Below are 101,999 nucleotides of genomic sequence, written 5' to 3'. Positions count from 1 at the left end.
GACAGCCTGGTTCCAGGATGGACTTTGGGCCCTGCTGACACGGGCCGCTGGAAAGTCTGTTTCCTTAGCTGCCCACAGGGCCAGCAGAGAAATGTAGCTGAGCTGAGTAGTCATGAATCTAGAGGACAGAGTTGCAGGCTAGCCCTTCCTAGGCTAGCCCTCTCTGGGTGTCTTGGAAGTATGTCTGTCCATTAGGTCAGGGGACAGGAGGGAACCTGGGGCTGCTGGTCTGAGGGTGAGCCAGGTTGGAGTTGGAAGGTGAGAATGTCTGGCTGTTGGGAGTTAGAAGCAGTGAAGGGAAAACCCTGATCTCGCCCCACTTCCCTCCTTCCCCACCTCCAAATCAGGGGACCTGATCTCTGAGCTGACTCCTGGGGATTGCGAGTTTTTTTTTTTTTTTTTTTTTAAATTTTTAAAAAAAGATTTTGGGATGCCTGAGTGGCTCAGTGGTTGAGCATCTGCCTTTGGCTCAGGTCCTGATCCCAGGTCTAGGACTGAGTCCTGCATCAGGCTCCCTGTAGGGAGCCTACTTCTCCCTTTATGTCTCTGCCTCTCTCTATCTCTCCTGAATAAATAAATAAAATCTTAAAAAAAAAAAGATTTTATTTTTAAGTAATCTCTACACCCAACATGGGTTTCCAACACACAACCCTGAGATTGAGAATCACACACTCCACCAACTGAGCCAGCCGGACACCCTTCAGGTTTTTTTTTTAAATTAAGTAAGCTCTATGTCTAGTGTGGAACTTAAAGTCAGGACCCCAAGAGCAAGAGGTGCATACTCTACCAACTGAGCCAGCCAGATGCACCTGGGGGGGATTGTCATTTGAGGGGAACTTTTGCTAAGGAATTATATAAGCCACCGGCAGGGCCAACTTCATAGGCCCAGTCACCCCTGACCCTGATGTCAGAAAGGCCCCCACACTTGGTTGAATGCTCTGCTGTTGTCTTCTTGAATTTTTTTTTTTTTTTAAGTAGGCTTTAGGCCTAGCATGGGGCTCAAACTCATGACCCTGGGATCTAGAGTCTCATGCCCTACCTACTGAGCCAGCCAGGGGCTTGTCTTCTTGAAAATCTTAATAATTTTTATCTATCCATCTATATATATATCTATCATTTAAGAGAGCATGGAGGAGGGGCCGAAAGAGAGAAAGAAGCAGACTCCCTGCAGAGCAGGGAGCCTAAGCAAAGCAGTCGATCCCAAGACCCCCAGATCATGATCCGAGCTGAGGCCAGATACTTAACCAACTGAGCCACCCAGGCACCCCAAAATTTTAATAATTTTTGAACAAAAGGCCCTGCATTTTCATTTTGCACTAGGCCCTGCAAATTATGTAGTCAGACATGGCCACTGGGAAGAAGGAAATGCTGAAAGGGTTGGTGGGGGGCGAGACTGACCAATATTCCTCTCCTGATGACTCCTTCCAAAAGCCAGAGTATGTTTGCTTTCCTCTCTCCTCCCTACCCAGTGCTTCCAGACTATCCACCAGGCCAAGGTCCTGCACATTGCTCTTTCTCTGAGTCTTAGCCTAATCTATAATACTTCTCCTTTGATACTTTTTTTTTTTTTTTTTTTATGATAGTCACACAGAGAGAGAGAGAGAGGCAGAGACATAGGCAGAGGGAGAAGCAGGCTCCATGCACCGGGAGCCCGATGTGGGATTAGATCCCGGGTCTCCAGGATCGCGTCCTGGGCCAAAGGCAGGCGCCAAACCGCTGCGCCACCCAGGGATCCCTTCTCCTTTGATACTTATCAGGTGAGGAAGAGGAAGGGTCCCTAAGGCTAGTGCTGGCCCCGGTAGAGAGGACAGGAAACAGAACCCATTGAGATCCTTACGTCTGGCCCAGTGCCTAAACCAGAAGGGTACTTTGGGATGTGGGCTAGACCTGAATGAATGGTGTAGAGCATCTCAGCGCGGGGAATCCGGGCCCAGGCAGAGGTGCCCTGGGGCCTGACCGCGAAGTCCAAGGGTAAACTGAGGCACCGCGTAACTGAGGCACGACTCCCCTCATCTTCCTCACTAAAGGGTGAAGCGGGAACGCAGGAAGCACGGATCCCAGCTCCACACTGAGGGTTGACACTGGGGGAGGGTTAGGAGTGATGGGGAGCCTCGGGATCGCCAGCCTGGAGAGGAGGCCCACGGGCGGGCTCGAGTCTCAGGTGCGCCAGTCAGCAGCCTCCCCTCCGCCTCCAGAGCAAACCTCCGATTCCGTCCGGGTCCTGGGAAGAATTTTCTCAGCATTCCCTTATTCCAGGAGAGGAATGCTGGAACCCCCGTGTCTTCCCAGCTGCACTCGGGATGCCTAGCTGTCCCGGGGTCCAGCCCCAGCATGTCTCCGCCCCTTCCCCGTACCTCTGACGGCCAGGCGAGGTCCCTTCCGCGCCCCCGCGGCCCCGACCCCCGGAGGCCCCGCCCGCCCGCGCCCGCGCCCGCGCCCGCGCGCTCCCCCGCCCCCGAGCCCCGGAGCCCGGCAGGGGGCCGGAGGCGGCGGGGAGGGCGGCAGGCGGCGCCGCCCCAGCCCCGCGGCCGCTCCCTCCCCGGCTCCCGGCTCCGCGCCCCGCCCGCCGCCGGCCCGCCCCTCCCGCGCCGCTCCCGCCGCCCGGCCGCTCCCCGCGGGCTCCGCTTCCGCCGCCCAAACTTTTCTCCGGCGCGTCTCCCCGCGGCGGCCGCTGGCCCGCGCGTCCGCTCCGCGCATGGGTGCCCGGCCGCAGGGGGCCTGAGCGCCCCCGGCCCGGAGGTCCGCCCGCCGCGCCATGGCGGCCCGCGCGCCCCCCGCCGCACCTGCGGCCGACGACCCGGGGGGCCCGGGGGGCCCGGGAGGCCCGGGAGGCGCCCCGCGCAGGAAGAAGTCCCGCTCCGGCGCGTCCGGCCTCCGCCGCGCCTTCAGCTGGCTGCGGGGCAAGCGGCGCAAGAAGAAGGCGGCGGGGGCCGAGGGCGCCGAATCGGCCGCCCCCCGGGCCAAGAAGGCGGACGACAAGGCCAGGAGGGCCAAGGGTAAAGGCCGAGGTAAGGCGGCCGGCACCTGGGCTGCGCGCCGGGCGGCGCCGAGGGTGCGGCCGGGGGTGGCTCCCGGGGGCGCGCGGCGTGTCGGAGCGCTGAGCCCCCAGGCGCCGGCACCGAGGCAGCGGGAGCCCGGGCTCGGGCCGCTCACCCGTTTCTCCGCCGCTGCCCCCTCCCGCAGCAGTTCCCAGACTCCGCCGGGCCCCGTTCTAGGGGGAAGGGACCCCCGGCTGGGGCAGGAATCTCCTGGCTGAAGCAGGAAGTGCTGGCCGTCTGGCTCTTGGGACGGTGAGGCAGTCCCCCTCCCCCCGGCTCAACCAGGTTCTGCCCTCTGCTGAGTCAGGGGGTCAGAGACTTGCGTCTGGCCTGGGGCCCGTAGGAGAGGCAAGTGGCCTTGCGACTGTGGTGGGGATTGCTCCAGGTCCGGAAGGTCGGCTGCACCCAAAAGGTGTTTCAGCCCCACAGAGGACCCAGCGTGGGCCACAGCGTGCTTTGGGCTCCTAACGAGGTTAGCCTTTCCCACCCGGCCCCCCTTATCGATCCCCTGGGCCAAACCGCAAAACTACACCTCCTGGGAGTGGAGAGCTCTCCGGTGAGAACCAACCAAACGTGGCGCCCCTCCCCATCACTCCTTCTCCCAGTCCTGGTAGAAACATGCCAGTGTTGGAAGTGTGTTTACAGATGGGGGAAACTGAGGCCCAAATTAATGGAGACGCTGTACCTGGGCTGCGATGGGTACTTAAAATACTATCGCCAATTCCCTGTCTCTGGGCTCTCTCTGGCCTGATGGGGACAAGATGCTTCTGTCTGAGGGGACGGAAGGGGTGGCTGACTTGGTCCATCCCTGCTGGGGCCACTTTCCTTTTGGGCACTTGCTTGGTTCTTTTCTCATTTTCCCCCTGTTTCTGTCACCGGTTTGAGACGCAGGGCATGAGTGTCTCTGCAAGAGGGTGGGGCTCCCTTGGGGCTTGCCCTGCTCCGAAGTCTACCTTTCCCGATGGCCTGAGCTGCAGTGCCAGAGGTGAGGAAATGGCGGTGTGTGCAGGCCCATCCCATTTTGTGTTTACCCTCCCAGTGTCCTTTAACCACCTCCTCTGCAAGAGAATTGGAAGGAACATTTGAGGGGTCAGGAAGAGGGTGAAAAGCCTCTTGTGTGATTGCATCCGGCCTGATCTTCCTTTTGGATGAGGGCCTTTGGCCCAGGTACAAATAGAAGTCAGGGTGCTAGGGCCAGGATGGCTGGGACAAGCCCTGAGGGAGGGTTTTGGGTGAGAGGTGTTTCTGAGGGCTCTACGCTCCCAACTGGATGCAGAGTCACTCCTAAGGCTGTCCCATGGGGTTCAGTCTGAAGTCATCCCCATCTCAAGAGGGCATGGGTCAGAATTGCAGCAGGATGGAATCTGGTCCGATTGTCAGGATTGGAGATAGAAGGCGAGTGGTGTACTCCAGGGCAGTGGACCCTTTCCCTTTGGAGACCACCCTGGAGGCAGGGGCTGGAAAATCTGACCCTGTAGGTCCCTGCTCCAACAGCCTGGGTTGGGGTCATGGGGTCAGTGGCTAGGCCTCCCCCTGCATTGTGTTAGGTATCTGGTAGCACTGAGCTCTCTGGGCAGCAGGTCGGCATAACTTGAGTCCACGTGCATAGGAAACACCTCCCTGCCCCTGGCTGTTGTTTCTCCATGTCTGGGGGTGGCCGCAGGTACAACTAGAGGAAGTCCTGCTCCCTTTTGCTCCAGCCTCCTATTATTCCAATTGTTTCCTTGTCACCTGCCTGGCCCAACTTCTCTTCTGTTTATTAAGAGAAATAAATCCAATCTCTCTAATCTTCATTGGCACTGCTGGTCAGGAAGGGGAAGGCCAAAGAAGGCTTAACTCTTTCTGGGGAAAATGTTCAGAATGGAGACTGGGGGAGACGGGAAGAAGGAATATACAGACAATTTCTAAGAGGTCAAGGGCCTTTGCTGGCAAGCTCCCCAATCCCAGTCTTTGAGATGCAGGGTGTGGCTCCCTTAATCTGACTCCCCTACAGTACAATGGGGAAACTGAAATTGTAGTAGAATTTTGAGCACAGACCTAGAAAGAGAGGAAATCTGACAGTTATTGATTATTCTGAATGTGCCAGGAGCTGTGTATCCATTAGCTCACTTGAGCCCGTTCGCAAATGGAAAAATTGAGGGTTGGGGACAGTGTGTGCTTCGTTTGCCCAAACTGGGATTCGAACTCACACTATCTGCTCCAAAACTGGTACTGTTGTCATGAATAGGACATGGGGGTGGGACACAGGCCAGCGGGTCAGGCTGAAAGATCTCATCCAACCCATTCTATGGGTGGCAGGAGACCCCAGAGAGAAGTGAGGGAAGCTGACAGAGTGGGAGGAGTAGGAAAGTCAGGCAAGTTAGAGCTGGGATCTTGGCTCAGTCACTAGCAAGCCCCATGACATTGGGCAGCAACTTCTCTGTGGCCCTATTGATTCCATTACTGTCTCAGGAAAGGGAGGAGACCTTCTCACAGGGGTGACCCTCTGGCTAACATTGCCTTGGTGGGTCTGTGAACTCCAAGATTTCTGTGTCCGTAAGATTCTCTCAAGAGTGGCAGGGCATGAGTCCTGGGTGGTTCAGTGGTTAAGCATCTGCCTTTGGCTCAGGGTCCTGGGATCCAGCCCCAAGTCAGGCTCCCTGCTCAGTGGGGAGCCTGCTTCGTCCTCTCTGCCACTCCCCCCAGCTCATGTTCTCTCTCTCTCACTCTCTCTCTCAGCTGTCTCTGTTTCTGTCTCAAATAAATAAATAAAATATTTAAAAAAAAAGATTCTCTCAGGAGTGAATGTGGAAATCAGGAATGTGAAATCACTGCAGAAATGCAAGGGCTTAATACTATTTATCACCTTTACCTGAGCTCTAAAGACTCAGCCTGGAGGGAATGGGCTCAGAGGCTGACAGGACAACTCTGCTCCCCCTCCCAGGCCACATGATACCAGCAGACTGTGAACCCCCCGGAGCCTCAGTTTCCTTATCTATAAAATAGGAAGAATAAATCCTGGCTTTACAGGGGTGTCCTGGGGGTCAAATCAGATAATAGACAAGCAAGTACCTTGTGAACTGTGGAGAATGGTCTAGATGGGAGCAGGTTTCTGCAGTTGTGATGCTAAGGACTTGGGACATTGGCTGATCCATATTCAGAAATCAGGTCTTGGTTACACCCCAGGAACTCATAGCAGGGGTGATGATGATTGAGGGGGGCAGCCACAGAAGCTGGAATCGACCTTTGTCCAACGAAAGACTCAGGCATAAGAAAAGGTAAACAAATAAGAATCCATATTTTCCAGAAATATTACCTGGACTCTAGACAAGTATGTGGGGAGGAAGTGTTTCTGGGACAGATGCCAAGACCAGAGCCCAACAGATAACCAGGGGAGGCTTTCTGTAGGTGAGCAGAGTGTAGAAGGAGGGCAGGGTGCTGGCTAATTTAATTATTTATTTGAGAGAGAGAGAGAGAGAGAGAGAGAAAGAGAGGAGGGGGAGAAAGAGGAGAGAGAATCTCAAGCAGCCTGCACTGAGGAGGGAGCCAGGAGCAGGGCTCAATCCCACAACCCTGAGATCATGACCTGAGCCAAATCAACAGTCGAACGCTCAACTGACTTGAACCACCCAGGTACCCCAGATACTGGCTAATTTGAAAAAGTAACATGACGGCTGCTATGTGTCAGACCTATGTTGGACATTTTCACAAATATTTTCCTTTGTCCTCACAATTACCTGGGAGGAGGTAGTTATTACCATTTATAGGTGAGAAAACAGACCCCGAAGGTGAGAGTAAGTTGATCAAGGTCACTCAGCTTCATTGAAAAAGACATACTCTGTATTACTCCGTGTCAGGCACTGTTTAGGGTAATGTGAATACCTGGGATGAGACGGGCAAGGTCCCCACCTGCATGGAAATCATGTTCACAGCACGGCAATGACAGAAGCAGTCTGCCTCCAGAGGCCATACTCTCGAAACAAAGCAATATGAGGCTAGGTGTGTTTCTGACTCTGGAGAGGAGTACCCACTGTAGGAGTGTATGGTGTGTAGCCCTCCCAAAGGTTGCTCTTGGGCAGTGGCAGTGGCCAGGGTGAGGCTGGGGTGTGTGTGTCAGAGTGCGGGTAGCTTCAGTTCTGAAAGAATTCAGGTCCAGTAGATTTGACCTGAAGAACTCTGGCCACTCAGGAAGAATGGTCCTTGGTATGGGGTTGTGGAGAGACTCCTGAGTTTGAGTTCTGCCCCACTATGAGCCACACATGCCCTGTCTTGACAAAGATGGGGTTTTATGGGCTCTGAGAGCCTTTATGGTTCTAGAATTCTGGTTTGCAAATGGGCTGGGACCACAAGAGTGGGAGCTATGCTCAGGAAAGGAAAGTTTGCCCTTTGGCCAGTCATTGACAAGACATTGGGATCCGAGGGCACCTGGATGGCTCAGTGGTTGAGCATCTGCCTTTGGCTCAGGTCATGATCCCAGAGTCCTGGGATTAAGTCCCACATCAAGCTCCCACAGGGAACCTGCTTTTCCCTCTGCCTATGTGTCTGCCTTTCTCTGTGTGTCTCTTGTGAATAAGTAAATAAAATCTTAAAAAAAAAAAAAAAGACATTGGGACCTGGTGGGCTACAGGGTATAGTAAGGTGGGCAAGGAGAATCTGTGTGAATGATGCCATCTCTCTCTTGAGGGAGGGGCCTGTGTAGCTCTCTTAAAGCAAAGTGAGGACCCAAAGGGACTTTGGGTAATGGACACCTTGCTTATTTAAGGGCAGGATAGTGTCTCCCTCCCTCCTCCTCCCTTCCTTCCTTCCTCCTTCCTTCCTTCCTTCCTTCCTTCCTTCCTTCCTTCCTTCCTTCCTTCCTTCCTTCCTTCCTTCCTTCTTTGAGGGTCGAGAGGGACAGTGGGAGTGGGAGAGAATCTTAAGCAGGCTCCACACCTGACCCAAAACCCTCATAGGGTTCAATCTCACAAACCCTGAGGTCATGCCAGGAGCTGAAATCAAGAGTCAGATACTTAACTGACTGTACCACCCAGGCACCTCTCTATTTGCTCTTCAATAAACACTCCATGTAGTTCCACATTCTGTGCCATTGTGTGCACTGTTTCCCCTATTTAGGGTGTGCTTCTCTTTATTTTTCTATCCACTGAACTCATTCATCTCTCAAGGTCTGGTGCCAGTGTCATCATCTCTGTGATAGCCCCCGGAGAGATTACTGCCTCCAGATTAGAGCAGGGTGCTTACAGGATTTGGAATTGGACAGTCTGTTTTTCTGGCTACCTTCTTTTTTATTTTTTTATTTTTTATTTTTTATTATTATTTTTTTTTATGATAGTCACAGAGAGAGAGAGAGAGAGAGAGAGAGAGAGAGAGAGAGAGAGAGGGGCAGAGGGAGAAGCAGGCTCCATGCACCGGGAGCCCGACGTGGGATTCGATCCCGGGTCTCCAGGATCGCGCCCTGGGTCAAAGGCAGGCGCTAAACCGCTGCGCCACCCAGGGATCCCCTGGCTACCTTCTTGGGTAGGGCATCTCAGTGTACTAAGCCTGGGGCTTGGACCAATGTGATAGGGGTAGGGTTCCCTCTGCTGTGGGATACATGCGGGAGTGACTTTCATAGAGGAATCTGCATCCACTTCCTTTAGGCCCCTACGAAGGGATGGGCATTATCTGCCTTGAGTCCAGGTGGGAGAGGGAGCCTCACTAGTACTTCAAAATACTTAGTAAGTGTTTAGGTAATAAGTACTTTGTGCCAGACATGGTCCTGGGGATGAATGAGACACACGGTCCTAGTCCTCATGAACCTCACAATCTGAGGAAGGAACCAGACATTGAACAGGTAATTAAGGGTCAAGAAGTGTGACAAAGGAGGGAGCACAGTGATCACAGAGGGGAGACCAGGGATGGCTTCCAGGAGGTAACATATGAGCTAAAGTGGAAGGATGAGGGGAAGCTGGGGTTGAGGGATTTGTAGTGCTAGAATCAGGCATGGCACCTGCAAGGCGCTGGAGCCAGCTGGCTGTCTGGGTTCTGTGAGCACAGAATACCTCACTGTTTTTGAATACCTGGAGGGTGGGAGCGGGGTTGGTGGTCCTTTCTCTCTGCTCTGCCCAAAGTGCCTTTGGGTTATAGGTGGGTGATCCGAAATGGGCCCCAGAGCATGGGCATCTGCTGGTCCTAGATGCTCAGAGTTGATGGCCTGAGCTGCCACAGGCTGCCCTCATGCCACATACAGACAAGCAGTGGAGGCCCAGAGGACGAAGTGTTTTGCTCAAGGTCATACAGCCAGCCAACATTAGAGGTGGAGCAGGAGCCCTCACCTGCCAGGCTGCCCTCAGCTTCCCTACTCCTTTGTTCAGACTTCAAATGGAAAATCCCATCCCAGAGAGTTGCCTCTACCAGGAGTGGGATGAGCTGAGCAGGAAGCTGAGGCCCAGAAGGCCTCCATCCCCTCCCTTACCTCCAGCACCTTCAGGGGCTCATTCCAGCTGCCTCTCCCTCTCCCTCCTCTTGGAGGCCCCAAATCCCCACCCATGGCACACATCCCAGCATTCTGGAAATCCCCTTCAGGCTAGGATGGGCCCTCCCCCCACTCTTCTGTCCCTTTCCTGCCCCTGGAGCAGGGCCACCAGCAAGGTTTGCTGAACGGGGGTGGCCAAAGCCTGTGGCCAAAAAAACCTCCACTCTTGTCAGAAGAGGGCAGAGGGAGAGCCTCCCCTTATCCAGCTGTCCCCCGAGAAATCCCCCTCTCCCCAGCCCTCAAAGCTGTCTCAGCTGCTCCTGGCCTGTCACATGCTGATGAAAACTAATGAGAGGAGGCATTGTATATTGTTTGGACCACAGTGAAAGTGGTGGGGTGGGGAGAGCAGGTATTCACACCTCCACCTTCCTCCTGCCTATCTGCAGACCCAGCAGACCCCTTAACCTCCTCTAGTCCCTTGGCCAACTTGGGGGAGAAGTAGGTGGCAGCAGCTTCCTGGGGCAGGAGGGGTGAAATCGTCCATCTCTCCCATTTTTATATTCCACTGTCTCTCTGCTTTTGTGTCTCCTGCCCTCAGGGGCCGGTTCATCAAAGGCTGTCAGCTCTCTCTCTGGGTGCCCAGCCCTGTGACTGGCACGGAGGGGAGACAGAGACAGCTCAGCTTGCAAAGGGTTTCAACCCCGATTCTTCTGGCAAAGTGCATAATTCCCAGAAGGCTGCTGCTGGGGTCTGCTCCAAGTGGGGCCTCCTGTCTGCTTAGGACACCCCCTCCTCCAAGCCCCTGGCTAGGCAAGGTCTTCCCCACCGTTCAGGGGAGTCACGAGGCACTCAAGCCCTGTGTTGTGTGGTTGCCAGGAGTTCTGGTCTTCTATCCCATCTACTTCTTCCCACGGTCCTACCGCAGGCTCTCATGCTCTTGGCTGCAGGCGGTACTCTTCCTCCTGGATCCTGGAGCAAGCACAGCCTCTGTAGTGAATGAACGTGAGACTGGGACTCTCCTGCCTGTGCCTCTTCACCTCTCCCAGTACTTAAGTGCCATCATCACCACCTCTGTCAGCAGCCAAACCCCACTAGGCAAGCCCCACTGTTTTTTGCCTCCACCAGTTCCTGTTCAACACCCACGGCACTCCTGCTGTGTGCCCAACACTATGCTGCTCTGCTTCAGATTACTAAAGGGAGGGAGGCGATCACTGTCTTGAGGAACTGGTTGGAAAGGGAGATACTGAAACAAACTGCTGTCTTGAGACAAGTGTTGGGATGGTGTTACACAGGGTGCTGGGGGGCCCTGAGGTATGATCCGTTCTATCAGAGAGCCATACTACCGCCTGTGGGAGCACAGGGGGCTGAGCTAGGGGAGGAGGGATGCAAGGAGGACTTCCTGGAGGAATAGACTGTCCAGCAGGGTGTTGCGAACGAGGAATCTTCCAGGCAAAGGTGGAAGAGGAAGCAGCACGTGGAAAGGCCTGGAAGTGTGTAGTTGGCGGTGTGGGGTGGTAGTGGTGGTAAGCAGCATGTGGAAAGGCCTGGAAGTGTGTAGTTGGGGTAGTTGGGGTGGTGGTGGTGGTAAGCAGGGTTGTGCAGCTGGAGCTCTGATAATGAGAGGGGTGTGGTGGGAGATGAGGTTGAGCTGGGGACAGGACAGTTGCTGGAAGGCCTCCTACAAAGGCTAAGGTACCTGCTACCTTCCAGACATCCCTTGAAGCTCTTTGCATACCTGCCATCGCTCAACTCATGCCAAGGGATCTGGATGTTATCCTTGAGCGTTGTCTCCGTTCCTCCACACCAGCTTTCTCCGTTATGGGCTCCATCTGTAAATTAAGGGAATTGGGCTAGCAGATACTCTGAGGTCTCTTCCAACACTAGGCCCCCCTTCTTTGTGCAAAGCGGGAGCCTGATGCATGCAGCCTGGTATATAGTGCATGCTTGACAAGAGTATTTTCTGGTTGGATGAATAAAATATAACCCCTCAGGGACTGTACTGTTGTTAACCTCAGACTCTCAGCAAGACATAGGCCTCAAGGAGGTTCAGCTTTGACTTTCCAATTTTGCAGGGAGGGACGGGGTGCCCTGGAGCCACTGGGCATAAGATGCAGCATGGTGGGGATCCCTGGGTGGCGCAGCGGTTTGGCGCCTGCCTTTGGCCCAGGGCGGGATCCTGGAGACCCAGGATCGAATCCCACATCGGGCTCCCGGTGCATGGAGCCTGCTTCTCCCTCTGCCTGTGTCTCTGCCTCTCTCTCTCTCTCTGTGACTATCATAAGTAAATAAAAAAAAAAAAAAAAAGATGCAGCATGGTGTAGTGGAGGGGCTTGCCCAGGTGGCAGAAAGGATGAGCAATATGGGGATTAGAACTGATGGCTCTGGACTCCCAGCCAAGCAGTCTCTCTGCTACACCAGGCTGCCCCTCGTTGGAGAGATGGGGCAGAGCAATGGTAAAGGAGAGTCACTCACTGCCCAGGCTCTGGGCCCTGGGCATAAGGGCACCTGTAAGGACACAGAGGTGAGGACAGCCTGGAAAGTTTTTGGAAAAGGTGAAGCTTGGCCTAGGTTTGAGAAATTGTATCAGGGAAGCTGAGTGAGGGGCACACAGACATGGGTGGCTTCACGTACATTTACCTATACACTCCATTACTTCCAGTCACAGGCACGATGTGACAGAACCAGTCACAATTAGGCAGATACACAAAAGCACACATCCAGACATTTGAAAACAGACTCCATATGGATACAGACTCACAGTCACACACACAGATGATTACACAGAGGGATCCAAGTGGTCAGGGTAACGGGCATAGACACAGGTACACAACTACACAGCCACATTCAAGCATACAATTACCAATGCCCAGTTTACACGCAGAGGCACAGATAAACTAGAGGGGTAGTAGCAGGGTCAGTGGGTGTCGGAGTCAGTCTGGGTTTGAGTCCTAGCTCTGTAGCTTACTGCTCGACTTTGGGCTAGTCAGCTGACTAGCTGACTTCATGGAACCTCAATTTCCCCATCTGCAAAATGGAGATGATAAAACTATCTACCTTGTAGAATTGTTAGGTGGCATGAAAGCAGTTATCAGAGCGCCTGGCACACAGTAAGCGCTATATAAAAGGGTGCTGTTATTTTGGACACGGAAATACAGAAATACGGTCAGATCGATACATTTGTACGCACAGGCACAGCGACAGGAGATACACACACAGACACGTGACACTCACGGGGTGGTGACTGGGGGGCCCTAGCAGCCGCGGGGCTCCGGACCCCGCCCGCCTGGGGCCCTGCTCCGAGTTCTCTGGGCTCCACTGCAGTCCTCAGAGAGGCGGCCCCGCGGTTGGGAGAGCCGGCCGCCCTCCTGCCTCACCTGGGCGCACCGGCCTTCCCGAGCGCCCTGGGTGGGGTGGCTCAGCTGGTCTCCCAGGTCCCGGAGGGGCGGAGCCTGCGGGACGCGCGCCAGGCCCCGCCCCCCGGCCGGCCCCGCCCCCGGCCCGGCCATTGGCCGCGGGGCCCGGAGGCGTGGCTGAGCTGGGGCCGGGGGCGCCTGCGGTGGCCGCCCGCGCGTCTCTCTGCCTCCCTCCCGGGGCTGCGGGCCCGGCGGCCCGGCTGGTTGGGCTGCGCTAGGCTTTCCGCGCCGGCTCCCGCGCCCGCCATGGGCAACTCACACCACAAGAGGAAGGCCCCCAGCGGCCCCCGGGCCCGCAGCTTCTGGCGGTTCGGGCGGTCGGCGAAGCGGCCGGCAGGTAGGGGCCGGGGGTGGGGGCGGGGCAGGCGGGAGGAGGGTCTCCCTGCCGCAGCCGCCGCCACCGCTGCTGCCCCCTCCCGGGGCTTGGTGGGTGTGAGTGTGGGGGGCCGGGAATCCCCCGCACAGACCCCACCCCTCACATGCGCAAAGAGGCACACGTACAGACTAATACCCACGGGCGGGCGCACGTACATGTTCACAATTCACACGGCCACACACAACACCCACTCACATGTACGGACATGGAGACACAAGATCACAAACACACAGCCACAGCATCGCTGTAGGACGCACAGACCCTGAGGCAGGTACAGCTACCTAGGTATACGGTTTGTACAGCCCCGCGAATCATACCCCACGCGCAGGTTCACACAACCGCACACACACATCAGTCGTGTAGGGACAGTTGCCCGTGGCTTAGGCACACAGATGTACACACGGGTTAAAAACTGCACAGCCAGCCAGACTCCCACACTCGGGCTGAAAGACAGACCCTCAGGCACTTGTGTACACACACACTCACACTTGTTAGCCCCCAACAGGCTGAAAGTTTGCAGGAGGGAGGGGAGACAAAGGTACAGGGGAGAAGCAGGAAACCAGGGGCTGGAGACTCCGGGGCCGCCTCCATCAGGCGTGATCGGGAGTCGGACTGGTTCTCTGGGCTCCCTCCCCACCCCCACCTGCGTCGCCGCTGCCTCTCCTCCCCCTTCCCCCCACCCGCGGTCCCCGTGGTCGCTGCCGCATGTCCCCCCTTTCAGTGCAGCCACCGAGCTGGAACGCAGCCCTTCCCAGCTTGCTGCGGGATCTCTCCGCGGGGTCACATTCCAGCCTCCAAGTGGGGGGTGGGTGGAGGGGGAGAATGGAGAAGGCCTCCAATCCTAGGGCTGGGAGATGGGATTCCTGGTTTCCCCCAGCAGGTGCGATAGTTCAGGGTATCCCCCAGAGTCCCAGGGGGTGCTGGAGGAGGGGCTGTGGGGGGTGGCTAGTTCCCTTACCTGGTGAATCCAGAGATGGGGTAGGGACATGGAGGTAGATCTACCCCTGGAGAAGATAAGGGGTCTTCCAACAGAGACAGGTGTTCCTTCTGGTCTTTGGGAGTGAAAGAATTCTGGAGAAGGTGGGGTGGGGTTCCTTCTCGTGGTGAGGGAATCCACCCATATCTTCCTAGGGTGGCCCACATTCCTCGAGGTTCTGAAATGAGCCTGATGATCTCATCCCTCCTCACAGGGGGTGACAGGAAGAACCTGGGTTGGGAATGAGGGGGTCTGGGTTTTCAGTGTGGCTCTGGTATGGGCTCTGGTGACCTTGAGCAGATTGCTTTCACGTCTCTGGACCTCTTGGCTCCTACAGAGGGGTCTGTTGGTGGATTGGGGGGGTGGCGCATAGCTTAGGTGTCTCTGGGACCCTTACAGTCTGCCTAGCCATTTTGTAGATAAAGAGACTGAGGTCTAGAGAAGGTGGGTTTGTCCAAGGTCGTTTGCTAGTAGCGGTTTGAAGAATAATTATGATAATCAAAATAACAGCAGGAAAGGGTTAATTACGTTCTGGTGGGCTCTCTGAGGATTTCTCAGAAGGTAGATTGATGAGAGACTCCAGGACCTTCCAGGAGTCCCTTTGTCCCAGCAATTCTGAAATCCTGGATGTGTCCACCTGTCTTTCCTCTCGGATTCTGCACCGAGGGGTGGGGCTGGGGCTCTTCCCCTGCCTTCCTGTGGCCACTCTAATCTGATGGTTTCCTGAGAACCAACTGTGGGTCCAGACTTGTGACCATTTGTGGTGGAGAGAGAGAGAGATGAAGAGGCCTGTGTTCACAGTCTTTTGCCCACTAGCCCTGTGCTTACAGTTCCTGCTGCTATTCAGGGACTAAGCAGGCTTTAAAGTGGCCCTACAAAACCAGAAAGCAATGTCAAGGCAATGCAGAAGTAAGTGTGGGGGCTAAGGTATATTCAAAGGCTTTTGGGTTGGGGTCAGTTTTAGAAGATGGAGAGGGGGTGGTGGTCTTAAATTTTGGTCTTTGAAGTAACTATAGGGTTAGAAGGAGTCCTGAACTGTTGAGTAAACCAGAGAGATGACCAGGGATGCATTTCATCTCTGGGAAGATGGTCGTCAGCAAAGGCAAAGAGTTGAGCCTGAGTGTGGAGGCTGGAGAGAAATGTAGTTGAGACTCCTTCCTTTGCTTGGGAAGAGAACGAGTTCCCTTGTGAATGCAGGCTCCAGTCCCTTTGGTCTCACCTCTGCTGAGGATTCTAAGGCTTCCCCAGCCTGGGCCTCTGCTGTTACATGCCCAGGTATGGGACTGGGGTTTGAGTACTTATCCATTTGATTCATCTGTGAGAAGATGAGGGAAGGAATGCAAGGCAAACAGGGCTAGAGTCTATAGACCATAGGGAGCCAGTGATGGTGTTTGAGCAAGGGAGGAGCCTATGAAAGTGGTGTGTAAGGAAGATGGCGCCAAATCAGGGGCAGGTGCAGGCAGGACAGGTTGGGAGGTGGAGTGGTGAGAGTGGAAACTCAAGAGAGCAGTCTGGAGGCTATTGCAGTAATCCAGGGGAGAGGTGGTGAGGAGGTGATGGCTGGGGACAGGGTGGAGGCTGTGGGAGTGGGGAGGAGTGGCAGCTGCAGAGATACTGCAGAGGAGGTGCCAGAAGTGATAGGACCTGGGATTAACCAGATGTTGGGAATAAGGGCTAGAGAGGGGCTGCGAAGGCTCTCTGCTCAAGGCTGATTGACTGGGGGACAGCGACAGAGATGATAACTCAGAGCTAAAAATAAGGGCCTATGCTAAACCCTTTACGTTGGCTAAATCATTCATCCCTCAACAGTCTTACAGGCTGGAAGCCATTATCGTCCCCATTTTACAGATGAGGAAGCTGGAGCTTGGAGAAGCAAAGTCACTTAATCGTGGCCACTCAGCAGGAGGTAGCTGAACAGAGATTCAAAACCAAGCCTGTCAAATTCTAAAGCCTGTGCCCTTTATCACTTTGGGAATAGACGGGTTTCTTCTTATGATTGAGGTGCCTGCAGATCCTCTGGGCAAAGAAAGCTTGAGGTCCTGGGGGTTTGGACTCCAGGGAGCACAAGTGGAAGAAGCGCTGTGGGAGAGGGGCAGGTTTGAGGACAACGCATTGAAGCCCCGCCAGGGCTCAGAGAGGGAGCAGGTGGGAAATGGAAGGAGACCTGAGATTTAAGGAACTGTTGGTCCATTGGATCAATGCCCTTGGATGAAAGGGAAGGATGAAAGGGGACAGGGAGAGGCCTTCTCACTGCTGAAAAGATACTGTAACCTGCTGGCATTGTTTGGCCTTCAATCTCAGGAATCCAACCTCACCATACCCTCCCTGGGTCCACTGGGCATCTGGTCCTGGGCAGTCTGGGGGATTGGTGGAGGATGTGAATTGGAAGCCCAGGGAGCCTCGCCCACCATTCCGCCTTCTTTTTCTGAGACATTGTACTGTCAGATTTATACACATGGATGGATCCTCCCCCTCCCCTGTGCCCCCCCCCCCCCGCCCCGCCCGGGCAGATGAGGAGATTGAGGGAATGGACTTAAGTCATTGGTGGAGTCAGACCATCTGGAATTATTTTCATCCCTCCCCCTATCTCTGTACCTGGAGTACCAGGGATCTTTTGTAGTTCCCAAACCTGGGAAAAGTCTGCTCCTCTTACTTCCTACCCCAGCATCTTGCTATCTCCCCCATTTGTATGTCTGGACTTGGTTGTGGAAACCCTGGGCTTCCAGACAAGGGGCTGACCCAGCCCTCTCTGGTCTGAGGGATCAGAGATCCTTTGCTGCCCCAGGCCCTGACCCACAGCGGGGGACCACTACCCTCGGAGGGGCAGAGCTCTACATGCTGAGGGATCTTTAGAAATGGCTCGCCAACCCTCCCATCTCACAGATGAAAACACTGAGGCTCGGAAAAGACACAACCTGGCTCAGCATCAGGCTGCAGTTGAGGGTCAGGGAGAGCTCAAACCTGAGGCTTCTGACTCCCAGGGCTGTGGGGTCTCTGGTCTGGCCTTAAAACTCCCTACCCTCCAGAGCAGAAGGGTTAGGGCTAGGTCACTAACGGGCCGATAGGGAACTCTTGTGAAGTGTCCCTTATCAGACCTTATCTTAATAATGGTCCTTAATGCCACTTGGGATTTGAAGAGAGCTCCAGAAGTGGGTGGGAGAGGAGGCCTCTGATAGCATGGGAAGAACAAGATTTTGCAGCCTGTCAGAGCTGGGCTCATATACCCCGACTTTGCCAGTTACTAGCCGTGTGACCTTAGGTTGGTCACAACCCTGAGAGGGTGCCTCTGTGGGGTGAGGGGGGATTTCATGAGACCACGCATAAATGCCAGTTGTGAGTAGAAAGGCAGAGGGGCCCCCGAGAGGGACCTTTACCCATCCCTCCACCCTTGAGAGGCAGAGGCTCCCTCTGAGCACACCACTTTGTGTTTGTACTTGGTAGTGTGATTTTGGCTTTCCCAGGCACTTGGTGAGGCATGTGTGAGTCCTGCTTTACAGATGAGACTGAGGCCCAGAGAGGCTGATTCATTCGTCCGAGGCCAGACCTCCTGACTCCTGGGCTATTCCTCTCTCGACTTCATTGTGGCTGCCTCTCTGCCATCTAGAAAATAGGAATAATCGTGCCTTGAAGGAACAAAGGAAAGAGCTCTTGGGAATTCAGACTCGCACCCTGGCCGAAAGAGATTATTATGTCATTGTCAGGAGCAGAGACTGACCCGGAAACTCATTATGACATTTATTAATATTATTGTAGCTAATTCCTCCCTGCACTGCTGCTGGTTCCCCCAGGTGCCTGAGGCATGGGATCCTCCTCTCCTTGTCAGGGGCACTCCCTGCTCCCCCATATTTACCTTAGAACCGGCCTGTCAGCTCTGCAGCTCTGCAGCTCAGCTCTAGGGCAGCTCAGCTCTAGGGCGGGTCTTCCACTGAGGGAAGGAAGGAGGGGGATTTCCCTTCTGCGGAGGTGGGGTGTAGAGCTCCCCCTCTTTGGGCAGGAAGTGAGGTTGCGCCCCCCCACAATCCCTTAACTTCTTCAGATTTAGGACCATGAAAGTGTCGGAGACCCAGGTTTGAATGTGGGCTCAGCCACTTCCCGGTTGGGTGACCTTGAGCAAGTCACTTTCCCTGGACTCGTTCCCTTGTACTCATTTGTGAAAAAGAAAGCCATACACACCTTTCAGGTTTCTTGTTAGGTGTTCTGTGAGACAGAAGAGAGAGAAACCTTCACTGGGAAGTTTTTGTGATATTCATGTCCCTTTGTCTTATCTCTAAGAGAATAAAATCTCCGTGTGTTCTGAGGTCTGCTCCTATTAGAGGGCCCTGGTTTGTTCACCAGTACAGAGAGTTTGAGACTTAAGACCTCTGAAAACTGAATCTTGGCTTCTGGGTTGGCCTGCGGTCAGATGTGGTGGTGGGGGAGCAGGGTCAGGCCCAGGCCCAGGCCCAGAGGGTTCCAGCTCCTGAGCAAGGCCACCTGGCCAGCTGTGCCCTCCCCCCTCATTCCTCTCCCCTGAGTCAGGCCTGCTTGGTTGTGGGAGCGCCACCACCCCCGCCCCTTGCTCTGGAATGGGGCAGGTTGAGGCCTCACCCCATGCAGGATGTTGCCAAGACAGTGTGTACGCGTGCGCACAAATGTACACTTGGCCTGGGGGGTTGGGGGCTCCCTCCCCCTTTCCTCCCTGTCCCTAGGCTAAGGAAAGCCCCAGAGTGGTGGGTACAGGCACCTGCCTTTGTGTACACACAGCCACCTGGCTGGGTCCTGTGTGAGTGTGTAGTCTTGCTCGTGTGTGAGGAGGACCTGGAGTAGGGTGGCCTGGGTGTACTTTGTGGATGTGGTCCTGAGAGCACACACCTGTGGGTGGGCCCCCAGGGGGACATTTTGGAGGTCCTTGCACACATATCCTCTGCTGGTGGACTTTCTCCGAGTTCCCGAACTTGGCTTGTGTGCTTCCTGGTGTGACCTTCATGTTAGGGGTGTGGCCAAGAGCAAGGTGTCTTCTATCCAGGAAGCTTCCTTCCTCAGGCAGGTGGGGGAGGAGGGGAGGTAGAGGCTGCTGGTGAGCTTCTGCCCCAGGCTGTACCTCTGGACTGTGCTAGGGCAGAAGGTCCTGGAACAAGGACTCTAAATGTGGCCCGGGGCAAGGTCCTTCCATTCTCTGGGCCCCAGTTTTTTTGTGAGGCACCTGCCGTCCACCTGAGACACAGGTTGCTGAGCCCCTCCCTAAGCAAGTCACAGGTGTGTGGACCTGAGCCTTGGGTGGCTCAGAGAGACCTCATGCTCTGGCCAAGCTGTGGGTGGGTGGGGGGAGGGGTGTTGCTGGAGCAACCAGATGTTATCAAGTGTGAGAGCCTTGAATCTTCTGGGAATTTGCAGTTGTGGCCCTGACCACCAGCTGGGGGTCTGGGACCTTGAGCTGATGTTCCTCCAACACCGCCACCCCTCATCCCTAGTGGAGCTCAGCCCTTAGTTTCCCTGGCCGCAGGGGGGGGGGGAGGAGGGAGCTGAGGATGACTGTCCTGCGGGGTTAAAGGCCTCAGTCTTGGAGCCAGCCAGAGCTTGGGAAGTTACCTAGCCCTCTGAGCCTCACAGGTTCAGGATCAGTTACCGGAGAGTATGTTCGAGAACCTGCATCGAAGGGCCATTGTCAGATGCACGAGGGAAGAGACTGTTTGCCTTTCTCCAGCAGCTGGCATGAATCTCCCTGCAAGTGTGAGGCTACTGCTCTTCTCTGCCTGAGCTGGGCGCATTAGGGGGCAGATGGGTCTGGCCTAAGAGGGGGGGCGAGGGGAGGATTTGTCAGAGAAACCTTGAATCCCTGGGGATGATAGGGTCCCTCAGCCCTTCTTCAGAGGGGAGATCAGGTCTGTGGCTGGCATGGCAGACAGAGCATAGCTTTCAGGTTCAAGTTGTCGTGAGGGCAAATGCCACCTTGCCCTTCCCAGCTTGCCCTTTCTGGCCTCCATTTCCTCATCTGTCAAGTGGGGATAATAAAAGTACCAACTTAGGGTTGTTGTTGTTCATATTTAAATCATCTGTGGATGTACAGATGGTACAGTTGCACAAAAGTTTGTTCTCCAGAGAGCGAGGGCTCAGCCTCTGCTTGAGTGGTCTCTGAGAGGTGGGGCAGCAGATGGGGAAGGGGCTGCAGAGGGATCTTGCAGCGGGGGAGCCACTGTGAATTCTTAGACCCCTCATGACTCTGCGAGAAAGGTGCTGTGAGAGAGGGGTATCCTGAGGTGAGTTTGGGGACAGTCTTCACACAGTTTCTCGCCCACAGCCTCAGCTACTCTTTCTGGATTGCCCAAGGGGATCTCTTAACACTGTCATTAGCCAGTTTAACCTTCCACGCTGACCTGTGGGGCCCCACCCGTCCTGGCTCCTGCCATTCTCTCCCTTGCTCACCGTGTTTCCACCCCATGGCCCTCTGTTCTGTTCTGGGAGACCCTCCCACCACCCCCAACTTCCACCACTCCTGCCTTGAGGCCTTTACACTTGCTACTGTCTCTGTCCAGAAGGCTCCATGCCCACACTTGCCCTGGCCGGCTCCTCCGCTTTCTGCAGGTTTTGCTTCCAATGGTCTTTCCTTGATGCCCTCTAGAGGCACCCCCTTCCCTGTCACAGCTCCTCAGTCTTCACTGATCTAAAATTGTATTGTTAGTTTACCTCACTCATGTATTTTTCTTGTATTTGTCAAATGTTTATTGAATCCACAGTATGACAGGCACCGATTTAGGTCTAGGGTGAACAAGTTAAAGTTCTCCTCCTTTCGCTATATTAACCTGAGATTATCTCAGGTTCTAGCTTAATAAATACTTGCTGATTGAATGAATGGGCATAGCAGTCTTATAAAGAGAAGTTCATTGGTCATGTTTCCATATGAAGTCATGATTTGTGTGTGACGGAGGTGAGTTTGAACTTGGAGCTGACTTTCCTCCAGTTACCTCCTCCCACCCCCTTACCTATGACCCGGGTTTCTTGGCTAATTCCATTCTCTCTGCCTGGTGAGCCAGCAGAGTCACCAAGTCACAGTGAGGCCAGTGGGAAGGATCCTGGGCTGGAGGAGCAGGAGGTATACGATGAAGCCTGCCTCTGCTGTGTGACCTTGGAGACTTCACAGTGCTTCTCTGGGCTATTTCCCAAAAGACCAAAATGGGAAGAAAGTCCTTTGGAAAGCATGGGTCTGTACATACACATGAGGAGTTGTTCCCACCAGCCACTGTGTTTCTACTCCGGGCGTCTCCCTGGCTTCCCAGGGTCCCTGTGTCCTGGCTGGCTGTCACCCCTCCAGGGGCCTTTGCCAATGGCCTTGCCATGGCAGGCAGTTCTGGGCCTCTGCCTGGATTCTCCACCTCTGAGTTCCTTCCCCAGGGAATTACCCTCACCAGCCAGGAGGACTTGGGGATGGGCATCATGCCAAGTGTAGTCTGGTGGCTCTTCCACCCACCATCTGGCAGCCGGGGACCCCTGCCATGGTTTGGCTCCTGACTGTTGAGGAAAGGACTTTGGGGACGGGATAGTGGTCTGACCCCGGGACTGGGTATTTTCAGCCCTGCCGGTCATACTCTCCACCAGAGCCAAGCGTCCGCAGGTTCCGGGCCTCAGTTTCCCCGTCAGAATGTGGGAAGGTTCCTGCTCTGCACTCCACTTGAGGGGCGGGGTCGGCGGGGGGGCGGGATCAGTGGCGCAGGTGGGAGGAGGACCTGGGGAGCAGCCCCTCCCCCCGCCTGGCGCCGGCTCTGCAGCTGGGCTGGCGACTCGCACCGCTCGGGGCCGGTTCCGGTGAAGGCGGCGCCGGGCGTCGGGAGAGGTCGGCCTAGCGGACGGCCCGAGTGGCGCCCGCGGTCATGGTGGTGTTCCTGGGCCGCCGCCTGCCGGCCCTCCTCGGGCTCTTTAAGAAGAAGGGTGAGTGGGTGTGGCTGGGGAGGGGGAGAGGAGGGACCCCGACACCTCGGTTTGCCAGACCTTTTCCTCAAAAGGGGGATCGAGGCTGGGGAGGGGTCATGGGTGGGGGAGGAGAGCAGTAATGAGGCCAGGCTGCCCTGCCCTCCGCTGCGCCTTTGTCCAGCGGCTTTTCCGCTGCCTTTGTCTGCTTGGTTGGGTTTGGGAGGCTGGATGCAGGTGTCTCTGACCTTGAAGCCTGCAGCCCTTGGGTGAGACTGCTCCCGCCAGGGCTACCCACACTATGCTGGGTACACCCCAGTACCTCAGTTCTGAGAGGCAGGGCACCCCCTCCCAGGTCAGCCAGCCCCACAGTGTGTGGGGAGCAGAGTAGAGAGGAAAGTAGTGTCCCTGGAATTTGGGGCGTGATCACCGAAATGCTGTTTAGAGGCTGAGGGCGGGGCGGTGGAGAAGTTTTGGAGGGAGGGTTCTATGCCTGCTTTCTGCTTCTAGAACTGGGCTTTTAGGCCTGGATTAAGACATGGCCAGCGTTCATTGGACTTTTGATGGGGAAGGAAGGTCCTCAGGTTTTTTTTTTTTTAAGATTTTATTTATTCATGAGACACAGACACACACAGAGGCAGAGATACAGGCAGAGGGAGAAGCAGCTTCCATGCAGGAAGCCTGATGTGGGACTTGATCCCGGGACTCCAGGATCACACCCTGGGCGGAAGGCAGACGCTAAACCGCTGAGCCACCCAGGGATCCCCAGGTCCTCAGTTTTGAGTGTGATCCAGGAGTCCCCTCCAGGAACCTGGAGCTTGGTCCTGGCATTGACTCTGATTTGCTGGATGACCTTAGGCAAGCCCTTTCCTTTTCTATCCTGTTTCCCCAACTTGTAAAATTCAGGGATAAGGCGAGACTCAATGGGTTGGGCTGTTAGGAGACCCAGGAGCTCTGACCTTGTAGGGTTCCTGCAGGTTCCTGGGGCAGGAGCTGGCTGTTGAAGAATGGGCCAAGGAGGGAGGAATGGGCAGGTGTCTAAGCTGAAGACCCTGATCCTGGGGTGTGGCTTGTTTTGTTCCTGCCTCTCTACAAGGTGCTGCCAAGGTCACATGACCCTCCCAGTGCTTTTGCTTATGTTGTGGGTTCCATTTAAAGGGGGGCTGGGGCTGCAGAGTGCTGACACAGCCCCCCATTCCCAGGATTAGATGACCAGCTTCCCCATGGGCGGGGCGGGTAACAGGATCCTTTGTAATGGATCCCTGGCTCCTGTGCACTGGGGGCTGGGGCCTCCAGGAGTGGGGGAATGCCTGGGACTGTTCTCCCAAGAGAGGCTAGAGCTGCCTTGTCTGGGGGTAGAAGGCCCCTGGGGCCTTCTCCTCTCCCCTGCCCATCCTTCCACTAAGGGACAGCCACATGGGTGAGTATGGGACACAGAGGCCATGTCCCTGGTTTGTCCCTCCTCCCAGGACTTCCTGGGAATTCTGGTCATGACCCCTGCTGGCCTCTACCCCTTCCTAGTGTCCCACAGTGTCTTCCTGGGCCTGGGCCAAGGGGGTATAGGAAGGGGGTGGTTTGTTTTCCATAAAGTGGAGCTTGGCATGTGGGGACAAGAGAAATATACTTGCTATGGGCCATATGTATATGGGGTGCTTTGCGTCAGGCCCTGAGTGATGTGCCAGTACAGTTGTGTGTATATCTGGGTACTGTTTGAGTATGTACAGAATGGGGACTGTGGATATTGTGTATATATGTAGGGGCTAGGTGTGTTCTGTGGGAGCCCCTGTTTGATGTTGGTTTCCAGATGTATTTATACTTGGGTGCTATTTATTTGTGTACATCCTGAAACCTGTGGGTGTTGTATGCATATATGGTGGGCTGGTGTGACCTGTATGGGGTCCTTTGTGTGGTGTGGGTACTCAGATAAAAGTGTGCTTGGGGATAGTTTGTATGTGTATGCAGGGGTTGTGTGTACTGAGTGTGTAACTGAGAACTGTGAGTTGTGTGTACAGATTGGGGGAAGTAGTCTTTGCCTGTCTGTGCAGGGCTGTGTGCAGTCTCAGGATCAGGGGTGCCGTTGTTGTGGTGCCTGGTACCTCCAGGACCTAGATGCCCTTGGGCCTCACTTGTCTTCCTTCTTCATTCCACTAGGCTCTGCCAAGGCTGAGAGTGACAAACGTCTAAGTGCAGGGCCTGGCCAGGGGCCAGGGTCTATCGTGGATGAGCACCAGGACAATGTCTTCTTCCCCAGTGGGCGACCGCCTCACCTGGAAGAGCTGCACACACAGGCCCAGGAGGGGCTCCGTTCCCTCCAACACCAAGGTAACCTCCTTCCCTCCAGTACAGCTCTTGGCTCCCAAGGTCAGGGGCCTGGCTCAACACACTTTTCTGGTGTCTTCCAGAAAAACAGAAACTGAATAAGGGTGGCTGGGACCATGGAGACACCCAGAGCATCCAGGTGAGCCCTTCCCCCAGCTCAGTCCTGACTCTGCTTTTCCCTCCATGGTTAATTTCTGGCAAATAGGTCTCTGAACCCTTTTGGATCTCCATTTCCTTCTTGTATCCTGAAGGGCTAGACTAGATGACTCCTAAGGGCCAGGCCAGCTGATGTCTGCTCAGTGCTAGGTGAAGCCAGGGAGAGTTGGAGTCAAAAGCTGCAAAGGGGAGCCCCAAAGGGGCAAAAGCAAGAGACCTACATAGGCTTCTGGGCAGGTCTGATACCAGGGCCTCATCTCCTTCCACCAACAGTCTTCCCGGATCGGGCCGGATGAGGATAGCATCTCCTTCTGCAGTCAGACCACATCCTACACAGCCGAGAGCTCCACAGCAGAGGATGCGCTCTCCATCCGCTCGGAGATGATCCAGCGCAAAGGTGTCTGCTCACCAGCCCACATTCTTGGACAGGCGGGGTGGGGTGGGGTGGGTGGGCATGATCTGGGGTCCTAGCCCCTGCAGCTTTCCTCTTTTCCTCCTAATCTGGCACCCTCCTGCCCAGGCTCTGTGAGTCAGTGAATTCAGGAAACGCAGTATCCTGCGTCTTCTTGGAGACTCATGACACACACACAGACCACAAAGCTGGACAGTTAGGAGTCAGGAAACCTGGGTTTGAGCCTGATGTTGCTACGTCGCAGCTGGGTGACCTGGGGCCAACCTATAACCACTCTGATCTTCTGTTTGATGTTCTATAAAAATGAGAATAAGAGTACTTGCATTAGCAGAATGAATGCCAAATGTTTGGCATGCTGACTAACACATAATAATTGTTCACTAAATGGAAATTATCCTTGGCCTAGTAAAGCCTTCCAGCAGTCTTACAGAAAAGAAGTGTCTAGCTTTGTTTAACCTAGCTTTGCCCACGCCTACTTGATTATGGAAACCTTTTTTTTGCAGAGCTCTTGTTAGTTATTCTGCGAAAGCAGTGCTCTGCAAAATGTGCCCTGAGACCTGCTCTCTAATGGTTTCTCTCCCCTGGACTGGCCCCCAGGCTCTACCTTCCGACCTCATGACTCATTTTCCAAATCATCCGGGAAGTCAGGGCGGCGGCGGCGTGAGAGACGGAGCACGGTCCTGGGGCTGCCTCAGCACGTGCAGAAGGAACTCGGTGAGCCCCAGAGTAGGAGGGTCGCAGGGGGGTGTGGGGAGCTCCAGCCCAACCCTCTGCTGACTCATATGTCCTCCCTGTCCCATGCAGGCCTGCGGAATGAGCGTGAGGCACCGGGTATCCCTCGGCCTCCTGGTCCCCGGGATGCCGTCCGCATCCCCACAGTGGATGGCCGCCCGGCAGGCCCAGCCTCGGGGACAGGGGCCCGGGTGTCCCTGCAGGCGCTGGAGGCACAGGCCGAGGCTGGTGCCGAGGCAGAGGCCATGCTGCAGCGCCACATTGACCGTATCTACCGGGATGACACCCTCGTTGGTCGGTCCACGGGGGCCCGGCCCCCACCGGTGACCCGGCCCATGTCCTTAGCGGTGCCTGGACTCACAGGAGGGGCAGGGCCTCCAGAGCCCCTGAGCCCAGCCATGTCCATCTCGCCCCAGGCCACCTACTTGTCAAAACTGATCCCGGATGCTGTCCTGCCGCCCACAGTGGACGTGGTGGCCCTGGGCCGCTGCAGCCTGCGCACATTGAGCCGCTGCAGCTTGCTATCAGCCAGCCCTGCCTCTGTCCGCTCGCTGGGCCGCTTCTCCTCGGCCTCCAGTCCGCGGCCCCGCAGCCGCCACCCTTCCTCTTCCAGTGACACTTGGAGCCACTCTCAGTCCTCTGAGACGATCGTGTCTGATGGCTCCACCCTCTCCTCCAAGGGTGGCTCTGAGGGTGGGCCTGAGGGCTCTGTGGGTTGTAATAGTGCGGCCCCCCCTCCACAGGGGGGCAGTGGGAGGGGCTCCCCCAGCGGGGGCAGCACTGCTGAGGCCTCAGATACAGTCAGCATTCGGAGCAGTGGGCAGTTGTCTGGCCGGAGTGTGTCCCTACGTAAGCTTAAGCGGCCCCCACCTCCTCCCCGCCGGACCTACTCACTCCATCAGCGGGGCTTGGCCTCACCTGATGGGCCCTTGGGGTTGCCACCCAAGCCTGAGCGGAAGCAGCAGCCGCAGGTGCCCCGGCCGCCCACCACTGGTGGGTCAGAGGGGGTGGGGGCAGCCCCCTGTCCCCCCAATTCAGCAGGCCCCTGGGTGCCTGGCTTGTCTCCAGGTGGCTCCCGGCGTCCCCCACGCTCCCCAGAACGGACTCTCTCACCCTCCAGCGGGTACTCGAGCCAAAGCGGTACCCCTACCCTCCCTCCCAAGGGCCTAGCAGGGGCCCCTGCTTCCCCAGGCAAGGCCCAGCCCCCTAAGCCAGAGCGGGTCACTTCCCTTCGGTCTCCTGGGGCCTCTGTCTCCTCCTCACTCACGTCCCTCTGTTCCTCATCCTCTGACCCAGCCCCCTCAGATCGTTCTGGTACACAGATGTCGACTGCGCTGGGTGACAGGTTTGCCATACCTCCTCACCCCAAGGTGCCTGCCCCCTTCTCTCCACCCCCTTCCAAGTCCAAGAGCCCTAACCAAGCTGCCCCGGCTCCCGTTCCTCCTGCTGCGGTCCCCGAGCCTGTCTCTACCACTGATGGGAGTCCCGAGCCCCTGCCAGCTTTGCAGACAGCCCTGGTCCCACCACGGGGGGCTCCCATTGCCTCTAAAGACAAGTCCCCCCCACCCTCCCCACCCCCATCTTATCATCCTCCCCCCCCACCCACTAAGAAGCCAGAGGTGGTTGAGGCCCTGTCTGCCCCCGAGACTGCTGAGGAGTCCCTCCAAGACCCCCACTGGCCTCCACCCCCACCTCCTGTACCTGAGGAGCAGGACCTGTCCATGGCTGACTTCCCCCCACCCGAGGAGGCTTTTTTCTCTGTGGCTGCCCCTGAGCCTGCAGGCCCTTCAGATCCCCCAGGGCCTGTCAGATCCCTGGCTGCTTCGTCCTCTTCGGGTACCTCTTCGGGTACCGTCTCTTCCCAGAGCCAGCTCCTCAGTTCCCCAGACCCTCCTCCAGCTCCACCGGCCCCACCTCCTGCTGGTTCTGTCCCAGGGCTTTTGGCCAAGGCTCCGCGGAAGGAACCCGTGGGCTGCAGCAAAGGTAGTGGGGCTCCCAGGGAGGATGCTGCTGCACCCCTGGTCACGCCCTCACTCCTGCAGATGGTGCGGCTGCGCTCCGTGGGCACTCCTGGGGTAGCTCCGAGCTTGGCATCAGGGCCATCGGCCCCCCAGAAGCCCCTACGAAGGGCCCTGTCGGGCCGGGCCAGCCCCGCGCCAGCCCCCTCTTCGGGGCTCCATGCTGCTGTCCGACTCAAGGCCTCCGGTCTGGCTGCCAGCCAGGACCCCGTGAGTGTCCAGCCCAATGGACCACCTGAGGCGGAGCCGCGCTCTCCCCAATCCCCTGCCTCTATGGCCAGCTTCATCTTCTCCAAGGGCACCAAGAAGCTGCAGCTGGAGCGGCCGGTGTCCCCAGAGACTCAGGCTGACCTCCAGCGGAATCTGGTGGCTGAACTTCGGAACATCTCAGAGCAGCGGCCACCCCAAGCCCCAAAGAAGCCACCTAAAGCTCCCCCACCCGTGGCCCGCAAGCCCTCTGGGGGGGTTCCATCACCCAGCTCCCCCGCCTTTCACCGGGCTGAGTCCCTTCCTGCTCCTCCCACCAACGGGCTCCATTCCGAGGACAGGACTAAGGGGGAACTGGCGGAGAATGGAAGTGTCGTGCAGCTGGTGGGCCCTGGGGAGCAGAAGCTGGGCCCGCCTGGCTCAGGTATGGTGGACAGTGTGTGTGTGTGTGTGGGGAGGGGGGCACCCATCACTGGTGATGGGAAATAGCTGTCTGAAGTCCCACTACTAGGGATTTGTTACTGGGTCTTTAAGATTTTTCTGGTCTCTGGCTCTGGGAAGGGTGAGCTGTCACCCTCGATAAGCTAGTGAAGCAGTGTGGTGTGTGGGACTTTGAAGTCAGACCTACTGGGTTCCAACTCCAACTTTGCCATTTTCTCTGCACGTTCTGGCCTTAAGTTGCTCACTGTAAAGTGCAGGCAGTGGTGCCCACGTGAGCGTGCTAGAGGTACTGTTTGTAAAGCATCCAGCTGGTGCTGTGGGTGGCTGGTCAGTTGAGGGGGTGAGGATGTGCTTGGGGCATCCAGAACCAAGCTGGGAGGCCCCATGCTGAGCGTCCCTTTCTCCCCCCACCCCCTGCAGACCCACAGAAAGAGCTGGTCTGACCACCAGGCACCTTGCTGGCACTGCTGACCCATCCCAGGAATACAATCTCAGGGACCTGAGCAGCTCCAAGGACGAGAGGATACGGCAGACACTTCATCTAGTAGGGAGGATGCCTGCAGCCTTAACCTTCACAGCCTTCGATATTTATGCAAGCCTGGTGTTGATCTGTCCTCCAAGTCATCCAGCTCCTGCCTCTCCCCGCGCCCCCAATGGATTTCCCTCTGGCAGCTGCTGCTTGTCTTGGCCTTAGCCTCATTTTGAAGGAGGTAGCTAGTGGGAGCGGGTGGCTGCGCCCCCTGCTGGCCTCGAGGCCACACAGTTGGGAGCAGAGCACCTCACTTGTTTCTTTCCCTTGCCCCCCACCCCATGTTCAAATCATGCACATACTGTAGTCCAGAATCAAAGCACTTTTGAAAAGTGGCTGCATGTCCATCCTCCAGGGCCCGTGAAGCCACATTCCAGGGGCCTGTTTACATGGCAGCAGCATCAGTCCCCAGTAGCTGGCCCCTAGCTGGGACCAATCTGTCCCCTCCCTCCGATCCAGTGTGCCCATTCCTTAGTTCTTGGAGGTGGGTGAGTCACTATTCCCACAGGCTTCTCCAGGCTGGAGGCAGGAGCGGGGCTGTGGAATTCCAAAGCACAAAAGGTGCAGCAGGGGTTAGCCCTCTTGTGCCTCAACTTACCACCAACCACCCTCCTTGCCTTCCAGTTTTGCCAGGTGCTCCATGTGGGGGACAAGTGGGAGACTGCCAGGGCCCAGGTGGGGGTGGGGGAAAAGAACCAGGTGTCTCCGGAGAGTAGGAGAATGGAATAGGGAGACATCTCAGTAGACACTTTGGTGATGCCAAACATCCACCCCTTGTTTCACTTGTACAGGTTGGGGTGGGCAGGTGGGCACAACACTTCAGAGCCCATGGGCTGAGGCAAAGCTGTGTCCTTTTCAGCTGGGCAGGAAGTCCTGAGGAGGTGGGTGGAGGGGTCTGGCAAGGGGAGTGCTTATTTGGGCAGTGGGCCCAGACCTAGCCCTATAGATTACATTCTGTGACCTTTCTCTTTACTTGGTGCATGTTCTTTCTGCAGCTGCCTTTCAGCGCAGGTGGTTTCACAGGGGGGAGCTGACACTGAGTGACAAGGATGGGAAACCAAAGGTGCACTCTATTCCAGGCTCTTCCCTAGTCCGTGTGTGTGGGGGTGTTCAGTGCTCCTAGGGAGCAGGCTGGGTGATTGCCCCCTAGCCATCAGCCTCTGCTACTGATCTCTCCTCTAGGAATTTTAATGACCTATTTTCAGCCTGTGCCACCTATCTAGGTAAGCTGACTTCCCCACTGGCCCTGGTACCTCCCTCCACAGTCGTGTGGCTGCCACCAGGGTCACCCCTTCTGTCTTGATCCTCTTTCCTCAACAGTGACTTGGGCTTGAGCCTGGCAAAGAACCTCACTTTTAGCTGCTTCTCTGGAGAGACCGAACCCCTCCTAGAACAAGAGCTGGGAATATAGGGGATGTGGTACGAGAGCCCAGGTCCCTCTGGCCCTCCCTCATGACTGTCTTCTCCCTGTAGCTGTAAACCAAGGCTGCTCCCTTGCCCCGTGGGTTAGGGAGAGCCGCTCCTGGGTACTTGTCACACCTGCCCAGTGAGCTGGGGAAAGAGGATAGTCCATATGTATGGCTCTGCTCAGAGCTCCTGACCAAACCCTCTGGGAGCCAAGACCAGGTTGAAGACTCCATGAAACCAGGCCCTGGCAGCAGCCCTGGAGCTGCTGGAGGTAGGAGGGAGCCCAACTTCTGTATTTCTTTCCCTCTCCTCCCCTCTCAATGTTACTTGAGCTCCTTATCCTCAGCTAGAATCTTCTGAGCTTGTTTCCCCACTGGGTGGGACAGAGTACAAAGGAGAAGGGAGGATCTAGAAGAGGCAGCCCTTCTTTGTCCTCTGGGGTAAATGAGCTTGACCTAGTGCAAATGGAGAGACCAAAAGCCTCTGATTTTTAATTTCCACAAAAATGTTAGAGAGAGAAGTATATATATATATATTTCTTTAAATTTTTGAGTCTTTGATATGTCTATACAAACAATCCATTCCCTCTGCCCTGAAGCCTGAGTGAGACACATGATAAAGCTCTCTGTGTGTTTCATTCGAAGGTGTTAATTAAATGATTAAAACTTGGCTGTGGTTTGCTGCTGCTTAACTGGAGAGGGACAGGGGTTGGGAAAATGTTCTTTCTGCCTGCTCTAAGTACTGGACCCCAAAATGGGCCTCTTCTGCTTTTTCTTTTTTTGAGAGAGAGAGAATATCTTAAGCAGGCTCTCTGCTCTGGGCATGGAGCCCAACGCAAGGCTTGATCTTACAACCCTGGGATCATGACCTGAGCCCGAAATCAAGTCTGGTGTTCGACTTAGCCACCCAGGCGCCCCAGGCCTCTTTTATCATCAAAGGAAAAGTCAGTGTCTGTGATCCATCCAATTCATCACAGTCCCTGCTCCTGCTAACGTTACAGGGTCAAAAGTCCAAGATACAAGCAGCCTATGCTGGGTGAGGGGCCCGGCAGCTGCTCCACACTTGTGTTTCTCCCTCCTGAGATGGTCCAGCTCACAGTCCCCATCTAGACACTCTTGTTCAGACAGTTTATTTGAATTCATGACAGTGATAGTGATTCTGATTGATGCCTTATGGAGAAGTACCCCACCCTCTCTGAAGAAAGATTCAGGCTGCACATCTGCCCTACTTCTGATATTAACCCACAGCTGGTTTAGGGAATGTCCCAACCCAGCAGGATCAAGGGAAAAAAATCACAGGAGCCCTAGGGCAGGCCTTGCCCCCAGTGCCAAGCCTCAAGCCTCAGGGTTGGCAGGCACTGGGGAAAGCTGCCCACCACTTGGTAGACCACTAGGTTCTCTGTCTTCCCCTCCCTTTCCTTTTCGAATCCCACAATTTCCTGTTGGGGAAAGGCTGTAATTACCCCAGTTCAGGCACCAGATCCCAGACAGAGGCACAGCTGCTGGGATAACTCTAGGAAAACATGGGAACCAATATTTTTCCAATTAGAAGGACTGTGGCAGAAACCTTTTCTATGAGTTATATTGAAACCAGGTTTCTCCAGTCAGCTGCCAGGGGAAGAAGGTAGAGCTGGACTCCCTGCTGCTGCCCCGACCTCAATACTACCCAGGAGATCAGTGGCTCACCACAGCAGCCCCGACAGGATGTTTCTGGATTCTGGGGAGATTGAGCTGCCGCTTACTGAGTTCCACACCTAATAAAGTCCCAAACTTCCTGCTTTGGTGTCCTGGGAGATGGGGAAATGGGGTGAAGGACGGAGCAAACTGAGACAGCAGATGACTCAGGGTGACAGAAGGGAGCAGGATGCTGGATTAGCTAGCTGATGTTCCCTCCTTTCAGTGATTTACAGGAGACGCACCCCAGCTTGGTCATGAAGTTGGTTTGCTTCCACTGTGCGATGCAATCCTCAGAGGTTTTAAAATCAGCCTGCACAAAAGAAACAAAAGCAGTGAATGTGGTGGCCACGGGGCCACAGGAGAGCAGGCTCTTACGCTCCAGTGGTGCGGACAGACTTGCTGGACAGATTGAACTGCTCTGCCAGTGGCTCACCATGGTCTCTCAGATCCAAACAAGCACATCTGAGGCATTTAGTTTAGGAAAACAGTCTCGAGTAAGTGCAAAGAACTATGTATCAAGATATCTATTGAATAGGGATCCCTGGGTGGCGCAGCGGTTTGGCGCCTGCCTTTGGCCCAGGGCGCGATCCTGGAGACCCGGGATCGAATCCCACATCGGGCTCCTGGTGCATGGAGCCTGTTTCTCCCTCTGCCTGTGTCTCTGCCTCTCTCTCTCTCTCTCTCTGTGACTATCATAAATTAAAAAAAAAAAAAAAAATTAAAAGATATCTATTGAATAGTGAAAACCTGAGAACCTCAGTGTCTTACACTAAAGATTAAATAATTTTGTTACATTATGGTAATTATGATATAATACTATGCAATCAGATTCCCCCTCTCAGTGTTTAAGAAGATGGGGAAGTTTTTCTGGCATCAAGTTAAATAAAAAAATAAACCTATAGCAGGACTCAAAGAATAAATACATTACTTCCATACATAGAAAGAGTCCACAAATAAATCCTCACTGATGCTATTTTCTGGTACCTCTAGGCAGCAGGACTATGGATATTTTGTTTTCTTCATGTCCCCTATATTTTGGACATTTCTGCATGGGAAATTTATTTTATAGCCAGATAAAATAAATGATTCAAAAAAGCAGCCTGGAAATGTAGTAAAGAGGGAATGGATAAAACCACCAGCCTGCCACATGCAGGAAGATAGTGGTAGAAAGCACTCTGAACACCTCCCAGAAACACCTGGCTGAGTGAGGATGTGAGGGATTAACTAGGGAAAGCCACAAGTGTAATGTTAGTGCCACGAGGACAGTGAACTGTTGGTGTTTTATTCCCTGATGCAGCCTGAACCCCTAGAGCGATAGCTGCCCCATCTATCGGGCTCAGTATCTGTGGGAAGAAGGAACACATTCAGGGGTCCCAGGGGCGGGCTGTATGTGAGTCCATGCCCCAGAGGGCAGACAGAGAATGAGTGCTCTAAGACCAAGGTGGGCGGGGGGATCCCGGCTCCATCACTTCTGGTGACCCTGTGTGGCCTTGGCCAGTATCCTGCCAGACAAAATAGGGATAATCCTCTGATCATGGACTGAGGATCAGAAGAGGAAATGTCTAAGTCCCTCACACCCCCTCAAATAGTCTATCCATACTCTCAGTAGGTGCCAGAGCTCCCGTGCTCTGCAGGCACCTCCTCTAGAAAGGTCTGGACTCAGGAAGGGAGGGGCTTAGAGGCAGGAAAGCCCAGCGTGGGAGCAAAGGCCATGGTGGACTCAGTAGCAAAGTAGTCTGGGGACACAGCACAGGTGGCCCAGGCAGGAGCCAGGGCATTGCCATCTACTTACCTGCAACTTCTCAAAGACTTTCTTCTTGGGCTTGAGCTCCTCATCTGGTTGGCCCTTCTCATAGCCCTTCACAAACACTCGCTCCCCAGGAGCAGAGCCTGCAGGAGGGTCCAGAGGCTCAACTTTGCGGTTTACTCCTTCCCTGAGAAGACACACAGGACGAGGACACGGTGAGGATGTGGACTGCCCACAGCTGCCCTGGAAGCCAAGGCATCAGGGCCTGTATAGAGGGGCCACAATGCCGGAGGCCCAGGAGATCCTCAGCACTGAGTTACATTTCTGGACGGTATCAGCACTGCCTTGACCCTCTGTTGGGAGAGATACCAAAATCTGGGCTTTTGGAGGAGGAAGTAGGACAGAACAGAGACAGCAAGGCCCGGACAGCTAGTCAGAATTAGGTTTGACTCCTGGCTCCATCTCTCACTGGTAGAGGGACTTGGGCATGCACATACTGCTTTGAGCCTTCAACTTCCGTCTTAATAAAACTGACTGGGTAAAGTGCTTCACGCACAGTACTTGTACAATAAATAATTCCTTCATGCATCATCTTTTGGATAGTGCTCGCAGGGTTTCCACTTGGCGCATGGAAGGGCTGATTCCCTCCTCTCCCCCCAACCCCCTTCTGGCACTCCGCCCCAAGTTCTCACTTACATAGAGGCACAAAGAAGCATGCCTTGGGACTCGATGCCTCTCATCTTCTGGGGTTTCAGATTGCACAGCACCACCACCAGCCTATCCTGCAATTCCTCCTTGGGCACAAACTGTACCAGGCCGCTCACGATAGTCCGGGGTTCAGCTTCTCCCACATCAATCTTCTCCACATACAGGCTGTCTGCATCTGGGTGCTGCCAGCAAGAGATATTAGTCCCAGACAGTGTCGTATGGAATGGATCACGGGCGGGGCCCGATGAGCCCTCTGACTGCTGAAGTGGGCATCCATTCCTCAGCAGAGGCTCCTAAAGGACCCTCTGGGGCAAACTCTTTCCAGGTCCCGACGACAGTAGAATGGGTTGTAAAAGTACATTTTAGTCTCCACCAAGAGGCAGGCTTTGAGTAGAATGAGGCGTGCAAGGAGTGTCCTCCAGGGGTGAAGACAGGCCTGGTCTGTCTGGGTGGCTACATGCTGCGCCAGCCTGGTGGATGGGTGGGGGACAACGCTGGCCGCACCATCTCAAAGAGCACTGGCAGCTATCTCAAGGTTGTTTCAGTACTTGGGTCTACACAGTGAAAAACATTGCTGAGAGAGGGAAAAAAAGCCACAGCAATGGTCCCAGGTCACATAACCTTTTGTCTCTGGGAAAAAGGAAGTCCCTTCCCCATTTTCAGGGGTGGGTGGGATGGGACAGGGCGACAAAGTGCTCATCCAAGATAAGGCCTGCAGCTAAGTCCAGACAAACTGGTAGAGACCAGAGGAGTCTATGGGACCGGATTTAGCGGATAAGCAAGCTCCCTCTGACTAATATCTTCCCCCCTCTATGAGTTCCTGGCTGTGGTTGGTTGCATAAGGTCCAGAGGCAGCAAAGGGAAAAGCCTGACACCTGGAGTTAGGCGCCTGTGTTCTGACTTGCAATATGACCTCAGGGATGTTACTTCCCATCCCCGGCCAGGTTTCCTCCAGACGGAAACAGACAAATGTGACCCCTATCTGCCTCTCTGGGATGTGATGAGAAATGAGTACCTTGTCCACACTAATGACTTTCCCCACACGGATATCCAGCCGGGATGGGATGACCTCCTCTGGTTCTGAATTTTTGGCAAGGCCTTTGGCAACTGGCTCTGGGAATGAGAAGAACCCAAGGGGTCAGAACTCTCCTCCTTCACCATGACAGGTCAACCGCTGAGCCCACCCAATGAGGACACCAGCAGGGGTTTAGCGCAGAATGCCCAGAACATACCCATTTATTTATTTATTTACTTACTTACTTTACTTATTTAAAGATTTTATTTATTTACTCATGAGGGACACAGAGAGAGAAGCAGGGTCCATGCAAGGATCCCGACGTGGGACTCGATTCCAAGTCTCCAGGATCAGGCCCTGGGCTGAAAGCGGGCACTAAACCGCTGAGCCACCCGGGCTGCCCCAGAACATACCCATATCTTCTTTTTTTATTTTTAAAATAATCTCTACACCCAATATGGGGCTCATACTTATGACCCCAAGCTCAGGAGTCATGGGCTTTTACCAAATGAGCCAACCAGGTGCCCCTAGTTACATCTTTAAAACAGGATCAGCAACCTTTTAGAAGTGACATGCCAGATTTTCATCTATTCTCTCCCTCAGTTATTAGCTGGAGAGGAGGGAAGAAAAGGGATGGTAGTAGTTTTGCTACCTTTAGGTATTTCCATTCATGCACTCCACATATATTTTTCGAGTCTGGAAGGTCACACAAAACCATCAATGTTAATATCTCAGCATCATGGATAAGTGGATGGCTAACTAAGAGCCACTCAGAAGCATATGGAAAGGTATTAGACAAAGCTGAAGATGAGCTTCCCTAAGGAGCTGTACAAGCTCTGCCTGAACAGCTGTGTTACCTCATGGTCTAACCCAGCTGGTCTCTAACCAAAGAACATTTAGTGAAGCATCATAGTATGTATCTCACACCAGGAGATTTCATACAACAGGATGTAATCACTTCACAGTATCGCCCAGACCTAGATCAAGATGACTCAAGTTCCATTCCAGGAGTTAATGGGGTAGGATATCCTTGCACTTCAGACCCCCTGGCTTCTAGGGCTCTCAGTTTGAGACCGACCTTTCCCTGAAGCCCACTGACAGGCTCTCTGTCTGATGTCATGCACCCCTTGGCCCTTCCCCGCTCCCTGGCTGGCCTTACTCTGCTTCGAGGGATCTGGGTAGGCAGCACTGGCCAGTTTCTTCAGTGCAGGAGTATTAAACTTTTCCCGGATAGGATCCAACAACTTGTTCAGGGCGACTTCGACAGAATTCTTGAGGTCTCCAGGGTGTACAACCTGCAGAAGTGTACAAAGGCCCAGTGGAAGGAGGCATCGGAGTGGGGCACAGGACATCTGAGTCTACATAAGATAATGTGTATGTAGAGTACAGGCTGTTGATCCTCAGAATCACCCTAGGAAGCTGACAAAGCCAAGAGGGGGGAAAAAGGTTTAGGAAGATTATTTTACCTGTCTGAGATTTAGGTTTTTTGACTCTGAATTCCATACTAAATTGAGGATTTTTATTTTATTTTTTTAAAGCTTTATTTATTTGAGAGAGAGAGAGAGAGAGCGCGCATGCAGGGGCAGAGGGAGAGAGTGAATCTCAAGCAGCCTCCATGCCCACTGTGGAGCTCCATCTCATGACCCAGAGATCATGACCTGAGCCAATGTAACTTGAATGTTTTTATTAATCAAATTCTTCTAGTCCCTCCACTCATGCTTAGAGTAGTGGCATGAACCAGGTGTTATTTGCAGGCGGAGAAACAGAGAGGCAACCCCAGGAGACAGCCTGGCGGGTAGCTAAGTAAGTGAGAAGAGCGAGCAAGTGCGTTGGAGTTGAACCAGGGTTAGAGTCCCTGCTAGCTGTGTGACCCCTGGACCAGGCACTTAATAACCTTCTAAGCTTTAGAGGGTTATTAAGATGCTTTACTTAAGAACTGAAGAGAATATCTATATCTCAGAGAGTCAGAATGAGGATTCAATCCCACAATGTGGATAAATATGGTGAGTGATTCTAGTGCGTGGTAGGAGCTCAGCAATTCAATTTTTCTTGTGTCCTGTGACTAGTACTTTTATACTTTTCAAATCTGCCCTGAAAGGCTCTGCTAGATATTCTAAGGGGTATCTCTTAGCCATGAATACCTGTAATACAACAGTGCCTACATTTTAGTTTCTGATGATATTCCTTCATTTCCTTAGGAATTTTTTTTAAAGATTTTATTTATTTATTTATTCATGAAAGACACAGAGAGAGAGAGGCAGAGACACAGGCAGAGGGAGAAGCAGGCTCCACGGAGGGAGCCTGATGTGGGACTCGATCCCGGGCCTCCAGGATCATGCCCTGGGCCAAAGGCAGGCTCTAAACTGCTGAGCCACCCAGGGATTCCCCCTTAGGAATTTTAATAATAGAAAAGCTTTAGGCCTCCTCTGTCCAGTATGATAGCCACTAGCCTCATGTGGCTGTTTAAATGTAAACTACAATTCAGTTCCTCAGTTGCCCTGGGCACATAGTAAGGCTTACCTGCCACACACAGCCAGTGGCACCTATGTGACACAGCACATACAGAACATGTCCACTGTCACAGAAAGTGCTACTGGCTAGTGCTATTTCAGGCTCTTTTTTCAGATATGTTTCTTCTATCCTTCTTATTATTCCAATAAATGACTAGCCAGTAGCACTTTCTGTGACAGTAGACATGTTCTGTATGTGCTGTGTCACATAGGTGCCACTGGCTGTGTGTGGCAGGTAAGCCTTACTATGTGCCCAGGGCAACTGAGGAACTGAATTGTAGTTTACATTTAAACAGCCACATGAGGCTAGTGGCTATCATACTGGACAGAGGAGGCCTAAAGCTTTTCTATTATTAAAATATGGGGTTTGTGGCCTGCCTTAGGCTGGAGAGAGAGGGTTTCAGAGCAATGGCTGTGAAAAACATCCAAAAAATAGGCCGCAGAGCTCATAGGTCTTTTCCTCTATTTGATGTTCAAACCCCCACACTAGGTTGCCTGCAGTGGGCTTCTGGTCTCCGCTTGAACACCTCAGTGATGAGGTTGCAAAGTTAAGTGAGGCAGTCCAGCTTGTTGTCATACAACAAAGGTCGCTGCACAGCTCTCCCTGATGTTGATTCTGAACATGCTTCACTATGGTCCCCACCTGTAGACCTGGCTTAGCCCTCTGGGGCCACAGGAAGAAACCCAACCCTTCTCCCATGTGTTGGTCATGTTATCTGAGGAGGATTGGACACAGGCCTGATTCCCAGCCAAACATCCCCAGTTCTTTCAAATGTGCTTCCGTGACAAGGGTTTTGGTCTATTCCCTATCACAGCCTCCTTCCTCTCCCCACCAACACACCCCAGACTATCAAATAAACCTCATAAAACTGAAGTCCAGGGCTGAAGGCACAACCCCAAATGTACTCACAACAGTCGAGAACTGAATAGACTATTGGCTCCCTGGTTCCAGACTCCACATTTCTGATGTCTTACACCAAGATTTAACATTTCTGACCATCCAATCACACTACTGATTCAACACAAAGTCAGAGTCAACCAAAAGCCCCCATTCCAGTCCCCATATGCACCACTATCACATCTTCCCTTTATGACCTGGCCCTTCCTGTGTTGCCCACAATAATTCATGCCTCACCTTTTAGATTCATGTCAGACCATGCCATTTTGCGATTCCACATCATGCTATTTCACCTTCTGTGTCTTTTGGATGTTGTCCCCTCTGCAAAGCTTTGCCGGACAGCCAGGTAATCACTTCCTCCTATTTTACCTTTGGACTGTGTATACATCATCATCATATAGTCACACAGCAATACTATTTGTTTATATGTCTGCCTCTCTTTCTGGACCATGAGCTTCACAAGGATTTAATCCTCCGTAATGCCAGCACCTACCATGGTGCCTAACTCACGGGCACCTAATAGTTCTTTTGTGAAGCTGTCTGTTGAGATCAGCAGGATCCTCTATGCTGTCCTTTCCTAGATGTTTCTTTTTTAAACCTTGACTATGCACCTCTCCCTAAAATGGTTCATCTTGTTGGGTTTGGTCCTTTATTCCAGGTTAAATCCTTTGCAGAGTGAATAGCATACTAATATATTAGTTTTGTGCCATTTGCTTGCCTAACCTGTGAACCACCCAAATCCTCATTAAGCCATTACTCACAATACACAACCCTGGAAAGCATCAAGCAGAAACTTGGGGCAGGTACTAAAATCTGCCTAGGCCAAGAAGGAGAGGTCCATCAGAAGGAATTCAGTGGGGATTACTCCTCCTTTGGGATTACCTCATCAGCAAAGTCCTTTTCTAGGTCCAAGTAAACGGTATAGGTTTTGTTTCCACCCCATTTCTCATCTCGAAGGATCACAAACTCTGTAAGACAAAGGATCCATGCCAACAAACTCATCAATAATGGCAGAGTCAGCATTCCTAGCTCAATGTTATGGATATTTAGAGTTTTTGTTGTATATTTTAAACTTTATTATATGGCATTTTATTGTTCTTAAATCAGATGAGCTAGCAACCCAGCGGCATCCAAGCTCAAGGGAAAGGATCGTGCCTTACATTTCTTTCATATTTCTCTAATTCAGCATGCCTGTGCCCACCCTCATTTCTACAACCCCTGCCCACCCTATCACCCCACGTAGAGTAACCCAGTGACAATCTCATGGGCAATGAAATGATATCCCAACTGCAAGTGTACACTGGTGTATTAGAAGTCAGAGCACAGAATCAGGGAAGCCCATCTCTGAAGGAAGACTCCTGACAAACCACAAGTATGATCACAATACTAGTTTTGCTACTTTGGCCTGGCTTCTGGGAAGCAACCAAGGAGTGTCTTACCGGACTTGAGAGGAAAGAGGACATGCTTGATGAAAGACAAAACTCCATTGTTCTCCACATTCCCTGGCTCACAGAAGGCCTTCTTCAATTTTTTCTTCACATCTTCCTTCCGGTCAAGGAGATCAATCTTGGACTCCTAGAAGCCACGGAGGAGAAAGGACCTCTTATGGTGGGAAATGAGATATGCTCAAATAATCTGTGTATTTTAATGTTTTTTTTTAAAAATAGTTAAACATTAACAACTTTAATAAAAGCAGAATTAATCAGAGTCAAGAACCACTCACAACATTGCCGAAAATAATGATTTCAATGTTCCTGTGTTCTTCTAAGGCCTTCAACACAGAGCATTGTTACAAATTTATAGTTCTTACAGACTTCTAGTTGGAGAACAAATGTCTACCCTTTGCTTTTTCACTTGAGACTATATTGTAAGTATTTCTGAGTGGCTACCTAGTCTTTCCTTATAATTTTTATGCTATATTGTATTCCCAATTATTAGTGACAATATACTTTCTAAACTGTTAAATTATTTTTTAATTTTTGTAAATTATATGCAATATTACAATGAACATCTCTGCAGGTTTTTTTGTTTTTGTTTTTGCTCTCTCTAGGATTCTTTCCTTAAGCTACCTAAAACTGTTAGGCCCAAAACTATTTTCTCAAAGGGGCATACTAATCGTTACTGCCCAAAACAGTGTGTGAGAGGACTTGCTACATGGCAACTCCCAATACCAGGTACTGTCTAGTATCTAGAGCCGTTTTCCCTTTCAGGGTAATAGGTATTGTTTCTTATTTTCGAGTGAGTAAGCTCATGGTTCTTGGTGTTCAGTGGTTACCAAATTCTGGTCCATGTATGTCTGTATATGAATCATCTGGAGTGCTTTTAAAAAAATGTAAATCACTGGGAGATGAATCAAAATCTCTTGAGGCTGGGCCAGGAATCTGTATTTTTAAAAAGCTCTCTGAGTGATTCTGATGTAGTCATGTTCAGAAACTGCTACTAACTCTGATTTCCAGGGTTAACATACGGTGAATGTTACTAAATGGTGTGAGTGGTATGATAGTTTGTCAAAGAAATAACTAATACATGGAGCATTTTAACACAGAGAAAAACAAATGAGTATATTATTCTAAAAACTCTAAGTTTCCATGCATAAATTTACTGATCTCTGTTCAAAAAACTGAGAAGCCAGATTGAAAGAACTAGATGAACACCCAACCATGACTTTAATCAGAATCACCTGGTAAAATATAAAAGTAAATACAGATTCCTGATATTGTCCAGAACTACTTTATCAGAATCTCTAAAAACAGTCTAATTGATGCTCTTTTTTTTTTTAATTCCCTAGGTATTTCTGAAGCTCAGCTGTGTTTGGGATTCCAGAATTCAACCTTTCACATCTTTGGGTTCCACTAAGGCCCCCATTCTGTACCCTTAGGGATCAAAACAAAAGTGTACTTTTCCTAAGCAGGACTTTTAAATGTTAAAAGATACTGAAAAAAAAAAAAAAAAGATATTGCAGTTATATTAGTTATGTCAAACATCACCTGAGAATTAAGATGCTATTTGGTAAAATGCAACCTTAGCCTCATTAACCTCATTAAGAAGGCTGAATTTTATCACAGTTCTAGGAATGAAGAAATTACTTTTGCTTGTGCGTTTTATCAGCAGCAATAAAACTGTTAAAATTATGATTGGATCCCATCAGGACTGCTTCTTGGTCCTTCAGTAGTCAAGAACCTCTGAAATTAATTGGATGACTTTAGGTTCCTCGGAACTCAAATCTACAAGAATTCTAGTTAGCCGGGTGACTCTTCTTTTGAGCCCGCAATCTCTTCATCTCTTGCTGAAGATTTCTGAACTCAAGTCAGAGCTAGCAAACCCACCTCTTCTGAGGAACTCATTTTGCTGCCAGTTAATCCTGGAACCATAGGATTCATCAGATGGACCCGTTTTGAGTAGCCAAGTGCAGGGAGATACTGAGGAGTTAGAAAGAAATGCACAAACCAAGTATTAGTATAAATTTCTCCTCAGTGCTCCAATCTCATCTAATTTGGCCAGCAACTTAATAGTTTGATACAGTCCTTCCGATCTTTTTTTCTACCAAATATACAACCTTTCCTTCTTTCTTTTTTAAAGTTTCTTTTTAAACTTAGTTAACATACTGTATAATATTAGTTCAGGAGTAGAATTTAGTGATTCTGCACTTCCATACAATGACCGGTGCTCATCACAAGTGCCCTCCCTTCTTAATCCCCATCACCTATTTCACCCCTCCCTTACCTCCTTCCCCTCTGGTAACCAGCAGTTTGTCCTCTATAGAGTTAAGAGTCTGTTTCTTGGTTTGCCTTTATCTCTTTTTCCTCCCTTCATTCATTTGTTTTGTTTCTTAAATTCCACATATCAGTGAAATCATATGGTATCTTTCTCTGAGTGACTTATTCTGCTTAGCACTATACTCTCTACCTCCGTCTGTGTCATTGCAAATGGCAGGATTTCATTCTCTTTTTTTTTTTTTTTTTTTTTGTGGCTGAAAAATATTCCATTGTGTTGAATATACAACCTTTTTTTTTTTTAAATTTTTTTATTATTATTTATTTATGATAGTCACAGAGAGAGAGAGAGAGAGACAGAGACACAGGCAGAGGGAGAAGCAGGCTCCATGCACCGGGAGCCCGATGTGGGATTCGATCCCGGGTCTCCAGGATCGCGCCCTGGGCCAAAGGCAGGCACCGAACCGCTGCGCCACCCAGGGATCCCGAATATACAACCTTTTGATGGTGTATATATAAAGTTAGGGACAGCTCGGTGGCTCAGTGGTTGAGCGTCTGCCTTTGGCTCAGGTCATGATCCTGGGGTCCTGGGATGGAGTCCTACATCAGGCTCACTGCAGGGAGCCTGCTTCTCCCTCTGCCTATGTCTCTGCTTTTCTGTGTGTGTCTCTCATTAATAAATAAATAAAATCTTTAAAAAATTATTTTTTTCTCAACTGCTTTTCTATTAGTATTACAGTGTGATTTTTACATTACGATGGATTTACTCTGCCACCAGAAACAACCATGAAAGGTAAGGTGGAAATATATAAAATGACCATTTGCAGGCATTCAACAACAATAGGTGTACGGCTATAAATCTTGACAGGAGGGAAAGCAAAGGTGACCCACACTCACCCTGACTTTCTCCTTGAGGGCTCTTTTCCCAAACCAGGTGTTGAGAAAAAGAGAATAGATGTCTGATGAAGCAGAGGAGACAGAGATTGGGGTTCAGGGCTCCCAGGAGGCTAGGATTTGGGAAGGGTTCCAGAGTGAAGTGAGCACCTTACCCCCAAATCTAAGTCAAAACTCCCCACTATTTCTGTGCTAACTCATAGCTATGTGTGCATACAGAAGGATGCCAGGGAGCCTAGCAGATAACAGGTGCTGGGAGGCTGGAGATCTGCACAGAGATTTTATTTTATTTTATTTTATTTTCACAGAGATTTTAAACACCATATAGTGCTGGGGAAACAGAGGTTGAAGTTTAGATCCACTCAGAGTGGAGAGGTCTTTGTGAACACCCTAAGATTTGGGTTTGAGACTCCAGAAAAGTCATATAACAGGAATACGGACCACATCACAGGAGGAAGGGCAAAATTGAAATAGACCTGTTCTGACAAAGCCTAGAACCAGCCCCATGACAGGATCAAGGTGATAAGGCAGTAATTTAACAGTCTATAGAAAGCACAGCACACTATAAACATAATCCAGAGTCTCTACAACATATCTACAATGTCTTTGATACCAAAAAAAAAGTATTAGAAACGAGAAACAGAAAAAAATGGCTGATAGTTAAAACAGTCAATAAAAGCAGACCTAGGAATAATCCAGATATTGGAATAAAGATCATAAAAAAGATCTATAAATAAAGATCTATAAAAGAGAACCAACTGGAAGCTCTAAAATGGCACGATATGATTTAACAGAGGACAGGATTGGTGAAATGTCAGTAGAGAATAATCAAACTAAAGCACAGACAGGACAAAAAAAAAAAAAAAAAGGGAAACAACAGAATATAAGAGATGTGTGGGACATAGTCAGGAGGTCGACCCTATGTATAATTAGGGTCCCAGGGCAGGAGAGAGAATATGACAGAAGCAATATTTAAGGAGATAATAGGGGACAATTTCCCAAAACTGCTGAAAACACTCAGGAAGCTCAGCAAAATCCAAGTAGGATAAATACCAAGAAAACTATATCCAAGAACACCATACTCAAATTGCTAAAAATCAGAGACAAAATGCTAAGAACAGCTGGAGAAAAGCTGTATTATCTATAAAAGAGACACAATAATATTTACAGGTGATTTCTCAATGAAAACTAAGGAAACCAGAGGCAATGGGATAGCTCTTTAAAGTGGTAAAAGAAAAATAACTGCCAACCTAGAATTTGATATCCAGGGAAAACAAAAGAAAGATGTTTTCAGACAAAAGATAGCTGAAAGAACTCATTATTTATGACCCGTGCTACCAATGGCAATATTGGGGCAGAGGGGAGGAGGCATTCTTTAGATTGAAGGAAAATGATCCCAGATGGAAGCCCAGAGCCACTGGAGTGCTGGAAGGAGTCAAGAATACCAGGAAAGGTGAGTAGGGCTAAGTATACATGAAAATTGATTGTTTAAAAAGGAATTTATAATAAAGTCTTGGGACTTAAAATACATGTAAAAGTGAACTATATATATGACAATAGCACAAACAGCAAGAAGGACTTAGAAAAAATTGTAGGTTTTTACATCATTGAGATGTGGCAAAAATATCTAATTTAAACTATAACACATTACAAAGACCCATGTTGTAATCTCTAGAGCATGGGTGGGCAAACTTTTCTGTAAAGGACCAAATAATATTTTAGACTTTGGGACTTGGCGCACACATGGTCTCTCCATACACACACAAACCATTCTTAGAGCTTGTGAGTTTCACAAAAACAAACCATGGGCCATCTCTGCTAGAATAATAAAAGTAGATTCAACTAAAAAGTTAGCAGAGGAGGGCAGCCCAGGTGGCTCTGAGGTTTAGTGCTGCCTTCAGCCCAGGGCATGATCCTAGAGACCCAGGATCCAGTCCCACTGTCAGGCTCCCTCTGGGGAGCCTGCTTCTCCCTCTGCCTGTGTCTCTGCCTCTCTCTCTCTCTCTGTATCTCTCATGAATAAATAAATAAAATCTTAAAAAAAAAAAAAAAGTTAACAGAGGAGATAATACGAAATACTTAATCAAAAAATTTCCATTTTAAGCATTCCTCATTCATTAAATATACCCCAACACCATAAGCCAGTCGGAAAAAGATATGATCATACTCATATGTGGAATTTAAGAAAAAAACAAAGTAGCAAAGGGAAAAGAGAGAGAGAGAGACAAACCAAGACATAGACTCAACTCTAGAGAACAAACTGATAGTTACCCGAGGGGAGGGGGATGAGAGGATGGGGGAAATAAGGGATAGGGATTACCACACACTTGTCCTGATGAGCACTGAGTAATGTAAAGAACTGGTGAACCTGAAACTAATATAACACTGTATGTTAACTATACTGGAAATAAAATTAAAACAATAAAAAGAAAATCCAAAAGCCATTTAAAAAATACTATATAACATTTCATTGTGATGAGTTATCATAACATATATCATTTAACAATCCCTTGCCATTGGATGTGGGTTTATTTCTAGATTTTTAAAAAAGATTTTATTTAAGTATTTTTTATTTTTTTATGATTTTATTAATATATTCATGAGAGACACAGAGAGGGAGAGAGGTAGAGATACAGGCAGAGGGAGAAGCAGGCTCCATGCTGGGAACCCAACTCGATCCTAGGTCTCCAGGATCATGCCCTGGGCTGAAGGCGGCGCTAAACCACTGAGCCACCTGGACTGCCCAAAAGATTTTATTTTTAAAAAGACTATTCTTAAGTAATATCTATACCCAGTGTAGGGCTCAAACTCATAAGCCTGAGATCAAGAGTTGCATGCTCTACCCACTGAACCAGCAAGGCATCCCTATTTCTAGATTTTTACCTTTAAACTGATAATGTGATAAAATACTTTCATACATAACTGAAGTTGCACTTTTAAGATTATGTCCTTAGCACCAATTTGTATAATTATTATGGCAAACCACCCTCCAGGAATTGACATTTCCGCTAACAGTGTTTTCTCCATACTCTTGCCAAGATGAGGTTTTGAGAAGCTTTCAGAAATAACAACCATTTCTCAATAGCCCTTTCTAACTTACTCAAGTTCTTCCCCCAAAAATAACTATTAAGGGTATGCTCTGATTTCCTCTTTTAAACCTTGTTAAAGGGCAGCCCCGGTGGCACAGCAGTTTAGCGCAGCCTGCAGCCCAAGGTGTGATCCTGGAGACCAGGGATCGAGTCCCACATCAGGCTCCCTGCGTGGAGCTTGCTTCTCCCTCTGCCTGTGTCTTAAAATAATAAATAAATAAATAAATAAATAAATAAATAAATAAGTAAGTAAATAAGTAAATAAGTAAATAAGTAAATAATAAATAAATAAATAAATAAACCTTGTTAAAGAGTTTCTCAGAAATGAGTGGTTTATGTGAGATCCAGAGCAATACAGGCTGAATGCTCTGGGAAAGGCCAGTAGTTCTGACTGGTGGTCCTTGTCCCTAGAAATTGTTATTAGGAAAGAGCAAATCCAACAGATCTGGGGACAGCTTCCTAGTAGCAGCAAGAGCATGGGCTTTTGTGTTAGATAGGTTCGAGTGCTAATTTCTGCTCAGTCACTAGCAGTGTGACAACTGACAACTTTCTTTCTTGACACTTAGTTTTTTTTGTCTGCAAAACAGGGAGAACAATACCTGCCAAACAATATAGTTATGAGTAGTGGGACTGGCATATTCAAAAAAATTTAATTGCATACCCGAGGTACAAAAGGAAAAAGTATAGGAAAGAGGATACGTACCTTCTCTGCAAAGGTAAAAATCTTTCTCTGATCCACACCTCCAAACTGGGCATCTACTTTCAAATACTCTTCATCTAATGCCTGTGGAAAAAAACACATGAGCATAAACTCCTACTGTATTTCTTCTATATGGATCTGAGATACCAGAAAGTTTTGAAAATCATACTTTTTTTTTTTCCCCAGAAAGTAGAGCCAGGAAGCAAATAAAGTAGCATCCAGCCTCCTTGAAGGCCTCAAGAGTGGCATAAACATTTGCTGAGTGCCTGAGGTGAAACCGTACTCCATGTAGATGTCATGGAGGAAAACGTTAACAGCCCCTGCCTTCAGGAAGCTCACAGCCTAGTGGGGCAGGGAGGGAAGAAGACACACCATAGTCATGTCAAAGGTACCCAGTGAATAAGGCAGCCTGTGACAAATGTCAAATAATGCCGTAAGAGGGCCCCCTGGGTGGTTCAGTTGGTTAAGCATCTGCCTTCGGCTCAGGTCATGATCCCAGGGTCCTAGATGGAGCCCTACATTGGGCTCCCTGCTCCTCAGGTAACCTGCTTTTCCCTCTCCCTCTGCCCCCTCTTGTCCTCTCTCTCTTTCTCTCAAATAAATAAAATCTTTTTAAAAAATGGCATAAAAAGAATGTAGTGTGACAGCTCAGAAACAAAAAGCAAGACTAAACTGGTAAACAAACAGGTATTATCACATACTACATGCCAGGTCTAGTGCCAGCCCTTTGGATGCAGAGTTGAATTATATGGATCCAAACTCAGCCTTCAAGAAGCCCATTACTCGGTTGAAAAAAGAGGCATATAAACATAATTTCAGTACAGTGTGTAAAGGGCTATCCTAGATGTTCATTTAACGAACAGTGCTAGTAGCTGGTCAGACAGGTGGCAGTGAAGGCTTCCTGGAATCAGACTGTGGGCTGAGCTTGGTTTTGAAGAATATATAGATGTTTTTCACCATGGAGAGGAAACAGATGTCAGAAGGCAGGGAGGTGTGAAATGTTTAGGGAAATTATGAGTGATTTAGTATGCAAAAGCACAATCGTCAGCGGATGGAGGAAGTGGTTAGTGAAGCCATCAGAGAAGTAAGGATACTGAATATCACACTAGGGTGTCTAGCATCATCCTGGCCCACACTGTAGAAAGATCATACCAGTAAGAGGGCAGGGCACAGAGTGGAGGCCTTTGGACTGGAGACAAAGAGAACGGGCTGGAGGCTGCTGTGAGTCCAGGTAAGAAACGATGCTGAACGATGTCAGTGGGGATGGAGAACAAGAATATATGTAAGAGATTTTAAAAGTAGAATTGATAAGATTTCATGTCTGATTGAATGGAGGGGAGAGGAAGAAGGAGAGGAAGAGAAAGGTGAGCAAGCAAGAACAATCTAGAAGAGCACTGTCCACTAGAATATTCTGTAATGATGAATACGTTCTATGTCTGTGCTGTCCCAATAGGTTGGCCACTAGGTGCATGTGGCCTGTGAACGCTTGAAATATAGCCATTGTGACTGAAACCTAAAAACTTTAATTGTTATTATTATTTTTTTTTAATATTTTATTTATTTATGATAGTCACAGAGAGAGAGAGAGAGGCAGAGACACAGGCGGAGGGAGAAGCAGGCTCCATGCACCAGGAGCCCGATGTGGGACTCGATCCCGGGTCTCCAGGATCGCGCCCTGGGCCAAAGGCAGGCGCCAAACCGCTGCGCCACCCAGGGATCCCTAATTGTTATTATTTTTAATAGCCATATATGACCATAACTAGAGGAGAGGCTGCCATTGGGGACAGTGCAGATCTAAATGTCTCCAGGCTTAACACAAAGAAAGCTCTTTTGGAAGTGATAAGGGAAGACTTGATATTCTTATACCAAATATATTTTTTAAAGAGTTTATTTATTTATTTGAGAGAAAGAGAGAATGTTTGTGCTCAAGCGGGAGAAGCAAAGAGAGAGGGACAAGCAGACTCCCTGCTGAGCATAGAGCCTGATGCAGGGTACCATCCCATGACCCTGAGATCATGATGTGAGCCAAAATCAAGAGTTGGACGCTCAACTGACTAAGTCATCTAGGCGCTCTCTTATACTAAACATTATAGAAATACACAAAGAGGGGCACCTGGGTGGCTCAGTCTGACTCGGTTTTGGCTCAGGTCATTATTTTCGGGTCATGAGATGGAGCCCTGCATTGGCCTCCAAGTTCAATATGGAGTCTGCTTGAGGATTCTCTGTCCTTTCTCTCTAACCAGCCCCCCACTTGGGAGTGCACATGCTCTCTCTCACATACACAAATAAAAATCTAAAAAAATATATACAAAGAAAAAGTTAAGTCTATTATCATTTTTGTCCTACCTTTTGAGCTAGTAACCAGTATTAACAACTTGGTTTGAATTTTTCTATCTTCTCCTTGCTCAACAAATACACATGAAATATGATATGTTTTGTTTAATGGAAAATAGGATGCCTAATATATATATATATTTTTTATTTTTGTTAAAGATTTACTTATTTTAAAGAGAGACAGAATATGCCTGTGGGCTGTGTGTGGTGAAGGGAGGGACAGAGGGCGAGAGAGAGAATCTCAAGCAGACTCCCCACTGAGTGTGGAGCCTAATGCGGAGCTCGATCTCACAACACTGAGATCATGACCTGAGCCGAAATCAAGAGTCAGCTGCTTAACTGAGCCACCCAGGCACCCCACCAAAAATTTATCTTTACACATCACTCTGAAATTTTCTTCACTTCAGAGATCATGATCAATATAAAGAAGATGTGTGACGTTGCACAGCATTCTCTGGGAGAACTGGCTTCCATGTGTGTACTGTATTCTGCAGACATGAAAAAAAAAACAAATCCATTTACTATTTATGTGTAAATAGCCTGGTTATCAGGCCATTTTCAGCCAATAGTCACATCCAGTGTACCTTTGCACAAAAGACTTAAGGTGTGGTGTGCCAGTATGATCTGTAAATAACTGGTGTGAATTCCGTGTATACCTATGTAAATACATTTGTTAACTGAAATGAACATAAAGAAAATATAAAATCTGGGGGCACCAGGCTGGCTCAATCAGTGGAAGGTGTGGCTCTTAATCTCAGGGTTGTGAGTTCAAACCCCACATTGGGATATAGGGTTTACTAAAAAAAAAAAAACAAAAAAAAAAAACAAAAAAAACAAAAAACCGAAAACATAAAATCTGCAAATAAGCTGATTTATAAATTAAAAAAAAGATGTGTGAGACGAGCAGTGTTTTAAAGGGCAGATAGATAGGGGAGGACCTACAGCTGAAGAAGTCAAAAGGCTTGCCAGAAAGGGGAAGGGAGGGAGACCAGAAGGCCTGCAGCACAGGGAAGGAACAACAAGTACCTGGGCTTCATTACAACTGAGAGCCGGATTTGTGACCCGTGGTTAGAAACAGAGCAGAAAAGGTCATTGGGCAACTCCACCCCTCCTGAGTACCTGTAATCCGGGGTACAGCAGACCACTCAGCAAAGGGTGCTCCACCTGCTTTACCACCTCAGCCCCAGCTTTCTTGGCATCGTGCTGTGTGACCACGGAGGAGAGTCTGTACACATCTAGTGTGTACTCTCTGAAGAGGAAAGGAAGTGGGGAAGGCGTGAGACTGGGCCGAGGCCTCACTTGATCGTAAAGCATTAATTCATTCTCCCAATCTTAAAACAATCCAAGACAACTCTGCTGCCTGGTAGCTTCTAAAATGTGACTGGTTCTTCCTTTTATACAAAATACCACTTTATCTTTATGTCTTTCTTTTCTTTTTTACAGATTTTATTTATTTGAGAGGAAGAGAGACAGAGGGAGCACAAATGGGGTGGGGGGGGCAAAAGAGGGGAAAGGGAGAAGCAGACTCCCAGGTGAACAAGGAGCCCACAACGTGGGGCTTGACTTCAGGACCCTGAGATTATAACCTGAGCCAAAGGAAGATACTCAATTGCCTGAGCCAGTCAGGTGCCCCTGTGTCTTTTCTTTTTAAAGATAGCTTCAATTAATCTTCTTCACTTATTTCTTGAAATACTGCTTCTTTACCCTTCCATTCTTTTTCTGGAATGCCTGTTAAATAAATATCAGATTTTGCTATCTTCCATGTCTTTTTTTTTTTTTAACTGAAATACATATAAGGAATACTGTACCCATTGTTCAGTTTAAGAAAGAGGACTTAATTACTTCTGAATTAAGCTCTTATGAAGTTTAGAAGCTTCACAGCTTTAGAAGCTCCTGTGCTCTACCACTTGCCATAATCCTATACTACTTCCTCTCCTTCCAGAGTAACTACTATCCTGAACTTTTGAGTTTCTTTCCAGTTTTATATATTTGTATCTATAAACAATGTGTTAAAAAATTATGTGTATAACCTGGTATACAAATCCAAGTTTCTTTCTACATGCCTAGGAATAACATTTCTGGATCATAGGTAATTTGCATCTTGAGCTTTGGTTATCAACTTTATTACCTAATATTATCTTTATTTTAAATTTTGCCAATTTGATAAGCATGAGTGGTTTTTTTTAAGATTTTTTTTTTAGGGCAGCCTGGGTGGCTCAGCGCCTTCAACCTGGGGCATGGCCCTGGAGTCCTGGGGTCCAGTCCCACGTCAGGCTCCCAGCATGAAGCCTGCTCCTCCCTCTGCCTGTGTCTCTGCCTCTCTCTCTCTCAAGAATAAATAAAATAAAATAAAATAAAATAAAATAAAATAAAATAAAATAGGAATTGCCTTAAAATTTATTTATTTATTTATTCATGAGACAGAGAGAGAGAGAGAGAGGCAGAGACATAGGCAGAGGGAGAAGCAGGCTCTTCCCAGGAGCCCGATGTGGGACTTGGTCTTGGATCCCGGGATCACAACCTGAGCCCAAGGCAGTCACCCAACCGCTGAGCCACCTAGGCGTCCCAACATGAGTGGTTTCTTACTGAAGTTTTAATCTAAATTTCTTTGAATAATCAAGGAGGTTAATTTCCATATATTTATTGGTCATTTGATTTCTTCTGTGAAATGCCTATTTGTCTTTTTCTACTGGACTAATTTTTTTGACAGTTGAATTTGTAGTTTTTGACAAATACAGGATGTTAATATTTGCCAGTTATGTGTTTTAAATATCTCCTCCCGGGCAGCCCTGGTGGCGCAGCGGTTTAGCGCCGCCTGCAGCCCAGGGCGTGATCCTGGAGACCCTGGATCGAGTCCCGCGTCGGGCTCTCTGTATGATGCCTGCTTCTCCCTCTGCCTGTGTCTCTGCCTCTCTCTCTCTGTCTCTATGAATAAATAAATAAATATCTTTTAAAAAAATAAATAAAATAAATATCTCCTCCCTGTTGGTTGCTTGCCTTTTTACTTTATTTTACTTTTGATTTACTGAAGGTCTTAATTTCTTTCTTTTTTTTTTTTTTTTTTAAGATTTTATTTATTCATTCATGAGAGACACAAAGCAGAGACACAGGCAGAGGGAGAAGCAGGTTCAATGCAGGGAGCCTGACGTGGGACTCGATCCCGGGTCTCCAGATCACACCCTGGGCTGAAGGCGGCGCTAAACCGCCGAGCCACCCAGGCTGCCCCTGAAGGTCTTAATTTTAATTTGAATTCATCAGTCTTTTCCTGTAGTTTGTGCTTTTGGTGTGTTTTGTTGAATTTTCCATGCCTTGAGATTAAAAGATAGCTTTGTATATGTACGGTCTTTTAAATGTTTCATAGTTTGGCCTTTACAGTTAAATCTTTAATCCACTTGGAATGAAGGGATCATTTTTTTCCCATATGGATAACTAATGGTCTTTGCACCATTTTTTCTTAAAAAGTTCATTCTTTCTCTGCTGATCTGTAATGCTGGCTCTGTCATAAATTAAATTTCCATATTTATGAGGATCTATTTCTGAATTTTCTTGTCTGTTTCAATGGTTAATGCTCTATCCCTATGCTATATAAATGAGAAAGGATTTGCTTGCTATCTAGGATACATATAAGGAACTCAGAAAGAAAGAAAGAAAGAAAGAAAGAAAGAAAGAAAGAAAGAAAGAAAGAAAGAAGAAAAATGGGCTACTTGCATAGATACTTCACAGACAAGGATACATAAATGACCAATAAAAACATGAAAATAATTTTTTTAGATAAATATTTTCAGGTAATTTACTTTTACACTTGAATAGTAGTTTAGGTGGGCATAATTGTTTTCCTTTAGAATTTTATTTTCTTTTTTCTGATTATTTTTTTTGTAAAGACTTTTTATTTATTTATGAGAGACATACAGAGAGAGAGAGGCAGAGACACAGGCAGAGGGAGAAGCAGGCTCCATGCAGGGAGCCGGACGTGGGACTCGATCCTGGGTCTCCAGGATCACACTTGGGGCTTCAGGCGGCGCTAAACCGCTGCACCACCGGGGCTGCCCTATTTTTTCTTTTAAAGATTCTATTTTTAGGACACCTGGGTGGTTCAGTGGTTGAGTGTCTGCCTGGGCTCAGGAAGTGATCCTCAGGTCCTGGGATCCAACCCCACTTCTCCCTCTGCCTATTGTCTCTGCCTCTCTCTGTGTCTCTCATGAATAAATAAACAAATCTTTAAAAAAATAAATAAAGATTGTATTTTTAAGTAATCTCTACACCCAACATGGGGCTTGAGCCTGTACGACTGAGATCAAGAGACCAAGCCAGCCACGCATCCCTCCCTCCGAAGTTTAAAGGCTTTGTTTGCATCATCACCTTTGGCTATCAGTGTTCCTTTTCAGAAATGCAAAGCCATCTTGATTCCTGAAATTTTGTATGTGACTTCTTTTGTCCTTTTGGAACTTTGTAATACACTTTATTTATTGTTCCTAGTGTTGTGAAATTTCAAGATAGCGCACTTTGGCATGGGTTTATTTTCATCCATTGTGCCAGGCACTTGATGGGTCCCTTCACTCTGGAAACTCAAGTCATTTACTTGTTCTATAAATTATTTCATTGGTGATTTCCTTCCCTGATTCTTTGTTCTATTTTCTGGAACAATTATTATTCAAATATTGGACCTCCTGGCCTAGTACTCCAATTTTCTTTCTTTCTTTTTTTTTCCTAGTATGTTCTGTGAGGCCATAGAAACCAAAGTTCAATCCCATATAATTCAATGCGGTCTCTTGAGGTGCTACTAGTCTTAGTGTTCTATTAATTATATCTTACAGATTATAAAATCCATTTTTTGCATTTTATTTATTTTTTTAAGATTTCATTTATTTATTCATGAGAGACAGAGAGAGAGAGGCAGAGACACAGGTAGAGGGAGAAGCAGGCCCCACGCAGGGAGCCCAATGTGGGACTCCATCCAGGGTCTCTAGGATCATACCCTGGGCTGCAGGCAGCGCTAAACTGCTGAGCCATCCAAGGATCCCCCCCAAGATATTTATTTATTTATTTATTTATTTATTTAAAGATTTTATTTATTTATTCATGAGAGACAGAGAGAGAGAGAGACAGAGACAGAGACAGAGAGAGACAGAGAGACAGGCGAGACAGAGAGAGACAGAGAGACAGGCAGAGGGAGAAGCAGGCCCACGCAGGGAGCCCAATGTGGGACTCCATCCAGGGTCTCTAGATCATACCCTGGGCTGCAGGCAGCGCTAAACTGCTGAGCCATCCAAGGATCCCCCCAAGATATTATTTATTTATTTATTTATTTATTTAAAGATTTTATTTATTTATTTAAAGATTTTATTTATTTATTTATTTATTTATTTATTTATTTATTTATTTATTTATTTATTTAAAGATTTTATTTATTTATTTATTTATTTATTTATTTAAAGATTTTATTTATTTATTTATTTATTTATTTATTTAAAGATTTTATTTATTTATTTAAAGATTTTATTTATTTATTTAAAGATTTTATTTATTTATTTATTTATTTATTTATTTATTTAAAGATTTTATTTATTTATTTATTTATTTATTTAAAGATTTTATTTATTTATTTATTTATTTATTTATTTAAAGATTTTATTTATTTAGCAGGCTCCATGCAGGGAGTCTGACATGGGACTCGATCACAGGTCCCCAGGATCAGGCCCTGGGCTGAAGGCGGCGCTAAACCACTGAGCCACCCGGGCTGCCCCCAAAATTTTATTTTTAAGTAATCTTTACACTCAACGTGGGGCTCAAACTTAAATCCCTGAGATCAAAAAAAGTTGCACGCTCTACTCTTTGAGCCAGCCATGCGCCTCTGAAATAAATATTCCCACTTTTGTTTGTGGTTTCCAGCCATTGAGTATTCTTGACTAATTTATCAATTGACTGATTTGAAGCATTCAGAAAGTTTAAAAAATATTTTATCCAGCATTTTTAATTGTTCCGAGTTATTTAAAGATTTTATTTATTTATTTAAAGATTTTATTTATTTATTTAAAGATTTTATTTATTTATTTAAAGATTTTATTTATTTATTTAAAGATTTTATTTATTTATTCATGAGAGACAGAGAGAGACAGAGACAGAGAGAGACAGAGACAGAGAGAGACAGAGAGACAGGCAGAGGGAGAAGCAGGCCCACGCAGGGAGCCCAATGTGGGACTCCATCCAGGGTCTCTAGCGATCAGAACCCTGGGCTGCAGGCAGCGCTAAACTGCTGAGCCATCCAAGGATCCCCCCAAGATATTATTTATTTATTTATTTATTTATTTATTTAAAGATTTTATTTATTTATTTAAAGATTTTATTTATTTATTTAAAGATTTTATTTATTTATTTAAAGATTTTATTTATTTATTTATTTAAAGATTTTATTTATTTATTTATTTATTTATTTAAAGATTTTATTTATTTATTTAAAGATTTTATTTATTTATTTAAAGATTTTACATTTCCAAGATTTGTAAACGATTCTTTTTATTTCTATATATTCATGTTTCATTTTTGCCTCTCTCTCTTCTATCATCTCTTTTTAAAACATGGATGCTATTGCTTGGCATGTTAGAACTTATGTCTTTTTGGTAATATCACGGATATAACACTCATGAATGGTGGGCAGCTTGGTTTAATTCTTGGTATGCATACAGCTGAGTCTCCACAGGCCAAAGCTTGATAAAAGTCCCTAATGACCCAAGCAGGTGACTAAAGTGCCCCCACTCCCTGGCTCTACTTTCCTTGAGGGGTAGGAATGGGAATGAGAAAAGGGTAAAAAAGCCCTACTTTATCCTCTGGCTTTAAGCAGTAAGCCTGGTTTGTCTCCACCATTGGCTTCCTGATTAGAGCCCAGCAAACCTGTAACTTCAGCCCAACTCACCAATTTGCATTTCAATTCTGTTTCTCTTACCACAGAAATGTTATGCTTTGTCTTTTGAATCTGGCTAGGTCCTCTGTTTCTTTAATGTTTTTATCTATCATTGCTGTTGTTTAGAACAGAGGTAGTATATCAAAGTGTATACTTACAAAGCCATCTTCCTTTGAAGTCACTTTTGTATATATAAAAATATCAAGTCACTTTGAAGTAAGGTAGCTTTATGTATCCCATCTTCCCATACCCCAAATTCTGTTCAGTTCTGGGAGAATAAAAGCCTTCCCTGAATCATTTACTGTTATAATCCCAGTACCTAGAACAGAATCTGGTGCATAGTTAAAACTCAGTAAGTGTTTGCATGACTCAATCCCTTTCCTTCAGGTCTTAGTCTAATATCTTCTTATCATGGAGGTCTTCTCTAGCCACCCTATCTACATAGAAACCCCCCACTCCTCAAGAACTTTCTCTCCTCTGCCTGCCTGCTTTGTAGCACCTGTCACCATCTGACACAGTGTGTGTGTGTGTGTGTGTACACACACATATATAAAGTAATTGATATATACATACATATATATATATAGATAGATAACTTTTCATTTGTTTCCTTTGGCCATATTCCTTTGCTGAAATGTAAGCCCCATTACGATAGGGGTTTTTGTTTTCATTTATTTTTGTATACCCAGGACCTAGATGGTGCTTACCATCTAATATGTGCTCCGTAATATCTGTAGAACAAATGTAAAAATAAATGAAATTGCAGGCACTCTACTGAGGCTGTGGATTCAAACACCTGTTTATGTAAGAAAGTTATGTGCCTTATTTAAAACTCTAAATGTCAAAAAAAAAAAAAAAAAAAAAAAAAAAAAAAAACCTCTAAATGTCCAACAGTGAGGAATGCTAAAGAAAATTATGATCGGGGTGCCTGGGTGGCTCAGCTGGTTAATTGTCCGACTCATGGTATTGGCTCAGGTCATAGTCTCAGGGTTGTGGGATCAAGCCCGCATTGGGTTCTGTGCTTAGTGCAGACTCTGCTTGTCCCTCTCCGTCTGCTCCTCTCCCAACCCACTCGCTTGTTCTCTCTCAAATAAATAAATAAAATCTTAAAAAACAAAAGATAGGGATCCCTGGGTGGCTCAGCGGTTTAGTGCCTGCCTTTGGCACGGGGCGCGATCCTGGAGTCCCGGGATCGAGTCCTGCATCGGGCTCCCTGCATGGAGCCTGCTCCTCCCTCTGCCTGTGTCTCTGCCTTTCTCTCTCTCTCTCTCTCTGTCTATCATAAATAAATAAATAAATAAATCTTAAAAAAACAAAAACAAAAACAAACCCAAAAGATAATTATGATCAATGAAGTTAAAAAAAAAATGAACTTGTAGGCAAGAGATCTGGGTTCACATCCTGGCTCTTCTGTTTACCGCAAGTACGAACCTGAGAAAGTTACATATGAATCTGTTTCCTTATCTGTGAAATAGGACACACCAATGCTTACCTTAAAAAGTTGTTCTAAGGGTTTACGTGAAAAAGTGACCAGTAGTGATGCATGGCTTAACTGAGGTTTTAAAAGTCAAACAATGTGAAGACTATGAGGCAGCATGGAGGAATTATTTAGGAAATTACTGAAGTTAAAAAAATCAGAACACAAAATCGTATCTATGCTAATATTACAAATGTGAATAAAACTGATAAAGATATGAAGCAATAAATTGTTGGGGAGGTGAGAAACAAGTGACATATTTTTCTTTCACGTTTCTTATTTTTTTATATATTCATTCATTCATTCATGAGACACAGAGAGAGAAAGGCAGAGACACAGGCAGAGGCAGAACAGACTCCAAGCAGGAAGCCCAATGTGGCACTTGATCCCGGGACTCCAGCATCATCCCCTGGGCCAAAGGTAGGCGCTAAACCACTGAGCCACCCAGAGATCCCACTTTCACATTTCTTTGATCATTATTTGCTGAGGCTGGAAGGAAGAAGGGAGCTGAATTGTTTATCATCTTTCTCCCATATGATGTGGGCTCTGCAAGGCCAAGGACTTTGTTTTGGTTACATTCTTATCTCTAGCAAAATGGATAGTACACAGGCATTTACTAGTCAGTACATTTTTGATGATGACTTAAAAGGACAAAGAATATAAATTTTTTAATGGTTTTTAATTGGTAGGGCCAAAGCACTTCTGAATCCAAATTTAAGGAGTGCCTAAATTCCACAGACCTGTAATTAGTTAGGAGCACAAGAGTCACAAGGAGCGTGGATGATTTAGAACTTACTTGCTGAGCTGGTAATCAGTGCCTTTGATGAACTTGAGCTTTTCCAAGGGCACACCAATGCTTTCCAGCATTGCCTTGATCACATTCTCATAGTAGCTGGTTCGGAGTTCTAGAAGTTCCCATGGAGCTTTCATGTTATCCAAGTATGCATGAAGGTCCGCAAACAGAATCGTTACCTGGACATTAAGAGATAAGGCACCACCAAATGTAAATTTGTCCAAGTACCTCCGAACCCGCCTCTCTGCCCTGCCCTTGTTAAATCTCTTTTTTGGCCATTCCCCAAGGAATGCTTGTTTATAGAACATTATTTCTTACCTCACATCCTGCTTTCAGGAAGTCTGCAATCTTAGACATAGGCACGAAGTAAGCCACATGTGGCTTGCCTGTGGTTGCTGTTCCCCAGTAAACTTTAAGTTCCCGCTCCTTGAGTATCTCCTTCAGCTTCTCTTCCCCTAGAACCTCCTGTTGTGGAAGCAGAAGAGCTGGTTTAATGCTGGTGCCCCACCTTGCTCATCCTTTACCTTGTGACAAGGCAAACAAAGGTATGTGTCACTGAGGGTCTAAGGTCAGAGCCAGGAGGGAGGTCCAGCCATGTTCTCAGTGCTGAGGGAGAGGCAGCCTAAGTAGGTGCTGTTGCTAGTACCACTCCAGTGATATGCCACTGATGTTAGGGAATGGGACATGTCCCCACCTGCATCTTCCCCTCCATCCACTAGAACTCATGTTCCTTCCTTTCAGAGCCAATTCTTGAAATAGCTGTCACTTCTTCTGGTCTTTATTCCTCATCTCCCACTCCAGTTGAATTCCATACAGCATCACACCACTGAAAATGCTCTGGCTAAGATCACAGATGACTCCCATTGTTGCTAAATTCAATGAAAATTTTTAATTTTTAAAAAATTTTTAAAAAGATTTTATTTATTTATTCATGAGAGACAGAGAGAGAGGGGGGCAGAGACATAGGCAGAGAGATAAGCAGACTCCATGCAGGGAGCCCGAAGTGGGACTCGATCCCCAGACCCTGGAATCACGGCCTGAGCCAAAGGCAGATGCCCAACCGCTGAGCCACCCAGCCATCCCTCAATGAAAATTTTTTTAGTCCTCACTTTCTCACTCCATCCCTAAATACTCCCCTCTTTTGGTCCTTCATTTTTCTATTCTCTTAAGTTTTCCTCCTGCTTCTCTGGCTGCTGCTTCAGCTTCCTTTGCAGCTGTACTTCCTAATCATTAAATATTAGCAATCCTTGCAGCCCTCTCTCTTCTCTTTCCATTCTCCCTAACTGATCCCTTTCACGTTGCTTCAATTATTACTTATAAGTTAGTAACTACCAAGTCTCCTGCTCACATCCATATATGGAACAATGTACTTGTTATCAACCCAGTTAATTCAAAATCAACTTGTTTGAAATTAACCTCCTGCTCTCACCTTCCCGCCTCACTCCCCACCCATCTTTTCCACTTACAGTTTCACTCAAGTGCAGTAAATGGTACTGTCATTTACCAAGTTGCCAAAGTTACCCCAAAGCTCCTACCTAAATCCTCCTCCTTCTCTCTGCCTCCATACCACCACCCTAGTCTAGGTCACTATCAGATCCCACCAGGACCTACTACTACCCACCTAACAGGACTCCTATTTATCTATTCTTGCTCCCTCCAGTCCATGTTCCAGAAGGCAGCCAGAGAGATCTCTAAAATGCAAAACTTGATTAACTCATTCACATATTTAATACTTTAATGGTTTTCTTTTGCCAGAAGACAATATTGGAAAAATCCTAATAGCTCAGTATGCTGCTAATAAAAGAGATTTTAGTGACTCTTCAAGTGATAGTTTGGGGAGGCTGTTAGAAGCCATGAAAGGCAGAAACTGTTTTGCTGGATTGAATCATCTATTAGCAGGACTTGTTAAAATCTGTTTCGAGGCAGCTGGAGTCTGGATCCTGCACTTCCAAGCCCCTGACTATTTGGAACTTGGGGGAATTCTTGCCACTCAAGGAAAGGTCACATCACTTACCCTTTAAAACCTGAGTCAACACCATTAGCTTTTTGTATCTTTTGTCCCCAACCAGCATTATTTTTGTGCAAAGAGACTCGGATAAAGAATCTGGCTAGGGGATCCCTGGGTGGCGCAGCGGTTTAGCGCCTGCCTTTGGCCCAGGGTGCGATCCTGGAGACCCGGGATCGAATCCCACATCAGGCTCCCGGTGCATGGAGCCTGCTTCTCCCTCTGCCTCCCTCTCTCTCTCTCTCTCTGTGACTGTCATAAATAAATAAAAATTAAAAAAAAAAAAAAAGAATCTGGCTAAAAAAAAAAAAAAAAAAAAAAAAAAGAATCTGGCTAAGAGGAAGCACGTAAAAATTACTTGTTAGTATCAAGTTATGAGTGGAAAGAACCCAAATGTCCACCAACTGATGAATGTAGAAACAAAATCTAATATATTCATATAATTATAAATATTTTTCAGCCGTAAGGAATAAAGTTTTGATAGATGTGACAACATGGATGAAACTTGAAAACATGCTAAGTGAAAGAAATAAGACATAAAACCCACACATGATTCTATTCATATGAAATGTTCAGAATAGGCAAATTAAAGACAGCAAGTAGATTAGTGTTCCCCTAGGGCTGCAGGGAGGGGGGAAATGGGCAGTGATTGTCAAATGGGTACAGGTTTTATTTTGGTGATGAAAATGTTCTGGAATCAGATAGTGGTGCTAACTGTACAATCTTGTGACTATACTAAAACCCACAGAAATGCACTTTCTTTTTCTTTTTAAGATTTAACTTATTTATTTGAGAGAGACAGCATGAGCATGAGAGAGCACAAGTGGTGGCGAGGGAGAAGCAGGGTGCCCATCAAGCAGGGAGCCAATCTCAGGATGGTGGGATCACGACCTGAGCCAAAGGCAGATGCTTAACCAACTGAGCCACCCAGGCACCCGAAAATGTACACTTTAAAGGGATGAATTTTTTGGTACGTGAATTGTATCTCAAAAAAGGATTAAAAACAAAACAAAACAAAAAAAACCCCAAGCTGTGGCCTAACCAACGTGTATATCACTGCTCTTAGAATAAACTTCACTTTTAAACACAGCCTGAACGGCCATCATGACCTGGTTCCTGCCTACTCCTTTTCAACAAACAAGTAAAACACATAGTATCAGATGGTGGTACGTTCAGCAGACAAACAGTGAAAAAGGCTATAGAGGAAATGAGACAGTTCTGGTGGCAGGGGGTTTGTTATTTAAATAAAGTCGTCAGGAAAGGCCTTCTCTATATTGTGACAATAGTCAGAGGCCAGAAAGAGGTAAGGAAAGGAGCAATATAAATATTTACTAATATTTGATCTACACTTTGCTCACTCTACTCCAGCCAAATTAGCCTTCTCTCTGAACCAGTGTTCTTTCTCCGCTCTAGGTCTTGACTTGGCTTCCTTCTACCTAAAATGACCCCCCAACTCACTCTTCTTCAGGTTAACTTCTACTCCTGCAGTTCCCGGAGACTGTAAGAACAGATGTGGAGTGAAGTGATTTGCATCATCTAGGCGCAGTTTCGAGGTTACTTCCTCAGCCTTCCCTGACACTCCCTCCAGTCCTCGCCCCTAAATTCTTTCCAAAGCCCCACGGATAGTACTTTGCAGTACTTGTTTCAAAATGTAACCAAGTTTTCGAATTAGGGGGTCTTTCTTAACGTCCAGTTCCCTCCAGACAAGCCCTGGGAGGGCAGGGCCCTGACGTATCCCCAGTGCCTTGCACCACGCCTGGCACATAATAGGGTGGGTGGGGTGGGAGTCCCGGATTCAAGGCTCGACCAACACAAGGTAACTGCACACAGGAGGTGAACCCACTGTCATTTTTGTGCGACCGAGATATCGCGGCTTGACTGGCTGACCGACCGACCAACCAGCAGCGAGGGCTGTAGTCTCTGGGCTGCGCAGCGCGGAGTCCCCCGACCCTACACACTCAGGACCCGACAGTGAGGATCAGGGTCACTGGACCTCGAGCCCCCAGTCCCCCCCCAAACAGCGTAGTTCCAACCCTGAGGCCCGACCTGCAGGTTCCGGGTGATAAGGTGCAGCTTCTCTTCAGGGCTCGGAGCGTCCCCCATGGCTCCGCCGCCCCTATCTCCCGCGCTTAGCCCGGCACCGCGCCGCTTCCTCGGTCGCCGCCGCCGCCGCGTGCCGGGAACTGTCACGCGGGCCGAGTTAGGTTGCATCAGCTGAACTCGTCGCTCGGCTTGCTCGGCCTGAACCCTTCGCCTAAAAGTGCGAGGAGAGTCCGGAGCAACTGAGAGTCGAGCGGGTCGATGAGATGGGGAAAGGGGCGGAGCCAGTAGGCAGGCGAGGCGGTACGGAGGGCGGGGTTGCGGCGCCTGCGCGGGGCACAACCCCCCGAGGGGCGGGGTGGTTTCCTGCCAATCACTGCCCGTTTGCCCGCCCCCTTGCGCTGGCCCGACAGCCTCGGGTGGGGGAGGTCGGGGAGGGGGCGATAAAATGGCGCAGGGGGCGGAGTGAGGCGCAGTCGTTCGCCCAGGCTTCGGCCCCGCTTCCGGAGGTGAAGAGCGGGAGGGATGAGGGGGTCTTCGTTCCCGGCTGGGAGGGGGATGGGGGCGCCTGTTGCTTCTCCAGGGGGCCGTACATGCCCGTCCACCCCGTTGAAGGGTTGGGAGGCCTTTGCCCTGCTGGGAGAGGGCTGGTTGTCGTTCCTCAGGTGATGGCGGCGGGAGGGGGAGTGTCCCTGCGCCCCACCTCCACGTCGGCGGGCGGTAGATGAGGAAGAGGAAGGCTGTCGGGTCACCTGCGAGGCAGGGATCTCCGTCAGTCTCCCTGCCCAACGAGGGTGGAGGAGGAGTGTGTCGGGGGGGCTGGCGGTGCCGCTGTCCCGGCCCCAAGGGGGGGCTGTTGCTGGGGAGAGGATCGCGGTCTTCCCGCCGCGGCTGGCGGGTGGGGGAGGGAGAGGATGACCCACCCCTGGGGCTGGCGGGGCCGCGGTCCCGCGGAGTTGTGGGTGTGAGTGACCACGCTCGGGGGGAGGGGTGCACCACGCAGGCCTGCTGAGGGGTCAGTTGGGCCCCTGCGGGGGGAGGGGCGGGAGCAAGCCCGCGCTTCTCCCGCCTTCCGCGGGGAGGCGGGAATTCTTGGTATTTTGGGTGGAGGGAGTAGGGAAGTGCGAAGGCCCAGCCCCGAGGGCAAAGCCGTTTTGAGGCCGTCTCATTTCTAGGGGAGAGCAGCGGGGAGCCCAAGCAGTATGCTACGGGGGGTGGACTTGGGTTACCCTTCCTTTTGGCTCTCAGGGCTGGAGGTGCCACCGGTTCCTGCCTGGGCTGGAGGGAAGGCAGCTGGCACCGCCGGGTTGACCCCCGGAGAGGGAAAGAAGTGATTGAATTGCCCACCTGCTGATCTCCAGTTTCTTGTGGATTTGTGAGAGGCTGCAAGCTTTAGCAGTCCTGTCTAAATTATTTTTGAAACCTTTCCTTTTTAAAAAGAAACCTGTTGCTGCAGCTTAGTAGTATTTAGTTTCTGTGCCCCCGTGAGATGAGGGTCCTGGAATCTGTATCTAGTGAAATGTTCAGCTAAAGCAGAGATTTCCACCACAGGTGGTTTTTCTGTCCTACAGTAGTATTTCCATTTCAAAGGAAGTTGCAGAATTCTTACAGATAATTCCAGTTCACTTTGATTTTGTTTAAATGTTATGCCCATTTTTATGGAGTGATAAAAGCCTAGTGAGTGAGTGTCTTTTGTGCTATGTGCCGCCTTACCTGTGGAGAAGGTTGGAAATCAAAGGCTTGGAAATAATCTTTGCCCTTGGCCTTTCATATCAGATCTAGCTTGGTAATGGTCTTGGTTTTAGAACCTTGAAAGGAATATGGGATTGTACCTGGTGTTGCAATTTTAGTGGCCTGAATAAAATAAGACTTCGTGTTCTAAGGCAATAGGTTTTCTTAGGTAGGATAAAAATAGCAAGGGAACCAGTTTCTGAGGTTGCAGCTAGGTGGTTAGAGAAAAGAGCGAGGGGGTGGTAAACTGAAGTGTGAAGAAGGGGGTGGACAGGTGAGAGAGATGTGGAAGGACAGAATAGGGTCACAGAAGGGATGGGGAGCAGAAGAATTAAGAGATAGACTTGGGAGATGGGAAAAATATTCCTCCCTTAAAGAGATCCTCATTTTAGGTGGAAGTTACAAAGCAAGTGCCAAGAAAGGCAGTTAACGGTAAAATGGTAGAGAAGTGCTGAGGCTGTCTTATGGAACTTCACTTTAGAACTTAATTTTATCTGAGATTTTTTTCCCACCCTCTTGCAAATTCATTAAATATCAACTTTCATTAGTATATGGCTTTTAGGTTTAGAATACTTTTGTGAACATCCCCTCATTTGATTCTCATGATAATCTCTGTTTCAAGTTAACAGCATATAATTATCCCCCATTTTTCAGATGAGTGTTCTCATCTGAATTGAGGTCCAGAGACTTTAAGTGACTTGTGAGGTCTCTGAATTTTAGTTCAGTCCCTCTATACAGGATACTTCAGTAACTATTAATTCAAAGGATTTGCCTGATATATTTTTATTTATTTATTTTTATTTTCTTAAAGATTTTATTTTTTTATTTTTTTATTTTTTTTAATTTTTATTTATTTATGATAGAGAGAGAGAGAGAGAGACAGACAGAGGCACAGGCAGAGGGAGAAGCAGGCTCCATGCACCGGGAACCCGATGTGGGATTCGATCCCGGGTCTCCAGGATCACGCCCTGGGTCAAAGGCAGGCGCCAAACCGCTGCGCCACCCAGGGATCCCAAAGATTTTATTTATTTATTCATGAGAGACACACAGAGAGAGGCAGAGACACAGGCAGAGGGAGAAGCAGGCTCCATGCAGGGAGCCGGACGCAGGACTGGATCCTGGGTCTCCAGGATCAGGCCCTGGGCTGAAGGAGGCGCTAAACCGCTGAGCCACCTGGACTGCCCCTGCTTGATACTTTAGATGTCCACACAGCCTGGCCTTTAATTCAGTGGCAATATGGTTGAATGCTTGGTTAAATTAGAAGAGATTAGAGTATACTATTTCTTAACAAGCAAGGAACTAGATTAGTATTCTTTCCTGCCATTGCTATGCTTCGTTAAGACTTTAGAGGGCAGAGAGGTGATGCTGGTGGGGTGAAGTAGAAACTATAACCACTACTTACTGAGCTTTTCCATTGTGCTTGCAGTAATAAGTGGTTTATGTTCATGGTCTCATTTAATTCTGGCAACACGTTGAGGTAGCTGCTGTGATGGTCCCTATTGTATAGGAGAGGACATTTGAAATTACAGAATGTAATCATTGCCTTTCTCTGCTGACTTCTTAATTTAAAAATATTTTTATTATTAATTTTTTAAAGATTTATTTATTTATTCATGAGAGACAGAGGGAGAGAGGCAGAGACATAGGTGGAGGGAAAAGCAGGCTCCCCGCAGGGAGCCCAATGAGGGACTCTATCCCGGATCCTGGGATCATGCCCTGAGCAGAAGGCAGACGCTCAACTGCTGAACCACCCAGGCGTCCCTATTATTAAATATTTTAAACATATGAATTTATCAGAAGTAACGTAATGATACCATTATATACATCATTTAGCTTTATCTTATTGATGTAGGCAGGCTGAATCTGAAGGGGTCTCTCAGATACCAGCTGACAGGGTCCTTGGCTTCGCACAGGATGGAAATCAAATGGGAACCAGGTGCAAGTGAGCAGAGTTCACTGAATAGTGTGATAGAGTATAACAGATGAACTGTCTGGGAGACCCGGGAAATGAAAAGTTAAATCTCTCTGTCACTTGAGGTTGTGGATTTATATTGGAAAGAGATCCAGGGTAAATATTCCTTCAGAAACCCAAGGTAGCCTCTGACCAAAGGTGAGTGTCAGGTGATCAATAGGTGTTATTACATTTATCACTGAAGGTAGGGTGCCAGTGTCAGCCATGGTTTGTTTGAAGCTAATATCTAAGAACATGTTTGGGATCTGGTTCTTGGTTGTTATCAGGTGTTTGGGTGGTAGGATAGAACTTAGAGAACAATTAACTTTCTTGTCTCCCCTTAGAGGGGCAACATAGCTTTGTTTTATTCAGATGCAAAATATAGAACATGAGTAAATGGGACTTAGCAGAGAAACAGGAGAAATGGAATCTTTCTAACATGGTTTCTCTGTCTCATTATGTTGCTCCTCCCATCCCCTTTTAGACCCAGCACAGGGCTTGAACTCAAAACGCTGAGGTTGAGACCTGAGCTGATATCAAGAGACAGTTGCTTAACCAACTGAGCCACCCAGGCGCCCTGCCACGTATATCTATTTTTAAAATAATTTCTATGTGCCCAATATGGGGCTCAAACAACCTCAGGGTCAAGAGTCCCAGCCAGGTACCCCTTGGCATCTTTCATATAGGTCTTTAAAAAAAAATTTAAGAAATGAAACATTACAGATATAATTGAAGTTAATCATGCCTCCTTGCCATTTCTCTTCCCCTCTCCACCACCAGAGGTAACCATTATCCTGAATTTTGAGCTTCTTATTCCCATGCATGTTTTTATAATTTAATGATACATATATGTATCCATACACTATATGGTATTGTTTCTCTAACAAATTGCAAGAAAAAAGAAAGATGAGGAATCTATAGATTAGAATATAAAACATATCAGCCAGTTGTAGTGTGTAGATTTATTTGGATGCTGATTTTTTTAATCCTTAAAAAGTAAGATGTATAAAATAATTGGGATACCCGAACCATGTATTTTATCATAAGGAATCCTTGTTACTTACAGGTGAAATGATATGGTACCTGGGATTTGCTTCAGTATAATCCAGTAAAGTGGAGGAGTAGATGGGACAAGATTTGCTATAGTTGATAGTTGTTGGGGCTGAGTGATAGGCATGTGGGGTTTGTTATACTGTTATTTTTGTATATCCTTTAAGTTATGTGTAATAAAAGGCATTTTCTTAAATGAGGAATTAAAATTGTGGAGAGAGTGATTTGTACAAGGTAAAAATTGTATTGTTTTGCATGCTTTTGCTCCCAAGCATGTTGGAACATTCCCTGAAAGAAGCTCAGGAAAGCCAGCTCTGTGCCTCTGGTTGTTATGTAGGAATTCTTTCACTTGTTATGAAGGATATTGGTCATGTGTATATAGTCAAGTTTGCAAGTAATGATGTTTTTCTTCCAGTGAGACTTGGCCACATTTCTCATGTTCTTCCCTGGGAATTCAAGGGAAGCCTGTGTATAATAAAGTGGCTTAAATTATTTTTGCCGAGGGATCAAAGCCCTCTTCAGTATCTTTATCTTTCATAGTATGTTAGAGAGTGTACTGAAATTAGAAGGCTCTGCCATTTGCTGACCAACCCTGGGCAAATCAATGACAAGGGTAGCAGAAAAGACATTACCTTTGGAATTAGAACTGAGTTTGGATCCTTGTTCTAGTATTAATTGGTCTGTGTGCTTGTTAAAGTGACTTAGGGCCTCTTAACTTTAGTTCCTAAGAGTGAACATTTATTGAACTCTTCATTTGCTCATGCCAGCTGCTTGAACTAGACTTTTTGGAAGGAATTTGGATGAGAGTGGGGATAGTGACTCAGAAAGGGCTTTTCAGAAATATAGGTCCTTAACTTCAGTGCCTGTGATACTTGTGCTTGACACCTAAAACCTTAAGTAGAATTTTTCTTAGTGCAGCCTAAAGAAATAATATAAAATAATCCAGTCACTGGGCAGAGAAAATTACTTTTCTCTTCATAGAGGCACCTACTTCAATGCCTGCAGTACCTGGAACTCTCTCATACAATGCTGGAATATTGGTAAAATAAGATAAAAAGTCTTAGCAGCCTAAGTTTAAATACAACAGAAAGCTTAGTTTATTTGGTAAGGTCTATGTTACAGAGTTATGTTGAGGAGTTAAATTCGAAGTTTTAAAATGTTTCACAGTGCCTGATTTATAATAGGTACTTAATATTTCTTTCTGTCCCATCTCATAAGATGAGTAAATTTAAGTTTCTTTTTAAAATTTTTTATTTATTTATCCCCCAGTTTTATTGAGATAAAACTTATGTATAATAGTGCATATTAGTTTAAGACATATGATATAATGATAAATGTACATATTACTAAATCATTACTGAAGTTATCATACATCACCTCACATAGTTACAATTTTTTTTCTCGTGATGAGAACTTTTATTTTTTTTTATTTTTATTTTTTTTTGATGAGAACTTTTAAAATCTACTCTCTTAGCAATTTTCAAATATAAAATACAGTATGGTTAACTATAGTCACCATGTTATACATTATATAAATCCTAACTCTAAAGTTCTATAATCCCTCTCCTTTCCTTCTCTTTCTCCAGTACTTTATTGTCCATACCATTTTGTTTTCTCATATTGGTGCATAACTTTCAATGTTATCTCCCTAGGAGGATTATACATTTTTTTTAAGTAGGCTCCACACCCAGCATGGAGCCAAATGTGGGGCTCAAACTCACAACCACAAGATCAAGACCTGAGCAGAGATCAAGAGTTGGACACTTAACTGAGCCACCCAGAGAGTTGCATTATACATTCTTTAATGGTGGAAACCATATCTTTATTTTTAAGAAGTCCTATAGAAACATATTATCTTGTTCAGTGCTATATGATGATATTAGCTCAGAAAATGTTTTCTGAAAGAATGCATGAAATAAATATAAAATTCAGGATATGGAGGGAAAGTGGGGTGGGGGGAAATTTACAGTTAGAATGCTAATAAGGAATTTTCCAAATTACTAAGTTTAATATTTAAGCATTTCTTACAGCTTCTCAGATGTTGACATGATATGTGAAATAGAAGTTTTTATCACCTTTCCTATCTAGAAAATTATTTATTTATTTTTAAGGTTTTATCTATTTATTCATGGGAGACACACAGAGAGAGAGAGGCAGAGACACAGGCAGAGGGAGAAGCAGGCTCCATGCTGGGATCCTGGGTCTCCAGGATCATGACCTGGGCTGAAGGCAGCACTAAACCACTGAGCACCCCCCGGCTGCCCTAGAAAATAGATTAGGTCCATTATTGACTGTTTAAAAGCTAGGTTTTAAAGTAATATACAAATATTCAAGTAGAAAAGTAGAATGACCCTGAAGTCTCCCCTAGATAGCTCTTGGTCCCCTCATAGGATTTAATAGTCATCAGTTTTGTGTTTATATTTTTCTGGATCTGTTCTTGCATTTATTATATAAATTGAAAATGAGACTTTAGCATGTGTGATCATGATTAACTAGTAGATCTTGGTGGACTTTTAGACATTGCCTAGTCCCCCTTCTCCATCCTGTCCCCATTTTATAAATGAGGAAACAAGTCCAAATGGTTAAGTGGCTTACCCAACTAATTGCAGCTGGTTAGTGACAGAACCAGGACTGCAAGCAAGGTCTCAGTACTCCCAAGCCAGTATTCATCTTTGGAGCAATGATATTCTGAAGAAAGTACAAAATTGTTGGGAGGAACAAAACTAGTTCCTTAGTTGCATAATTTTTCCTCTAAAGGTTTTTCTTTGATGTTCTTGACTCAAAATCCAACTTTCTGGTATTTAAAAAAAAAATCAAGATCAAAATTAATAGGTGGAGCACCTTAAAGCATAATACAGTTGACTTTGTAATTAGCAGAGTTGAAAGTGATGAGAAGATCCTCTAATTTTCTTTGTGCCTGCAGGAAGGTGGGAGTCAATCATTTTGACAAGTCTCCTGAAAGGAACAGCTAGCGGGAGCTGAAACCTTTTTCCATTTGGTCTCGTGGCAAAGAGATCACACCAGCAGCTCCACACAGTATGGAAGACAATTCTTGTATTCTTAAAGTTTTTTTTTTTTCTAATTTCAAATTATACATTTGTTTTTCTATACATTTCTATACATCCAAACACTTTACATAATATATATTTGTTTTGTTTGTATGTTGTGGATATCATTCCATCCGTGATAGTATATACTGACCTATTTCGTTATGTTTAAAATAGTTGTAAAGTACTCCATAGTATGAATGTACCAGTATTTCCCTGAGCAGTTCTGGTGATGGGCTGACTGTCTAAGTCCATGGATGGATTTAGATTGTCTCCAATTTTGAGTAATGCTGCTTTGAACATTCTTATAAATGTATCCATGTGCATTTGTGTAGATACTGCTGCGGGAAAAATTCACAGAATTGAAGTTGTGGGGTCAAATGGTATTGCAAGTTACTCTCCACAAAATATTGTGCTGACTTAACACTCTTATACTGATAGTGTGTAAGGGTGCTTATTTCCTATACCCATACCAACTTAGATTCTATGACATCTTAATTTTCACTATTTTGTTAGAAAAAAAGTATGTAATTATTCTAATGTGTATTTCCATGATTCTAGTAAGGTTAAATATCTTAAAATTATTTCTCATCTTACAAGTCACAGTGCAAAGAATTCAAAATATCAGGATATCACCACGGTAAAACAAATAGAAGTTGATATAAGGGTATTTCCTGTTCCTCAGTGAAATTGCCTCTTCTTTTTCCAGATATGACGTGCTCACTAGTGCCCTCTGAACAGTCTTCTGGAACTTCTCTCTTGCCTAAAAACAATGCCCCATTTTCTTGGGGTTCCTTGGATGAGGATGGATTGGATGACTCCTTGCTGGATCTGTCTGAGGGAGAAGAAGATGATGGCCATTTCAGTTTCACAGAGGAAGATATTCAGGAGCTCCTGAAGGATGATGACCTATCAAATGAGCACTTTTCTTGGGGAGGAGGGTTGCTTAAAGATAATAGGCATGTTGAGAAGGGAGGGAAAGGGAATGAAATTCTATTGGACACTTCCCAAGAGAAAAATTCATTGTATAGCTTGGGACCAGTAGCTGAGACCCCTGGCCTCTTAAAACTACCTCAACTAAGCACATCAGTTGATAATGGACCAACTCCTACTAAACCATTAAACAGACACTTTGCACTAGAAAAGAATCTTATAAAAATAACAGTTGTTGCACCATTTGATCCAACAGTTTGTGATGCTGTGCTTGATAAGGACAAGACTGATTCATCCAAAGATACTGAAAAACCCTCCTCCCTTGGGGAAGAGATGAGAAAAGGTGGTCTTAGTCCAAATGAGAGCAAACTCTGCAGTGAGTCTGAAGGGATCAGTCCCAGTAATTCTGCTTGGGATGCGCCCCCAGTCTCTTCTCCTTCAGACAATGACTTTGAACAAACTGTGTCTGATAAAAATATGCCTGACAGTAAGAGACCTACACCTGTATTCTCTCAGATCTTAGACCATTCAGAGACTCCTAATACGGGGTCATCCTGGAAAAATGGATCACATAAATCAAATTGTGAAGTGAGGTTTCCAGTTGTTTCCAGTTCATCAAACAAAGTAAGTATATTTTTTCAAGGTAAAGAGAAGAAAAATTATTTTCATTCATAAGCTGTATAGCAGAGCTTTGTATTCATCAAACAAATTCGGATTTAGGTCCCAACTAGAACTATGAACTTGGGAAAATTATTTAGCCTCCGTATTTTTGTCATATTTCTTCCCTATAAATTATACTAAATGCTTCACAGTATAGAAAGGATTAATGAAATAATGTATTTATAGTAACTGGTATATAAAATTACTACTTACTGAATAATTACTAAGATAATGGTGGTTTTACTATTATATTTCCTTTCTTTAGGTTTTAGCTTAAAATCTCAATCTTTGGTTGCCATGCTAAATGAGATACAGCACCTGATCAGCTACTGAAGAGCTGAAAAATCTTGGGCAATTTACTTAACCCCTTTGAGCCTGATTCCTTCTCTATTCAATGGGCGTACCACTTAGAATTTCTTTCTTTTCCTTAAAATTGCAGTCACTATGTCACTTAAAGCATCTGTCATAGTGCCTAGCACACAGGAGGGTTCAAGAATATGCCTCTGTAGCCTTTAGTTTAAGAATATGTCCATAAATAGTGTTGTCAGCTTTTTCCTTATAATTATCTTTCCTTCTACTCTGAATGAAAGCAGGATGTTCTTGACAAGGATTCTGGGAAACTGAAAATCAATGAGAGAAGACTGGGCAAAGTCATTCCTGTTCTGCAAGCCAAAAGAAGGTAACAGTATGATAATATTCCAGTCTCTATTGATTCTCTTCAATATCTTTCTTCCTCTCCTCAGTTTTCCCTTAGTGTAGAAAAAAAAAAACAAAAACAGGTATAAACATACTTTTAAGTTCTGGGACCACTAACGTGTAGGTGTGTGACCTTGGACAAGTCAAATGATTTGTGACTTCCAGTTTATTTGTCAACAAAAAGAGACTAATGAAGCCTTCTCTGCTGCCTCCACAAGGTTATTTTGAAAACGGAAAAAAGGATCCCTGGGTGGCGCAGCGGTTTAGCGCCTGCCTTTGGCCCAGGGCGCGATCCTGGAGACCTGGGATCGAATCCCACATCGGGCTCCCAGTGCATGGAGCCTGCTTCTCCCTCTGCTTATGTCTCCACCTCTCTCTCTCTCTGTGACTATCATAAATAAATAAAAGTTAAAAAAAAAAAAATGAAAACGGAAAAAACATATTTGAAAGCACTGTGTAAATGTAAAATTGCTTTTCCTCTTTGTGGGGAAGCCTGGTCACAGATATGACAGGAGGTTAGAATAATTTTAACAAAAATATTAAAATACAGTTATGTAGGAAATACTTTTGTCATCTCTCCCAACTGGAGTACAACTGTCCTTGGGGAAAGATTCTAGTGGAGGTTGCAGATTTGGGTACCTTTTCAATCTGTTCTCTTGTTGCCAGAAGATGGCAGTGTCTCTACATGGGTTTCTTAATTAGGAAAGCTATTTTTTAGGTTGAGTCAGACTAGCTTCCTTATAATGAGATTAAAAAAATTTTTTTGATTACAGAGATCCTAAGTCTGCTTTAAATTTTTTTTAAGGATGTTATTTATTTATTCATGAGAGACACAGAGAGGGGCAGAGACACAGGCAGAGGATGAAGCAGGCCCCCTGCAGGGAACCGGATATGGGACTCCATCCTGGACCCCAGGATCACACCCTGAGCCAAAGGGTCCAGGATGCCAAAGGGTCACAGATGCTCAACCACTGAGCCACCCAGGCATCCCTGCTTTAAATTTTTAAAAATATATTAAAAATAAGGTTAAAGTCCCCTTTGACTACTATCTCTAATCCCAGTTTTTTGGGTTGTTTTTTGTTTTATTTGCATATTTGAGGGAAACTTTGTGACTGACTTAACAATGAAAATTATACCAAGGAGCCAAGTTAGGCCACTTGGAACAGTTGTGTATTTACTATCTCAATATTCTCATCCGCTGACTCCATAGTACAATGCAATCAGGATGAGCAAGGGCCAAACATTGTTCTTGTCAAGGTCACCAATGTTCTGATTGCCACATCCAGCTGTTTCTTTTTGGTCTTTATCTCATTCAGTTTTTCTGTGGCTCTGTCAAGTTAGTTGTGTCCTGGTTAACCTTAAATGACTCAATAAGTGCTTTCTTTCTCTAGGGACTAGGTAACCTTCACTTTCTTATGCCTTGTTTATAGAGGTTGTATCTATTTCACATCTTCCCTTTTTTTCGTTACCTCCATACTCTATTTCAGCTTTATTATGTGACTAATACTGTCTTCTGTCACTGGATCTTAGACTTTTTGCTTCTGAAAGTTAGTTCTAACTGATCAGCAGTATATAACTTCTCCCTGCAAAGCACCATACTCATGGTTCTAATAAACTGTTTTTCCTCCTTCTGGTTTGCTTTGTTCAAGGACTAATGTTCCGACGTTTTCACAATCAGATCTAGAAAAGCAGAAGGAAAGTTATCTCAAGGAAGTCATTGCTCATATAGAACACCCAAAGGACACTAACCAAGGTAACATGGTAACCAAAGAATGGCATGTAAAAGATGTGATGGGATTTTTTTTCCAGTGTAATACAGATTAAACTGGGAGATTATTTTGAATTTTCTTAAATTGATGTGAGAGAGAACTTCCTTACCCAAAGATTTTTACTTAAAGGAATTGCCTAATTGAATAATATCCAAAGTGGTTTGGCTAACTGGTATTAGAGGGGGATCCAAGGAGACTTATACCAGTATATGAAGAGTGCCTTCCTCATGGTTGAGGGCTGTGTCCAGACCCATAGTTTTTAGATAGGGAATTTTTTGTTTGAAAAAATAGAAATGGATGACCAGGGGTTACTTAGTAAGTGTTAGTTTTTTTTATTTATAATTATTTATTTTCCCTGTTTCCTTTAGGATATAAGTGTAAAAAGCAGGCATTTCATTTTTTTTTTTTTAAAGCAGGCATTTCAAATACCATTCTGCCTCTTGATATTTGAATAAAAGCTCTTAAAAGGTTTTGACTACCTTCCAGATTATTCGAGCTGAGTTCTCCCTGGTTCATTAAAGGCTCTTACAAACCAATATGGCTGGATTCTTTCTCCAACTCTCAAGAGATTATAGTCTGTATTATTATTCATCCTGGACTAGTAGCTGATGGAAAAACTCCTTAAGGGAGGGGAACTTGTGGACTATACTGAAGATCTGAAGATAAAAAAAAAATCCCTTATCATAAAGATTGCTCTGTATTCGGTCATCTCTAGCTTCTTTGTTCACTTAGCAAACCTTTCTCAACACTTTCAGTGGTGTTAGGTTTGAATATTAGGGATTGAAAATGTAAAGAGGACCAAAGTAGTGTCCTGGCTCTCTAGGAATTGATAGCCCAGAGACAGAAAAGATCATCACACCACAATACTAATGAGAATATCTCTAATCAATGGAGATATAATTCTAATAGAGTTATGTCTAAAGTACATTAGGAACAGGGAGGAGCACTTCTGTTTGTGTTTGGGGAAAGTAGAAGATGGGGAAGGAGGAGGATGCCCTAGGTAGGCTTCATGGGAAAGATAATTCTGTTATTCTAAGATGTCATAAATCACTGGGAAGAGTTTTAGAGGAATTTTTGGCCAGAGATTTGGAAGAGACTCCTTTTCTTTACAAATCTTCTTTAATTATTTAGTGGTTTTACAACTGAGGCATCAATCAGAAGGCTTGTTACAGGTCCTTTTATTTTTTAGTCAAAGATTTCGTTAAGCATTCAAATACTACTTGTACTAATTGCTCAGCCCTTTGCTTGTAAGCCCTCTTTGTATGAACTATTTTAAAGGTCTGGTGGAACTAGAGACACTCCTCTCCCACCAGCCTGGACCCCCCTCATCTGGGTCATTGACTAGAGGGGCAGGTTAAAAGAAGTTTGTGTATATGTAACTTCTGTGGAAGAGACTTGAGCATTGCTTTTTCCTCTACCAGGTGACTTTCTTTTATGTCTTTGGCACTTTATACTGATGATATCCAATTATATTTTCCTTTCTCATTTGGGACATTTAGAAAAGAAAATTTCACAAGAAAAGCAGTGAAAAGCTGCTCATGTTGTAGTATCTTTTCCATTCTCTTTCACATTCAGGAGTCCTTCTCACACTTTACCATAATAATCTATATCCCACAAGGAACAGCTAGAATAATGCATGTAGAGGAAAGATAGCATACTTTGTGGTTGGGAAAGTAAACTCTAGTCTAGTGTTAACATCTGGGTTTATACCCTAGCTCCACTGCTTCCTGGCTGTGTGATCTTGAGCCAATAAAAATTCAGTTTTCTCATTTGCAAAATGGGTATAATAATGAGCCTTAGCTTATGTGAATATTTTAGTACAAGTGTAAGGCATAGAATAGTACTTAGCCATAGCAGCCAGCATTTATTGAATATTTGGTATTATTCACAAGAAAGGATATCCTTTCAAACTGAAATTTTTATAGGTAAAATAGTTGAATGTCAGGTGTTTGTTTTCAAATCTTGGAAAAAAAGCCAAAACCCTAGAAAATTAGAGAAAACAGCTTTAATGAAATGTTGATGAATGAAGCTTGAATAATAGTTATGGGGTTCATTATATTATTTTCTACTTTTGTGTGTATTTGAAAATATTCCTTTTGACATCTAAGAATTGTCAACATCAATTGTTCTAAAATTTTCACAGACCTCCAGTGCTTGCTTCTACTTTCCGGGAACCCAGTGTGATACCATGTTCTTATTACTTCCGACTGCCCACTATTCATGCATCTGAAGTTGAAAGATAATATACTAAATTGCAGAGGAGATTGGGGGGGCATATTCCTTTTCTTATCTATTTAGATATGAAGTAAAGAGCAACCAGAAGCAAACAGGAAGCATATGGTGCCTCCTGTCCTTTTTGATATGTATAGTGTTATATCACCTTAAACAAGTATAACTTTTCAGATTCTTTGTCAGATACAGAGAAATTAAAATTAGTAAGATTCAAATGCAGTTCCTGCCAATTCAGTTTGAATCCTCTCCATTGGGTTAATCATCTTTCACTTTATCAGTGGTGTATATATTATTGGTATAGAATATGATAATGTAAATCATCCTTCAACTTCATTATTCTAATATACATATGATCTCTTTTTAGTTTAGTGCCACATGAATCTCTAATAGCATTACAAAGAAATACCAATAACTTCCTTCCTGACATTCCAGCTCATGGAAAGCTTTATAATGAATTACATGTTCCTAGAGTAGAAAAGGATCATTAATATCTTCTCTTTAATCTCCTAACATATAAATCTGTTCTATATATCTTTGCCAAGTGACCATTCAGCCATTACTTAGAATTCTAATACAAAACTCATTAAATCATGAAGCAGGCCATTCATTGCTTAAAAAATTTTAGTGAGAAGAATTTTTCCTTGCATTGAGCCAAACTCTGCTTCCCTGTAGTTTCCAGTAGTAGTTTCTAGTTCTGCCCTCTGGAATCACAAAAAATAACTTATCTTCCAAATACTTAATGTATTCTAAGGACCTCTTCATATTACATATCTCAAGATTTGTAATGATTACAAAGTATTATATAATTTATTATTCCATCTTGGATAAGTAGGTTGTGCCCATTTTCATTTTAGTAATGCTGCAGTGAACATTCTGGTCAACAAATATTTATGTACAACTCTTATTTCTATAGGATGAATACCTAGAAGTGGAATTGCTGGGTAAAGTATAATAAATATTTTAAAAACCTCTGTTACATGTTACCAGATTGTCCTGCCCCCCAAAATTGTATTAATTTTTATTGTCACCAATTGATAGGTATATTTTAATATATTTTAATAATTAGTGAGGTTAAGCATTTTTTATTTATGTTTATTGGAAATATATATTAAATCATAATTATTAAAAATCATCTAATATCTAATTTATATTTCAGTTTTCCCAGTTGTCCCAAAAATGTTTTCTGTAAATTGTTCAAACAGGATCTAATCAAGGTTCTGGTGTTTAATTATTGTTTCCTTAGTCTCTCTTAATCTAGGTCACTTGTTTTGTAGATTGTCTCACATTCTTAATTGTGTTTAATTGTTTCCATGTGGTGTCATTTAACTTGTTCTTCTATCCTCCTATATTTCCAAATAAACTGGAAATTGGATCTAGAGGAGGGATTAGATTCAGAGTAAGCAGTTTTAGCTGGTACAATTCAAAAGTACTGTTGTGTATTCATCCTGTATCAGATTAGGAGGCATCATCTAACAACAGGGTGTTCTAATAGGGATGCTAAGTTTGATTACTTTATTAAAGTGTTAACTGCCACATCTTTCCGTTGTAAGGCACATGTAATCCTCCCTTGTAATTAGTAAGTCATCTGTGGGGTGTTGCTTCAATATCATTTGAATACCTTGTTCCATAGCAGTTGTTAATTATTTAAGCATTCATCAATAATCCTTACCTAAATCAGCTACTACTTCATAAAGAGTTGTATAGAAAGTATTTATTTTCTGAATATGTAATTTCTTTTACAATGATTATCTACCATTTTTCTATAAAGATTTTTTTTAGTATCACTATTACCTCACAGATTTTTAAAAATTAATGTGTTGGGATCCCTGGGTGGTGCAGCGGTTTGGCACCTGCCTTTGGCCCAGGGCGCGATCCTGGAGACCCGGGATCGAGTCCCATATCGGGCTCCCGGTGCATGGAGCCTGCTTCTCCCTCTGCCTGTGTCTCTGCCTCTCTCTCTCTCTCTCTCTCTCTGATGACTATCATAAATAAATAAAAAAAATTAAAAAAAATTAATGTGTTATAGTTGATAATAATCATTGCTTTTTTTAAATGTATTTGTCTCAAATTTGACCAATGGGAACTCCTTCCTTCAAGTGGGCTCGGCTCCTGTGTCTACTGACATGACCCCATTAATCCTTTTTTTAAAAATTCTGGTAAGAAAACATAAAATTGACCAATTAAACCATATTTATTTATTAAGATTTTATTTATTCATGAGAGACACACAGAGAGACGCAGAGACATAGGCAGAGGGAGAAGCAGGTTCCCTGTGGGGAGCCTGATGCAGGACTTGATCCCAGGACCCTGGGATGACGACCTGAGCCAAAGGTAGACGCTCAACCACTGAGCCACCCAAGCGCCCCCAATTAAACCACTTTTAATGCATGCAGTTCACTAGTGTTAAGTTTATTCACATTAATATTTTTAATCTTGCAAATCTCATACTCTGTATCCATTGAAAAAAAACTAGTCTTTTCCCCTTACCCGTAGTCCCTGGTAACTACCATGCTACTTTCTGTTTCTATGAATTTGCCTATTATAGATGCTTCGTATGAGTGGAATCAAACAGTACTTGTCTTTTTGTGACTGGGTTATTTCATTTAGCATAATGCCCTCAAGGTTCATCTGTGTTGTAGCATGTGCCAGAATTTCCTTCCTCTTTATGACTGAATAATAGTCCATTATATGTATATACTACAGTCTGTTTATCCATTTATCCTTCAGTGGACATTTGGGTTGCTTCTACTTCTTGGCTGTTGTGAATGATACTGCTATGAACATGGTTGTGCAGATACCTCCTCAAGACCCTGCTTTCAGTTCTTTTGGATATGTACCCAGAAGTATCATTAGATCATATGGTTGTTCTACTTTGAATTTTTTGAGGAACCTCCTTACTGTTTGACACAGTGGTTGCACTATTTTACAATTGTACTGATAGTGCTCAGGGGTTCTACATCCCCACCAACACTTTTTATTTTTTGCTTTCTGGTAGTAGCTGCCTTAATGGTTGTTATATCAGTATCCATCAGTATTATAGCTATGTAAATATTGCCCACTGCAAAATCAAATAGTATACTATGGTTTTATTTTCTTTGAATCATTTGTTTTTCTGGAGTGGTTAATTCACTTGTTTTTTTTAAACAATGAATTAATTTATCCTTATTATTATTATTTTGTTTTTTGCAAATGCAACTTCTAATCTTTATCTATGTTGTCTGTGTATCTGTGTTGTGCCCCCCCCCCCCCCCCCCCCCCCGCAAATGGATGTACTCAGACATACCCAGTAATCTATCAGTTCCTTTAAGAAATTTTTCTGGAGGCCTTCCTAGAGGGTCGTGTCCTTCTCCAATCTGTACTGCTTGTTCTTTTTTTTTTTTTTTTTTTTTTAAGATTTTATTTATTCACTCATGAGAGACACAGAGAGATAGAGAGAGAAGCAGAGACACAGGCAGAGGGAGAAGCAGGCTCCATGCAGGGAGCCCGACGTGGGACTCAATCCCCGGTCTCCAGGATCACACGCCCTGGGCTGAAGGCGGCACCAAACCGCTGAGCGACCCGGGCTGCCCAATGTACTGCTTGTTCTCTATCCTTGCTGCAGAGCTGTCATCCTAGTGTTTCCCTTTGCTGCCCTCCTGGATTGAATCCTGTTCCTGGATCCTAGTTTCTTCCTCTTGATCTGTTTTAGTGGAGCACATTCTTTGAGAATTTCTAAGAAAGGCTGATAGATAAATTTGGGTGGCTCCTTCATATCTGAAAATGTCTTTATCTTCATACTTGATTGGTAGTTTGGTATAGAATTCTTTTTTTTTTTTTTAAGATTTTATTCATTTATTCATGAGAGACACAGAGAGTGACAGAGACATAGGCAGAGGGAGAATCAGGCTTCATGCAGGAAGCCTGATGTGGGACTTGATCCCAAAGTCCTTCAAAGTCATTTTTTTTTTTTTTTTTGGATTTTGAAGTTATACATCTAGCGTTCTTGTTAAGTCTGTTATTCATTAATTTTTATTCCTTTTAATGTAACCTGCCTTTTTCTTTTTGGAAGTTCTTAATCTTCTCTTTATCCATTATTTTATGCAAATTATTCCGCTTCCTGGAATAATTTCCTTCTTCTTGACTTCATTATTTTTATATTCATATTTATGATTTCTAAGTTTTTTCTTTTTCTTCCCTTTGTATATTCTTATTTTATGAACTAATTATCAAGATTTTTTGAGTAATTCAAATATAGTAATCTGCACAAATTTAACGTGTTTAACTTGAGTTTTAACATTTCTTTTTAAGATTTTATTTATTCATGAAAGACATAGAGAGGCAGAGACATAGGCAGAGGGAGAGGCAGGCTCCCTGTAGGGATCCTGATGCAGGACTCGATCCCAGGACCCCGGGATGACGACCTGAGCCAAAGGCAAACACTCAACCACCGAGCCACCCAGGTGCCCAGAATTTTAACATTTATAAACACCTATGAAACTCACTGCAATTAAGATAAATATACCACACCACATCTTCTGCTTCCTTGTAATTCCTCCCTCCTGCCTTTCATTGTCCCCTTCAATTCCCAGGTAATCACTGGTCTGCTGTCACTATAGTTTGTAGCTTACAGAAGTTTATGTTGATGGAATCATACAGTACATATACTAGCTTCTATCCTGAAGCATAATTATTTTGAAATTCATCATTTTGTTGATAGTTTATTCCTTTTCATTGCTGAGTAGTACTCTATTATAGAAATATACAGCAATTTGTTTATCCATACCCAGATGCCCACCTATCGATGGGCAGTTGGGTTGTTTCCAAATTTTGGCTATTACAGATAAATCTGTTACAAACATTTGTGTACAAATCTTTGTATGGATATGCTTTCATTTTTCTTAAGTAAAAATCTAGGGATAAAGTGATTGGGACATATGGTAGGTATCTATTTAATTTTTTAAGAAACTACCAAACGCAGGGTACCTGGGTGGCTAAGTTGGTCAAGCATCTGACTCTTGATTTCATCTTAGGTCATGACCTCAAGGTTATGAGATCGAGTACTGAGTTGGGCTCCAAGCTCAGCAGAGAGTCTGCTGGAGATTTTTTCTCTCTCCCCGCCCCTGCCCCCCCACACCCTCCCCACTCATGCATGTACTCTCTGTCTTTCAAATAAATAGATCTTAAAAAAAAAAAAAATTTTTCCAAAGTGGTTGTATTATTTTGTATTCTTACCATCTGTATGCATTCCAGGTGCTCCCATCCTTAAAAAGGATTGTTTGTTGCCAGTATATAGAAATTCAAGTGATTTTTGTGCATTGACAATTCACTTGTTGGTTTTGATACCTTTTTTGTAGATTGCATCAATTTCTATATCTATGATCGTGTCATGAGCAAATAAACACATTTTTTACTTGTTCCTTTCCAATTTAGATGCCTTTTATTTACTTTTTTTTTTTTTAGCCATATTGCACTGACTAGAACCTCCAGTATAATCCTTAATACAAGTAACTTATTGCTGATCTTAGGAAAACATTTAGTCTTTCACTGTTAATAACTACTATGTTAGCTGTATCTCCTAGATACCCTTTGTCAACTTTACAGTGTTCTCTATTTATAGCTTGTTGAGTTTTATTAAAAATGGAGTTTTATTAGAAATGGATGTTAGCTACTTTCTCTGCATCTGTTGAAATGATCATATGGTATTGTGTGTTTTTTAAAGTCCATTAATTAGAAAATTATATAATTTGATTTTCCATCATTAATCCAGTTTTGCATTTCTTGGTCTTAAAGTATTATCCATTGCATTGATTTGCTAAAATTTTGTTATGCATTTTTGCATCTGCCTTAATTAGGGACATTGGTTTATACTTTTAATTTCTTGATCTAGTCTTGGTATTAGAATAATGTTGGCCTCAGAATGAATTGGGATTTTCTACCTCTTCGAATTTTCTGGAAGAGTTTGTATAGAAGAATTGGTATCTCTTTTTAGTTAAGCTTTGGTGATCTTTCAAGGACTTTTGATCATTTCATCTATGTTGTTACATTTATTAGCATGAAGTTAATAACATTCCCTTATTAGCCTTTTACTTATTTATTTTAAAGATTTTTTTAAAAAGATTTTTTTTATTCATGAGAGACACAGAGAGAGAGGCAGAGACAGGCAGAGGGAGAAATAGGCTCCCTGCAGTGAGCCTGATGGAGGACTTGATCCCAGGGCTGAATGACCTGAGCCAAAGACAGACATTCAACCACTGAGCCACCCAGGCATCCCAACATGTTTGTTTGTTTATTTATATATATAGAGAGAGAGAGAGAGCGAGCATGCGTGCATGCTTGTGTGCACGCACAAGTGAACAAGTGAGCAGGAAAAGGGGGAAAGAGAGAGTAGCCCAAGTAGACTCCATTCTGAACACAAAATCCAATGCGGCCTTGAACTCATGACCCCAAGATAATGACCTGAGCTGAAATCAAGAGTCAGGTGTTTAACAACTGAGCCACCCAGGCACCCTGGCAAAGTTTATATAGTATTCCATAGTGATGTCATCATTCCCATTGTTAGTATTAGTAATTTGTATTTTTTTCTTTTCTAATCAGTCTGGCTAAAAGTTTATTAACACTATTATGTAATACTTTCTTTAAAAAGAACTCAGCTTTTGTTTTACTGATTTTTCTCTGTTTTTCTGTTTCAGTGATTTCCATTCTGATATTTATTATGTCCATTTTTCTGCTTATTTGGAGTTTCATTTGCTCTTTTTCTAGTTTCTTTAGTAGACCTTTTTTTTTTTTTTTTTAAAGATTTTATTTATTTATTTATGAGAGACAGAGAGAGAGAGGAAGAGACATAGGTAGATAACGGGACTCGATCCCAGGACTCCAGGATCATGTGCTGAGCCAAAGGCAGACGCTTAATCACTGAGCCACCCAGACGATTAAGAGACCCAAGAGACCATTCTTTTCTAATTGAGTAAGAAATGTTAGGAGCAAGAAGAGATAAATTCTGGCGGTCATTCTGTTTCTCTGGATGTATGCCTTGACCTTTTTAAAAAATCAACTTTATTGGTATGTCTGGGTGGCTCAGTGGTTGAGTGTCTGCCTTTAGCTTGGGTAATGGTCCTGAGATTAGTCCCGCATTGAGCTCCCAATGGGGAGCTTGCTTCTCCCTTTGCCTAGGTCTCTGTGTCTCTCATAAATAAATAAATAAAATCTTTAAAAAATAAAAAAATAAAAATCAACTTTATTGAGGTATATTTTCATGCAATAAAATGCACCCATTTTTAGGGTACATTTTGCTGAGATTTTTAGGGTAATTTTTGCTGAAATTTGTGCACCTGTGAAATCATCACAACAATCAAGATTGATAGAATATTCCTAGTATCCCCAGAATTTCCCTTATGCTCCATTTCAGTCATTCTGTCCCTATCCAGCTCTTGCACTTGGGAAAGCACTGATTTCTTTTTGGTAATTAGACTTGTCTTTTCTAGAGTTTCATATAAATGGAATCATCCTTTATGTTTGACTTCTTTTACTTGGATAATTTTTTAATATTTACCCGTGTTGTGTGTATCAGTATTTCTGTAGTTTATTGCTGAACTTTTCCTTGCGTTGATGTACTTTAGTCATTTGTTGAAAGACATTTGTATTTCTAGTAGTTGGCTGTTATGAATAAAGTATCTATGAACGTTCATATATGGGTTTTGTAAGGGTGTGTGTTTTCATTTCATCAAGGTAAATAATTAGGAGTGGAATTGCTGAATCATAGTGTTTACATAACTTTCCCAAGTGATCATCCTATTTATTGTATGAGTTTTGTGTTACAAAGGCTTAGGTTGTTTTTTGTCTATGCCTGTCTAGTTTTTCTAGCACCATTTGTTGAAAAGATCGTTTCTATGGGTTTCTGAATTCTCTCTTCTATTCCATTGATATATGTCTATTCTCATGCCAATATTATACTATTGATTACTGTAACTCTATAGCAAGTCTTGAAATTGTTTTTATTTCTATAATTTTTTTGAAGATTATTTATTTGAGGAGAGAGCATGAGGAGAAGGGATGGGCAGAGGGAGAAGGAGAAGCAGACTCCTTCCTGAGCAGGAAGCCTGTTACAGACTTGGTCCCAGGACCCCCAGATCATGACCCGAGCCAAAGGCAGAGGCTTAACTGACTGAGCCACCTAGGTGCCCGATGTCTATAATTTTTTTAAAAATTAACTTCAGTTTGTCTGAAAACACCTGTTGGGTATTTCATTGGGATTGTGTTGAATCTGTAATAGATCAGTTTGGGGAGAACTGACATAACAATAGTGAGCCTTCTAATATGTGAACAGTATATATTTCTCCATTTATTTGTGGTCTTGTTAATTTGTCAGTAAATTTTGTAGTTTTTGTACAGATCTTGCACATATATTGTTGAATTCATTCATCTTAGTGCTTTTTTGTAATTTCATAAATGGTCACCACCGTAAGTGTAGTCACCATCTGTCACCATATAATGTTATTGACAATACTGTATATGCTGTACTTTTTATCTCTATGACTGATTTATTTTATAACCTGAAATTTGTTACCTCTTAATTTCCTTTATCTACTTCACCCATTCTCCCACTCGCCTTCCTGCTAGCAACCACCAGTTTGTTCTCTTTGTTTAAGAGTCTGTTTGAGCCTTTTTTGTTTATTTTTTTTGAGCCTTTTTTGTTTATTTGTTCATTTGTTTTGTTTTTTAGATTCTACATATAAGTGAACTCATATGGTATTTGTCCTCTGACTTATTTTCGCTTAGCATTATACCACTTAGGCTTATCCATGTTGGTTGCAAATGATGAGATCTCATTCTTTTTTATGGCTAACTAAGATTCCTCTCTGTGTGTGACATCTTCTTCTTCTTCTTTTTTTTTTTTTTGACATCTTCTTTATCCATTCATTTATTATAGACAATTAGGTTGCTTCCGTATCTTGGGTATTGTAAATAATGTTGCAATAAACATAGAGGTACATTTATGTTTTCAAATTAGTGTTTTCCTTTTCTTTGGGTAAATACCCAGTAGTGAAATTACTGGATCATATGGTATATCTATTTTAAATTTTTTGAGAAACCTCCATACTATTTTACGTAGTGGCTGGACCAGTTTATATTCCCACCAATAGTCCACAAAGGTTCTCTTTTCTCCACATCCTCACCAATACTTGTTATTTTTTGTTGTTTTGATACTAGCCATTCTGACTGATGTGAGGTGACGTCTCATTGTGGTTTTGAAACTTTCGGTAACTTTTTAATAAATCCCTTGGGCAGCCCCAGGTGGCTTAGCAGTTTAGCACCACCTTCAGCCCGGGGTGTGATCCTGGAGACCCAGATTGAGTCCCACATCGGGCTCCCTGCATGGAGCCTGCTTCTCCCTCTGCCTGTGTCTCCGTCTCTCTCTGTCTGTCTCGTGATAAATAAAATCTTTAAAAAAAAAAATACCTTAGGATTTTTTTGTGCCAACATGATAATAACTGCAAATAAGGACAGTTTATTTCTTCCTTTCCAGTCTGTGGGCCTTTTGTTTCTTTTGCCTTGCTGCACTGGCTGGGACCTCTAGTACATTAAGTATGATACTAGCTGTAGGCTTATCGTAGATATCCTTTATCAGGTTTGAAGAAGTTCCCCTTCTACTGGTAGTTTGGTTGAGGAAGTTACCATTCAGTTTTTAGTTTGGTGGGAATTATTAGGATTGAATGGTGAATTTTGTCATTTGAATTTTCTGCATTTATTTAGAAGGTCATATGGTATTTCTTCTTTATTCTGTAATGTGGTATATTACATTTATTGATTTTTGATTGTTAGGCCAACTTGCATTCCTGGGATAAACTCACTGGCCTTAATGACTTACCCTTACTTCAATATGCTAATATTTTAAAGAGTTTTTATGTCTTGTTTATAGGATTATTGGTTTTTAGGGTTTTGTTTTGTTTTTTTTTTTTGTATTGCCCTGTAAATATCATGGTAATACTGGCTTCATAAAATGAGTAGGGAAGTGTTGTTTCAGTTTATGTAGGTTTGGTGTCATTTCTTCCTTTATTTTTTTATTTTTATTTTTTAAAGATTTTATTTATTTGACAGAACACAAGCAGAAAGAGTAGAAGAAGGAGAAGCAGGTGCCCTGCTGAGCAGGGAGTCTGATGCAGGGCTCTATCCCAGGACCTTGGAATCATGACCTGAGCCAAAGGCAGACACTTAAGCAATTGAGCCACCCAGGCACCCCTCATTTCTTCCTTTAATTGTTTGATGAAGGGGATCCCTGGGAGGCTCAGCGGTTTAGCACCTGCCTTTGGCCCAGGGCTTGATCCTGGAGTCCCGAGATCGATTCCCACATCAGGCTCCCAGCATGGAGCCTGCTTATCCCTCTGTGTGTCTCTGCCTCTTTCTCTCTCTCTCTCTCTCTCTCTCTCTCTCTGTCTCTCATGAATAAATAAAATCTTTTTTAAAAAATTAAAAAAAAAGTTTGATGAAATATATCAATGAAGCCATCTAACCCTGGAGGTTTTTTTCAGAATTTCTTTATCCTTCAGTCCATTTTGATAATTTGTCTTTTTTTTTTTTTTTTAAGATTTTAATTTATTTATTCATGAGAGACAGAAAGAGAAAGACACAGGCAGAGGGAGAAGCAGGCTCCATGCAGAGAGCCTGACATGTGGGACTCGATCCTGGGTCTCCAGGATCAGGCCCTGGGCTGAAGGCAGCGCTAAACTGCTGGGCCACCTGGGCTGCCCAATAATTTGTATCTTATAAGGAATTTGTCCATTTCTGTCTAAATTGATGAATTTATTGGCATAAAATTATTCATAATGTTCCCTTATTGTTCCTTTAATTTCTGTAGGTTCTGTAGTGATGGTCACCATTTCATTTCTAATATTGATAATTTGTCTTGTTTTCTTGGATAATCTAGTTAAAGTTTTATCACTTCTACTGATTTTTTGCCCCCAAAGTAAATTTTTAGTTTCATATTTCTGTATTGTTCTTGGTTATTAACATTTTTGTCTTCACTTTGTTGCTTCTCTTCCACTTGCTCTGGGTTTAATTTGCTCTTGTTGTCTAGCTTTTTAATGTGGAAGATTAGATCACTGATATGAGATCTTTCTATTTTCTGTAAGCATTTAAAGCCATAGGTTTTCCTTTAAGTTCTGCTTAGATGCATCCCACAAATTTTGATATATTTTCATTTGGCTCAAAGCAATTTCTAGTTTCCCTTGTGATTACTTCTTTGACTTATGGGTTTTTTAGAAATGTGTTAATTTCCAAATATTTAGGAGTTATCAGCTATATTCTAAATATTTCCAGCTTAATTCTGTTGTGGTCAGAGAATATTCTCGGTATGAATTCAATTCTTTTAAAATATACTAAGATTTATTTTTATAGCCCAGCATATGGTCTGTTTTGGTGAACGTTCCATGTGCACTTGAAAGTGTATATTCTGATGTTGTTGGAGTGTTCTATACATTTCAGTGAGGTTTTATAGGTTGCTGGTGGTGTTCAATTCTATATCCTTACAGATTTCCTTACTAAAAGGAGTGTTCATATCTCCAACTCTAATTGTGGATTTTCCTGTTTCGCCTTTCAGTTCTGTCAGTTTTTGCCTCCTATATTTTGAAATTCTGCTGTTGGATGCATATACTTTTAGGAACGTTATATCCTCTTGATAAATTGACCGTTTGACCATCATGAACATTTTTTTTACTCTTAGTAACACTCAATATTTACAGTCTTTTTCTTTCTTTTTAAAGATTTTAATTTATTTATTCATGAGAGACGCACAGAGAGAGAGGCAGAGACCTAGGCAGTGAGAGAAGTAGGGTCCTTGAAGGGACCCCTATGTGGGACTTGATCCTGGTTCCTGGAATAACGCCCTGAGCCAAAGGCAGAGGCTCAACTCCTGAGCCACCCAGGAGTCCCAGTATTTACAGTCTTAGTAATAATTTTGATTGGGAGTCCACTTTATTTCATATTAACGTAGCGATTCCAGCCTTCTCACTACTATGTGCATGATGTATTTTTTTAAATCTTTGTACTTTTAATCTATCAATATCTTTTTCTTTAAAGATTTTATTTATTTATTTGAGAGAGAGCACAAGTGGGGTGAGGGGCAGAGGGAGAAGCAGATTCCCCGCTGAGCAGGGAGCCCAATGTGGGGCTTGATCCTGGGACTCCAGGATCATGACCTGAGCCAAAGGCAGACACTACGATGTGAGCCAACCTGGTACCCCCATATCTTTGTGTTTTAAAGTATATGTTTTGTGGTGCCTAGGTGGCTCAGTTGGTTAAGCATGTGACTCTATTTCAGCTGAGGTCATGATCTCAGGGTTGTGAGGTCAAGGCCTGTGTAGGTCCCAGGTGCTGGGTGTGACAGTCTGCTTAAGATTCTCTCTCGAGGAGATTCCTGGATGGCTCAGTGGTTTAACACCTGCCTTGGGCCCAGGACGTGATCCTCGATCCCAGGATCAAGTCCTGCATCAGACTCCCTGCATGGAGCCTGCTTCTTCCTCTACCTATGTCTCTGCCTTTCTCTCTGTGTCTCTCATGAATAAATAAAATCTTTAAAAAAAAAAAAAAAGATTCTCTCAGGATGCCTGGGTGGCTCATGGGAGGCTCAGCAGTTGGGCGTGTGCCTTTGGCTCAGGGCGTGATCCTGCGGTCCCAGGATGGAGTTCCACATACGGGCTCCCTGCATGGATCCTGCTTCTCCTTCTGCCTTTGTTTTGCCTTTCTCTCTGTGTCTCTCATAAATAAATAAATAAAATCTTTTAAGAAAAAAAAAATCTCTCTCTCCTTCTTCTCTCCCTCTGCCCCCCTCCACTCCAAAATAAAATAAAACAAAATAAAGTGGATTTCTGGGAGACACTATATAGTTGAATCTAGCTTTCTTTTTCCAGTCTTCCAGTCTCAGTCTTTTAATTTGAACGTTAGTTCAGTTAGTATGGCTGGTTTTATTTATTTTTATTTTATTTTTTTAAAGATTTTATTTACTTATTCATGATAGACACACATGTGAGAGAGAGAGAGAGGCAGAGAGGCAGAGAGACAGGCAGAGGGAGAAGCAGGCTCCATGCAGGGAGCCCGACCTGGGACTCCATCGATCCCAGGACTCCAGGATCACTCCCTGGGCCAAAGGCAGGCGCTAAACCGCTCAGTCACCCAGGCATCCCCAGTATGGCTGGTTTTAAATCTGCCATCCTATTGCTTGTCTTCTATTTGTTTATTTGTTCTTTGTGTCTTCTTTCATCTTTTCCTGGCTTTTTAAAGTATTTTTTAGTATTCCATTTTGTTTCCATGGTTGTTTTATTACCTGTACCTCTTTTATTTTTAGTGGTTGTTCTAAGGTAGTAGTTCTCAAAGTGTTTGGCCTCAGGACCCATTTACAGTCTCACAAATTCAGGACCCTAAAGTTTTTGTTTATGTGGGTTACACCTATCTTTACTCCTATTGAAAGTTAGAACTGAAAAATGTCTCTTTTTTTTAAGATTTTATTTATTTATTCATGAGAGACACAGAGAGAGAGACAGAGATGCAGGCAGAGGGAGAAGCAGGCTCCCTGCAGAGAGCCTGTTGTGGGAATTGATCCCCCGTCTCCAGGATTACACCCTGGGCCGAAGGCAGGCGCCAAACCGCAGGCGCCAAACCGCTAAGCCACCCAGACGTCCCTTAAGTCTTTATTAATATATTTAAAAATAAGCTCACTGCATGTTAATATAAATTGTTTTTAATAAAAATATTTTTTAAAAAGTAGACTCTGTTCCCTACATGGGGCTTGAACTCATGACCCAGAGACCATGGCAGGCACCACTGACAAATCCAGCCAGGCACCTCTACGAATTTTTTTTTTTTAAGAGAAAGGGAGGGTCAGAGGGAGAGAGAATCCTAAGCATGCTTCACACCCAGTGCAGAGCTTGACACAGGGCCTAATCTCACAACCCTGAGATCATGACCTGAGCCAAGATCAAGAGTCTAACGCTTAACTGACTGAGCCATCCAGGCACCCCTAAAAATAACTTTTTTAAAACAAAACCAAAAATTGAGGGAGAAGAATGGCATTCAGATTTTCATAAGTCTCTTGTAATGCCTGGCTAGATCCTTACATGTAGTTCTATGCTCTGTATCATGTCAGATAGCCTCTTGAGAATTCCATAGCAGGCTTTTGAGAGAATGCAAGTGGAAAGGACAAATAACATCTTAATGTTGTTACGAAAATGATTTTGACCTTGTAAAGCCTCAGAAGGGTGTCGAGAGACTCTCAGGGACTCTTGAACACACCTTGAGAACTACATTTCTATTGTTTACCAGTCTACCTTCAAACAATACACCACTTAACATATAAAATAAGGCCCTAATAACAGTACACTTCCAAATCTCCAGGAGTTTCTTGTTGTTGTTTATTAATTTATTTAAGTACTGTCTACAGTCAACGTGGGGCTTGAATTCATTGACCCGAAGACCAAGAATGCGTGTTGTTCCGACTGAGCCAGCCAGGCACCTCTCCATTCTGTTTTTTTTTTTTTTTATGCTATTGTTTTTATACATTTTACACATACACGTATCTTTAACCCTTCAATACATTATTTTTACTTTAAACAGTTATCTTGTAAAGACTTTTTTAAATGAAAAAAGTCTTATATTAACTCACATATTTACCATTTTCAGTGCTTTTTGCTTTTGTTTTATTTACGAAGTGTGTGTTTTGCCTTCATTTTTAAACTTTTTATTTTGAAAAGTTAGAGACTCAGAGACAAGTTTCCAGGTTCACCTCCAGGTTCAGGTTTCCCTTCTCACAGGAATAATGAGTCTGAGCAGTCTGAAAACAGTTGTTTCACATATTTTGTCCAGTTTCTAGTTACTTACAATGGGACGTAAGCCCATTCATCTTGCCTAAAAGTAGAAGTCTCTGCTTTGATTGTTAAAGGAAATCATAAGCAGTGATGGTTACTATATTATACATTCTGCTTCTGCATTTGGCATTATTGTTGAGAACATTCATATGTCACTCAGTAGCCCCCATCTAATACATCACTTCAGAAATTAGTTATAAATGTAATAATGCCTATTTTTTCTTTTTCTTTTCTTTTTTTTTTTTTTTTTTTTGCCCTGTCTGCAAGGAAAATAAGTCAAGATTTGCACTAGACCATCGCAGTTTTGTTGGCCTAGAGGTGACACATTTGCATTCTTGTTTTCCAGTTAATCTTTTTTCCTTTTTATTCGTGTATTTATAAAAGCAGTAGCTTGCACCCCTATAGCACAGTTTTTTTTCTTTCTTTCCCTTCTCTGTTTTAGGTATTTTTTTGATTGCAAGGAATAGAGACCTTGTGATTGCCTTTAAGTAATTGAGTTTAAGGATTTACAGGAGAAGATGGAGATTAGGCACTTAAGAACATAATTAGTTCTTATAGTAAAAAGAATCAGCCATGGATCCAGGCCCCATTCCCCCTCAGAAATAGGTGCCTTTGTTCCCTGTTCAGGTTTTCCTTGCTGAGTTATTCTCATTCTTCTAATCCTTCTCTGTGACCAGTGCTTCTACTGCTCTCCATTAGCTGCCTCATGTGTCTGTTGTCTCCTGGAGCCCTGTCTGTGTGTTGTTCTCTCTCATTCTCATTACTAAAGCCGACAGTCACATTCCAAAAGAGAGTATCTGATTGATTGACTTAATGACCTGTTGATGTCAGGCTAGCTCTTATGTCATTAGCGAGCTAAGAGATTCTCTGTTTGTGGGTCATGTGACAATTAAATAGGGTCATGTACAAAGTATGGTGGCATCTAAAACCTGTCAGAAGGGCCGTTGGCAGAGCAAGCATACAGCATCTTCCATTCCTCCTTTGTAACAATTGATTGACCTAATTTATTAAGGACAGTTATTAGACTGGATTGTCCCCAAAACTAGCCAGCTACTATTTATAGACTAAGGTTTAGATGAATTGCTTATCTCATTCCTGTAATGTTAAGGGTTTTTTCCTTTTACTTTCATTCTTAGATGAATTTCATTCTTAGGCACAAAACAAAGGACAGTCTTCGCCACCTTTTAGCCACAACTTAAAATAAACCCATGGTACTGATTGTTGGTCCAAGAAAGCCCATCTGTTAGAGACTGTGAAGAGAAAATTCAGACGTTTCCATTCTTGTCAGCATCTTTAAATTTGGCAGAAGAGATAGGAATTATGAGCTGAAGTAGGGTTTTGGATTATTAGCTCCACCTGGGTTTGAATCCTGGCCTTCTCATTTACTAGATGATAGATGAGTATCCTTTCTAAACTTCAATCACTAATAAAATGGAGATCATGGTATTCGCCTCATGTGATGGTTAGAATTGATAGGGTGAATGCAAAGCAGTTAGCAAAGTGCCTGGCATGTAATAAATGCTTGGAATGTAGCTCACATTATCTCTAGGTCATTAAGTTTTATTAAAAAGAGGTTATACGAGTCCATCAGTAAGTTCTTATTGCTAAGGAAAACTAACATTTCTTGGTGTATGGGCAGAGACCTGATTATTGAACTTGTTTACACAGTGCTGTGCGAGGTTCCAACTGGTTATATACAGAGACATACTGTGATATGATTCTTGCTTTCTAATCTCCACTATGAAATATCAGTCCCAGAAAAAATTTTAAGGGAACTCCACTCAATGGTATTGTTGGAATTCAGGTTCTGTTACTGTGTGACCTTGGGCAAATTATTTCTCTGTGCCTCAGTTTCTTCATCCGTGAAACAGGGAAAATACCTCATAGGATTACTATAACAGTGAACAAGTGAGTTAATATATGTAAAGCTCGGGACGCCTGGGTGGCTCAGCGGGTCGAGTGTCTGCCTTTGGCTCAGGACATGATCCTGGATTCCCGGGATCCAGTTCTGCATCGGGCTCCTTGCATGGAGCCTGCTTCTCCTCCCTCTGCCTGTGTCTCTGCCCCTCTCTCTGTGTCTCTCATGAATAAATAAATAAAATCTTAAAAAAAAAAATATATATATATGTAAAGCTCGTAGGACAATGTCTGATAACATGGTAAGTGCTATGTATAAGTTGCTACTGCTAGATTATGACTCCTGGCAGTTTAATTCTTGAAGCCTTCTTGGGCTTAATTGACCAGTTTTTTCCCCCCTTTAGTTTAAAGTGAATTTATGTATATATGTATGTATGTATTTATTTGACAGAAAATACAAGCAGGGGGAGGGGCAAAGGGAGAAGCAGACTCTCCTCTGAGCGGGTGCCCCCCCACCCCCCGGGGCTCAATCCTAGAACCCTGGGATCATGACCTGAGCCGAAGGCAGACGCTTAACCAACTGAGCCACCTAGGTGCCCCAGGATAGGTTTCTTTGTTGGGGGGCTTACAGTATATCTTTAGCCTCCATCATCAAGGCAATTTTATAGGATCTAGCTGGTAAGAGATGAGTGAGCTGAAGGACATGGTCTACAGATAATCTCATTCCATTTTGAGATTGGACACCACGATATCTGTGTCTTGCAACCCCTCCTTTGGTGATGCTTTGGCAGGAAAAACATACCTCGAAAGTCTTACAAAGCTGATTTTTTAACTCACTGAAACATTTTTTTTTTTTACAGGCCTAGAATGAATAGGGTGCTAGTGATTTGAATGTAGGATATGGGAAAGGCAATCTGAATTGAGACCTTTGATTTTAGCTTAACATATCCAGCAGGCAAGGGGTTTTCTAATCTAAAGCTACTTCCCTTTCCTTTTTTTTTTTCTTTTTAAAGATTTTATTTATTTATTTATTCTTGAGAGACACAGAGAGAGAGAGAGGCAGAGACATAGGAAGGCTCCCTGCAAGGAGCCTGATGTGGGACTTGACTGCAGATTCCAGAATCACCCCCTGAGTGGAAGGCAGATGCTCAACCACTGAGCCACCCAGGTGTCCTGCTACTTCCCTTATTAAAGGAGAATTTTTTTTTTCTTTTTAAGATTTTATTTATTCACCAAAGGCACAGAGAGGCAGAGACACAGGCAGAGGGAGAAGCAGGCTCCATGCAGGGAGCTCGACGCGGGACTTGATCCGGGGTCTCCAGGATCACGCCCTGGGCTGAAGGCAGCACTAAACCGCTGAGCCACCCGGGCTGCCCTTAAAGGAGAAATTATTTTGTGGTTTTATATTTCCTTCTCAAGAAGTGAGATTAATATGTTTTCTTCTCATATTAGTAAGATAAAACATCTTTTCATTATGTTTATTGATCATTTGTATTACTTTTGTGAATTCCCTATTTGTGTCCTTTGACCTCTTTTGTTTATGAAGAGATTACTTCTGTAGAATAAGGGCGTTAAAACTTTGCCAGCTCTGTTTCAAATATATTTTTCATTTTGTTAATTGTCTTCTTTTACCTTAGGTTGTTATTTTTTTATTTTAACTGCACAGAAGCTTGTAATCTATAAATTTTTCCTGAAGTATGTCATCTCATTCTGGTTAGAGAATTTCTGTTGGGTGTTATAAAACATGTCATAGTTTATGTGTAGACTGATCCACTTAATAAACACTTTTCCCTACAGAGAGGTGATTGTCACATGATTTGAAAAGTCTTTGCAAACTAACATAGGCTTGTGGCTGTAACACCATAACAGTAGCTAGCACATACTGCACAATAGCTTTTGTCAGGCACTATGCTAAATCTTATATATACTGTGTTCGTAATATTCAGCTTCATGCTGGATAGTATTAATGTCTATATTTCATAGATGAGTCAGGTGGGCCTAGAAGAAGTAAAATGATTTGCCCAGGGTCACAGAGCTAGTTTAGTGTCAGGATTGGAATTTAATTTAACTCTGTCTAATTTTAAAGTGTATACTTTCTCTACAAAGCTTGACTTCTTGAGGCTTCCAATAATTAGAGTGGTCCTAAAAGTTAAGTAAATATCTTTCACCAGAACTTGAAAAGATGGTACGTTAGCCTAGATGAACTACTTTTGATTTCTGAGAGTGTAGTGGAGAAAGTAATGAGAGGTGTGTAAGCTAGTCGAAAGAAAAGTCTCTACTGTCCTGGGTAGTAGTTTTCAACGTGTGGTTCCCAGGCCAGCAGCATCAGCATCACATGGACATTTATTAATGCAAATTCTTAGGTCCCACTGGAGACAAACAAAATCCAAAAACTCTGGGGTTGGGATCCAATAATCTGTTTTATAATACTTCTGCTGATTATGATGCATGTTAAAATTTGAGAACCACTGGTCTAGGGAAATTATGTTGTTCTCTCTGATCATAATTTCTGTTTTTGTGAGCTTTAGCCCAAGTCTCAGCCCTTATGTGCAAAATTAGCATTATTGGATGGTGGCAAAAGCATGGAGTCAAACAGGGGCTAGTTTTGAGATTGGTTTAATTAGCACTTAAGGCAAGCCCACCGCTGTGAGCCACAGTTTGCCATCTCCAAAAAGATGTTCATAACATCTATCTCCATATGAGATATTTATTAGAATTAAATGAGATAGTTTGAAAAGTGCGTAGCATCTTGCCAGGCTCCCAGGGGTTTGAGAAATTGCCTCCAACAATTGTTCTTGTTTAGCAAAAAGCCCCAGCTGCCTTCTATTCTCAACTTCTCTTGTTTTTTGAATGTATTTTGCTGTCTTGTATCTCTGGGCCTTTGCATTAGCTCTTTCTCTTGGATACCTGCACCCCCACCCCTCTTAACCTCACTAACTTCTAGACATCCTTTTGATCACTGCTTCTGGTTTACTTCCCCTGGAGAGGGCTTTCTCAAATCACCACCCTCCAGTCTCTGTGCTCACATAGCAGCCTATGTTTCTCCTGTCACTGCACTCATCACAAGATTTGGAATCGCCTGTCTCCTATATAAACCTAATTGAGGGCAAGTACAGTGCCTTGTCTACCACCATATTCTAGGGACCAGTAAAGTTCCTCATATACTGTGGGAGCTAGGAAGTGTTGAATGAATGAATGGTGGCTGTCATTATTGCTGCTCCATCATCATCATCATCATGATCATCATCATCATCATCATCTGAAAGCAAGCTCCCCTCTCTGGCTTACAGTTTTTGTGCTGACTGCTTGTGATAATCATAGATAGTATCAGGACCAGTGCCTGTTTTCTCTTTCCCTGAAAACACATGCTTTGATCTAGGCTGACATGGTAGTTCACTGAGCTGCTTCCTAACCACGATCCCTCTGTGTCACAGGTGCCTTGGGGGAACTGTATGCCTTGATGGGTCAAGTTCATCATATGCAGAACCCAAAATGGCAGCATCCTTCGGACCTCACCATGCGGTGAGTGGGTGATTAGGAGGAGGAGGGAAAGGGTAGAATTTGGCTACAAGAGGAATGTGGTGGGTAGTTCGGGTGTAATTGTTTAATTCCAGAGGTGGGAAAAGAAACAGTATAATGGAATAAGAAGTGAGCTGAAATTCAGGAAATGGGTTCTGTTCTAGCTTTGCAGTTTATAATGTAGCTATATGATTTTGATCAAGTCATGCCACCTCTTTGGTCCTTACATCACTACAGCTAATAAGTTGGACTTACTGATGTCAGAGGGCCTTTCTATTCTGAAATCTTCTGGATTCTTGATGTAGTATGGCTTTACAGATTTATTCAGTTACTTTGATCCAGATACTGAGAAACTTTGGAGTCACCTTGACTCCTTTCTCACCCCATATTCAACATATTAGCAAATTTGTAAGCCCTACATATAAAATATATCCCAAACCTGATAGTTTCTCATCATTTTCACTTGAACTCTTGCAAGTCTCCTACATGATCTCCCTGCTTCTGCCTTTGCCTGTCTACTATTTTCAATTCAGCAGCCAGAGATTCAGATTCTCTTCTTTGCTCAGAATATTCCAGTGGCTTTCCATGTCACATTTCCCATCTTCATGATCCCCTAGAAGGACCATGGCCTGGGCTGACATGGTTAGCTTGCTGACTGCATCTCCTACTACTCTTCCTCTTTCACATTCTGCTCTAGTCCCTCTGGCTTTGCTATTTTTCGAATGTCACACATGCTCCCACCTCAGGGCCTTTATACTCAGTGTTTCCCCTAGAGTTGCCAAAATTATAGCATCATTTTTCTGGTAGGATTGTTATTAGCATTAAATGAGGTGAGGTATTTAAAGAATTCAGTAAGTACTTGCATATAGGGTTAGATAAATGTCATAAAATGTTTAAATTATTTTTAACTCTGGCTGCTCACAATCACTTTTGGAGATGTCTAAAAATGAAGATGTCGAGACCCTGTCTCAAGGGATTCTAGTCATTATGTCAGGGAGTAGGGGCAAGAATCTACCTTTAGAAAGCTTCCCAGGTGGTTATTAGGAATAGCTGGAGTTGAGAATGAGATCACATTACCTCAGAGGGTCTTATTCAGAATCCCAGCCTAAAAGACTGGTGGTGACTAAAGAAGATCAAGAAACTTTACTTTGATTCCGTGCTATTAATTATTCAGTCTCTAAACTTGCAGTGTGATACTCACATGATGACTTACCTTCTCTGGGAATTTTACTCTAATTTTAACTCCTGTGTCCTGAGCAACCTTGAGCTGTGTCAGACAATGAAGTCCTGATGCAAGCAATGAAATATAGATCCTGTTTTAAATGTTCCTTGAGGGAAAAAATATTTTTTCCCTACTAAAACATTATTATACGTCACATATTAGGTTTTCTTAATATTTGTGAATATGGCACACTTCACCATAATACCTGTGCAGCAACTGGTTTTAGAGTTAGAAGGAAATAGCACTTACTCTTGTGCCTTTCTTTTCTTTTAATTTTTTTTTTTATTTCTTCATGTGAGAGACAGAGTGAATGAGAGCATGAGTGAGGGGGAAGGGGAGAGAAAGAGGGAGAAGCAGGCTCCCCACTGGCAGGGAGCCTGACGTGGGGCTGGATCCTAGGGCCTTGAGTTCATGACCTGAGCCTAAGGCAGACGCTTAGCCCACTAAGCCACCCAGGTGTCCCACATTGTGACTTTCATATAAATAAAATAGTATAAAATTTCTAAAATTAAGATTGAAAGGTAAAATCAATATCTGATATCCAAAAATAAATTCTTAAGATAGTTGTCTAGGCCATTTTCTGTGTACAAATAGCCATTCCAGCTGAAACTCTCCTCTTGTTTTTATTTTCCTTCTCTCCTAATAGAAACTACGCTCGGTTCCGGCAGAAACCTTTGCAAAGATACAGTCTGACTCAGTGGGTCGACAGGAACATGCGATCCCACCATCGTTTCCAGCGTCTCCCGGACTTCCCAGCGAGTCCATTTGTCTCATCCCATCAGCAGTGAAGGTCCCTATCCAGGGTCCTGTTCAGAGCAACATCTCATCTTCTGCTCTTTTGTGCTTTGTAGATTTTGAATTTTATTTTTCACAAGATTTTTATTTAAAGAACTTGTCACCTTTGGAAATTCCCATTGCTGACTTGAGAATTTTTTTTTTGTATAAGGTCCTTCTTGTTTGTCTGTGTGCATGCATTTAAGCACTGTTAATTTTTTATTTTTTTATTTAAATCAAAGGTGGCCACTTCTTGAAAGCCAGCATTAAGCCAGAATACCTAGGCTCAAGCCAAACCCCAAATGCAAACCCCCACTTCTACACAGAGGTGAAGTCTACTTCTGGTGCCCAAAAGAAATCATCTTGTAATCTCCTGTAAGGAAGAGATTACCAGGCTGCAAGCCAGTGTGAATTATTGCTGATGACTTATAAATGGACATAAGTCACTTTTATCAACCCCTCTTACTTTTTTATTTGAATCTCCGAGTACTTGTCAGTATTTTAAAGTTGGTAATCCAGGACATTTGAAGTAGGATGGAACAGGACAAAAATCCTGTTGTAAGGACAAGTTAAAAGTGTAAATGTTCTCTCCTTTTTGTACTTACTAGCTGCCTTTATTTATTTATTTTTGCTCCCCCACCCCCATTCTTTATTAAATTTGTTTTGCACAATAGATTTATAAATCTTACACATCTTAGCTCTGACATAGGACTGCTGACTAACCCTTGTTAATCTGTGGTCTTGTGACTGATTGTCTTTTCTGCCTTTTCTCAAGGATTTTCCTTCTTTTTCCCTGGCGACCATTGTGCTCCTTAGGTTCTGTTGATATGTTCCTGTATCCTGTTAGACCCAGATATGCCTCTTAAGAACGCCTCCCTGCTCTCTTCATCAAGGAGCTTCCCACATAGAGTCTTAACTCCAGGACAGGTTAGAAAGCCAGTACTACTGAGGTGTGAGTTAGTCTTCAATTTCATCCACTCAGCTCCACTTTCAGTCTTGAGTTGATGTGTCAGTCCGTAAGCTCCATCCTGTGGGAGAGACTTGGGAGAGGCGCTCTTTTGTCTCTGTGATTAGTTAACAAGCAGTGCCTCTAGCTTCTGGATGTTACCATTTTCTTTGGTCATACTCCTGGGACACAGTTTGACAGAACTGCTCCTGTGGGTCTAATGTATTTGTGATTAAGCCTATGTACAAAAGCATTACCTGATCTTAAGGTTTGGTATTCTAACTTAAGTTGATGGACTTTGTGCAGCCAGCCTGGTGGATGTCTGAGGAGTTTGTTCTCCTTTCTTTACAGACGGCTTTAGACGTCTTTCGGAAGGTCTTGCAGTCGGGCATTCATGCTGTTGCTCACCCTCTTTGAAGGCTGGGACATAGTTATCATAGCATCGCCTGTGGTGCCGGGCTAGCAGCCTCTCTTGGGTTTTGTTGGTTCATCAGCCCCACCTTTGTATGTGAGAACCCCATCTTAAATACCCTACCCTGCTTTAGAAACTGACTTGGTGAAGGTTTGGTCATTCAAGCCACCAATAAACTTAGATGGATGTCCCTAAGTGTTTACTGTTTTTACCTAGGTGAGGATTCTCTTCCTTGGACATTAGGTTTAGATTCTGGGACCAAATGCAAAGTTCTGTTCAAAGAGTCAAAATCTATTATTTTAGTTGGCATAATGGACATTTACTACATTATTCACTTTTCCAGATTTCCCTAAATTAGCATGATGGAGTAAGAGAAGCAGACATCTACCTTTGGAATGACAGCATAATAAAAATTAATTGTAGCTGGAATAACTAGCACTGTAGCTGTCTAGTTCTCCACAGACAACCCAAGGAGTGAAAGGACAGCATTTCGCTTAGGCTCATGTTCCTGCATTCCTGGTACAGGAGGGTTTAAGTCTGAATGTGTAATGGCAGCATTGCCTTTGCCAAATCAAATGAGTGACAGGTTAACTAGAAAATGTGACAATCACATTTCCTCTTTGCTCAAATAATTCTGTTTTTCCAAAGCGTTAGCAGCTTAATTAAATCTGTTGGACTGGGGGAGGAGAGAACTGTTCTCTAGCGGTTAACATGGTATTCTTGAAGAAGAAAAAAACAAAGCCAAAGAAAACTCATTATCAGGCATGTTTGCCTTAGAAATCGTTGTGGGTAAAATCTGGAGTTCTAATCTGTTTTTAAAGCTGCATATCTCATATGTGGTCTTGGGCTCACAGTCTAGTATTTCCTGAGTTCTTGAGTAAGGGTTATGTGCATTTAACTGCCTACCTAGCTTTCTTCCTTCAGGAGACATTTCTCACCACAGTGGTCTTGACAAAGAGTAACAATGTGCTATTTACAGAAGTTTACTTATAAGAGCCTGCAATAACCTATAGCTTTGTATCTCTCACAGGCCTGATTGACTTGAGTTGTCAGGATCAATTACGAAACTGAAGTTTGGTGCCTCCTCTTTATCATGTTTTTTCCCTTGTAGCAGTTGTGTTTAATGTCATTAAAAAGAAATAAAAGTTCTTGTCGTGGCACATGTACTGTGGCCGTCTGTTGCAGGCTTTGAAAGGAGGGTTCCATCCTTTTCTTGTGTAGGCAGGTTAGTGGGGTCTGGGCGGGGGTGGCAGTTAGTAGAATGTGGTACTGGGGAGGCGAGGGTGCACGCTCCCTATTCTTTTGAGGGTAAATTACAGTGTTGAGAAAGGCTTTCTAGCAGTCAAGAAATGTTGAAATTGATTGGGATTTGCAGCTACATATAGTGCATGTCAGGAGCCTGACATAGGGGAAGCCTGAAATATCACTGTGCTGCTGTTTTTGCAGAAGGGGGAGACGGCTCAGCCCGATCAAACAAACACTGCCTCACATTCCTTCCCATGGCTGTGTGGTTGACCCCTGTCTGCCTCTCCCAAAC

General features: G+C 45.1%; 3 protein-coding genes and 1 long non-coding RNA gene across 11 annotated transcripts; 2 read left to right on the top strand and 2 right to left on the bottom strand.

Annotated features, from left to right (window-relative positions):
• Nucleotides 1-2,606: 2,606 nt before the first annotated feature.
• KIAA1522 (KIAA1522 ortholog) lies at nucleotides 2,607-31,004 on the top strand. 3 transcript variants are annotated; one of them, XM_041768117.1, is made up of 7 exons: nucleotides 2,607-3,008; nucleotides 24,266-24,436; nucleotides 24,517-24,572; nucleotides 24,863-24,986; nucleotides 25,599-25,715; nucleotides 25,806-28,382; nucleotides 28,820-31,004. In XM_041768117.1, the coding sequence occupies exons 1-7, from the start codon at nucleotides 2,756-2,758 to the stop codon at nucleotides 28,840-28,842; spliced, it is 3,321 nt and encodes a 1,106-aa protein (XP_041624051.1). In that variant the 5' UTR covers nucleotides 2,607-2,755; the 3' UTR covers nucleotides 28,843-31,004. The 3 variants fall into 3 exon arrangements, with proteins under 3 accessions (XP_041624051.1, XP_041624052.1, XP_041624053.1); XM_041768118.1 differs by lacking the exon at nucleotides 2,607-3,008 and adding an exon at nucleotides 12,998-13,218; XM_041768119.1 differs by lacking the exon at nucleotides 2,607-3,008 and adding an exon at nucleotides 21,223-22,135.
• LOC121498118 lies at nucleotides 9,834-12,831 on the bottom strand. Its single transcript, XR_005989616.1, has 3 exons — nucleotides 12,700-12,831; nucleotides 11,204-11,297; nucleotides 9,834-10,455 (listed from the first exon to the last, which is right to left on the bottom strand). It is a non-coding gene; the product is annotated as an uncharacterized LOC121498118 (long non-coding RNA).
• A 444-nt stretch (nucleotides 31,005-31,448) lies between the features above and the next one.
• YARS1 (tyrosyl-tRNA synthetase 1) lies at nucleotides 31,449-63,072 on the bottom strand. Its single transcript, XM_041768120.1, has 13 exons — nucleotides 62,839-63,072; nucleotides 59,106-59,252; nucleotides 58,791-58,966; nucleotides 50,739-50,868; nucleotides 47,289-47,369; nucleotides 42,216-42,308; nucleotides 40,329-40,464; nucleotides 39,772-39,857; nucleotides 36,641-36,776; nucleotides 35,482-35,579; nucleotides 34,455-34,648; nucleotides 33,804-33,945; nucleotides 31,449-32,321 (listed from the first exon to the last, which is right to left on the bottom strand). The coding sequence occupies exons 1-13, from the start codon at nucleotides 63,001-63,003 to the stop codon at nucleotides 32,211-32,213; spliced, it is 1,695 nt and encodes a 564-aa protein (XP_041624054.1). The 5' UTR covers nucleotides 63,004-63,072; the 3' UTR covers nucleotides 31,449-32,210.
• Nucleotides 48,240-101,622, top strand: LOC121498117 (S100P binding protein). 6 transcript variants are annotated; one of them, XM_041768122.1, is made up of 7 exons: nucleotides 63,200-63,341; nucleotides 70,488-70,600; nucleotides 71,321-72,168; nucleotides 72,795-72,883; nucleotides 74,550-74,653; nucleotides 97,024-97,111; nucleotides 98,977-101,622. In XM_041768122.1, the coding sequence occupies exons 3-7, from the start codon at nucleotides 71,323-71,325 to the stop codon at nucleotides 99,116-99,118; spliced, it is 1,269 nt and encodes a 422-aa protein (XP_041624056.1). In that variant the 5' UTR covers nucleotides 63,200-63,341; nucleotides 70,488-70,600; nucleotides 71,321-71,322; the 3' UTR covers nucleotides 99,119-101,622. The 6 variants fall into 6 exon arrangements, with proteins under 6 accessions (XP_041624060.1, XP_041624056.1, XP_041624061.1 ...); XM_041768125.1 differs by lacking the exon at nucleotides 63,200-63,341 and adding an exon at nucleotides 66,261-66,673; XM_041768123.1 differs by lacking the exon at nucleotides 63,200-63,341 and adding an exon at nucleotides 66,261-68,604.
• Nucleotides 101,623-101,999: the final 377 nt, after the last annotated feature.

The sequence above is a fragment of the Vulpes lagopus genome, chromosome 8 (genome assembly GCF_018345385.1).
Source record: "Vulpes lagopus strain Blue_001 chromosome 8, ASM1834538v1, whole genome shotgun sequence".
In the NCBI taxonomy this organism is placed as follows: domain Eukaryota; kingdom Metazoa; phylum Chordata; class Mammalia; order Carnivora; family Canidae; genus Vulpes; species Vulpes lagopus.
The sequence above is the reverse complement of the archived record's forward strand: the minus strand, read 5'-3'. Positions and strand labels throughout refer to the sequence as shown.

What these genes read in the sequence shown, in the direction of transcription:
- YARS1 (XM_041768120.1), bottom strand. Translation starts at nt 63,003, where the DNA reads ATGCAACCTAACTCGGCCCGCGTGACAGTTCCCGGCACGCGGCGGCGG. An exon ending in AAAAGGACTTTGCTGATGAG is followed by an intron (nt 36,777 to 39,771) that starts GTAATCCCAAAG and finishes ACACTTCTGCAG; the next exon opens with GTTGTACACCCTGGAGACCT. An exon ending in CCCAGATCCCTCGAAGCAGA is followed by an intron (nt 35,580 to 36,640) that starts GTAAGGCCAGCC and finishes TCTCATTCCCAG; the next exon opens with AGCCAGTTGCCAAAGGCCTT.
- KIAA1522 (XM_041768117.1), top strand. Translation starts at nt 2,756, where the DNA reads ATGGCGGCCCGCGCGCCCCCCGCCGCACCTGCGGCCGACGACCCGGGG. An exon ending in GGCCAAGGGTAAAGGCCGAG is followed by an intron (nt 3,009 to 24,265) that starts GTAAGGCGGCCG and finishes TCATTCCACTAG; the next exon opens with GCTCTGCCAAGGCTGAGAGT. An exon ending in GCTGGGCCCGCCTGGCTCAG is followed by an intron (nt 28,383 to 28,819) that starts GTATGGTGGACA and finishes CACCCCCTGCAG; the next exon opens with ACCCACAGAAAGAGCTGGTC.
- LOC121498117 (XM_041768126.1), top strand. Translation starts at nt 71,323, where the DNA reads ATGACGTGCTCACTAGTGCCCTCTGAACAGTCTTCTGGAACTTCTCTC. An exon ending in TTTCCAGTTCATCAAACAAA is followed by an intron (nt 72,169 to 72,794) that starts GTAAGTATATTT and finishes TCTGAATGAAAG; the next exon opens with CAGGATGTTCTTGACAAGGA. An exon ending in CCTTCGGACCTCACCATGCG is followed by an intron (nt 97,112 to 98,976) that starts GTGAGTGGGTGA and finishes CTCTCCTAATAG; the next exon opens with AAACTACGCTCGGTTCCGGC.